The sequence below is a fragment of the Equus asinus genome, chromosome 3, assembly GCF_041296235.1.
Source record: "Equus asinus isolate D_3611 breed Donkey chromosome 3, EquAss-T2T_v2, whole genome shotgun sequence".
Taxonomy (NCBI): domain Eukaryota; kingdom Metazoa; phylum Chordata; class Mammalia; order Perissodactyla; family Equidae; genus Equus; species Equus asinus.
In genome coordinates, this window is record NC_091792.1 from 120,623,556 (window position 1) to 120,752,364 (window position 128,809).

The following is a 128,809-nucleotide window of genomic DNA, read 5'->3' on the forward strand; positions in this document are numbered from 1 at the left end:
AACATCGATTGACTTAGGACAATCAAAGCGTGCCCTTAGAGCTAGAGGCAGGGTCCACACTGCTTGAAGCACCTGCCTACTCCAGTAAGGAAGAGTGGGATCCCCAAAGGAAACTCTAGGTGCTGTCAGGATGAGGGAAGAGCAGAAATAGATGCTGACAAAGCAACCAAGGGATACCCACTAATATGATTTGATTGATAATCTCTCTGTTTGCTTATGCCAGTTGGTCAGGAAACATGCTCACAGATTTCATGTCTGCTTTGGTCTAAATCTATTTGGCCCCCTCAAACTCATATGTTGAAATCCTAACTCCCAACATGATGGTATTAAGAGGTAGGCCCTTTGGGAAGTGATTAGGTCATGAAAGCAAAGCCCTCATAGATGGAGTTAGTGCTCCTATAAAAGAGACCCTGGAGAGCTCCCTGGCCCCTTCTGCCATGTGGGGTAAAACCAGAAGTCTGCAACCCAGAAGAGGGCCCTCACCCGAGCATGCTAGCGCCCTGATCTCGGACTTCCAGCTTCCAGAACTGAAAGAAATAAATCTCTGTTGTTTGTAAGCTGGTCTGTGGTATTTTTGTTACAGCAGCCTGAACAGACTAATACAGTGTTCAAAGATTTAAGGCCAAGTCCTCAAACCATAATTGGTTACATGGTGCACCGCCCCATGCTTGGTCACTCTCCCGACCCTGGTGCCTCAACCCTGCCCTGTCCTTCCTGCATTTAATGGAACACATCTTGCTTCCCTCTGCTCTGGAGCCTTTGTACATAGTGTTCTATCTGCAAAAACATGCTCTCCTGCCCCCATTCGCACCTGCTTAACACCTACTCATCCTTCAGATCTTGTTGAAAGGCACCTCCTCAAGAGGTTAACCCAAAGTCTCTTTTTCCATCATATGTTGTCAAAGCACTGTGGACTCTGTGTGCGTGTGTGTGTATGCATGTGTGTGCATGCACGTGCTTGCTCGCGTGGTGTGTAATAAACACAGTTCTGGAGGCTAGAAGTCCAAAATCGCGGTGTCAGCAGGGCCATCCTCCCTCCGAAGGTTCTAGGGAAGAATGCCTCCTTGCCCTTTCCAGCTCCTGGTGGTTGCTAGCAATCCTCAGCTCTCAGTCATAAACTTTTTCTTGATAGCACTTTTCAAAGTTTGTAACTGTATGTTTGATGGATCGATGGGTGAATCAGCAGTGCCATCTTCGCTGGCTTTCCAGTGACACATTCTTTGAGGCATAGTTACAAGAACCATCACTGAAGCACGGGCCAACTGAAACATTCTTCTGTGCGCAACACAAATGACTCAATCCCCAGACAGAGTGTGGAGGCAAGATTGGAGTGGACATCAGGAAGCTGAACAATCTGTTCTCCACACAGCCTGACAGATTCTCAAAACATTTCAGTGGTTCCTCACTTTACTCAGAGTAAACACCGAAGTCCTTACAGTGGCCCCCAGGGCCCTGCCCTGCTCTGATCTCACCTTTACTACCCTCCCAGCACTTTCTCTGCTGTAGCCATCCTGGTCTTCTTGCTGCTCCACAAATACTCCACTGCAAGTTCCTGCCTCAGGGCCTTTTCACAGGCTCTCTCCTCTGCCTGTAAAGCTTTTCTTTCAGATATCCACAGGGTGACCCTTCACCTCCTTCAGGTCTTAATCAAATGACAACCTCTCAGTAAGGTGTTTCCTGACCACTGCAGCTTTGGGAACACCAGTGAAAGTCGCCACGGCTGAGGCAGTGGTTAGTGGAGAGGGCCACGGGAATGATGTCTCTGAGCCTACCCAAAGCATCAGTGTCCCACAGGTGGGGAGAACTGGTCTGGGTAACAGAGTCATGGAGCAGAAAAGAGCTACAGCAGTAAAGCCCAATGCTTCCAAGTAAAGCCTGGGCTTCTCTCCTTTTGCTAGATGGGGCAAAGAGCCCACCCAACCTAGATCCTTTGAAGACCCCAACAAGAGGGGGAAATTCCCCCAAAACATAACTGAAATTGACTTTCTTACCATGTTGGCTCGTGAGAACTAGGAACCCTAGTTATTCGATTTAGAACATATAGATAAGGCAACCATTCACACACACACCCACACACAACTCACACAGGTGTCGCAGAGCAATTCACATCTACCCACTGCATTTGGAAGAAGCTTTTCCCAACACATTTGTGAGTATAAAGATGGAAGAAGGAGCAAATCATCATGTTGTACACTTTAGATATACACAATTTTATTTGTCAACTATACCTCAATAAAGCTGGAAAAAAATAAAATCAAAATAAAAGTATTTTTTTAAAAAGGAGCACTCAGAACAGCAAACTTCTAATTACATAAAGTAAACGTACTATTTTTCATTTAGTGAAGCCACATCCACGGAGACGATGATGTTACTATAATCATACACATCTGTTGATTGACACTATGAAATAGCTCAGATCTCTCAAAAACTTTGCTTCCCTCTTTATGATGCCCCCAATCACAACTCAAATGAAATCTTCATGTGTCTGATAAAACCTCAACTATTTTGTAAGTTTCCTTTTTTAAGGATGCTGCTTTAGCCAAAGAAATGTGCAAAAATCCTGTATTCACAAATAGTTTGATATCAGCAACCACTTGTTCACATTGTAATTAGATGGTGAGCTAACATTTTTGACAACTTAATTGCAGCTTGACAACTATGAAGGCAGGACAACAGGCTGCCCTGCCGGATCCACAAAGCTGACTCATGTACGTCATGTGGGCTGCTTGATCTTCCGGGAATCACAAAAGACAAATCGGCAAAGAGAGGAATTCATAAAAAGAGAATAAAGCTTTGCAAAAAAGAACCTGTCTTTGGATCTGCAGAAGTGACTAAAATATTTTAATAGGGCTCTTTGAGTGCCGCTTTCTGCTTGCCTAGGAAATATTGACAAGTCTTCCTGAGTGGGAGAAATCAAAACTCATTAAACTCACTGTGTCTTACTTGATTGAATAAAAAGACGTAGAAAGACAGACTCACTATTATGAGAAAAGAGAAACAATAGAAAGTATGGAAATTGGAGTTCCAAACATCAATCTTCATTTGTGCGTTCCTGAGCAGTTCCTAACTAGGCCTCCGCTCCCCACTCCTCTTGTCACGAGCCCTCCTCTTCTGAGACTTCCCAAGGGCATCCAGACCTGCCACTCAATAGCTCCCAGTCCATACGTGCCTCAAAAGTTACATTGTTGTCTGTTGTCCTCTTGTTACACTTCCATTTTCTTCAGTTTTCCCCCAAGATATGCATGTTGAGTTTTGTTTTCAGACTGCATCCAAATGCCACCTGCCCCTCTTCTGGCTTTGGAAGAATTCTACAAGCACAGAGAAGTCAGTCAAATACCCATCTGAAGACGTAAGCCTTCGCCCTTTCTGCTTTTTAGATTAAGGAAATGTTATAATGAGAGGAAAATGGGTGAGGGGAGGTGATGACTCATGTCTGAATAAAACAGAAATATGTTTAAAAATCTGACACTATCGTAAGCCAAATAATACAGCAAGACTTCCACAAGGCAGGCTGCCAATCCTGATGCCTCCTGCCTGCACCCTGAGCATGTGGCTCTGCAGATTAACAGCTTTAGTTCCTTCAACCACACCTCTGATGACAAGATCCTGACATCCTTCACCATCCTGGCCATCTTCTTAGTCATTGCATAAATGCACATAATAATGATAATACAAAATTTTACCTTTTATTTTGAATCCTCCCACAGCTGCTGGGATTTGGAAAAACTTGCTTCATAATGCAATATTTGCAGAGCATTTCATAGCTTGCAAAGCACTCTACAGGTGTTATCTCATTTAGCCTTCACAACTCTCAACTTTACAGATAAAGAAAACTGCAGATCAGAGAGGTTAAATAATTGCCCAAGGGTACACAGCTCATGAGAAAAGGAGCCAGAGCTAAAACCCCCGTGGGCCCTTCTCTTCCAGTTCAGTGCTCTTTTTGTGCCACCAATCCCGCTTCAAAGAAGGGGAAAAGTTTTGAAGTTGACGATAAGATTGAAAGTGAAGCTCATTTTCAAATATAGCCTATGATATTGCACAGCTTCATGAGAGGTCTGAGGAAGATTCAACTTCAAAAGCAACACAAGGAAAAAAGATATTATCCCAATTCTTCATTTTAAGTTCAAGGCCTACGAGAGAACAAGATAGTCTATGAATTCCAAATCCACTTAGACGGAGGTAGATCACTCTTATTTTTTAAAAAGAATACTGTAATCAGAATTTCAGTTCTATAAATACGTTCTCTTTGGAAGGCCTCTGAACAGAAAGCTCTAGAGATTATAAAATAAAACTTAAAAATGATATCGCCTTACGTCCACTTCCTCAGAAGTTGACAAGTCCTCAGAAGTTAAAACAGACATTCACACATTATTGAGAGTAAACGATTTACCAGCAAACAACTAAAATAACATATAATCATTTTAGCGACACGTCTTACACCCTGTGACTATGTCCTTGCTGTGATTTACATTTTGTTTGCACAATTTCTTATTTTCTTACAGGTTTTCCAATTTTCAATAGACGGAAAGAAAAGCACTTGCCTTCTGCCCGCTGAACAGGTGTTTTGAGAAATGCTATTGGGCTGCTGGACTTCCTGAGTTCAAACTCTGGAAATTTGGGGGGAAACTTTCCCCCTGTGTCTGAATAACAGTTTAGTTCTTTGTACAAATAGTTATGTAATTATAATTAATATAATCAATAATGTAACTAATTATCTTATACTATAAATTATTATATATAATTTAATTTCTTCCTCTTTAATAGTGCTACCTCTTGATTTATTTTCTTTCCTTATGACTTGCTAGAACCTGCAGAAAATCATTAAGCAAAATGGCTACAGCGGGTAGCTTTTCCTGTTCCCGACTTTTCTTTTTTTTTTTAAAGATTGGAACCTGAGCTAACCACTGTTGCCAAGCTTCTTTTTTTTTTTTTTCCTGATTTATCTCCCCAAACCGCCCCCGTACACAGTTGTATATCTTAGTTGCAGGTCCTTCTAGCTGTGGGATGTGGGACGCCGCCTCAACGTGGCCTGACGAGTGGTGCCATGTCCGCGCCCAGGATCCGGACCCTGGGCCGCCGCAGCGGAGCGCGGGAACTTAATCACTCCGCCACGGAGCTGACCCCCAGGAGTAGTTTTCTGAAGTTCGCTTTCAGCTAGTTCTATGGAAATAGGATGGTATCCCTCAGTAGCCGTGCACAGTTCGTTTCAAGCATAGTTCAAAGCGTTCCAGCATGGTAACACCAGCCAATTATCACATACTAATCACATGGGAAAAAATTGTTTCCTACACTAAAAACTGCCATCTCCCAGGGCAGTTATCCCTCAATGATATAAGCTCTTGGTCATTAGGATCACAGAAGGAGAGGACAGACCCACCACCATCCTTGGGGAGAGGAGGAGGAGGGGAAAAAGCACGGAGACTGCACATCCAAGCTGTCATTCCAGGTGAAACTCCAGTCTGTCCTTCTCAGAATATTCAAAAAAACACTTCACATTTAGTCTATTTGTTTCTTCAATCATTATTCTTTCATTAATGAAATTTTTAGTTCCATTATTCCTTGCTATCTCACTAGCATTACTTTTTATTATTCCATTTTACAGTCTTTATTAGCTTATTAGTTATATTTCTTTTTGTTTGTTCTGTTTTGTTTTGGCTTGGTTTGGTTGTTCCTTTTGGGTTTGTAGTATTCATCTTTATTACCACAGTTTCCCTTCGAGTAATATTATACCTATACTATAAGTATGGTATTATACCACCTATAGTTTAGTACCTATTGTATAAGAACCTTACAACAGTATTAGTTCATTTTTCCCTCCCAGCCTCTGTACTATTGTTACATGTACATTACTTTTTTATACAGTTAATCTTCATTATTTGCAGATTCCATATTTGCAAATTCACTTACTTGCTAAAATTTATTTGTAACCCCCCCAAATCAATACTCATGGCACTTTTTCATTCATTTGTGGACATTTGTAGAGCAGTGAAAAATTTGAGTCATTCAAGGTGCACAGTCCCATTTAAGGAGGAACAAGGCAATACTCTGCCTTGTTTGTGTCATCTCTTTTGTTGTAAAAAAAGTATCCTATTTGTGGTTTATTATTGCCACTTTTTTGTATTTGTTTTTACTTGGTGATTTTGCTATTTACTATGGCCTCCTAAAAGACTTGTATGCTGAAAACTATAAAACATTGCTGAAAGAAATTAAAGATAAATAAATGGAAAGACATCCAATGTTCATGGATCGGAAGACTTAATATTGTTAAGACATCAGTTCTACCCAAAGCAATCTGCAGATTCAATGTAACCCCTATAAAAATTCCAATGACATTTTTTGCAGACATAGAAAATCCATCCTAGGGGCTGGCCCTGCAGCCGAGTGGTTAAGTTCACGCGCTCTGCGGCGCCGGCCCAGGGTTTCGCCAGTTCGGATCCTGGGTGCAGACATGGCACCACTCATCAGGCCACGTTGAGGTGGTGTCCCACATGCCACAACTAGAAGGACCTGCAACCAAGATATACAACTATGTACCAGGGAGGTTTGGAGAGAAAAAGCAGAAGAAAAAAAAATTGGCAACAGTTGTTAGCTCAGGTGCCAATCTTTTTTTTTTTTTTTTCCTGCTTTATCCTTCCAAATGCCCCCTGGTGCATAGTTGTATATCTTAGTTGCAGGTCCCTCTAGTTGTGGCAGGTGCCAATCTTTGAAAAAAAAAAAAAGAAAGAAAGAAAATCCATCCTAAAATTCACATGGAATCTCAAGGGAACCCAAATAGCCAAAACAATCTTGAAAAGGAAGAACAAAACTGGACGTCTCACATTTCCTGATTTCAAAACTTAACTACAAAGCTATGGTAATCAAAACAATGCTACTGGCATAAAGACAGACATAGAGACGAATGGAATAGAATAGACGACCCATAAATAAACATCAAATGATTTTCAACAAGGGTGTCAAGAGCATTCAATGGGGAAAGAACAATCTCTTGAACTGGATATCTCTTGAACTAGTTTTTCCAATTGGGAAAACTAGATATCCACATGCAAAAGAATGAAGTTATGCCCTTACCCTACACCATAAACAAACATTAACTCAAAATGGATTAAAGATCTAAATGTAAAACCTAAAAATAAAAAAATCCTAGAAGAAAACATAGGGGAAAATCTTCATGACGTTGGATTTGGGAATAATTTCTTGGATATGACATCAAAAGCACAAGCAACAAAAAAAGAAATAGACAAATGGGGCATCAAATTAAAAAATGTATTATTCACTAAAGGACAGAACCAACAAAGGGAAAGGCAAACCATAGAATGGGAGAACATATTTGCAAATCATATATCTGATAAGGGGTTAATATCCAGAATATATGAAGAAGTTCTACAACTAAACAACAAAAAATAAAATAACCCTATTAAAAATGAGCAAAGGACGTGAATAGACATTTCTCTAAAGAAGATATACCAATGGCCAACAAGCATATTAAAAGATGTTCAACATCACTAGTCATCAGAGAAATGCAAACCAAAGTCACAATGAGATATTACTTCACACCATTAAGATAGCTACTAAACAAATAAAATACAGAAAATAACAAGCATTGACAGGGATGTGGGAAAATTGGAACCCTTGGGCATTGCAGGTGGGAAAGTAAAATGGTGTAGCTGCTATGGAAAACAGTATGGGAATTTGCAAAATATTAGACATAGAATTACCAAATGATCCAGCAATTCTCCTTCTGGTTGTATGCCAAAAGAAGTGAAAGCAGGGACTCAAATTTCTGCACCCATGTTCATAGCAGCATTATTCACAGTAGCCAAAAGGTGGAAGCAACCCAAATATCCAGCAATGGATGAATGGATAAACAAAATGTAGTATATACATATATATGGAATATAATTCAGCTACAAAAAGGAAAGAAATTCCATCATAAGCTACAGCATAGATGAACTTGAAAACATTACGCTAAGTGAAATAAGTCAGTAACAAAAGGACACACACTCTATGATTCCACTTATATGTGGTACCTGGAGTAGTCAAATTCATAGACATGGAAAGTAGAATGGTGGTTGCCAGGGCTGAGGGAAGGGGAATTGGGAAATTATTGCTGAATGGGTATGGAATTTCAATTTGGAAAGATGAAAAAGCTCTGGAAAGGTATGATGGTGGTGATTGTTGCACAATAATGTGAAAGTACCTAATGCCACTGAAATGTACACTTAAAAATCATTAAAATAGTAACTTTTATGTCATGTATATTTTACCACAATTTAAAAAAATGGCTCCCAAGTGCTAAAATGCACTAGTGTATCCTAAAATGCTGATGTGCATTATGTGTGTGAGATGGGCTTTGTTCAGGCATGATGCTATAGACTGAATGCTTGTGTACCCCTAAAAATCATATGTTGAAATTCTAATCCCCAATGCTATGGTATTAAGAGGTAGGGTCTTCGGGAGGTTATTAGGTCATGAGGATGCAGCCCTCTCAAATGGGATTTGTGCCCTTATAAAAGACATTCCGGAGAGCTCTTTGCCCTCTTCCACCATGTTGAGGACACAGTAAGAACACAGTCATCTATGAACCAGCAAGTGGGCTCTCACCAGACACAGGATCTGCCAGTGCCTTGATCTTGGATTTTCCAGCCTCCAGAATGGTGAGAAATAAATTTCTGTTTAAAAGCCACCCAGTCTACAGTGTTTTGTTATAGCAGCCCAAAAGAACTAAGACACCTGAGTTATAGTGAGTGCTTTGGCTGTGAGGTAAACGTTAATGAGCTCTACGTGGACAACACATGCTACATAAACTGTCCTTAAACAGAAACATACAGAACACCAGCTTACGTATTGATTGGTTGATGAAATATGATCACAGACTCACAAGAACGTAACCTTGTGTTCCTCCTGTGAGCAGTGTTTCATGTTCACATACTCACTGTTTGTGACAATCTTATAGAACATAACTGCTGTGAATAACAAGAATCAGCTGTATGTTTGAAACTCCACAATATGTTAACTTGCTTTAAGCAGTCAATTATCTTTTAAAGAGTTTTTAGAAAACATATTTTATATATTTACCACTTCTAGCACTCCTCATTTCTTTGGGTAGATGCAGATTCTATCTGATATCATTTTCCTTCTGCCTGAAAGACTTCCTTTAACATTCCTTATAGTGGTGTGCTGATGATGAATTGTTTCAGCATTTATGTGTCTGAAGAAGTCTTTATTTAACATTTGTTTCTGAAAGATAGTTTTGCAGAGTTTGGAATTCAAGATTGACTTTTATTCTTTCAGTAGTTTAAAGACAGAAGTCACCGGCTTCTGGCTTGCATTCTCTCTGATGACAAATTTACTCTAGTCCTTATCTTTGTTCCTTTGTACATAATATGTCTTTTTCCCCAGCTGTTTTAGGATTTTCTTTCTATAATTATGATTATGAAGTGCCTTGGGGTAGTTTTCTTCATATTTCTTCTGTTTGGAGGTTGTTGAATTTCCTGAATCTGTAGATTTCTAATTTTCATCAAATCTGGAAAAATTTTGGCTATGATTTCTCTAAATATTTTTTCTGTCCCTTCTTCTGTCTTTTCTTCTGGAACTCCAATAACATGAATAGGCCACTTGACGCTGTGTCCAAGCTCACTAATGCTCTGTTCTTTCTTTTCAGTCTTTTATCTCCCTATATTTTGTTTTGGATAGTTGCTATGCTTATGTCTTTAAGGTCACTAACCTTTTATTCGCAGTGTCTGTCATTAATCACATCTGGTGTGTTTTTCATCTCATACTCTGTATTTCTCAATCCCATAATTTTGATTCAGTTCTTTTCTTATAATTTCCAGATCCCTCCTTATCATGTTCATGCTTTCCTCTACTTTCCAGAATGTACGAAGGGGATTTTTAAATATAACAATTGTTTTAATGTCTTTGCTAATTCTACCAAATGTGTCATTCCTGTGTCTGATTCTATTGATTGATTTTTCTTCTCATTGTCATATTTTGCTGCTTCTTTTCATGCCTGATATGCTTTGATTGCATGCCTCGAGATTTACCATTAATTGTCTAATTGTCATCTTAACGTATCCTAAACATAACATATCCTAAACTTTGCTACTATATCCTTCTTAATGGCAATTTGTTTTCTTCTAAGTGCTTGGAGTAAAGACCTTGACCCTTTTCTTTCTCTCATTCCTCAGATTCAGTTTGTCAGCAAATCCTGGCCATTCTACCAAGTCAAATCCAAGAATCGATGCCTTCTCACCACTCACATCACCTCCACCCTGGTCCAAGCCACCATCATCTCCTACCTAGATTAATTTAACAGCTTCTTAACTTCCCTGCTTCTGCCCTTGCCTGTTGAAAGTCTGCTTTCAACACAGGAACCAAATTCATCCTAATAAGTTATAGCATATCATCCCTCGGCTCAAAATCCTCCAAAGGCTCCCCACTTAACTCAAAATAAAAGCCCAAGTCTTTCCGAAGACCTACAGGACCCACCCATCACCACTCTGACCTCCCTTCTCTCATCTAGGGACTCATTCACTCTACTCTAGTCATTCTGCCTCTTCCTGATTTCTCAACTATTCCAGGCATGTTTCTGGGCCTTTGCACTTGTTGCTAACTCTGTTTGGAATTTTCTTGCCCCAGCAAACCACACAGTCAGTTCCCTACACTCCCTTCAGGTCTTTACTCACAAGTTACTTTTTCAGGGGCCAGCCCTGTGGCCGAGTGGTTAAGTTCATGCTCTCCACTTTGACGGCTGTGGGTTTGCCAGTTTGGATCCTGGGCATGGACCTATACTCATCAAGCCATGCTGTGGTGCCATCCCACATAGAATAACTAGAATGACCTACACCTAGGATATACAACTATATGCTGGGGCTTTGGGAAGAAAAAAAAAGGAAGATTGGCAATAGATATTAGCTCAGGGCCAGTCTTCCTCACACATAAAAAAGATAATGTGGTTAAAAAAGCTACTTTTTCAGTTAGAACTTCTCTATCTTATGTAAACATCTATATATTTTCATATATATTTTCTTATTTAATCGTCAACATCCTTATGAGGAAGATACTGCTAATTATCTTCATTGTACAAATGAGGAAAATGAAAGTTAGAGAAGTTAGTGAATTGCCTAAGGTTACACACACTGCTAGTAAATGGTAGAGCATGCAGACTGATTCCAGAACCTTCTCTACATCCTATCTATATTTATCCCATATACGTATATATGTTTATCATATATTTATCATATACATGTGTACACAGCTACAAAGACATATATTCTAACCCCCATGCCTGAGGGAACTCGTGGAGACATGGAAGCAGATGGTGCTCTGACCCAGCTGGTATTTATTGGGCATCTACTATGTGCTGGACATTGTGATGAATGCTGAAGATATAGAGACGAAAGTCACAGTTGCTGTCGTCAAGGACCTCACAGTTGGGAATCGGGAAGAAGACAGACACCTAGAAGCCCCAGGGGAAAGAATTAGGTGGCACCCATGGATAGAAATCATGAAGGAAGATCCTGATTCAGTACAAGGAAGTGTTCCTAATGGTCAAAGCTGTCTGAAAATGGAATGGGCCAAAGCACAGAGTTCCTCTCCCAGGAGTCGTCCCAGCAAGAATCAGGAGACAATCGTGCTCCCTAATATAGAAGAGATTGACTCAAGCATAGCATAGCTGGTAAGCCACCAGGCAGCCACTTTGAGCTGGAATTTTTGAAGAAACTTTTTAACTAAGTGACTATTTGCAGAGATGTGTGTAAGGCCGATGGAACTAACAAGAATTCTGATGGGCTTAGAGACTAGTAGAAGCGAGAAGACATTTCCACCCTTTTCCATGAAGGTCCAAGGGGACCGTGATTAAGAACTGTAGGTTTGGAGAAGAGGCTCTCAGAGTGAAAGGGAATTTCTGGACAGTAGCAGCAACCACCAGACCCGGGGCAATGCCTCCTCCCCGGAAATAACCGGTAGGCCTTCTTCTCTCTCCTCAGGTTGTTCTGGTATTTGTAGTACCACTCAGTCACCAAACCCAAACGGAAGCCAGAGGCAAGAGGCTGCAGGTGATACAGTTAATAGAGGAAATCACACAATCCTCAAAGATCAGTGTCTGCGGGCGCCAATCAGGACCCGGATCAAGGCGCAAATGGGTCTCGAGGGGCAAACGGAGAATAACCAACAAAGTTGGCTAAGGACCCTTCTTTACTAAGAAGCAAAAAAAATTCTCCCTACGGACTGTGAAAATGAACGATTAGGAGAGGAACCTCAACTACGGAGAAGGGGTGGAAAAAGTTGGAGCTGAACGGAAAACTGCCTCTGCCCTTCCCGCGTCTCCCTCCCTCCGCAGCATCCCCTCCCGCGCTCCGATGCGCACCACCTGCCGCGGCGTCTGGGCGAAGCACCAGGACTGGGGAGCCTCACTCCTGCGCGGGTGACCAGGAACAGCTGGGCGCCGGGGCTCGGCCCAGCTTTCTGGGGACGAGGAGGCTAGGCCGGGGCACGCGTCCCGCCCCGCCCGTGCGCTGGTGCCCGCGGGTCCGCCCGGCCCTGTTCGGCGCGCGGGGGGTCGCGGCAACCATTCAGAAAGTCCTGGCTGCCAGACAAGCGGGGCTTTCCACGTGGGCAGAGACGATGTTATTCAGGTGGCAAGGATCCAAGGCTGAGCCTTCTTCCCCTCCGGGTCCACCCACTGCCCCTCCCCACCCCCGACCCAGAAAAGGACACGCACACAAAAAACTTTTGCCACACTATTAACATATTCGCGTTCCCTCCCACTTTCCCAATGGGCTACCAGCTGCAGAACTCCTGAATAGAAAGCTTAATTGTGCTTTGTCATGCAGAGTACCTCGATTTTCTATAGAAGGTTACAAAGGGGCATTTGAAGTGTTTCTTTCTCGTCTAATAGAGAACTATTTGCATAGGGCACCTCTGCGCCTGCCAGACCCAGGTAGCTGCCCCGAAGCTCCTGGGGCCCCCGGGTAACAAAACTCAGTCCGATTTCCGAAAGTCATCCTCCTCTGCCTCGAGCCTCGCATCCCGACTTTTCTCTCCAGTCCCTCGGGTCACGGCCAGCCGGGCAGCTGATTTAGGGGACACTCAGCCTGAGGCCTACAGGCCGCGGTGGCCCGGCCCTCCGGCTGACCTCTTGGCGGCCTCGGGCCATCCTAGCCCTTCTCCCCACGGCTGGGGCCTGCTCCAGTCCGGTTCTTGTGAGCCCAAGTGGTGTTTTCCATCTACTACCTGCGCTTCCAGAGACCAGGCTGGTACCCACGCGGGGCCCTCCGCCCACTTGCCTCCCGCATCAGAACTGGAAGCTGATTATGATTTGGATAAGATGCTGTTCCGTTTCTGCTAGTTGATTGGCAGGGCTGCCTTCAGAATATCTTTTCTTGTTGCTTGTTTTGACAGTTCAAATACAGGTCTACGTGACATATAAAGCTAATAAAATTCTAATTTCATTGTTAATCTTATTTCATTGCAGTATAGGTTTTTACCCTCACACCTGCATGGCAGGGTGTAATTCCATTAATAAAAAAAAAAACAACATATTCATTGCATGTCTTTTCCCTGATGATATATTGTGAGCAGTGTGAGTTGAAAAAGAACCATTTATTCCCACCGTGAAAGAGCCTGCATGGGGCGGGAGCTTCACCTGCCCCTCAGTCAATTAGGAATGTATCGAAAAGTCTAGCAGAAAACGAGTTAAATTAACCGTTCGCTAATTTCCTTGTGTCCCTCCTACATAATCCCCCCTTTTCAGCTTGCCCCAGAAATTACCACATGTTGCAAGGTTCAAATAGTGCCTAATGAAACAGTGACTAAACGCTTCTCTCTCCAGTGCCACCGTGGGGGGAGCCCTTCTGCAGGCCTTCCAAGCTGGCATGATTTCCCTGTCCGGGTTCCCCTATCCTTAAAAAAAAAAGTTTCTTTGGCAGGAAAAAAAATCTAAGCTGTCAATAACTCTTGATCCAGCCAGTGAAATTATACTGCTACACAGTCACTTCCAGACACGGTGGAATTCTGAGATGCCGGTGCCCCAGGTGGGAGCCTCACAGGGCATCCTCCTCTCCTACCAGACACCTGGGGTCCTGGAGTTGGGAGGATTGAGGTAGGGCCAGGGGAGGTTGGAGGAGGATGGGGAGATTGCCCTGGAGAACAAAGGAGAGAGAGAAACCAAGGCAGAAAGAGACAGAGAGAGACCTAGAGGGAAGCAGAGATGAAGACAGACAACAAATACGCTGCCAACTCTCCACTCCCTTCTTCCAAGTTAAAACCACGTGTCTGGCTCAAGCAGCTCATCAGCCCTTGGACGAAGGCATTTTAAAGTCTTGAGATGCAGGACTCTAATAATTAATCGTGGTCATTAATTAATTAAGGAGGAAAGGGGGGAGGTGGCTTGTTGCTGCTTGACCCCAAGCAATTTAAATTACGCTTTGTGAAGGTGGACTCCAAAAGCCTGCCCTCCCCCTCCTTCCTATTCTTTCTCTTTCACGCTTTCAAAAATTTCCATTATAATCCTCAGCGGTCTGGGGCCAGCCGAGCTGCGCGTCCCTCTCCAGCCCTTCCCAACAAACTGAGGCCAAGCTGTCGTGAGCTCCTCGGAGCCGGCTGCTGCCCATGGGCAGGGAGCTGTTTCCCATCAGGAGCAGCTCCCACCTGCCTTTTTTCTCTGCACCTGCTCTGTGTGGTTTCTCCCTGAACTTCAAAAATCAAGCAGTTGCCTAAGAGTTAGTCCTGCTGCAGTGCTCACACAGCCATGTGTGAGCTGTGTAGAGAATGTAGCTAAATATTGCTACATTCTCTGTTCTCTCTGCCTCCTCTCTCCATTGCATGCTCCCTCTCTCTCTCTTTCTCTTTCCCTTACTCCCTCCCTCTCCCTCTCTCCATCTCCTTTTTCCTCCCTCTCACTAGAGACTTGAGTTCCTTATTTGAAATGGTGCAGCTAATACAAAGTCATCAAAGCACTATGGTTCTTGTCTTAAAGTGACAGCCCTCTTTATGGGGCTGTTTGAAATACGCCCCCTGCTTTTCAATGTCTCTCTATCCATCTTTGTCTGCTCTTCAGAAAAGCGGACAATATAAAGCCCAGCCTGGCGAGCTCCCCACGCTCAGGCCTGGGCAGTGCCAACCTCCGCCTTTAAGCAGATTGAAATTGTCACTGCTTCATTAATCTGAAACTAGTTACTTTCCTAAGCACACAGCACACACTTCCGATCTGTCAGGATTCACTCAGAGGAGCCCCTGGGGCCTTCCTGGGTTTGGGATTTGGAAGGCTCAACAAAGGTAGGACAAGGTTCAGGAAAACACAGAGCTCAGCTTGAAGAAATGCAATGCCCAGTGCAGAATGGAGGCATTGACGTCAACATAAGGGCACACAGAACACTATTATCAGAGACAATGGCACACCCAGAATTTTGGAGGGTGTACTTGAGAACAGGGAGTCCAGCTATGGGAACAGACAAGGGTATCTACCACCACATGGAGCAGCTTTCAGGACTGTGAGGTCTCATAGGCTGTGGATTTTCTCTCCCCAAACAGAACTTTGCTTCCAAATAGGAGTCAGGGTTGGTTGGTTGTTCATCTGAGCCCTGATTCAGCTCTGTTCCTAGGAGATCTCTTGAAGTTCCTGTTCCTGTTGGCCCCTCCCTGTGCTACCCACCCCACGGTCCAGGGCCTTGGGTGTAGGAGCCCGGCGCCCCTGTGCAATTTCTCATCTTCTTTGAGATAAGCTGTCTCTTTTCTTCACACCTCCACCATTAACAAAGACAATACAAAAGATTTCTCTACTTTTAATGTTTCTAGCTGGCTTAGAATAACAAGTTTTTGGATTCTATTCCATCTAATTTAGGGAAGAGAGGTGGGCATTTCTTTTTTTTTCAGAGAAGCTCAATTTTCAGTAATGTGAGCCTAAAGATTTATAAAATAGATTTATATTAAATTATGTTAATAGAAGCCTAGTAAATGCACTATTTAATTGCATGGAAAAAATGTTCCCTTTTAAGAGGTCTGTCACCTTAACAGGTACATTCAAAGATTCCCTGTGAATAATGAAAATAGGAACAATTGCTTTGATGCACTGAGCCGCATTCATCATCTAGGACAGCTTTAGGCTGTTTGGAGAGGATGGGAGGAGCTCCTTTTAAAGCAGTGATTGCTCCTTTAAACCCAGTTTCCTCTAGCAAATAGATTCTATTGGAAGTGTCATTCTCCTCCCCTCCTCACACCCTTCAGGCTGGGCCTGAGACCCTACCCAGAGCTCTCTCCCTCTTCCCTCAATGTTCAGCTTTTTCTCCTTCCCTTAACCCAGCTCTGAGCACCTCCCCACCTCCCTGAGAGAAATCTCCCAAGAAGTGCCCTGAAAAGCGAGTGGAATCTCCAGGCAAGGTAGAAGTGGGAAGAAAAAAAAAAATCTGGTGAAAAACACTCTTGTCTTTTCACATACATGACCACCATCAATGGAGTTCTCTTTCTCTCTCCTCCCTCTCTTTCTCCTTCTCTCACCCTGCCCACCCCCCTACACACACATACACATACAGACCCTGCTGCCCTCTGTGACTACTTTGAGTTATAACAATCACCTTTCTGGCAATTCTCTGACCACAGTCAGGGTGAGCCAAGCAAACTGACTTTCTAATCCTGATCAGATGTAATTGGGCAGAATTGGTGGGGAGTGGGGAGGAGGGTGAAGTGAGAGAGGAGGAAGCCAGAAATCAAAGACTTCACATCCCCAAGTTATTGTTTTTCATAAAACATCCTTGGATATCCTTGGGAGGATGGGGGGAGGGGGTTCCTAAGCTATGATGACCATTTCAGAATAAGGGGGGGGGGTCTACCATCATCAGTGTCTCTATCACCTGGGCCCATGGACACCCAGGGATGGGCTGCTGGATCCCTTTTGCTCTTGGCATGGTTTGCAATCAAGAAGGCTTGCTGAGTGTCGCTATCAGTGTTAGGCTGTTGGCTTTGGGCTTGTGTTGGTCACTGAGTAGTAGGGTGAAGGGGAAAGGTCTCTGCTCCTCCTCTTTGCTCACAATGTCTGGAATGAGTCAGGGCAGGATGGCAGGAGTTCATCCTTCCTGGCCTCCATCCCTTCTCCCCTGCCCCCACCTCTTTTCCTATTTAAAGCTACCACAGGACGTGTTCTCAAAGAGGTGGACTCAGCCACACAAACAGCTCCTGCTGCTCACTTCTTTTCTCTCAGTGGAGCAAGGTCCTCATTTCTAATTCTCATTTTCATTCTCTTTCTCTCTTTCCATTATGTGTTTATAGGCCCCTAAGAAGCCATGTTTTGGGGGAACAAAGTTCTGTTTTTCAAGCAGAGGCACACTGAAAAGCTAGCATCTAGTCTTCCCAAGAAGTAAAACTGTTAAAGGTGACCTCACACTGAGACAGGGACCAGCCTAAAGAGACAGGGCCATGTGCAAGTCCCCTGGCCTAACAAGATGAGGCCCCTAACCAATCCTCAAGCTAGGAGAATCAGATAGAGACCACCAAGATCCACCTTCCACAGCATGGGACTTTCCCTGGCTTAAGCATGCTCCCTAGGACCAGGAGTCCACTGGAGGTGACCCTAGCTCCATTAGCATAGTAAAAATCACACCCGGGGTGGAGAATTAGCAAGCTAATGATATACGCAATGCATATGGTGGTATGTCAACAGCGCAGGCACAAGGGAAAAAAACGCCACCTCTACATACATGACAAGGTCCTCCTCCCCAGCCTTTGCCTAATAAAAAGCCCTAATATCCCGCTCCCTAATGAGACAGTCACCTGCCGCTTTCCTTTCCGCGCCAGCTCCCTTGTGCCTCTTCTGTGCACAAGCTAATAAACTTTTAGTTTCCTACTCGGATTTGTTGTTTCTCTTGATTTCTCTCCTGGGGGACAACCAGAACCCAATGCACTGCTAACAACACATCTTCAACATTCATCTTTAATAAATCTGGGGACACTGCACTTGGAGTGTTTCATATCAAGATTGTTTCACAGAGTATTTGTGTGTCTGAGTTTGTGTGTCTAAGTGTTGGCTTCAGGTATTCTTGACCTGAGGTGAAGCTGGGGGCCATTGAAATCAGACAGGTTCCCAAAGTCTTATTGTGATATGCAAACTTCAAAAACATCAACTGATTTTGGGGGAGGAGGGAACGTAAAATCTACCCTAGTAGACAAGGAGACCTCATGGTCCACTCTGAAAGTGACAAGAAGGTCACTGGGCACCGAATGTCTTAGACAAGGAGGACCTCCCTGGGAAACCTGGAGAGCCCTTCCTCGGAGAATGCCCAACTTCTAGATGGGTATCTTTGCCTGAATCTTTTTGCCTCTGGTGGGAGATCCATTGTTCATTCTCTCTTCCCTAAGGAATGTCCCCAAAGACAGTACGGAGACAGACTGAGACCACGTACGCAGCCCAAAGGTAGGCGGGGAGGGCTGGCGCCGCGACTCCTTCGCAGGGCGGCGGAGCTGTGCGCGCCGCGAAGCATCAGCCTTGGGTGTGGCAAGTGGATGGCTCCGCGCTCCCGGCGCAGGGTCTGGCACTGGGGAGCCGAGTGCGGCGCAGAGGCTCCGGTCCCGACTGGGCATGGACCTGGGGAGAGCCGGCCCGAGCGCGGGGCAACAGAGTGGCCGGGCAGGGTGTGGATGCGAGAGGGACGGAGTCTGCCCACCGTCCAGATGAGGCCTCGCTTTGGGCATGAGCTCCAAGAGGGCTCCTTGTCCTTTTTGTTATTTCCTGAGAAGGAGTACTTCTCCTTAAACGCCTGTTCTTTGCGCTTGGAAAAATCCCTTCCTCCTGCCCCTGTGCTAGTGACCGGAGAGGCTGTTCACTGCAAAGGACGGAGATGGGATCTTCAGGAAAGGCAGCGGCCGCCGCCTCCTCCCTTCGCGGCGAGCCGGCGAGGGGCCAGAGACTCTGCGTGAGAGAGAGACCCAGGCGCTGAGCCCCCCAGGCCCAGGCAGCAGCAAGCTGGATGCCTGTGACCCCTGCGCAGGACCAGGCCCAGGTCGCTGCACAAAGCGGCGGCAGCTCCCTATTCAGCACAACACCGTGCGGTTTCTCCTCCCTCCTGCCTGCCCTGGCCGCTACCCGGTACCAGAATGGCAGTTGACTCAGGGCCTCGGGAGTCTGAAAGGGGAACTTTCCTTCTAAGCCTCCTGATGCTCCGTGTGTGTGTGTGTGTGTGTGTGTGTGTGTGTGTGTGTGAGAGAGAGAGAGAGAGAGAGAGAGAGAGAGAGAGTGTGTGTCTCTGGGAGGGGAAACCTCCCTCCTTTCTCCCTCTTCCCAAACTAGCTTTCTGCCCTCAGTTTTAGAGCCCCAACCCCACCTGTTGAGGTTCCAGTTCCTGTAGACCTAAAGTAAATCAGACCTAAAGAAGTCTGTGTATGTGTTTATAAACAGTTCATATCACTTGAACCCCTTAGGTGGCATCTTTACAGAAAATAGAAAGAACAGCAGTGGGAGTTAGTGGAACTCCGGTTGCAAGGAATGAGATCTCCTAGTTTCCATGTTTCTAGCTTCACTTCTCTCCTTTAGATGACAGGCCCTGGCTTCACTAAGGAGAGACCCAGGTGGCCCTACAGAGCCAGAGTAAGTCTTTTCCAGGGCCAGGCTTGCAGGAATTAACTCTGCAAGGTGATGAGAAGACAGGGACTAGAAGGGAGCCAATTTAGGTTAAAGTTAGTCCAAAAAAAAAAAAAAACAAAAAACAAAACCCAAGAGCCAGAAGGCACCTCTGAACTATTTTGGGAAAATGAGAATGTAAATCTTTGGACAGAATAATTCCCTGTCCCTGACCTTTTGCTTTCTCTGCATTGAGGAAACCAGCTAATTCCTTAGCAAGACAATCAGGAAACGTAATATTTGTAGTCACTTGCAGCATCATTTGTAAGTTTTCATGTATTTGCTTCCAACCTGTTTGATGGATTGTAGCTCTTCCTAAAACTATTCTGACTATTCAAATTCCTTCGCATAATTCAGCTTTTAGTACTGAGAGAGCTGAGGAAGAAGAACAAAGCGGGCGGGCTGCCACAGAATATAAATCTCAGATTAGGGATTTTCAACTTTCCCTACTAAATGATTTAAAAGGTTTGCCTGTCATTAGTTGTCAGTGTCACTCTAAATGGAGTGATTTGTCCTGTCAACTGTGAGGAGGTTAGCTATTTGGAGGATGGGAGTACTATCCGGGAGGCAGCATCATGACTGAAAGCATCTTCTTGGCAGAAGTTTCCTGTTACAGAGAAATCCCACAGAGCCACAAACTCCCTCAACCAGGAGACCCACATTCCCAAGTTTTAGTAACACTTTCCTCTGAATTCTCAGATACTTTTTTTTCCTTCCCATGCCTTTCTCTAGATATGGAGGAGAGAGAGACTGGGGAAGATGGTGAGAGCAAACACCACGAATTTAAAACCTTGATTTTGTTTCATTTATTTAAATAAATATAAATATAAATTTTATATAAAACTATTCACATACAAAGGGACTTCCAGGGGCTTGGATTTTAAACTCTCCCCAGGCAAATTTTCAGAAAGCAAGACCTACAGGGTTTAGTTTTCTAAATTATTCGCAATTCAATACTTTCATTTTTAAAAGAACAACAAAATAATCAAGAAACCCCGTGTTCTGATCACGTTTTGAAGGACAGTAGGGAAGGGGAAATGACATGCGCTTTCAAAAACCACTATACAGTGTTAAACTTAAACCAACCCTGTTTCTTCTCTGTTTATGACCAGACTGAGTTGAATCTGGATTATGTACATTTTTAAAAAACGATCTATAACTGTGAGTGGAGCCCTCAACAAATAGGTCAAGGAGAAGGCGTGAAGGGTCAGGCGCGGCATGTACAACCCAGGAACTCTCGGGTCCGTTCCTTTCCAGATGGGACCATGGAATAGCAGAGGATTTGGGCCCTTGGTGCCTGCCTTGGCATTGAGGGGGCTGCCGGAAGCGGGTGGTGAAAGAGGGGCAGCCCTCCCTCATAAGGGGGAAATCTCCTTGTCATCGTTGGCTGAGGCCGGCGACAAGGAGTCCTCATCCTCCGAGCGCGCATAGTGCGCCTGGCTGCCGACACACTTGCAGCCCGCGTGACTGTTCCTCTGCGTGCCCTTCCCTTCCTTCTTATGCTTCACCCGGCGGTTCTGAAACCAGATTTTCACCTGCTTCTCCGACAGGTTCAGGTACGTGGCGATTTCGATCCTCCGGAGTCGAGACAGGTACATGTTGGAAGAGAATTCCCGCTCCAGCTCCAGGAGCTGCGTGCTGGTGAACGCTGTCCTCATCCTCTTGCCGTTGGGTACCTGGCTGGCGTCCGAGCCCCCTGCAGACCGGCCAAGAGAGAGCAAAGAGGTAATTCTCCGGCGAGGCGCTCCCACTCACGTGCCATCCCGTGGGAAGGACGCCTCTCAAGGACCCACCCGCGACACTCAACCAAACACCTGTATCCATCCCTCATCCCTTCCCATTTCATGGCACATCGTTACTTAGTCGGGAAGGACAAGAGACGCCCAAAGCAAGTGAAGGCCTTTGATGTGCGGGCCGTAAAGTCAGAGGATTAAACGAGGGGTGGGGGCTGGCATTGCCCGGCCGTCTCCCTTCAAGCCTTAAGGAGAGATAGGCGGGCTTAGCCAAAAACATCGAAACGCTAATTAGCCAGCCCCGAGGCCAGAATGCCACATCTGAGTTCAAACACAGCCACCCCGAACCTCAGTCAGTTAACCTCCCGTTTCTCAGCCCTCAAGCGCGAAGTCCCAAAGGCCCCGATATTACGCAAGACTTGGGCACCAGGTACCAGGAATGAAGTGCACCAGGCTGTTTGAGAGGTTGGCAAGCTAACTTCCACCTTCGTGGAACTTCTGGGGACGACTCCACAGTTACACCAAAAGCCCCTCCTCTCTCCCCACCCCGCCCCCCCGGCCTCCCACTTCCTCCACCGAAGGCGGAAAGTTTGCTCCAGGGAGCTGGGAAGGCGCGGCGCGCAGGTGCCCAGAGACCCCGCCCTACCCATGGTGAGGCAGTGGAATCTCCGCGGGTCTGCCACGTTGTAGGTGGTGGTGGCGCAGACAGGTGCGTGGTGCTGCGGGTGCCCCAAGGCCGCCGCGGCCGCTGCCGCTGCCGCCGCAGCCGCTGCGGCAGCGGCCGAGCCAGGCTGCTGGGGCTGGTGGTGGTGATGGTGGTGCTGCGGCGGGTGGTGGTGATGGTGCGCGTGGCTCACGCGCGGGCAAAACTGCGCGTCCCCAGGACCCGAAGAGAACTGACTCTTGAGCAGGGGCAGGGCCCCGGCGCCCCCAGCCGCCCCGCCACCTCCGGCCCCTGCACTCCCGGCCCCTGCGCCCCCGCCGCCAGAGCCCGCCGGCCCACGAGAAGAGTGCAGGTGCGAAGTGACGCAGAGCGGGCAAACGCAGAACGCGCCGCTCTTGCGGGATGGGCACCCGGGCCCGGACACCGACATCACCAATGGGGACGGCATGCCCAGCGGGATGAAGAAATCTGGCCCAGGGTGCGGCTCAGGCAGCGAGGGCGCGGGCCTTGAGGAGTCCTTGATGATGAGCGAGTCGACATAGAAGGAGCGCGACATGTCGGGAGGGGTGGGTGGCTGGAGGGCCCGGCCGGCCGAGTCGCCCCCTCCCCTCTCCTGGTCTGAGCTCTGCCCCGGGCGCGGCGCGGACGCAGGCGGTCAAGCCCTTGGGGACGCGGAGGTGTTGGCGTCTGGGCTGCGAACAAAGGGGTCCCTGGAGAGGGCTGGTCCTCACGTCCCCCGCCTGGCGCCCCGGCTCTGGGATTTTATAGCCCCCACCCCGGCACGTGATGCTGCGGAGTACCGCTCGGCTCAGGCTCCACGGCAGCTCCCCACCCTCGGGATAGGCTGCCCGAGTCACAACAGAAGCGGCGAGGAGGGGCGGGCGCGCGGCGGGGAAGAACTCGGAGGAGGGGGATGGGGGAGACTTTGCAAAGTGTAGGTTTTGTTAATTTCGCGGGGAGGCCACCCTCCTCCCCCTCTTTCTCCACGCTTTCTCGAGAAATTGCAGAGCTCCATCCTTCATCCCATCGCTCTCCCTAGCCTAGGCCCCAGTCTAGCTCATCCGCGCCCCGCGGCCGCAAAGCGCACCAGGTGGGGACTTGGAGGCTTTTTAATAGGGATGCCCCATGCGCCCTGCTCCTCGGTGCCCGCGGTGGCTGAGGCACGGTAAAGTGTGAGGCCTGAGGTTTGGAGCAGAATTGTGCGGGCGGCGGACTGGCAGAGGCCCAGTCCCGAAGTGCAGCTTGGGCCGCGGAAGCGCACACATACACGCGCTGTTCCCCAGGGTTTGCACTTGGCCGAGGTCATTCAGGTGGTTAGTTTGTGACGGATCCCGGGCGTAACAGTGAGGCCTCCCAGCTAAGAAGCTGCCCAGCTTTTCATTCTGATGCTTGAGAAGCTCTAAAATGCCTTTACACTTGGAGCCTTCCTGGGGCCACTCAGAACAACGACCCTTCCTTGTGCCTCTAATGGGCAGCTCCTCCTTTTTTCAGAGAGAGACGTTGAAGAGTCCCTCTTTTCTTTCTCCAAGGGTTTCAGCGCTGCATTTCCAGGCCAATCCTACAAACTCCATCCCAAGGATTTTGGAGAGAAGACCCAAGCCCCAGCCCTCCTGGAGACTGGGCAGGGGTTGGGGGAGGCCTTGGCTCTGGGTCCTGCGATCTCCTGCCCCTCTGCATTTTACAGTTCTAGGGCAGCTGGCAGGCTATCCAGGAAGCACTCTCCACTCCCCACCCCTTTAAAAGCCCAAAAAGTTTGAAGGGAACTGAGGCACTCAAGGAATCCTGCCTCTGGATGAGAGAAGTGGCTTGCTTAGTAAAGGAAGTCTCTCTGGCTGGCAGAGGGTCCAGTGGAAGACTTGTATACCAGTGGGTGTGTGGGAAAGGGTGGCTGCCCAGAGGGGCTGTTGATATTTTGGGAAAGCAAACGGCAGATATGACAGCTTTCTCTTCTTTCCCCACGTAAAAATCTGGATAGAGTAGGGAGGGTGAGCAACAGCTACAAGTCGGATCCTTTTTTGGAAACAGCACACTTCAGGCCTGAGTTCACGATGGTGCTAAGAAACTTGGGGACAGGACTCCCTCCGCTTGCAAGAACCAAGTGCCCAAATCCTAGGGGAGCACCGCTTCTCAGCTGGAGGCTGGGTTGTCTTCCTCTCTCCTCTTTCTGTCTCCTGTTTCCCCTCTGCATCTCTGTGACCCTCTCTCCTGCCTGCTAGAGAAGTGTAATTGGGTTGTAGGGACGCCCCGCTCTGGGGAGCCCAGGATTTATGGATGGCAATTAAAGTTTTATGAATTGCAGCTGAGGCTGGTTATTGAGCTATTTGAATGTGATTAGAATTCAATTAGAAAGCGGTTAGTGGACGGTGGGTCTCTAGAGTGTAAACAGACAGCTATTCCAGAAATGTGCTAATCCAACACTTGTGACAACAATTAAGGAGTTTCAGGGCTTAACTCAGGGCAGCTCAGCTGTAACTACTTTTGTACCACAAGGTTTGCCGATGCAGACGCTCAGCCTCAACCCAGCCTGCCTGCCCAGCCCGCCCTCCCTCACTAGTGTCAGGAGAATCCAGGCAGTCCCCAGAATCATTCCAGCCCCAGAAAGAAGACTGGGAGCTCAACCACTGAGAGATGCTTCGTGGCAGGCTGCTTTTTACAGGCCTAAATTGTCCAAATAGGCGACATGATTTCTACATTCACTTTGCAAAGTATATATATTTTTTTCACTTAAAATTTTACATAATATATATTTATATGTATTTATTCACTTTGCAAATGTATATATAATATATATGTATGTATATGTATAAAATGCCTCTTTGAGAGTAATAGTTTTCTCTCTCCTTGTCCCCACTCTGGGTTAAGGAGGTTATCCAAAGTCTGTTTTGGGCTGACAGTTTGGGTCACAGTGCTCCTGCTGGTTCTGGGTGTGCCCCTAGGAAGAACTCTTATGCTAATGTGCTGGAAGTTGTGCTTATGTGAGGATCATTTTATTTTAGAGAATCCAAAAGATGAAGCTTGAGCATCTAAGTCATTTTATGTCTGACTATAGAAACATGCAATTGGAGTGCTAAGGAATTTTGAGAAAAGTGAGAGGCCCATGGGGTCGCTTAGGGCTGCAAGGGGACCAGCAGCCTGGGGCCAGACTGAGGCTGAAAGCAGACCGTGTCTGAGAAACTTACCTTTTGTAGTACTTGGTTAATTGCTCGAGCCCCCCAAGAGCAAGTATTTTGGGGTCATGCTCCATACTGGAGTATCTTCTCAGACTCTTCTCATTAGTTCTCTTTGGATTTCTCAGTGTCTCCCTCCCCTCTCTCTCTTTCTCTCTCTCTCCCTCCCTCTTTCTCCCTTCCTCCACTGCAGCCCCATCTTCAGAAGCCTGCCCCACTGTGCCTTGTCTCCCCTCCCCAAACGAAGCCTACCCTCCAAGTCCCTGGGCATTTTTGTGGCTGGCCTTGCCCAGCCGGACCCTTCCCCAAGACAGCAGCATCTCGAACCCGCTTGGAGCAGGAGTGGACCCCAAGCAGACCGTTGGCATGCTCCCATGGTGCCCCTGCTGCCACCCAATTTTATTTCTCAGTGATTCTGTCCGATAAAATTTCATCGTCCATTAAGTAATCCCTGAAATGAGAGCTCTTATGAGCCTATAATGAGCTCTAATTGCCACGACTCGGGGAGCCACGTGGAAGGATTTATTTGGTATTAAGCAGTTGGGTACAGAGTACAGGCTGTTACCTAAGCCATTGCTTTCATAATTCAAGGAGAAAATTAGTTCTTTTAAGGGGGTGGGAATCCTTTGATTTCCTCCCTCTTGCTTGGGATGACAGAGGATGGTTTTTCTTCCTTGAGTGCAAGACAGTGTCACAAATGCAAAGGTAACAAAATTGTCCCTCCTTCATCCCCCGCCCCTCCCTGGTCAGGACACCCCACGCTTACCCTCAATTGAGAAGAAACCAAAGCAGTTCAGAGACACTGCCTTCTTACCCCTAGACTCTCTAACTTGAGCCTGGAGAAGCAGTTTCCTTCCAGCTCAAACTTGAGATGTGAATTCTTGGTTGCAGCTTTCAGAAAGTCTGCCAGTACTTTGCCCCCATCCTGGGTCACACCTGACCTGAAACCCACGTTCCCTTCTTCCTTCTCTCTCTTCCGGTTTCCTTTCATGGGCAAAGTCAGGGAAGGTAAAGGGCGCAGACTCAGCATTGCTGATTCAACAGGCCCTAGAGTTCTGACCCACTGATGTGCTTAGCCCTTTTTTCTGGCTGTAGCTCCCACTTTGCCCTCCCTCGTGCACCCCCCCCAACCCCCATCCCTAGTCCTTTTTTCTTTCAGTTTCTGCGTTTGCCCACACGGTTCTCCAGTCCCAAACGGAGGCTGAGAACAGGGAGGGACAGCCCAGGAGTTGGCGGGGCCGCCTTGGATTTATTTGCTCCTCTTACATTGATTTCATATTAGTTTCCAAAGCGATGAATGATCTCAAAGCTGGGTTTTGTTAACTGAACACAAACAGGAGACAGGACTTACTTGCCCCCAGCTCCCTTTAATGAGGTCATTATCAAAGCGTGAACAAGTCTATGAATGTTTTATTGAAAGCGCATCGTTAACTTGTATCCATCCTTTTCTCCGAGTGGCATTGTGATATTGCTGTCTGTGGCACATCTTACCCGATATAGCCCGAGATTTCCCCATTCTCTGTAACCAGGCAACCCTTTCTGAATACCCAAAAATTGAAAAGAACCGCTTAGTCTTCAAGAAAGTCCTCGATAATAGTGGAAAAGAACAAAGATCCAGGAGACAACAAAATGCCACAGGGGTGACTTTTCATGAGCAATTATCTCTCATTAATCAGAAGAACAGCTGCAATATTAATTTTCTCTCTTTCTTCCTCTCTTTTCACAGTCCCCAACATTTGAATAATCATAAATTTTGATTTTATGAAGGAGTCACATTTTCAGGGGCTGGAGGAAAGCAGCTACCTAGGTGAAGGCAAGGAGAAAACGCTCTCATTTTATTTTTTTGTCGTTGTTTGGGTAAAACTGCCAACAAAGCAAAATGGAAAAATAAAAATAGAAGGGAAATGCTAGAGAAAATGGTCCCCCCGCCTTCTTCTTCTGGATGGCGGCTGAGAATCAGGAGTCTTTTTCCCGCGCCCCCTCATAACAACTTCCCCTCCCATTTTTCCTCCCCCTGCCCAGACCTCTTCCCCAGTTCTGCTCCGAGCAGGGCGGAGGGAAATGTCTCCGGCGTCTGGCGTGGGAGTTTCAGCCGGGTTTCTGCCCGTTTAACTTGCAAACGTGAAGCCAAGCGTTGTCGATCTGACCAAAGAGACACTCTTTGGGCGTAACTTGCATTGTGGCCATCAAAAGCCCGCCAGCCTTGGATGAACTGAGACGTGCATTCAGCAGAAATGGGGCGCTCGCTCTCCTTTCAGGCGCCGGAGAGGCGATTGTTCACAGGATGTGTAGCCAGGGTGGAAACCGAGGGTCCCCAGATAAGGCTGCAACCTGCAAACGGGCTTGGGGGACTTAAAAGAGTCTCATTAAAGCCGAGGCTGTAATTAGCAAATACACACTCATAGAGAACCCAAGCCCCTCTTGAAAAGCTGTGAGGCAGGATGAAAGAGGGGCAGTTGAGAGTCAGTACCCACATTCCTGCGCTGGCTGAGCGACGAGGGGCTCAGGCGCCCGGCTGCTCCTTCAGCTGTCCCAAGATTGTTACCTTTAATGCGCGGCCGGACGAGGCCGTTCCGCCGAGAGGGCAGGCTACGAGCCTTGTGCTCGCCCATCACCAAAAAATGATCTTGGTTCTCCCTAGTGTTTATTCAGAGCGGATGGGCCTTTGAGAAACCTGAATTCGCCTTTGTGCTCACCACAGGCGCAAGAGTTCAATTCGGCCTCGGAGAAGGGGGTGGGGGACGCTTCTGGGAAAGGAGTGAGGATTTGGGCTCCGAATTTCAGGAACTGCCGTCTCCGGGGCCTCCCAACAGAGTTTTTTGATGGCCCCGAATGGGCGCCGCACAGCCCCTCTGCTCCCCACTTCACCTTAACATTCGCACACCCCCAAATCCTTAAGCGTAACAAGGCATCCCTCCCTCACCCTTAAAGCTCTCCTCTGTCATCAGAATAAAATTTATTGAGCGCCTACTCGGTGCCCAGCGTGTGCTGGGCGCGGCGGGGAGCACGCCTGAAAAGGCCAAGACTGTATCCAATAGAATATTGTTTCATTTCGGTAACAATGGCCTGAGGTGGGAAACAATTATCCGGATAATTGAAGCAAATGCTCCACCTCCTCCCTCCCTTTCCAGTTCCCTTGGTGCTTGCCATTTTTTTTTTTTTTTTTCCTACCTTTTTCAGAGATGGCGTTTTTTGTTTGGTCAGGAGGGTGAAATTGGGAGTGTAAGGTGGGGGCTGAATTATTCACACGCATACCAATTCTCCACTTCCCTTGGCCTAAGTTTGCTGAAAGCATTGGGCAGAAATAGCTGCTTAGTAATGGGACTCAAGGCAGTTTTGTTTTTTTTAAGTTACCAAAAAGAGAGTGAAACTGTAATTTTTAGCCATCTGGCCTTTCTGTTGTTCAACCTCGGTCATCTACAAAAATCACCTGGAGAGTGTTTTAAAAATATCAGTGCCCTAGAGATTTTGACTTAATGGTGTGGGGCCAGAACGTCAGAATTTAAAAAACAAAAAGACCCTCCCAAACTCTCCACGTGGTTCTGATGCAGGTGAGAGTTGAGAAATAATGGATATCTCCTACCTCCTACTCCTGCTTATCCTGGAGCCTGAAGAGAATAACAACCTCTCTGAACATCGTTCAGTAATTGATAGTTTGAAAGTGTGTATTGAGTGCCTTCCACGTGCTAGGGAATTCTGTTGCACAAGACCTGTCCCCTGGGAGTTTCCAGCGAGTTAAATGAATCAACAAATCAACTCAAAGCTGATAAATTACAAAAGGTGGCAAGAATGCGAAAGAAAAGCCCACATGGCTCTGGGATTGAATAAAACTGAAGCCTGAAGTGACCCACAGGATGAGTAAACTGGTGTTGGCCTGGGAAGGAAAGGGGGACGGGGAATGTGTGCAGGCCACTGAAGGGCGTGCACAAGAGCGGGGCAGAGTTTCTCTCTTGGCTAATCGCAAGAAGGGAAAGGAGGCCAGGGAGATTGGTGGAAGAATCTCAGTTTCTGCATCTGTGAAACAGGAAAAATGCCCGCCACCTTCGGGTCCTTGTGAGGCAATAAGGGCTGCTTAGCACCAGTCTGGTGCCTCGTAAGAGCTCAGGGCATCTCTTGCTTTTATTATTTGGGACCTGCAGGTCCATGTGCCCTTGGAGGCTTAGGAATGAGGTATCAGAGCCCTGGGCATTGCAGCGAGGAACCCGGAAGCCGGAGCCCACTGCCCAATCATCTCTCTGTCCTGGTGCGTCTCTTCTGGGCAGAGTTTTGCTCTCCAAGACTCCTCTGCAGTGCCCCGATGGTGCCCAACCCGAGGCGTACCTGTCTCCCTTCAGCAGCCTCAACAACCTGGGCCTGCCAGGGGAACTGCTGCCACCTCCACCTCCCTACCCCTGTCAAAGACTTCTCATCCTGGCAGTCCCCTCTTGGGACTGTGCCCTAAATTTCACTGCTTCGGTGAACTGGAGAACCTTCCAGCTTTGCTGACCTGTTTTGCAGAGGAGGAAACAGGTGTATGTCAATCTTCATAGCCACCACTTCCTGGGCTCTCAATGGGTGCCGGCCCAGAATCAGGAGCCTTGCTTGCATGACCTCATTAATCCGCACAACTGCCCTACCAGATAAAACGCCATTAGTATGGCTGTTTCTTGGATAATAATCCTGAGTCTTATTGAAATTCAAAGACTTACCCAAGGCCACAGAGCTAGAGATGGCAGAGCCAGAATTCAGACCCGGTCAGTCTAATGTGGGGGCCTTGAGTTTTAGGCACTAGGCAATACTATCTCCTACTAATATCTAGCATTTATTGAGTACCTACTATGTGACTGGCTATGACTTAAGCCTTTAATGCATCATTTATTTCTCACAATGACCCTGTGAGGTAGATACTTTTATTATTTACTTGTTTGTTGTCCACTTCTTGGGTAGTGTGGTTTTCCTATATATTAAAGATTATAAAGGCCAGTCTAATATGGCCCATATGACAGAAAGGGCACAGATGGGAATTGGGATGAGGATAGAGAATGTGATTGTTTTTGCTCTCCTGCGCCCAGAACATAGTAAGTACTGAAAGACATTTGAGTGGTTGAAAGCAACATCTTGTTCTTTTACTTCAAAAGCCTTCATCATAATCAATACATACGTCTGCTGGTTTACTTCATTGCTGGTTGCGTACCCCCCCAGTCCCTAGTTGACTGCAACCTGCACCTGGGCACAAACTGGGTCTGTTTTGTTTATTCACCCATGTATGTCAAACGTCCAGCCCGGAGCTGGCATATATTGGGAGTGAGAAAAATATTTATTGAACGATGGATTCCTCACTTGACAGGGAAACTGAGGCACGGAGAGGCTATGCAACTTGTCCAAGGCCACACAGCTTGGAAGTGGCAGCGGGAGGATTCAACCCGAGATCTAACCCTAAGACTCTGTTCGCCTTCTCGCCCTAGCCCACAGCCTCATGCTCTGTGTCGCCTGGGCCACCGCGACCGGGCGCGGGAACCAGGGCCGGCCTGAAGTCCTCCTCCGGGCCCCCCCGCCGCGGGTGGAGCCGAGGGAGGCAGAAGCTGGAAGAGGCCGGAGAGGCCGCTCCCTAGACGGCGGCCGACAGGCTCCGAGGCTGTGCGCGGCGCTCCGGAGCTCCCGCCCCGCCGGCGCGGGAACCGCCACCTCCTCCTCCCCGGGATCTGTCTTGCTCTCCGGCCTCGGTCCCCCTCTGCCTGGCTAACCCGTTTCTCACTGGAAAGCGAAGCGACTCTAAGCTATCGCGTTGAATCCACAGCCTGAAAACACCTCCACCGGCAACGGTCCCCGAACCCCGAACCCCCCAGCGCCGGCGCTCGCGGCGTCCCCGCTGCGACAGGTGCGCATGCGCGAGCGTGAGAGCTAGGGGGGAGACTTGAACAGGATCCTGTGTGTGCGCAAGCTCGTGTGAAGTGTGTGAGTGGGGAGTGAACGTACGTGGGAGTGTGACACGGTGTGTGTGTGCGTGAGGGGGTGTGCATAGTCAATGTATATGTCTGCAAGCTTGTGAAGAGGTGAAGTGTATGAGTAGAAGCGTGTGCGTATATGTAAGTGTATAAGTGAAGAGTGTAGATATTTGAGAGCTTGAGTGGGGGTTGTGAGCCTAAGTGTGTGTGAATATAGGAATGTGTGAACATAGGAATGTGCGAATAAGAGAGACTGAGTGTGTGAGGATGGATGTGGAGGCAAGCGTGTGTCAAGAGTGAGTGAGCGTCCGAATGTATGTGCGAAGCCGTGTGCCTGTGTAAGAATGTGTATGCACGAGGGCCACACGTGTGAAGAGTATAGGTGGGGGTGTGGGCGTGTGAGTGTGAGTGTGGATTTGGGAGAGAGCGTGTGTGGGACATTTGCGTGTGAGAGGGGGCACGTGCGTGGGGCGCATCTCCTCGAGCCCCGCCCCTCGGGGGCTCACTCCTACCCCGCGGGCGGGCAGGGGGCAGAGCCAGCGCTGCTTTGCGCTGCCCCGCTGTTTTGAGTGCAGAGTCAGCTTGGGGCCTTGGAATCTGGGACGTCACTGAAGGAGGGGACGGGAGTGTCTCCTCACGTCCAAATCGGGATGCTCTAAGCGGGAGGGACGCTGGGAGCATCGCCTGCGGGCCCGTTTCACCTGCCCCTGGTTTCTTCGCTTACTCTGTGGATCCTCTTTCCGTCCAGTTACTCAGTGAGCATTTATGGAGTGCCTTCAGTATGCTAGGCTCTCCTTTAGGTGTGGGGGAAACCAGGAGAACAAGATGGGCTTCCCTAGGGCTTTCTGTTCATGTGTAACTGCTGGTGATACAAACATAAATCTTGGTATCTGCCCTCAAGCAGAGGGGCGGGGAGGGCTTATAAGACAGATAGTGATAGCAATAAGACAATGCATTGAAATAAGTGCATGTGCAGTCTGTCTCCATTCCAACTTCAACAGTTTCACTGCACTATTGAGTTTTGGCTAGGGGTTAGGATATCCTGGGTGTGAATCCCTCCTCCCTTGACAATGGAAATAATAATGGCCCATCTCAAAGTGTGGCTGTGAGCTTTAAATGAGTTAAGTTGCAACAACCCTTGGCACCATGTTTGGAACGTGGTTGACGCTCAATATATACAAGCTATGATGATGGTGATGATGACGTTTCCCAGGCCTGATGGAATGTTGTGGAGAAGGGGAGATGCTGCATTTGTGGGCTAGAAAGTTTAAGAGATTATCCATGGATTTAAATTAAATTGTGTATAATAGTATTACATTCCTGTCTAGCATCAGGCTATATCACATGTTTGGTTTTCATTTTTCTCTAATAACTGCTTCTCCTCCTGGACCAATGGTATCAATAGTGCTGTTGTCAAGGGTAAGTGAAGTCTTGGGGGAAGACAGCAAGCACCCACAGGAGCCGAATGTCCTTTAAGGCAGCCTTGAAGCATTTCTAGTCCGCCCAGGTACCATGAAAGTGAAAGGGAATATTTTCACAGTGACACAAAATGTGTGCTGTAATTTAACCTTGTGAGCCAAACTTCTGATGATATATGACATAGGAAATAAGTTTCCTGATTAGCCACGTACCTCCCTGGAACAAGGTACTGTATAAACAATTGCAGGGCGTATTTTGTTTTTTAAAGAAGGCTGTTTTATTAAGATTCTTTTTTTGATGTTTAACTAGGATCATAAAATAATTTTATTTTAAACCAAAAGAACATGTTCAAAAATTGAATTTCCTTGTTGAGATTTTTTTCAAGAAAAAATACATCAAAAAGACATCTTGAAAAGTGTGAGAATTGGTTGCAGAATCTAGGTTTGTGAACTTAGCAGCTGAAAAGGAATTTTGCCATTATTCAGCTGACCCATCTCATGTTACAACTAGAGCAACTAAGGTCCAGAGAGAAGTGGTGTAAGTGGTCTCTCCCTCTAGCAGTCACCAAGTAGGACCATCTCAATTTTGTTCCTCTAGCCACAGTTTTACCTTAGTGGGAAGATGCCTTGGCAACTGGGAGGAAAAAAGGGAGAGGAGTTCCAGTGCCCTTTCATATGGGCACCTCTCTGTTGCTGGCAACTCTTATCTTCTGGTGGCTCAGACTCAAACCCTTGGAATCTTCCTTGACTATTCTCTTTCTCTCCACACATTTAATTCATTTAAAAAAAATTCCTGATGGTTCTATCTTCAAACATATCCAGAAACTGACCACTGTCAGCACTCCCACTACTACCACACTGTCCCCATCACAGTCTAGCCTCCAGACTGGGCTCCTTCTTCCTAGACTTGCCTCTGTAGTCTGTTCTCAACCCAGCAGCCAGAAGGATCCTCTAAAAAGAGAAGTCAGATCAGATCAGAGCAAGAATCACAGACCTCACAATGGCCAAAAAGCCTCTCCATGGTCTGGCCGTGGCTGTCTCCCTGACTTCCTCTCCTATTGGCCTACTCTCTCGCTCTGCTTTCCTTGCTTGTCTGGCTCTCTCCTGCACTGGCTTCCCCTCTGCAGAGAACTCTTCCCTGCGCCGACAAGTCTCACTTCCTCACCTTCAGGTCTTCCCTCCAGTGGCACTTTCTTACTCTTTTTAAAATACCAAAGCCTCTCCTGTGCCCTCTGCACTCCCAACCCCCTTACCATGCTGTTTTGTTCTCCTATAGCACTTAGCACTTTCCAGCATACTATATAACATACTGAGTTTATGTGTTTATTGCCTGAACCTCCTGTGAAACTGAAAGCTCCTGGAGGATATTTTTGTCCGTTGGGGTCACTGAGAACAGTTCCTGGCGCTGTAGGTGCTCAATCAATATTTGATGTGGGATTGAAAGAAGGCCAGTGTTCTAGGCAGATGCCTAATCACCACTCTATCTTACCTCTACATAGAACTTTGGAGTTAACAAATAGTCTTAAATGTGTTATGTCACTGGATCTGCACAATTACATAAGCTAGAGAAGACTTTGTTTTGCTTCTTTTTTTTCTTTTTAAAGATTGGCACATGAGCTATCATCTGTTGCCAATCTTCTTTTGTTTTTCTTCTTCTTCTCTCCAGAGACCCCCCAGTACCTAGTTGTATGTTCTAGTTGTAAGTTCTTCTGCTTATGCTATGTAGGACGCTTCCTCAGCGTGGCTTGATGAGCTGTCCTGTGTCCCTGCCCAGAATATGAACCTGTGAAACCCTGGGCCATTGAAGCAGAGTGTGCGAACTTAACCACTCGGCCATGGGCCGGCCCCAAGACTTTTTATTTTGATTATTATTTCCACAATAAGGTATTCAGAGATTTAAGGACTTGCCCAAGTCCGATCCAGAACTAGGATCTAAATCAGAGTGTCTTTTTCAGTGGGAGACAAGTTCTCTATTCTAGACCTCTTGGCTAAATGAGGAAAACTAATAGGTTACTGGATTCACTGTAGATTCTTCTAAATCCTGGCCCTGGGATGAGGGCTGGGGCCCTCCCTCCTCTGTCTGCCTTTAGTATTATGTAGCTGCCCAGGCCCCAGCTAAATGAGCGGTGCTTGGGGGAGCTAGCACAATGGCCACATCCTCTTGTTTTTATAATTTGCATGGGGTTGGAAACAAGAGATATTGTCTTGTTGTTAGCCCGAGCTCATTTGGAGTCTGGCCTGAATCTCTGGATTTGGCTGGATGCCCTCCCTTGTCTGACTGCTCTGGGCAAACCGACATACTGCCTTCATCAGTGTATTACAGTTCCTTCCTCATGTTTGGGTTCTCTGTCAGTCCATCAGATTTAGCTGATGAGCTCATTGACTGCAAACTGATTGAGCAAGACAATGTCCCTCAGTCTCTGGGCACACACAGCACCATTGTCTTCCACAGATACTAGTCATAATTGACCTCCCCTTCCGAGAGCATTGGTATGTCAATAGTTATTAATCAGTAACTGTTAGAGCAAGAATTTGTCATATTGAACTACAAAAGTAGTCAAAAAAAGTCATATGTCAAGTAAAAAGCCAAAAAAAATCAGAAAATTGATGTAAATACAAAATTACCAATTCTGAACAAATTTTTAAAGACAATACTTTTTCCTCAAGGATGTTCACATGTAGTAAAATAAATGACAGTTAATTCTTTGTTATCCCTTGAATGGCATAAATTGTTACTTTTTTATGTGAATGGGGAAAATTTAAACATTTTGAGACAAGAAAAGGAAAAGAACAATTTGTTTATTGAAATATTAATTCAGTGTTTGGTTATTCACAGATTATCTCCATGCCATCTCCATTTAGAATTTAATACATGTCTCCGTCATACACTATTTTTCTGTTCCAGGTGCTCGAAAGCAACAGAGACGTTAATTATGAATGCAGAAGGCATGGTTCAGAAAGGAGTGATGGCAGCCAAAGTTAACTGCGTCATTGTTCTTCTGGAGGGGGCTTTTTACCTGTACTTTTTGAGATCAGGCAAGGTAATGGTGTTCTAAACAATGTACCTAATAGTAATCACAATACCACTTATATTGGCCATAGAATGACCCCTAACCACATGGGATTCTTAGTGTATTTAGATGTCAGTAAAAGACAAAGCTTATCAGAATAATGGCTGCTTTTAAATACAAGGCCTGAGTCGTATTGTTAGAGGAACTTCTGGAAATAGAGCTACAGTTGCTATTGAAATTCAGTTCAGTTTAATTCACCATTATTTACTGAGTGCCTACGTGTGCTAGGTATAGAATCTAACAACAGCTCTCAATGAATTCTAATAGGTGTGTGATAATGTAAGGCAACAATCTATGGAACCATGGAGGAGAGAGCTGTTCTTCCCACTGGCATCAGGGACTCTGATTGGGCCTTGAACTATTTACAGGATATGCTCAGATTAAAAACAATACAATAATAACAACAGTGAGAGAATAGACTTCTAGGCCAAGGGTTTGTTAGTGAGCACAGGCCTGGAAGATGGATATGCGTTATGTGGAGGTGGAATAGCTGCATTCAGGAGAGAGAAACATCAAGGGTTGCTTAGCAGCAGAAAGCAGAGTCTGAGTGGCAGGTGAAGGAGTATGAGATATCTCTATATTAGATGGACAGTCTCTGAAGGATGCTAAACAGAAAGTTGAAATGGTTATATTATAATCATTGTAAAGGATGGATTGGAAGAGAGAGAAAGCAGAAGCAAATTCCTTTTTTTTTTATTGAGTTAATGATAGGTTACAATTTTGTGAAATTTCAGTTGTACATTAATGTTTGTCATTCGTGTTGTAGGTGCACCACTTCACCCTTTGTGCCCACCCCCCCACCCCACCTTTCCCCTGGTAGCCACTAATCTGTTCTCTTTGTCCACATTTTTAAATCCCTCATATGAGTGGCAGAAGCAAATTCTTAAAGTCCAGTCTCGAGACGATGAGAATCATATTAATCAGTGGTGGTGGGAATGGAGAGCAGAGGATAAATTCAAGAGTCATACGGAAGGGAGCATGAACAGTCCTTGTTACTAAATAGATGGGATGTGGGTACAGAAAGAAGAATGAGTCCATGAGGAATTGGATTTCTAGCTCAGGCATCTGTGTTAACGACAATGGTGTTAACAAATACAGTGGTTACAGATGGAAGATAAACAGTTTTCATTGTTTCGGATGGGCTTGTAGATAGAGTGAGTGGAAGAGAAAGAAGATAGACAATTTGGTTTTAGACATTTTGAGTTGTAAGTACTGTCAGAACAACCAAAGGGAAATTTTTGATGTATAATAGCAGTTAGAAATATGGATCTGAACTTAAGAGAAATAGAGGTTGGAAATAAAAATGGTATCAGCCTATAGTATTTAAACTATATACAATAGTTGCAGCATTAAGATAAGATGATATTACTGAGCGTTGAGGTGATGGTTAGAACAGTGGTCAGCAAAAGCCTCAAGGTTGTAGTCTTGGTATAGTGCCTATCGGATAATTGGCACATAGTATTGAACATATTTGTTGAATGCTGAGTCTGTTCCAGAGTCTCACTCCCCTGCTCTCAGAAATTGTAAAAATCTCTTGGTCTGTTTGTGCAGGGGTAATCAAGCACTTACCACTTGGCAGTGGGACCAGAATGCAGTGGATTTGGAAACTAAATCAGTTGTAAGGTGGTTTGGTGTGAATATGGGATTAGAATTATACATAGCCTCTTATAGCCAACCAGGAGCCTTAGAAAGTTGGCCTAAGCACTCTTTCCTCATGCCCTCCCATCTAACAGAAATAGAGTAAGTAGGGCAATCCTGATGTAGAATTCAGACACCCTGCCTTGTTTTCTTTCCCAAAGGCTTCCTTTTTTGTGTAGACTTTAGACATTTTCTGATTGACTCAACTTTATCTCCACAGGGCCTGTTGACAACTTAACATGCCAAGAACCCATCAAGTAAGGCAGGTAGATGTTTATGGCCTGGTCCTGGTCCTGGTGTATTACCACAGCATTGCTCAGATTCCCAGTCTGAGTCAGAATCCTAAGTGACTGTTCCACGTCACAGGATGTTTGTTTGCGTTTGCTGAAGGACTTAAAGTGCTTGCAAAATGGTCTGTCATATCCATCTTCAGAAAGAAGATTGCTCATCTTTGAGATCCCATGTAGATGGAAAAAGGAGGTAGAGATGATAAATAAATGTACAAAGTCATATACAGTATCACCATTTACCGCCAGCTATAACTTTTTATTGGTCCTGTTAATTTTCCATGTCACCTCATTACCTAACTAACTGCTCTCATTCTATCACATTCTGGATCAACCTCTCTGCTTCAACCAGAAGGGCCTGTTTGTGACCCATGGTACACACAGCCCCATACTGGGGGCTTCCTACTGACACCTTTCCCCACTTAAAGTACTTCTATGCTTTTCTCAATCATCTATCCAACATTTAATCTTTAAAATCTTCCTCAAAACTACAGCTTTTTCATAGAACTTTTTCTTCCTAATGGTGAAATGCAAATCATCCAAAATTCCTCAGTGTTTACATATGTAGTAACTATAATATCTTAAAGAGCAATATCTTATAGACTAGCCCTCAGCATCGCCTAGAGAGGTGGTTGAGTTGAATGGACTGTTTGACTAAGTAAATCTGAAGTTTCTTAGATCATGAGAATAATAATGATAGTAACGATCATTCAGCGAGTATCTCCGTGCCAGGCGCTGTACTAAGCATTTTGCTGTCATTACATTTGATTGTCACAGTAAAGCGAGGAGCATATCACCCTCGTTTTACAGATGAGTTAACTGAGGTTCATAGAGGTTAAGTAATTTGCCCAAGGTCTCTTGATTAGTAAAGAGCAGAACCTGCATTCAAACCTATGTCTTTGAGACTCTGCAGTTGGTAATCTTGCCATTGCATCATGTTTTTAGTGTTTGTTTTTTGAAAGACAAAAATAGTTTCTGTGGGGGCCAGCCCGGTGGTGTAGTGGTTAAGTTCATGCGCTCCACTTCCACGGCCCAGGGTTGCTGGTTCAGATCTCCAGCACAGACCTAGCACCGGTTGTCAAGCCATGCTATGGCGGCATCCCACATAAAATAGAGGAAGATTGGCACAGATGTTAGCTCAGTGACAATCTTCCTCAAGCAAAAAGAGGAGGATTGGCAACAGATGTTGGCTCAGGGCCAATCTTCCTTACCACAACCCCCCCCCACCCAAAACAGTTTCTGGCATTTTCTTGATCTCTTTCTATTCCTCCTTGTACAGGGCCATGTACTGAATGCTGTAATTAAATAGGCTCTTTTAGGTTGCAGGAACACATGGATGCTCCATTTCCTTCAGCAGACTGTTTTTGGTAAGGATAGACGGGGAAGTAAGGAAAGTAGGATCTGCCTTAGCAACTAAAAAGCCAACCTCATGGAAAATGGGAAAAATCGCTCCTCCTCAGGTCCATTTCCTCAGAAGGGGCTTACTTAGAGTTTTGTGGATCCTCTCTCCCTCTGTGAACAAAGCTTGCTAAAGTTCAGATGAAAGACCTTTCATTAGAAACCAGTTTTTTCATTAATTCAACAAGTATTTATTGAGTGCTGACTATATGTCAAGCACTCTTCAAGGCACTCGGGAAAAATGGTGAACATAACAGATAAAATTTTCTCCTAATGGGGCTCATGTTCTAACAGTTCCTTTTACTACGTTTTAGCAATGATAAATCTCATGGAGCCTGTCTCTTCTTCATGCTTGTTCTCCAGATTTTAAGTCTTCTCCATTTTCAAGATTGTGCTTGAATTAAGAAGTGGGCCTAAGCCAGTATTTCCCAGATTTGTTTATAGTGGTCACCTGTTGGTTGCTTCTACAGCATTCATAGTGTTTGGATTCAGCCTTGGAATTCTGGGGAAGCTGACGCTATCTATGGCTCCAAAGAGGAACATGTGATCTAGCCTAAGCCAGTCAGTATATGTTATCCCTTCCACAGTGACTGGCTTGGTAAGCAGCATGTGTTGAGAAGGTCCAATAAGAGCAGATCTCAGAACTTTTGGGGGGGATTTCAAGAACTCTGATCCTCTCTCACGCTCTGGAGACTGTGAGGTGTAAATATGAGGGCTGGATCTACTGCAGTCATTTTGCAGAGAAGTGGGAAGACTTTAATGCTCAGAAATAAACAGAGTCCCGAAATGGAGTTGGAGGTCTGATCAAATTGCACTTTGACTGCCCCACCTCTATACTCTAACCATCAGTGAAGCCAATAAATGTCTTTATTTATTAAGACAGTTTGAATTTAATTTTGCTAATTGAAACAAAGCATAGCAATTGACACTAAAGAAAAGAAAAGAAAAGAAAAAACACTCTCCTTTGTTTTTTCTAAAAGCATTTCACAGGACTAGATTTTCTCAGAATAAATTCACATTGCAAAATGTTCATTTTGACAGACTATAGCCTTTAGCCAATGTTGCAGAGAGGATAAAATATGCATCCCTTTGACAAAGATCTTTCCTATATTTAAAAAAATATTTTTGTATCTACTGTTATATAGTCTAAGTCCAAGGAAATATTAAATGTTAATCTTCAAAGATGGTAGGTGGTTTACATTTTTAACACAGTTTTTCAGTGAGTGATTAAAACACCTTTGAGATATTACTTAAGGAAATGAAGGGGGGAAAAAAGAGGCCATTGTGATTATGGTCGAAAGAAAGAAAGAATATATCTCGGGAGAAAGAAAATACGGAAAAGGTAGAAGAAAACAAAAAGGAGGGATAAAAATCAATTTTCTAAAAAGGGAAGTTTTAACACTAACTTGGGAGAGAAAGTATACAGTAAAATTTCTAAGATTGTATAATTTAATGTCATGTAGGAAAACATAAAGACAATAGTTAATAAATCACAAAAAGATCTCTTAAGGTTGAGTGGACAGAAAAATGAAAGATAGGCTCATTACAGACAAACATAATTCGAATTATATTAGGTTGTTTCTATGCTATTTTAATGATGATCCAGAAACAAAAGGGGGATTAAAAAGGATTGTGGAACTATTCGCTAATGGTATGAGCCTAATCTGACTCAATTAAATCTGACCGAACTGCTCTGCTCAACAGGACCATCCAAATGTTGTCTTTGATCACCTTAGGAATGAGAACGGAAAGTAATATCTGACCCTTTGGCAACGACATTTATCAAAATGACATTTGACGTGTGTGTGATGGTAGGGTCCTGAGCTACCAAAAGTTTGTAAACTCAGTAACCTGAAAAAACCTGTATTAGTAGGCACTAATTATAGAATCAACATGTGGGAAACATTACATTCATGGGTTGATTGGCATCTCTCCTAGTTGATCTGAGATTATCGTTTAAAGAGCTTTTGATTTTTGGTTTGTTTGCCAAGTTACATCATTCCTAAAGCATCTCAAGTCAGACAGGACAGGATAGAACCACATGCTGATGCCACAGAGTGTAGATGAGTCCAAATGGACCCTGATTTAGTCAACAGTCATGCTCTAATCATGAATGATCAGCGCTGTGATACTAACAAGAATGATCAACTGCTCATGTGACATGTCCTTAAACAGGTCTTCATGGTTGGCAGTGGGGTGGCAGGAGGGCTGCTGTGGAAATGAAATTACAGGGACTTAACAGACTGAGTAGGATCTCTGGGCAAGGAGGGATGACTTCTAAAGTGAGTAGTAGCCACAACAGACTTGTTGGGACATTCAGAGGAAGCATCTCCTGTGGATAAACCTCTCATGGCTAATCATTATGCTAATCCATGGGAAATAATCTGTCCATTCCTTAGATGACACATGCATTGCTACCTCAATGAACCTCTCATAGATAATGTGAGCTGTTCATTTGAATCTTGGTAAACAATAACATCAAGCTGACTCTTCTTCCAGTTCACTCATTGAATTCTTAAGTTGTCTGGCAACTGTGTAGGTCTGAATGGATGCCTAGTCACTCATAAACCCTTTCCACTACCCGAGAGTATGGCTTTGCTCAGAGAGAAAGACTGAAAGAGAGGAATGGTTGCAGCATCTTCTTGTATTTCTACAGGGATTTGTAGGTGCTCAGAACATGGTCCAGCATGGTGAATTGTTTCTGTGAAAGAGGCAGCTAGAAAGGAATATTGTCCTCATGCTCTAGATAAGAGAATTGAAGGAAGATAATTAAGAATAGACTGATTATAATGCAGCATGAAAATGCATATGCATTATCTCCTCTTTATTCCAGTATTCTATCCACCCTGAGTGATATAACATCGTCATCACTAATAACAACTAACATTTATTGAGTACTTATTATTTTTTACATATATAATTCCTTTTTTTTCTACATATGTAATTTCATTTAATCCTCCCAACAACTCTATGCAATGAGTGCTATAATTAGCTCCACTGCACAGATGAGGATAACAGGTACTGAGTCAACCCAGTTTCCCACGTCTTAAATATCATCCTGGGATTGTTAAATGTTTGGGGAGATAAATGACAATTTTTGTAACCACTCAGCAATTCCTCATTATACTGCATAAAAATGGTTATCCTCATTTTCTCATTAAGTTTATATTTTTTCCTTCTGATTTATCTTCCCTTCCTTGTAGTGGGAACTTATGCACAGAAACAAAAGGAGTCTCAGATTTTAATTGTATTTCAGCTTTTTAGGAGCCATTTAGGCTTGAATAAGTCATTTAACTCAGTCTTCTCTGAAGTCTATATAATAGGAATGATATGTTTCTGTTTATTTTACTGGAGAGTTGTGAGGGTCAGATGAGATATTATGAATGAAATTGTTTTGTAAAGTGTTAACCACTAGGCCAACACAGAATTAAATGTTATTTCTGCTTACAGATGGTCTTTTTTCTTTGCCTCATTTTTTCCTTATTTTTCTGAATAGAGACATTGCATTCTTTTACACGTTCATATCCAAATATCTTCCAAATGTTGCAATTAACTACCACAGAAAAGATAATAGAAGGACTTCTGAAGAAGTTTACTTAGAACTATCTTGTTCCTCCATGTCTAAGTTATTCTCCTGGTAAGTAAGGTGTGTTTAATTTTCTGAATCTCCAGTTTACCTCATTGTGCATTACATCTTCAAAGGACACACTGATATCTTTAAATATATCAAGTACAGAGTTAGCAGATCGTCTCCCAAAGCCTGAAATTATTCACGCATCTCCTTAAGTGCTTCACATCACTAGGAGCAACAGAATACCTTGGATACTGCAGCCCTAAAGTTAACTTACTTGAGAGAATTTGATCTTTAAAATTTTAGTTCTATATAAAAGTAACTCAGGTTGTTTATTTTTTCTCCCCAAAGCCCCAGTACATAGTTATATAGTTGTATATCCTAGTTGTAAGCCGTTCTACTTCTTCTATGTGGAATGCTGCCACAGCATGGCTTGATGAGCAGTGTGTAGGTCCGTGCCCAGGATCCAAACCTGGGAACCCTGGCCCAAAAGCGGAGCATGTGAACTTAGCCACTGTGCCAGCAGGCCGGCCCCATGTAACACAGGTTTTAAGAAGAGGTTGAAACATACTAGTCAATGAAAGTAGAAAAGAAAGTTCAAAAGTATGAATGTAAAATGCAGACATTCAGAAAGAAAGTGATATGAGAAAATATTATAAGAAAAAGGTAGATAGGAGTGAAAACACACCAGAGCAAGGCCAGTGTGTATCTGGTGGGGTGGGGAGGGAGCAGTGAGAGAGGGCATAGGGCAAGTTTTCTTCGAAGTTCCCATGTGAAGCTGGGTACTGCCGAAACTTAATCGCATGAGGAGTCCACCACGATTATAACTATGAAATCCAACTCTTCCATGTACCATGTTCAAAGAAGTTTAGGAAAATCTTAACATGGGTGAGTAAGAAGGTCATTGGCTCCCAGTGAGAGTTCAAAGGGGTAGAGAGTAAATTTTCACCCTCATTTAGGAGGTGAAAATTTCACACCCATTTAGGAGCAAAAATTTGTTGTGCTCCTCAAGCCTTCAAGATGAAGCCCAATATTTCAGAAGTCATGTATTGAGTGTCTATATAAGTTAAGAATGGCACTAGGGCGATACTACAGAGGGATAAGTAAAATAACTTCACTAAAAAAGATACCAAAGAAACTTTTACACACAGACACACAAATCCCCCCAAAACTTTTTTTTTAAAGATTTTATTTTTTTCCTTTTCTCCACAAAACTCCCCGGTACATAGTTGTATATTCTTCATTGTGGGTCCTTCTAGTTGTGGCATGTGGGATGCTGCCTCAACGTGGTTTGATGAGCAGTGCCATGTCCGCGCCCAGGATTCGAACCAACAAAACACTGGACCGCCTGCAGCAGAGTGCACGAACTTAACCACTCAGCCATGGGGCCACACCGTCCTCCAAAACTTTAAAAATTAATAGTTTGATCAATCTACTCAATCAATTTTTCCTTGCCTTTCTACTGTTTCTTATGTTGTCCAGGTCAAGAGGGAAGTGCTGGTCCCTTTTTTATTTTTTCTTATGACTTGGTTATATTGCTACATAACCAATTACCCCACACCTTAGTGACTGAAAACAACAATAAACATTTGTTATTTCTGACAGCTTCTGTGGGTTAGGAAGTGGTGAGGGGCTTAGCTGGGTGGTCTGGCACAGGGTCTCTCCTAGCATTGCAGTCCATATGTTAGTTGGGGCTGTAGTCATCTGAAGGCTTGGCTAGGGCTAGAGCATCTGCTTTGAGGATAGCTCACTCATAAGAGTGGCAGGAGGCCTCAGTTCCTCTCCCTGTGAGCCTCCCTAAGGCGCTGTTTGAGTGTCCTCATGACATGGCAACTGGCTTCGCCCAGAGTGAGTGATTTAAGAGAATAAGGTGGATGCTGCCATGTCTTTTATAATTTAGCCTCAGAAGTCACATAGTCTCACTTTCACAAATCCTATTGGTCACACAGGTCAGCTCTATTCATTGTGGGAGGGGACTACAGAGGGATGTGAATACCAGCTGATGAGGCTCATTAGGGATCATCTTGGAGGCTATCTATCACACTGGTCAAATCACACTACGTCTGGTTCTGAGCCCCAGATAATAAAAAACAGAGCTATTGACCAAACAGAGTTGATAGCAGTCAGATGCAGCCTCTGTAGAGTTAGGAACTTGAACCTACTTCTTGGAGGAAAAATGATTGAAGTAAATGGGCATATTTAGCTCAAAGAAAAAAGATTTTAGATAGAGATATCTTCACCTATTTGAAGGACTGTCACCTAGAAGAAAGAGTAAGCTTGTTTTGTGTCTCCCCAGAGAATTAACAGATGAAGATATCTTGAATGACTCTTGGACTACAGGCAATATTCAAGGGCTTGGAATAAAAAAAATAGCCAAGACACAGTCCTAGACTCCAGTTTGAAAAAGAATAATCTTTAAGAACTGTGGCAGAACATAATAAAGTATTTTTGTATATGTTCAATAAGCTACAGATATTTAATATAGTTATTGGAGATGTTCGATAGAGAAAGAAGCACCACATGATTGAGACTGAAGCATGGTTTTGGAGACCAGTGTGGATGAGATGACTTCTGGACTCCATTCTGTTTTATGAGCCTATGATTTTAGGAGTAGTCTCCAGACATTTGTGAATTTAAAAGATGGCATGAGGAAGATCCAGTATAACTTGTATGTCATATTTACAGTGTTGGTTTAAATCAACTGAGCAGCCATAGATATTCTAGGGTAATCTAAGAGAATCCACATGGATTTTACAGATAAATTGTAAAAATAATTGAAGACAGACGTTGAACTAAATATATATGTACAGTGTGAGATGATCAAGGGAAAAATGAAAACAGAATTATTTCATACGTGTAGCCATCTATTTAATATTTATAAAGCAATGACTATATGCTAGGCACTCTTGTAGGTATTGGGAAGATAGAAGGAAGCAATCTGAATATTTCTCTGCTGGTATTTAAGACCATAGAGCAGGGGCTGGCCCTGTGGCTGAGTGGTTACGTTCACACACTCCGCTTCAGCAGCCCAGGGCTTTGCTGGTTCGGATCCTGGGCGCAGACATGGCACCAATCGTCAAGCCATGCTGAGGCAGCATCCCACATGCCACAACTAGAAGGACCCACAACTAAAAATACACAACTATGTATTGGGGAGAAAAAGGAAAAATAAAATCTTTAAAAAAAAAAAGACTGTAGAGCACAGTGGGAAGATCATGGGGCAAGGAAACATATTGTTTAGACTCAGCTCCTGGTTCTACCACTTTCTGGTTGTGTGGCCTTGGGCCAAGTTACGTAATTTCCTTTTGCCTCAGTTTGCATATATGTAAAATAGGGATGATGGGGCTGCCCCGTGGCCGAGTGGTTAAGTTTGCGCACTCTACTTCTGGGGCACGGGATCCACTGGTTCAGATTCAGGGCACAGACCTACGCACCACTCATCACGCCATGCTGTGGTGGCATCCCACATAGAAGAACTTACAACTAGGATATACAACTATGTACTGGGGTTTTGGGGAGGGAAAAAAAAAAAAGAAGGAAAATTGGCAACAGATCTTAGTTCAGGGCCAGTATTCCTCACCAAAAAGCATATTTTGAAAAACAAGAAAAAAACCTGCTTGATGCAATTTAAAATTCTTCCTCACACCTAGGATGATAGTACTCATGGCTGGAAGATGCTGCTCATGGTTGGAAGATGCTGCTCACGGCTGACACTGAATATTTTTTCTCCTGAAGCCATTTCCTCATACTACGTCTACCCCATCCAAATAAACTAGGTTCAGAACTTCATAAATCATACATTATTGTTAGTATTATTATCTCTAACACACTTGTTAAGTGTTAACAAAGACTGAGTAATAAGAAAAATAGCTAACATACTCTGTGTGTTTACTAGACACTGTGTTCTAGGTCCCATCCATTTGCCTTTTTCAGAAACCATATGCTAGATATGACCCCTCCCTCAACTAGTTTCTTAGGTTGACCATTCCTGTATCACAAGCTTGGTGTAAATTTAGACATGGCAGTCAAGCAGAGTACAGGCCTGGGGCTTTGATTTTTCATCAGAGACCTATATTTCTTCAAACCAGAATTCCAAGAGAAATATTTTCCACATTGCTTCCTTGGGCCCATGGGCAGAATTTTTCTGCTTTCTCTCTTGTAGCCCGTCCTAGTTGGATGCTGTGGTCCTGCCTTTAACCTACCCATGGCCAAGTCTCCTATCACAGCATGGATATTAAAACCCCTGCCTTTTTAGGGCTGAGTAGCATTCCATTGTATATATGCATCTTGCCACTTGTGACAACATGGATGGACTTGAGGGTATTATGCTAAGTGAAATAAGTCAGACCGAGAAGGATATTTACCATATGATTTCACTCATCTGTGGAAGACAAACAAACAAAACATAGATACAGAGAACAGATTGGTGGTTACCAGAGGAGAATACGGTGAGGGGAGGGTGAAAGGGGTAAAGGGGCACATGTGTACAGTGACAAACAGCAACTAGACTTGTGGTGGTGAACATAGTGCAGTCTATACAGAAGAGGAAATATAATGATGTACACCTGAAATTCACATAATGTTATAAACCAATGTGACCTCGATGAAACAAACAAACAAACAAAACCTCCTGCCTTTAACTGCTGGGACCTACTTCTGGTCCAGTAATTCCCTTTACTCTTCCTCTTCCCAGCCCAGGGGATCGTCTACGAGTCTATCACTCAAGCTTTAAGCTTTATCTTTACTTCTGGCACACTACAAAGTTTCTTCTCTCTTTTGAATTCTACATTTACTATTTTTTAATTTTTTTCAGTATTACTATTCTTTTATAGACTTTATCTTTTAGAGCAGTTTTAGACTTTAAGAAAAATGGAGAAGATTGTACAGGGAGTTTCCTATATTCCTGCACTCAGTTTTCTCTATTAACATCTTACAGTATGTTTGCTAAAATTAAGGAACAAATACTGATGCATTTACTGTTAACTAAAGTCCATAGTTTGTTCAGATTTCCTTAGTTTTTACCTAATTTCCTTTTTAAGTTCCAGAATCCAAACCAGGATACCACATTACATTTAGTTGTCATGTCTCCTTATGCTCCTCTGGACTGTGACAGTTTCTCTGGCTTTCCTTGTTTTTGATGACCTTGACGGTCTTCAGGAGATGGTTTGGGTATTTTGTAGGATGCCTCACTACTGGAATTTGTCAAATGTTTTTCTTGTGATTGGGGTTATGGGTTTTGGGGAGGAAGATCAGAAAGCCTAAGTGCTCTTTTCATCATATCATAACAGAGGTACCTACTATCAACAGGATTTGTGGCTGTTGATGTTGATCTTGATTACCTGGCTGCAGTAGTGTTTGTCAGGTGTCGCCACTGTAAAGTCAGTCTTCCCTGCTTTCTACACTGTACTGTTTGGAAGGAAGTGTCTACACGTAGTCCACACCTAAGGAGAGGCAAGTTATGCTCCCCTTTGCTACTGTTTTCTTAATGGTTATGTTTGATCTAGGATTTCTATGTGTGTGTAGAGTGAAGGGATTCTGTGTTGGCTCTGTCAAGTTGCTTGTTGAGTCCTTCCCCAGGATTTGCTATTCTCCTAAATACAGTGGTCACCATTTAGTTTCTATCTTACACCATCTCTGCAGAATCTCACATGGACGATTACTACCTCCTTCTTTAACTTTTCTCTCCTTTTACTTTCTCAGTTTGCCTCTCACCACTTTGGCTGCTCCCTCTCAATTTCCTTTGTCAGTCCCTCCTCCTCTCCCCATCTCTAATCACTGAAATTCCTTCATCTTAGATCCTCTTATCTTCTCACTCTCTCTCCAGGCCATCTCACCTCTTGGCTTTTGAGCCATCTTTGTCACTTCCATGGCTATCTTTACCATCTATGAACTGATAGATCCCAAATGTATTTATTTCCTGACAAGACTTCTCTTTTGAGCTTCTCCCTCTGTTTCTCCCTTTTCCCCCCTTGGTCTTGTCTATCCATCCATCCACCCACACATCTATTCATCTGTCTATCTAATATCTCTGTCTATCTATGTTCTACGAGGCATCTCCATTGGGTGTCTCACATTCCACAAACTGAATTCATTATCCTCTCCTACAAACCTGGGAGATCTTTAAGTGAGGCTGAACTCAGGGGACTCAAACACAGTTATCAGGACGAAGTCATGTTTGCTTCATCCCTTGGCCCTAGTTTCTTCAGTGTTGTCATCATTCTCGGGCAGTTTCTACGATTGCAAGAGCAACATGGCTCCTAGCAGATTCACAGAAAAAGAGATTTTTCCCACCTTCCCAATAGTTTTATTAAAAGCTCTGCTATTGAATCTCATTGATTCTGTCTGAATCACATGTCCATTCAAACCAATCACTGTGCCCCATGCTCTCTGATTTGCCAGTCCTAGGTCACATGCCCACTCTTGGAATTGGGGATGGGGTCAGCTTAACCCAATCACATGTACTGTTAGTGGGAGAGATACAACTTACCGCAAATCATCCAAGAAGAGGGGGATGTGTACTGTTTGAGAAGAAGTGGGGATGCATGCTGGGTAGGTTGGACTACTGGTCTCCCATTTGGAGATTTTAAAATGCACTTCTGATAATGTCACTGCCTGGCTTCACACCCTCAGTGTATCTCCTTTACTTTTAGGATGAACTTCAGACTCCTTACCAAGGCCTTCAAATTTCTCCCAACCTCTTCACCCCCATCTCAGTTTGTCTCTGCCTTCCTCACTATGGTCCAACCTCACTAGCTCTGGTTTGTACCTGATTTGGGTCATGCATTTTTCTGCCTCAGGGTCTTTAAACATTACTATAGACTAAATGTTTGTGCTCCTCCAAGATTCACATGTTGAAATCTTAACCCCCAACGTGAGGGTATTAGGAGATGGGGGCATTTGGTAGATGATTAGGTCATGAGGGCAGAAAAATAAATTTCTGTTGTTTATAAGCCATGTAGTCTATGGTATTCTGTTATAGCGACCCAAACTAACTAAGACAAATGTGCTGTTTCTGCTGCCTGGAACTTTCTCCTCTCTTCTATTTCCCCACCCTCATACTTTTTCTTAGCTCACCTTAAATGTCATTTCCCCAGAGAAGAATTTCTGATTTCTCAGAGTGAGTTAGGTCTGTTAACTAATCTCATGGACACCCCTCTTCTTCTCCACAGGACTGATCACAATTCTAATAGTTAACCATTTTTATAATTGTCTGTCAGCCCTCCCAATGGACTTTATGCTCCATGAAGTCAGGGACTGTGTTTTGTTTACTACCTTATTGCTAAACCCTAGTTCCTGACACAGAGTATGGCACATGGGAATAACTCAATGCATATTTGTTTAATGAATGAGTGAACAAATGAGGGTTTACATGCCACCTTTGTCAGCTCAGGCTGCCATAACAAAAGACCATAGACTGGGTAGCTTAAATAACAGAAATTTATTTCTCCCAGTTCTGGAGACTGGAAGTGCAAGATCAAAGCGCAGGTTGATTTGGCTCCTGGTGAGGCCCGACTTGCTGGCTTGTAATTGGCAGTCTTCTTTCTGCCTCACACCAAGGGGAGAGTTGGGGGGGAGAGACCAAGACCTAGCTTTCTGGTCTCTTGTTATAAAGGCACTAATCTCATCCTGCGGACCGTACCCTTATGACCTCATCCAAACCTCATTACCCCCCAAATCCTTATCTCCGAATACCATTGCATTGGGGGTTACGGCTTCCACAAATGAATTTTGGGGGACACAATTCAGTCCACAGCACATGCATTACCTCATTTGATCCTTGCTAACCTCATGACATAGGTTCCATTTCAGGATGAAGAAAAGGAAGCTTAGAAAGTTGAATCTGCCCAAGGCCACTCAGCTAGGTAGTGACAGAACTTGAAGTTTTCAAATCTAGGAATATTTGCCTTAAAAGCAACAGAAGATTTGTTGCCTCATGAGGCCCTGAGGCATTATCCTGTTTGGTTTTGAGCATTTTGGTCTGAAGGTAAACATGAAAGTGTATGAAGCAGGAATGTAAAGGGGAACTCAGATGGAGAGAAGTTGATACAGCAGAGAGCCAGAGAGCACCTGAACACTAAGAGAAAAGATACTGAGAAGGGGAGTTTGTCCTCAGGAAGAGACTGGGGAAGGAGTCTGACGGGAAACTGGACCCTGAGGGGTTGGGGTGAAGTTTGGGATTATGATGTCAACCATCATCAGGGAAATGTTTGACTCATCTTCCTTCAGCCTCTTGGCCTCGTTCCCAGATCCCACACCCTTTTGCTGGCTCTGACAGGTTTTTCAGAGCAGGAAAAAGAAGAGCAAAATAGGAAGAGCAAAAATAAGGCAGCCCCTGCCTTACACTGAGGCAGTGGGAGTTACAAAGATCTCTCTGTTGAACTGATCTTAGAGTAAGAACAGTTCCCCCACACAGAACCAACATTAAGATAAGGGTGAGGTTCTCACAGTCCTAGGAAGTCTAATTAACTCATGATGTTCTGGAAATAGCACTAGAAACAATATATCTTAATTCAGATAACATTTATTGGGCTCCTTCTCAGAAGCAGGAACTGTGGAAAGTGCTAGAGATTTAAGGAGCTGTGCATGACTTCCTCTGCCCTTGGGAATTTGTCAGCTACATGATGATTTAGGTATTGGGGGCACTAGCCCCTTATCTTGGCCACTGTTTCTACAGAAAGGTGAATTCTCAGTCACAGCACACAGGGTGTGGGCCATGCCCAGAACACACTGACCTTCCTTCCTCTTGTTTCCTTTTCTCACCCTCCTGTTTTAAGCCACTCCTTTAACTGAGTGAAGCCACTGGCTGCCTGGTTCTTGCCAAGAAGGAAATTCAGGAGCTTGGCCTACCCAGTGCACTGGAGTTGACGCCCTGAGTTTGACTCTTAAATAGCCATTTGGCCATGAGAAAGTCACATAGCATCTCTGAAACTTAGGAATAAATTACATCTTCCTTGGTTACCTCACAGGGTTCTTGGGGAATATCAAATGATATATTATATATGTGCTTCATAAAAAGTAAAGCATTACATAATGCAAAAAATTGTGCTGAACCTCATAGAACTGATTAGCTGGATGGGGCCTTAGAGATCCCCTATTGTCATCCTGTATTTACTGCGTGCCATGCTCACTTCTAAGCACTTCACATATATTCATCCATTTAATCTGCAGAGCAGCCCAGTGCGGTATTGTTTCATTTTACACATGAGGAACAGAGAGGTTAAGTGACTTGTCCAAGATCACAGAGTAAGGGGCAGAGCTGAGGTTCAAATGCAGGCAGTCAGGCTCCAGAGGCCATTGTTAACCACCAAACTGAGCTCCTTTCTGTGTGCTTTGTTAGCACTCTCTGTATACTCCTCTGGGAGGACTTGACAGAATTACAATTGCTTGCCTTAGTGATAAACAAGCTGCTGGAAGGCAGGGACTGTGTCTCATTCATACATACACACACACACACACAAACACACACACACCCACCCTTGCACAGTGCCTTCCACATAGTTAGAACTGAGTAAACATTTGGTGAATGAATAAATGAATAAATGTCCTCTGGGGAGCTACATAGCAAGTCTGACACATTACTGTGTTTTTCCTTCATCTTTTCTTGGCTAACTATGCTCATTTACTTCAACCATTTCCAAAAGGAGATTGTTTGGCATTTCTCATTGTCCTCATCGCCCTCCTTTGCACTTTCTCAACTTCAACAATGACCCACCTAAAGTGAACTGCCAGGATGGAAACACTGTACTTGGTGAACAGTCTGACCAGCGCTGGGTCCACTATGACTATCCTTTTCCCCACAGTATATGCTCAATGTCCAGGGCTCTCTCAGGAGCCCACTCCTGTCCTGGAATTATTTGGATGCCTGGACAGGTTCTTGACTATGAAACCAAGTACCCAAGGTGACCCGTAGGACTTTACCAGAGGTCCAGGAAGGCAAGCAGAATCCATTAAACTCTTTCCCAGCTCCCCTTCCCTTTCGTGAGAAGAGCTGAAAGGAAGAGAAAGGTATTCCCTAAGATTTTAATGGAAGAAAACAGGTTATGGTTGATGAAGGAACTGGGGCAGGAAACTGCATCGTCGTATCTGGAGTCCAGAGAATTTGTCAATTTTGTTTCATAGAGTAACTACAATGACTTTTCTTGTAAGGAAAAACAAGTCAGCGTCATTGGCCTCACATATTGGACTATATTTAAGGGGATGATGGGTCAAGATGTTTGAATTTGGACATGTTTTGAAAAGTCCTGTACTATGGTGGACAAAAATATTTGCGGTGTGCCTGTTGGGCTCCTCTAACTGGGGAAGTACGGACTCTGGTTCTCATCACAAACTAAAAAAACTGACGAAAAGCGAGATTCGATTATTAGATAAACTGGCAATCACACGCACAATAAATTCTCTATTCCACCCGGGTTTTTATTTTTAGCTGTTTGTTTTGGTTAGAGATTACTTTGGGGAACTAAGCGCCCCACCAGACACTCCGAGCTCTGTTATGTGAATCGGGGTCAACGCCTCCGGCCCGCCGAGCCACCCCTTCAGCGTGCGGGCGACCCATTTGCTGGAGGGCGGGGCCCGGCCGGCGGGAGCGCGCGCCCAAGGCGTCGTCGGTGGGGGAGAAGCGGAGGAGGGAAGGAAGGCGGCCTGGGAGCGCGCGAGGCCTCACGTGCGCGCTCCCGCCCGCCAGCCCGCGCGCCCACGCGCCCACGCGCCCGCCCGCACTCCCGGGAAGTCTCGCGATGCCGTAGCCGGCTGCTCCCGCTGCGGGTAGCCCTGGCTGTTGCTGTGGTTGCCTGAGTTGCTGCTGCGGCGGCGACGGCGGCGGCGGAGCTGGTGGAGGTGTCGGCCGTTGGGCGGATGTTGACATTGTGTTGTTGTTATTGCTGACGGTAATGGCGGCGGCTGCGGCGACGGCCGGGACCCCATCTCCTCTGTAGCCTGAGCCGAGACAGCCAAGAGCGAACTCCGCGGCCTCTGAGCCCGCGGCAGCGACTCCCCGCAGCCTCCGCCGCCTCGCCAGCCCGGATCCCGGCCGCGGCCCCTGGAGTCAGGCCCCTTCGGGCAGAGGGCCTCGGAGGCTCAGGATGGCGGATTTCGACGAGATCTATGAGGAGGAGGAGGACGAGGAGCGGGCCCTGGAGGAGCAGCTGCTCAAGTACTCCCCGGACCCGGTGGTGGTCCGCGGCTCCGGTCACGTCACCGTGTAAGGCCCGGAGGAGGGCGAGGGCGAGGACGGGAGGTGCAGGGCTGACGGGGGGGCCCTTCCTCCTCGGGAGCCCTCTTTCCGCGGCGTCTGTCCTGTGCCTGTGCCGGGGGCCTTCGGGAGGAGGAGGCGACCAGGAAGTGAGAACTTGCCGTATTTTCGTTTGTTTAGGTCTCCGAAGTGGAGACAGACGCTGCCTTACTCCCCGACACCCACCTCTCAGCAGGCCCTACAGGCCCGGGACGGTGACGGGTCCCAGAAGACAGGGCTTTTCTGTAGGGTCTGCCCTTCGGGCCACCCATTCGGCTTCGGGGTGGAAGTACACGTATTTATGAGGTGCCTCCCCCTCGTTGTCTCATCCCGTTGCCCTGTGGTTCTCTCTCCTCGTCTGTGCCTCTGAGCCTAGTGACATATGGCTCAAAGGCCAGATCTTGGCCGTGTGAGACCCCAGTGACAATCGGTAACGAGTGGTTCACGGTCGTGGTGTCCATTTCGCACATACCCATAGGTCGTCCTGGTTTCTCGCAGAGTCAGTTTCTGCGGAGCTCGTGCAAGTTCTGTCATTGTATGTGATAAAAATGTATAGAGGACCGTGTATGTAAGATATGCAGCACTATAGATGTTTTACAACTAATTTTTTTTTTTTTTTTTTTTAACAAATCTAGGTGATGGACACACTCTGCTCAGGTTACTGAGGGTTGGGTTCTTTGTGATCTAAGTCCCTCCCTTGGGCATGAACTCTAGGGTGGCTGCTTCATTTGGTAAGGGTTTCTGTAAGTCCAGTTAGCAACGTTTTAGAAGTCTGATATTATTCAAACAATAGCGAATGAGAGCTTTCTGAAAGGTTATGACTAATAAAGGAATGTGAAAACTTGAACCAAATAATGAGCTGTCCGGAAGCAGGAAGTTTTGCAATGGTTCTCCGAGAAGTCGAGTTTGGTACAACTTGAAGTATTTGTACTCTTTTTCATTTTAGATCGCTTATTCAAATCATAGATCAAACTTCCCTGCTTGTCAGATATCTTCACCCTTCACCTTGGGTGAAATAAAAGGGCCAGCAAGTCTGAGACGGTCTGGAACAGTTTTCATAATATTTTTGGTATAGGGTGAGTGGGATGTGCAGGGAATAAGTTTTAGTCCAACAGTGAGACATCTCGTATAAGATCCCATATAAGATTGTCAGCAAAATCCTTGCGTTTCTCAGTACATGATATGACCAGACATACTGTTGTTTGGGTATCCTGATGTAATTCTTTGATTTCTTTAGCACCTGTTAGTTTATATTCAGGTGGCTTAAGAGGGTAAAAACACTGCATAATCACTGTCACAGAGCCATGAGAAGACAATGGAATTTATCACCACAATAACTTACTTAGTGTTGTAACTGTCATTGCCAGCAAAATTAAGAAATGTCACTAAATATCATAGATATTAAATCTTTAACATACATCACAGAACTTTTTTAGACTCATAGCCTGCCATTTAATTTTTAGTTTGGCTCTCAGGACCTTTTCACATTGTTTTAAACCTGAGGATTATATGGGTGCTTAAAGAAGGGATTTTCAAACTTTTTTATGCTATCCGCCCACCTTTCCCCCTACATTCCTCATATCAAAGAAAGCTGGCAAAATTTTGTTATTTAGAAAGGGGCAGCTGTAGTTGTAATGTTTCCTCTATTGAAGGAAAAGAAAAGCTAAGCACTCTTGGGTAAATGGAAAATATAATAGGTGAAGTGCTCAGAGCCAAGTAGGTGATCAGTAAATTTGATTGTAGTTGGCTACTCAGAGAGGTTAACAGGGTGTGAGAGAATTATTAGTGGTTTTGATATTAGCTCCCCATTAGAATCACCTGGGGAGCTTTAAAAAAACCCAGCCCAGTCTTTGCCCTAGGCCAGGACAATTGAAGGCCAAGTATCTGAGTGAGGGTCCCAGGAATGGATGGTTTTTAAAAAAGTCCCACAAGTGATTCTAATATGTAGCCAAGAGTGAAAACCACTATTCCAGAGGATAAGGAGGAACTATATGGTACCAGTAAACGGGATGCCTTTCTACATTGAGAGTTAGTATTTCTGTGATCTCCCTCAAACACTTCCTGCTCTTCCATATTACCTTGGTTCTGGACTCTGGCTTCAAATCTGTCCTCTGCCACTTTTTGGGTAAATTATCTGTGTCTCTTCAGTTAAGATCAGGATAGTATAGTTCCTAACTTTTAAGATTATTAAGGATTAAATGAGACAGTACATGCAAAGAATTCATCACATTGTGTAGTACTGCGCTCAATAAATATCAGCCTTTATTAATTATCCTTCACACCTATAGTGTTCCACTTTGAGAAACAGACATGTAAAGCAGAGTACTAAGAAATCTGAACTGCCATTTTCAGACCTAACAGTGATTCACTTTAGTCTGTTTTTTCCCATTTCTTAGCAGTTTATATGAGGTTAAATTACTATGTGAACTATTTTGATGAGAGTTAATAGGGATCTTGCTGCATTGAAAACCTAAGCCTGTTTTGTGATGACATAGATAAGCATAGTAATACAAAACTTTTTTTAATATGACTCTGTCGTGCATAATTCACAGGCGTACTATGCCAATGAGTAGCCCAGTTAGCACCTATAAAGGTTTTGAAACTGGTGCTTATGGGTTACTGTAACTGTGGAGCATATTCAGTTTTTCTTGCCTTTAAATATAAGGAGGAAGAGCTATTAAAACAGTTATAGTAAGACTGGTTAAACTTATCACTGCTGCTGCCCCCCTCCCCCCACCGTTTTTTAACTGAGGAGCTGGTCAGAGCGGTCTTCCCTTACCAGTTTGAAAGTAAATGGTAATGTAAACTGAATCGTCTGTAATCCGTGTTTTCACAGATTTCACTTTTGAGTAGACCTTTATAGTTGAATATTTCAACTCTTTTTTTCTCCCTACTTTATATATGGCATTACAATATTACTCTTATTTTAGAAATCACTGTATACTCAATATGGCGTGATTTGGCATGTCATTATAGTGATGTGAGAAAGTAAGTTACCTTCCATTTTTTGCTACACAGGCAGGTCTTGGTTGGTTTGGGGGCATAATCAGATTTTTGGGACGTAAGGATGCACAATGTATAATTTGCCTAAACAAAGTCTGCTTTAATGTCATGTTTAATACAAATATTTTTGTATTGACCCCAAGTCAGACTTATACCTTGTGCTTTCAACACGATCAGTATTCTTTCTTGACATTCTTCTGGATGAGTATAATAATTTCCTTCATATTAGATTTGCATGTAGAAAATATGGAACAGAGTGGTAGCTCCAACAGGGAGAAATCTTGTGCAGAAGCATATTTTGAGGAAAAGTGGTATTTGAAAGAAGGGAGGAAAGTGATAAGTTCCTATCGTTACATAATATTTATGTACGTGTGATTGAAAAGGCTTGAGCTCACACTTCAGTTAAAAGTAGATTTTCTGTTTGTGTGTGTATGATTTCTCATCATGTAATGAAGATGAGGAAGAAACTAATTTATTAGGTAGTATTGGCCACATTGGTTAATATGTTTAAATTATGGAGTTCTTTACCCCTCAGAATAAATTTGTGCAAAATATAATGATCATTTGTTGACTTTGATTTTTCATAATGATAGAGCTAAATGATGTGTTAATCTAAAAATTAGAATTTAAAACTAGTTTTAGGTATTTTCCAACTATTATCATAACTGACATTATTTGCTCCTATTTTACTTTATGCCCTCCCATATCAGAATCAAACTTGGGGCTTTCCTAGGGCAGGTGTACTCTTTCTCTTCTAAATTAAGCTCTGTCATAGAGCCAAGTTATTTTGTTGAGGTTTGTTTTTCATTTTATTCTCTTCTAATTTCACTAAATTATTGTCTTTGTGTACTCTCTTCTGAGCTGTAATCTTCCGACCGTCTCTACAAATAATTCCTTACCCTTCAGCACCAGTTTTAATCACTGGCTGTGGGACATTGCTCTCTTTGCTCATCTTTGTCTCAGGTATGCTGTAGAAAATCAAAAGATTTACAAATGTGGCTTTAACAAATTTGGAAACTGCTTGGAGTACAATAGGATCTTTCTATAGAAGACATCACAAGAACACCTTAGTATTTATTGACTTTTCAAATGATAGAGTAAATGAAAAATTGTCCGTCTTGAAATGTTATCAGTATTTCAAAACTGCTACTAGATACTGTTACCACCACCAAGAGACCCGAACATGATTTGCCCAAATAACAGAATCACTTCAATTAAACAATTTTTTAAAACTTCATAATTCTCTCTTCCTTTCCCCCAACCAGCATAATTTATAAGGCATATTCCATTTTGAAAGATTAAACTTTTGAGATTTTTGAAGACCTTATTGATGTTTTTCTGCAAGGCTGTAAAGTTCTTTGAGGACAGGGATTGTGCTTATTGGTCTTTGTTTCTCCATTACTTAATATAGTGTCTGGAATATTATAGGGCTGAAATGTTCTCTAAATAAGGGAGCTAATTGCATACATCCATGGGTCTTGTCAGAATTTCCAAAGGAATAACAGTTTTCTTCATTTTCTGTACCTCCTCATGGAGGTAAACAATATTTTACAATAGAACTCATAAAATCACATTCAAAAGATAACTGGCTCCTCTTTTTTTTTTTTTTTTCTGGTAGAAGATTGGCCCTGAACTAACATCTGTTGCTAGTCTTCCTCTTTTTGCTTGAGAAAGATTGTCCCTGAGCCAGTATCTATGCCAGTCTTCCACTACTTTGTATGTGGGACGCTGCCACAGTGTGGCTTGACAAGCTGTGTGTAGGTCTGTGTCCAGGATCCAAACACACAAACCCCAGGCTGCTGAAGTGGAGTGCGTGAACTTAACCACTACACCACTGGGCTGGCCCCCCCCTCTTTTTTGTTTTTGAACAAAATTTGGTGATTATGAGGAAGTTGTCAAATTAAGGCAGACATTCTTTTTCCCAGAGATTTTTCTTACTGTTTATAATTTGAAAGGAGACTAGTTTGGTTTAGAATATAGCGTTGAACATATCTTTGATAATATGAAGGAAAAAAATGCTAAACATTTTAATTGGGACAACTACTAAAACTTCTCAGTGGGTAAACTTTCTTAAAGAAATGAGAAATATGGTAGTAAACTGAAGTGTCAAAATTTTGCCATATTTGTATTTGAGATTCACATGGTGTTTCAGTCCAAATAATTCAGTGTTGGATTGCTGCCTACCAACAGATGTGAAATTGACTAGTACTCAAAATTTTATTTGACTAGCTAAGTGGAATACAGGGATGAAATGGTGAAAAGTAAGTTATATGAAATTATTTATGATGATAAATAATCAAATACTATTATTCTAAGTAACATTACTCTAAATAATAATATTATTCTAAGGAATAATATTTTTGAGAACCGTTCTTGAACTCCAACCTGAGTTTATATTCCTAACAGATTGAATGCCTGAGATATGAGACTAACTAACTGTATACTCAGAAGGGAATCTTTTAAGTCTCTGTTGTATCTATGTCTGGCTTAGCTTTCTAATCTACTATAAAGCTACTTAAGATTTCATTCTCAAAATTAAGCTTCAAATATAACATATAGCAACAGAGACTCTTAGTATTTTACTCTGAGTACCTCATTATCTTTTGTGTAAAACTTTTTTGTGAGTTTTCATAATTTGTTTTGGAATCCATTTATAAAATCAGATCTCATATCAGTGTTTCCATGTTTATGCAGTCTAGCTTTACTCCCAGTACAAGATTTCTGAAGTTTGCCTGATTATCAGAATCACTAAGGGCATTTTTAAAAATACACATTTTAGGTTCTTACCCCAGATATTCCCAATCAGAATCTTTAGGGGAAGAGTATAGGAATTTTTCTTTTTAATAAGAGCTTAGGTAGATTCTCATGTCAGACACATTTGGAAAGTAGTAGACGGTGCTGTGGCAAGAGTGTGGTCTTTGACGTCAAGCAGATTGGTTTCAACTCTCAGGTACTTCCTAACTCTAACCATTAACTTTTCTGAACTCTAGTTTTCTCATCTGCAGAAGGGATGATATCTGTCTCAGAGATTAAGTGTGAGAGTCAGGAATAATTTATCTCATGACCTGGAACCACAGTAGCCATTCAGCAAATTATCACTTATCACGTATTTTGATGTTTATCCCTTTGTGCACATTTTTTGGTTAATTATACCATTTTCTTGGAAAGCAACCTAAAAGATGACATATGCTTTCTTGCTTTAAAATAAGATCCTGAGATTGAATTATGTGATTGAGTAGAGGAAACATTTAATCAAGAGCAGTTATTACCAGGTTGGTATACAGTGATATGCTTAGAGGCCATTGAGGTGTTTTGGGGTTTGAGGGTCTTCTCTAAATGGCACTTCTTTTGAATTTCACGTGTGGCTTGTTGCTTCCTGTTTACCTTCTTTGTTTCTTTCTAATTGGTCAGCTGTAGGTTAGAAATGAGGCAACCAACCTTGTTAGAACCCTGTATAAAGTAAGAGAAGTTGCTTCTGAGTGCTGGATTCAGATGCTTAAATTTTATTTTATTTTTTAAAGATTGGCACATGGGCTAACCGCTGTTGCCAGTCTTCCTCTTTTTTTTTTTTTTTTAAGGATTGGCACCTGGGCTAACAACTGTTGCCAATCTTTTTTTTTTTTTTTTTCTGCTTTATCTCCCCAAACCCCCCTTGTACACAGTTGTATATCTTAGTTGCTGGTCCTTCTAGTTGTGGGATGTGGGACGCCGCCCCAACATGGCCTGATGAGCGGTGCCATGTCCGCACCTAGGATCCGAACCCTGGGCTGCCGCAGTGGAGCGTGCAAACTTAACCACTCAGCCACGGAGCCGGCCCCTCAGATGCTTAAATTTTAATAGTTGGATTTTAAGATAATTTGTTTCCTCAGAGCATTTTTTGCTTAATCCTTCATTATCAGTTGTCTTCTTGAGGTTTCCTGGTAAGTAATTTAAAAAGTATTTATTAAATTTTGTACTAGGTATTATGTGAGGCTCTGGGTATACAGTTATGAGTGAAACACACATAGTTCCTCTGCCCTCATGGAGTTTACAGCTAATAGACAAATTATATCTGAAAAAATTGCTATGAAATAGAACCAATAGAGTGCAGTGATTGAAAATAATGTGATTAGGGAAAACCTCTCCGAGAAGGTAACATTTAGGAAGGATGAAAGAGTCCTGTGAAAAGCACCTCAGGTCTGGAGGATAGCAAAATAAGCTTGACCTGCCTGAGGAACTGAGAGGATACTTCTGTATTGTGGTTAGAGTATAGTGAACAAAGGGCTTAGTGCCTGGAAATGAGGTTAGTGAGCTCAGAAGGGTCCAGAAAGATTGTAGAGGGCTTAAAGTGAAATGGGAGAATGGTAGGTAGGCTATTGGAACATGTATAGATGAGACATGATAGTGGCCTAGGTCGAGGGTGATAATCTTTAGATAGAGGAGGTATTAGAATTCTGTCCATAAGCTGTCAAATTTCACAGCTTTTCCATGAGGTATGGGAAAACACAGCAATGGCTGCTTTTGCTGTCTCTTTCCCTAGTTGTGGGTTTTTTGTTTGTTTGTTTTGTTTTTGTTTTTTGTTTTGGCTTTCTAGAGGGTGAGGTCAAACAACTGTGGCTGCCCTTACTGTTGACTGGAGACTATCTTGATGACATGCCTGCATTTCCTGTTCTGCTTCCACAGGGCAGCTAGTATGCCAAGAGAACAGACATGTGGCAGAAGTGGAGAGGGGCTTTCCCACAACATCATAGAGTTTGAAGTGAGGACTTCAAAGTGGTAGCCTTTAGCTACAAGATGTGTGGTGTTTGACAATGATTTGTTCATTAGATTCGAGGAAAAGATTGTGCTTTTTACATCTTTACACTTAAAACTAAATTGGTTTCACAAGGGCTGAAATTTTCTCACAAAGACCTGGAAAAATGATTTTTTCTTCTTTTTTTTTTTAAGATTGGATCTGAGCTAACATCTCTTGCCCGTCTTTTCTTTTATTCTTCCTAAAACCCCCCCAGTACGTAGTTGTATATTCTAGTTGTAGGTCCTTCTGGTTGTGCTATGTGGGACACAGCATGGCCTGATGAGTGGTGCTTGGTCCACGCTCAGGATCCAAAATGACGAAACTCTGGGCCGCTGAAGTGGAACACGTGAACTTAACTATTCAGTCACAGGGCTGGCCTGATTTTTTCTTCTTAAAGGCTCTTTTCCATCCTACCATCTAGTAAATGAAGTTTCTTAGGGTAGAGTTGGTTGGACTTTTGGGTACGCATGCACACGCACCCATATATATGCTTCCTGCGAGAGCTCCTTGTTTTGTTCTCTTTGGTCTTGCCTCGTAGTTACAGTGGAGTTCTTGGTTAGTCCAGTGAAGGATTTCCTACGTCCCCAGCCTTCTTTCTGAACTATTCTAAACTATTCAATTGTAAACATTACTTGAAATTGCTATTTTTGGTAGTCTATACCATAAACCAATTCCACCATATATTATTTCTTAAAATAATTTATCATCATTGTGTTTCTCATAAGATTTATGTAAGTATGAAGAATATTCTAAAATATGTATAAATTAGGTATACAAAATCTTTTTTCCTTAATTTGAAGTAGTTGAGGTGGATTAGTTGAATTCCTGTATCATCAGAAGTTAAAAACATGAAGTTTAATCAGTATGCGTTTACATAACTTTCACTATTTAACAACATATGTAATCATCTGTTAATACTTGAAAATATAATCTTAATTGAAAATTAATAAAATTCTAATGTTAGAATATTATAGAAGTGTGTATAGTGATGAGGTTTATGATGAAGTGAATGTAATACATGATTTAAATAATGAAGTCTTTGATTTCATTAGTTTATGAACACAGTCACAGAGCTAGATGAACCAAAACGTTCAGAATTTGATCACACAGTTAAAATTTTTAGACTTGTTCTAGGACTCATATATGTGTCTCCAACTCCAGGGGTTCTGTATCTTCTGAGCAAACGTCGTACACTTTCAGTTCTAGCCCTTCTTCCTCGAACCACGTTGATACTCAGATGTATGTTGAGGCAGCCAGATGAATTTAAAGTGTGATTTTTTTATGCGTTAAAGTCTGTAATTCTTCTGTAGTTGTGACTTCACCTCCCCAAGTAAAAAAGCCAATTGCATTGAGCTCAGAGTTCAGCATTAGGAGATAAATGCTGTCTTCATTTGCCATCTGCATAACCCATGTGTTCAGTTTGAATCTGAAATTTCTAGTTTATATGTTCATAGGTCTTGTCACATCTATAGGAAGGTAAAATTCTGTGAGTCTATAGATTTGTACAGGTTGGATGTCTCAGAATCCAAAATATCCAAGACTAAATTTATAATCTTTCCCCCAAATCAGTTTTAACTGCAGCCTTCTCTTTCTCAGTTGATAGCGGATCTGGCGTCCTGTTTGGTTAGACTAAAAAAACGTAACATATCCTTGATGTCCCTCTTTCTCTTTTACCGTATCCAATCTCTCAAGAAATCAATCTATTGGTTGTGTCTTCAAAATATATTAAAAATCTGATTGCTTTTTACCATCTTCACTGCTGGCATGAATTGTCATTGTCTGTCTTCTGCCTTGTAGTTAGACTTTTCTTCTCCCTACTTCCACCTTTGCTCTCAACCTTTACAGTCTCCTTGGTACTCTGCCACAGTGATCTTTTTAAAACATAAATCAGATGATGTCTCTTTTTTTGCATCAACCCTTCCCAAAGCTCCCATCTTTAGAGTAGTAAGTCCTTTTTAATGGCCTACTAGACCCTATCTCATCTGGCCTGTCATTACTTCTTTGACTTCTTTTCTACTATTCTTTCAGTTGTTTACCCCACTCTAGTCACACTAGACTCCTTTCCATTCTCTGAATTATTCCGGGCACTCTCCTGGCTTAGGGCTTTTGCACTGGCTGCTTCCACTTTCTAGCATATTCCCCCCAGATAGCCAAATGGCTAGCTCCTTCACCTCCTTCAAATCTTTCACATTTATCTTCTTCTTTTTTGTTTTTTTTGAGGAAGATTAGCCCTGACCTAACTGCTGCCAATCCTCCTCTTTTTGCTGAGGAAGACTGGCCCTGAGCTAACATCTTTGCCCATCTTCCTCTACTTTATATGTGGGACACTTACCACAGCATGGCTTGCCAAGCAGTTCCATGTCTGCACCTGGGATCTGAAGCAGCGAACCCTGGGCCGCCGAAGAAGAATATGCACACTTAACCGCTGCGCCACTGGGCCGGCCCCCACAGTTATCTTCTTAATGAGTCCTGCTCTCCTATTTAAAATTAAATCTCAACCTCCTCCCCCTTACTGTGTGCTACATTTTTCTTTTTTCATACTTTCTTCTATCAGAATGTGAGATGAGCCAGACTTGATAAAGAGTATAAACTTTTGACAGCTTTCTCTTGCAAAGAGAAAAAAACGCAAACTTTTTTGACAAGAATAAAGTTTTAAAACTTTCTTCCTGTTTTGTAGCAGCTGTCCCATCTATAAAATGTGAACTCAGAAAACCTTGCTAATTTTCTTTTCTTTTCTTTCTTTTTTTTTTCCGGTGAGGAAGATTGTCCCTGAGCTAACATCTGTTGCCAATCTTCCTCTTTTTGCTTGAGGAAGATTGTCCCTGAGCTAACATCTGTGCCAGTCTTCCTCTGTTTTGTATGTGGGATGCTACCACAGCATGGCTTGATGAGTGGTGTGTAGGTCTGTGTCCAGGATCTGAACCTGCGAATCCTGGGCCACTGAAATGGAGCATGCAAACTTAACCACTCTGCCACCAGGCCATCCCAGCTTCTTTTTTTTTCTTAAAAATTTTGGGACAGCATTTGACCTTTGGGCCATATATAACCCTGAGAGGCCAGTTGTCTTACTTGGGCAAATAAAACTAGAAGGGAGATTTGCTTTCCTAAGGTAAGATATCTATTTTATATCTGAAACGGGGTTAGAATTCAGGTATTCTGTCTCTCCACTGTGTTACTCTTCCCTCTTCACCACAATAACTTCTTTGTGCTTTTCAACCTTTGTTTCACCTGTGTGGATTCCTGGCCTGATGCTGGCCCATATTAGCTATGAAGTCTTTAATATTGCCTGACTTTCCTGAACCCAGCACCTCTCTGTGTACCCTGTTGCTTCCACGCCACCCCTTGACCTTGAAGAAGGTTGGCAAAAAGTCGGAAAATCTTTGACAGTTAACATTAGCCAATTTGATCATTGGCTATTCTACTTGCTAAGCTGTTTGAAGAGTACGTTATGAAGTCAATGAGATCTGGACGTTCTCTAATTTATCAGGTTATCCATAGTGGATATTAAATGATGATATTGCCCACTTTATTAGAAGGATAATAGCCATAATAAAAACACAGCAGACATTTATGTTGTTTTATGATAATAAAAGCATTTACAACATTTAGGGTTTATGCCATGCACTGTTTTGAACAGTGTATATGAACGCGTGTGATGAGTTAGGCACTGTTATTATCCCTAGTGTATAAATAGGGAAACTGAGGCCCAGAAAAGGTAACTAACTTGCTCAAAGTGACACAGCTAGTAAATGGCAGTGTCAGGATTTCAATCTGGGCACTCTGGCTCCAGAGTGTGTTTGCTTAATTGCTTTTTATTTTATTGAACCAAAGCAACACACTTATGTGTTCTCTATATTATTCATCAACACAAACATTTATAACAAAATCCTATTTATTTTGGCGTTTTAGGTATAAATGTGAAAAGCTCAAAAATAGATTTTTTTCTAAATCCATGAGAATATTCACTTTTTAAATATATGTTAATTTTAAAATTTGTTTGATGGAAAAAGAAGTTTTTTTCCTCCAATTCTCAAGTATTTTCTCAGTTTAGAAGCTTCTAGTTCAAGGAGGTAAACATTTTCTCTGCTTACAGAGAAAGTTATTAGAGGCATTGTTCTGTAGTAGAAATTGCTCTGGGCTTGGGTTCTGGAGAGTAAGGCTCTAGCCTAGATCCTACATTTTAATTAGCCATGACACCGGAGTTACTTGCCTCTTATGCGTTAGTTTCTTCATCTGTAAAATGAAATATTTGGACTGAATGATAATTGTGGTCCTTTCTAGCTCTTAGATTCTGAGATTCTACTGTTGTATTAAGAATTTTTTCTCTTTAATTTCTCAATTCTTTACAATTTACTTAATATATGTTTAAACATACTTTAAAGATCTTTAAAAATATACTCTAAAATATAGTTTAAAACTACTAGAATTATCTTGAAATCTAGACATGTCAATTGCACATTCATTTCCCTCAGTCTGACTTAAAAATAAAAACAAAACCCCTTTAATCATCTATTTTTTCTTCAGGTTTAATCCTTTTTCTGATGATAAATATACAGATTATTTAAAAATTGGGAAGTAGTACTTCCTAGTGAAGCGAAAAATAAACCGTCTATAATCACCAAAAGGCATAGCTCATTTAATATTTTGGTGTTTGCTCCATACAGTTTACCATACAGGTACCATTACCATATGTACCATTCAACATTTGGTATTTTGTTCCTAGTCCTTATTAAAAGAATTTTTCCAGAAATCTTTTGTTTAGTTTAAAACAGTAATACAATAGTCCCCCTTTTCTGTGGGGGATACATTCCAAGACTGCAGTGGATGCCTGAAACTGCAGATAGTATGCAACCCTATATATGCTATGTTTTTTCCTATGCATACATACCTATGACCAAGTTTAATTTATAAATTAGGTGCAGTAGGAGATTAACAGTAACTAATAATAAAATTGAACAATTATAATAATATACCCTAATAAAAGTTACTGTAGATCTTAGTAACCTCAGCATACAATTTTTTTTTCCTTCCTTCAACTTAATATTGAGAACTTTTACCTTTTCACTCGAAGGAAGCACTTTATGGCTTCTCTTTGGCATATCTGAATTGCAGCATCGTTACTCTTGTGCTTTGGGGCCATTATTAAGTAAAATAAGGGTTACTTGAACACAAGCGCTGCGATACTATGACAGTCGATCTAATAACCCAGTCGGCTACTAAGTGGCCAACAAGCAGGTAGCTTATGCAGCGTGGATATGCTGGACAAGGATGATTCATGTCCTGGGTGGGACAGAATGGGATGGCATGAAATTTCATCACGCTACTCAGAAGGGCATAAAATTTAAAACTTAAGAATTGTTTATTTCTAGAATTTCCCGTTTAGTATTTTCGGACCACAGTTGACCGCAGGTAACTGAAACCATGGAAAGCAAAACCGTAGATAAGGGGGAACTACTATATATGTTATTATAGAAATTTTGGTAAATGTGAAAATATAAAAAGTGAAGTATCACCCATAATCTTATAGCCTACGGTTACACTATTAATATTTTGATGGATTAACTGTTTCTGTTTTTCTCTATGTGTATGTAAATATTTTTATTAGAAAATTGAGAGGCCAGCTGGTGGTGCGGTGGTTAGGTTCGCGTATTCTGCTTCGGTGGTCTGGGGTTCGCCAGTCGGGATCCCAGGTGTGGACCTTCACACCACTTATCAATCCATGCTGTGGCAGGCGTCCCACATATAAAGTAGAGGAAAATGGCACAGATGTTAGCTCAGGGCCAGTCTTCCTCAAAAAAAAAAAAAAAAAAAATTGAGACCATACTTATAAAGTATTTTGTATTCTACATTTTTCATTTGACCTTTTGGGAACTTTTGTTAATATCATTATGGAGTCTTAAAAAGTATGGAATATTAGGCTCTATTGGATTTCAAAGAACAGAACTGCCTAGGGGGCCTTAAGCAGTGCTAGTTTACAGTAAGAACGCATGAAGACTAAGGAAGAGAGGAAGCTTTGCCATTTGTACAGCCAGGCTTCAAAGAGACTGGAATATTATTGTTTTGATATAGTGTAGCTCAGATGATGAAGTTGTCATTTTTCTCAGCAGCATGTGTCCTTTGCTCCCTGGTCTAGTGTCTGTCGCAATGACTTACCTACTTTCAGTTCTAGTTTCTGCTATTGAAGCATGATCTGGTAGACCGCTTTTTCCCTGTCTCATAGTTTCTGCTTACTGTTGGCTTCAGCTTATTCTTGGCTTCTACTTATTCATGGCTTTATTGTATCTTGGTTTCAGTTTAAGCTTCATGTTACCAGCTATTGTCTCTTATTCAGATACTTGAAGAAAGAGGATCAGATTGAGTTAGTTAATATTGTCCAAGTTGGGTAGGACTCTTGGGCTCTGCTATCCCATATGCTGCTAGCCAGCCTAGGGATTAGCTTTTCTTAAAGCAGATGACTATTTGTGGTCTAATTTGCCAGAGTGTAAGGAGCTCCTCCTAGTCAGGCACTCAGAGTAACAGGCTTCTCTCTAGTACACATGAATTTGAGCTGTGTAGTATCTTTTCAAATTGATGTATTATAATTAATATAATTGCAGGGCATTTCTATCGTTTTAAAACTTTCACTGTTAAAACTAACACTGCGGGGCTGGCCCTGTGGCCGAGTGGTTAAGTTTGCATACTCTGCTACGGCGGCCTAGGGTTTTGCTGGTTCGGATCCTGGGTGCGGACATGGCACCACTCATCAGGGGCCACGTTGAGGCGGCGTCCCACGTGCCACAACGAGAGGGACCCACAACTAAAATATATACAACTATGTACTGGGGGGATTTGGGGAGAAAAAGCAGAAAGGAAAAAAAAAGATTGGCAACAGTTGTTAGCTCAGGTGCCAATCTTAAAAACAAAAAAAGAAGAGGATTGGCCGCGGATATTAAAAAAAAAAAAAAAAAAAAAACCCAAAAAACTAGCACTGCAACTCTGAAGCAAGGAAAATAAATGGAGAAAAAAACAAATTGAAGCAGTCAGATTCTTGCAGTTCTGTGTTTGAAAGGCAACATTCACCATGAGTTCAAAACATATTTTAATTCAAAATAACAATGCATTAGTGAATTCTGAGAGATACTGATATGAGGAGATACAAGGAACATAGAATAATTTAAAATGTTAGTAAAAAGGACTGGGGATTAAATGGACTAGTACTGGAGAAAAGGTTGAAATGCATTCAGGAAAACTATTGACTGGTGAACCCAAAACTCCCTGTTTACTTATATAATATATATATAAAATACCTAGTTAATACCAAATAAAAGATTCAAATAGAAGAAAATTTATGATGGTGATAATCTATATTGTAAAATACTTTTATTTACTTAGCAATTACTATACATCTACTGAAAAATAGATCCTATTTTAAGAAACAACAAATGAAACAGAATGTCTTTAATACTTCTTCACCAAAATAACATTGCAGGATACTTGATTATTCGTTACCATATCTGTGCACTGAAATTCTTTTCTTCTGATACAGTTCTAGAAGTGGAATTACTGTGTCAAAAGGTGTGAATATTTTTTCGACTCTTTTTACATACTATCGAATTGTACTCTTGAAAGTTCTATCATTCTGTGAGTTTTTTTTCTTCACAGTTGAGATCATGGTATATGTACGGTTTGTGTTTTCTTTTTTACTTAACAGTATATTATATGTACTTTCTGTGGTACTCGTTTGCAGACTTCGTTTTTAATAATTATCTAATAGTCTGTTTACTAAGATACTGTAATTTACTTAGCATTCCCATAATGCTATTTTGTTTATTTTTCTCTGTTGTGAGTAAAGTTTTAGGGAACTTATTTATATGTATATTTTTACCCACATTCCAGATTATTTTTTAGGCTAGATTCCTAAAAGAGAAATTACTGTGACGAAGGTATAAATATTTTTAATGCCAAATTGGTTTCTGGAATGGTTATAACAATGTATGGTTCCACTGACAGTGCATGATATTTTCCATCTTAAGACCTTCTTGCCAAGATAAAATATTTTTTTAGTTTTATTTTATTTATTAGTCTTTGTAAATAACTGAATTAAGATGCCACCCACCTTGAATCATATCTTTTAAAATTATTAAATGCTACTTCCAGCTTTTTGGATTAATAGAATGTTATGTTATTAGGTTAGAAGAAAGTCCAGCTTCCTACCCATTGCTCTTCTTTCAAGCATGTCAAATTATCATTTTATAAGTTGAAATTTGTCCTTTCCAATACTGTTCAGGGCTAATTATACTTTGACTTAGAATAAAGTAAATTATTTTTACCATATTTAAAAACTGAAGTTGAAGGAACATAATGGATAAAAGGAGTAATTTGTAATGTTGTCAAGTTAAACTGAAGCATATATCTCATTTTCATTGCTAACAAACCTCACCTCCTGCCAAACTTAAAAAATAAAACCCAAAACCAGAACTAAGGTAGTATCAAAACTAAGTAATTTATGTCACATCAAAATCATTGAAAGTGATATTTTTCAGTTATGTTAACAAGCATGAAATGCTACTTCTCTTATCCATTTAATAAAATGAGATGGTCTTGTTAAAACTTTATCTGATAGTCTTTTGTTGGCCTAGAATTAAAAAAAAAAAAAAGACTTTGGCAGAAATAAAAGACATAGCAAAGGAGGTATTTGCTGTAACCGATGCCACAGAAGACCTTCCTCACTCTGACACTCAGGCTCTTTGCTAGGAGTAAGCATGCTTTATGAAGAAGGACTTGCTGAAAACAGTTGTTTTCAACTGCTCTGTTGAGAGCAGTCTCATCAGTAGAGAAATGTGGATTGAAACCTGAATTGTAGTAGTTTGAATAATGAATGGGAGGTAGATAGTGAATGTAGAGTACTCTTTCAACACATTGGATGAGGAAGGAAAAGAGATGGATGCCATCATACATTAAGGGAGAAGGACGTACGGGTTCAGATTCTCAGCCTGGGTTGACTTATGAAGATTTGTAGACAATGTGTAAGGAGCCAGAAGAGCAGGAGAAATACAGTGGATTGCAGAGGAAACTGGGGGAGGTGCAACCAGGAGCAAATGGTTAGCTTTGGGAAGCTTGCCTCTGTTGAGAAAGATGGTAAAGATACTGAAGACATAGGTAAATCTAAAAATGAAAGGGAGAGAAGGCAGGGCAGTTTATGTTCAAGGTCTTTTTTCTCTGGCTGAAGCTAAGGACTATGGTTATCTGCAAAAAATGTGGGTTGTGAGGATAAGGTTCAGCAGAGAGAGGAGCAACAACTATGAAGTGTGGAGTAGGGAGCTGATTAGGAATGAATAAAAATTACCATAATATTAACCCAACTGAAGTTAGAAATAATATATTTATAATAGTTATGTGATGTTTCTATTGTAACTGCAGGCAGTGGGAAGTAAACATTTCAGTTGGATTGAAGAGAGATACTCTAAAGATGCAGAAGATAAAGGATGTTTGTTGGAGTATGGTGACAATTGATTGACTGTGTAGTTCTGGCAGATAAGGAAGGAAGTGGAGTCATAGGGAGCTGATATGGAGTAGAAAAGCAAGGAGGAGCGGTAAGTAGTAGGTTACAACCAGAGACAAAAAAACAAATTTGGTAAGGATGGGAGAAATGAAATGATTCATGATAATATTAAGAGAAGAATTCTGCAGTTCAAAATTTCAGTGGCGGTACAATTCCAAATGGTGACAATATCCAGACTTTCACAGTGAGTGAGTTGGTGAATTAAATAGAGGTGAATTTCCTCAGAATAGATGAGGTCAGGTAACCAGTTAGGTTCTGGTGCTGAATATTGAACTAATTGGGATTAAGACAAGAGTCATGGTGAAGAGAAAAACTGTGACATGAATGTCTGTGTCCTTACAGAGTATGAAGGTGTGCAGAAAAGAGTTAACATAGCAGGCTTGCTGTTTCTATCCTTAGAAAGCCTTGCTTGCAGTGTTGGCTCTTGGCTGGTGTCTGGGAACTTGGACTTTGGGAGGTTTCCCAGTATTTTCAGAATTGATAAGAATGGCTCACTGTGCCTAAACTGTTTCTACAAACAATGTTGTTTATACTGAATACTTGCTTTCTCCCTGGGAGTCTGGAATTTTGGTGCATGCTAAGTAGAGGGTGCCTACATGAGCAGTCCTCGATAAAAGCCTTGGGCACTGAGTCTCGAATGAGCTTTCCTGCTAGACTACATCATATACATGTTGTCAAAACTAGTTGCTGGAGGAATTAAGCATGTCCTTTGTGTCTTCACTGAGAAGAGTTCTTGCAAGCTTGCTCCTGGTTTCTTATCTTTCCCCATGTGCCTTTTCCCTTTGCTGATTTTGTTTTGTATCCTTTTGCCTTAATAAGTCTAGCTATGGGTACAACTATATGCTGAGTTCTGTGGGTCCTCCTAGTGAATTACTGAACCTGAGGATGGTCTTATGGACTCTCAACAGAGGAGGAGTGACCTGGAAGCTGAAAATGGTGGTTGGGTCTTGGAACAGTGTGATATAACCAGAAATCATGGACATCAGAGGACTATAGAACAATGGTGTGGGAGTTTGCAATGAAGAGTTAGTGGAATGTAGATATTTCTTCTGTTTTGGAAATTGATGATTTATTCAGCAAATATTTATTGAATATTTATCAGACATTGGGCTGGACATTTGGGGTATAAAGATAATTAAGATACCATACCTACCCATAAACAACTCATTATTTATCAGGGTAGGCAGTTAGGCTTGTTAACATAATTATAATAAGATATGATGAGGACTGTACCAGAGAGAATGTAGTAAGATATTATGGGTACATGGAAGATGAACTCTGGAAGATGGACTGCAGGAAATGAGCTATAATTGAGGCTTTCTGTGGAAAAGGTGTCATGTCAACAGGATTTTTGGTTAAAATGAAGAAAAAAAATTAAAGACAAGACTTAAGGAGGTATCCAGGTAGCAGATCAACAGATTAGGGGTTCCAAAGTTAAATATTAAAAGGAGTTTGGAGGGGGAAGGATCTCTCAGGAGAGGGAGATTGTGAATCGGAGGATGAGAGGAAGACTGGAGTAGCTTACACTTTGAGTTACAGCTACGGGTTGTAGGAACAAGGTGACAGTGAAATGAAAAAGTATGGGGGCTATGATAAAGCAAGACTATTTCAATATTCCATTTAGCTTTAGGTGTAAAGTTGTAGTCCCTCTGCAAAGCTTTACCAGGTGTATTACATGAACTTTCAAAATTATCTCAAGTTATGTAAAAGTAAAAATTGGCCTTGTACATGCTTTCTTTCTTCAAAAAATTTTTTTTAAGCTGTATAAGCCTTCTATTGTAGAACCTTGTGATGATGATGTCTTATTTACAAGATGCTTAATAGTTGTAATTTGAGTGAATTCTCTTTTCTCCAAGTACTAGTAGACTTGTAAACTTATAGGTAAGAGTAAAATAGGTTGAGTTTATTGTATTTTATCTTCTTGTTATCTTGGCCATTCTTTGAAAATAGTTTAAATCTTTTATTAATTCTAAAGCCATGAGTATGTTAATCATGATTCAAGAAAAGGTCCTTTCAGTGGTAGGAATAGATATAGGTATAGCACATGTCTACATTTTCTTTCATTAATGGACTGACAATTAATAGGTATTGAATGGTAAATGAGACACTTGTTGGTAGCACTTTGCCAATTCCCATTTTCTTTTTTATTTCTTCTCTTCCCCTTTTCTTCTACTTCTCCTTCCCCATTTTTCCCTACATTTTTCCTTCTCCTGCTTTTATTGCCTATGTGTACCAAAGACACCTATAAAAATTCATAGCCACTGCTTATCTCCACCAATAACATTCAAAGCTAGAAAAAAAGCCATCTATGAAAATAATATGCTTTGAAGTTAGTTTTTAAGATGTAGGTGGTAGCTCAAATTAAATGAACCATTTTTTCTTTTGTTTATATAGTGCTGGTTAGTTAGCATTCAGCCTCTTATTTTTTAAAAATTAAGCAAGATTGTCACTTCAAGGCAAACAAGTGATAGCATTTGTTATTAATAATAAAATTCCAGTATTCATATGAAAATCAGAATTTGGAAAACTTATATCTGCCACTGTGAGCTTGATAGCTTTCCAATACTTAAAGACTTTTTTGATGAGATCAGTGATGAATGTGATGATTCTGTTAACTCACAATGAAGCCTGCTAACATTTGAGAGAGCTGCATAACTCAGTCTGCCAATATTTTCCAAAGGATAAATGCATGAAGTTATGAAATCAGGTATGGGTTAAAAAAAAAAAAAGTGTTCAAAATCCAAGATATACCAATGGATTTAAGTTTAACAGAGTTGTAAAAGTTCATTGATACAGTTTCACTTTCCTACTTTGTAAAAAAGTCTTGAGAAACTACCACTTGTTCAAGTTTTGGTATAGTATCAAAGAAGAGTATACACAATTTTCCAACTACATATCTGGCAAGGTCCAGTTTTCCTCATAAATATCAACCAAAAGAGCCTGTCACAACAGATTGAATGCAAAAAGAGAGGTGAGAATCCAGCTGTCTTCCATTGTCAGACATGAAAGAGATGTGAAAGAGTGAAACAATACTTTCCTCACTCAAGTTTTTTGTTTTGAAAAATAATTTCTCGTAAAAATATTATTTTTGTTAGCATATAATGGGCTCGTTTATGAATAAAGTTTTAAAATGTTTTAGATGTCTCAGTTCTAATGCATAATCCAAAATATTTTTAAATATCATCCACATGAACTTAACTCATTGAGGCCCTCAAGGATTTAAGAGAGCAAAAAGGTGCTGACACCAAATGTTTGAATACCCATGTAGCAAAGTACTGTATTCCAAATGGAAATGAAGAAAGGGTGCCTGATTTTCAAGGTTCATTCTGTCTATGCTCCTGAAGTACTTGATTTGAATATTAAAGGTCTTGTTTAGAGATTTTCGAAGGGAAAGCAAATTGCAGTTGGGATTGGCTTTTGTGGACTAGGAGACTCCAAGGCCTTCAACAGCAGCATCTTCTTGACACTCCTTCCAGGTATTCTTGTTCAGTGGGTGGGAAACACAAGCAAGGGGGGATGGAAAAATCATCAGCACCAAGTTAATGGCTGGTGGGAAAGCTAAGCACTCTATATCTAGTGTGAATCATGTCACTGGGTGATTTTTCTTGGGACATTCTTTTAGGGGTGATATAAAGGAAGAGAAGGGATTACTATCTGTTCCTAAGATACAACTTAACAAAAAGTAAGACTGAAGAGGAACTGAATGCCTAAACAATGTTCTTGGAACTACCAGTTCTTACCCAGAAGAATAACTAACTACTAGCCTGACTTAAAAGAAACCCTGACCTGCGAGAACAGCAGGGCAATTAGCTGGTGGTACTCCCTCGGCAAAGCATCAACACTTAGCTGCTCAGTCAATAAGGGAGTATCCAGACTCTGGGAAGAAAGGAAATTAGGGTTTAAACTCATACTGGACTGCTCCCTCCAACTTAGTTTATTACCTGGCAAGCTATAGGTATTCAATAAAATAATCTGTTTTAAATGTCTAATGGCTAGGGATGGAAGGAGAAGACATTTCTCTTCAGGAGACTGGGGGGTATCTGGTTGTTGCTGCTCTAAAAAATCTCAAAGACCAGTTGGAAGGAGATGATTAATTGCAATAATAAACGTGGTTGAAATGGAAACTGTTGATTGAAGGAAAAAATCTTCAGACCAAGGGAGATAACACAAGAGATGGAAATTTATAGTTTAAAAGGTTGAATGCTTGGTAAACAGTTGTTGGACAGCATGCACCTTCCCTAAAAGAAATAGGTGAGAAGGAAGTACGTTATCTAGAGACCTCACTGAGAGCTGTCAGCAAGCGCTTCACACCTCTTCCTCATGCAAGGACCTTTAAGGTTGGAGGTCAGTTATCTGTAGGGGCTTTTTCAAGTAGAGCTGCATTACTCTGAGGCCCGCACATAGACAGAAAATAGGTTTAGCTCAGAGTTTTCCAATCTTAAAAAGAGAATGGCCTTAATGCCAGAATTATATTAAACAGTATTGGTTGCTAGTTTATATTTAGTGTGAAAAGATCTTGGACTTGGACCTAGGTAATAGTAGTGTAATCTTTTTCATGAGTAGTATCCATTGTTTATAAAGACAGATAAATGTTATTTCAATGCTGCTATTACATAATATATGAAAGTACTTAAGATGGTGATAAAATGGTCTCAGATGCCACTATCCACATGTGGGTCAGTCTAGATCATGATGTAAACCGCAACCTGACCTACAGAAGTGTTTTGACTTGTACAGTATTTTAAAGGTGGGAAGTTTTGCATACAAATCTGGTTTTCCAGCTCCTCTTAGAAAATTGTAAGTGGGTCTGCATTCTAGTGTGACAGTAATCAACTGGATCTGACCCATGGCACTACACATACACACAGTATCCCTCCACTTAGCCAGTCTCCATCACTACTCATTGCCTTCACACAGCCCACCTGATTTGATTTCGCTGTTTAGCTCCACTGATGGAGCTGACCTGGCCAGCTGTTTCATACAGAATATCTCAAGGGATCCCTCTTACCACTGCCAGCTACCTCAAGTGCAGTGTTGTGTATTTAAGGGTTGCTAAGAGAGTAAATCTTAAGGGTTCTCATTATAGGAAAAACAATTTTTAACTAGTGGGGTGATGGATGTTAACTAAACTTACTGTGGTAATCTATTTCACAATATATACATGTATCAAACCATGTTGTGCACCTTAAGCTGATAAAGTGTTATATGTCAATTATATCTTAATAAAACTAGAAGAAAAATTTTGGCTCCAGGATCAAATAAAAATCGTCGTGTTTAAGTATCTCAGTTTTTGTTTCTAGGGTACAATCTGCCATTACCAATGTGTCTATGGGCATTTTATTCTTTCCTAATAACTTATGCAGAGAAATAATCAAGTACCCAATCAATCCTCATGATCTTTGCAGATATTTAAAAGCTTAAAGATACTAAAATGCACTACCTTGGTTCCATTTCTTTGGGGGTCTGTATACCACATTTCTTGGGTACTTGAAAGTGTAAGTAGCCAGGGCAGCTATCGCATTGTTCCAGGTGTTGTTAGCGTTATCTGGCTGTAATAGCAGTGTAAATATGCTGATCTCAGAAAATGCTAACTAATCAGTTTGCATTCTTAGACATGTTACTGCTTTGAGCCTTAACAAAGGCTCTTGACCTAAAGAGTAATCAACAGCAGAGATTTTAGCTTTCTGTTACTTAGTCGGAAGAATCTTAGTAATTTTGACAAAATTGGACAATGTGCCCAAAATTGGACGTTAATCTTTGGCTCATGAAGATACCCCCGAAGAAGTCATTTCTTTCTGTATTCTCAGCCTCTTCTACAAAAGTTTTGATTCAACTACTAAAGTTCGTTGTTACATTTCATAAATTGCTGGTTGTTTTTGTGTGTCAGACTTCCGTTGTTACTTTGTATATGACGTTGTACTCGATTTACTAGACCTTTGATTAAGTTAAATGGTCTATTTTTTGCAACAATGACGTGTAGTAACATATTTTTCTTTTTTTAAAAATAGATTTGGACTGAGCAACAAATTTGAATCTGAATTTCCTTCTTCGTTAACTGGAAAAGTGAGTGTCTCTCAGTTATTTAGGTACTATATATGCCTCAAAACTAAAATCTTACTAACAAATTAGAGAAAAATGTATTCTAATGAAACATGTTTATTGACATTAATATTGCAGTGTTGTTATTTCTTAAAATTTTTCTTTAGGTAGCTCCTGAAGAATTTAAAGCCAGCATCAACAGAGTTAACAGTTGTCTTAAGAAGAACCTTCCTGTTAATGTCCGTTGGCTACTTTGTGGCTGCCTTTGTTGCTGCTGCACTTTAGGTTGCAGTATGTGGCCAGTTATTTGCCTCAGTAAAAGAGTAAGTTGAATTATATATTTTAATTTAAATTTAGGAGTAGACAAGCAAGTCTTGCATTTATTTAGTTTTTATTTTTTGTGTTGATTGGGTTGCACCATCTTGAATAGTATACAAAAATAATCTGATCCAGTAGAGGAGTGAGTAAGTAAATTATGGTATGTCCACATGCTGTTATATTAAATAGTCATCTAAAAATTATATTTATAATTTTTATGACATAGGAAGTTACTTAAGAGTAGAGTGGAATACAACATTCTCCATATATACATCGGTGGTGATATAGTGTAGTGATTGAAAATGCTGGGTTTGGGTCTCCTATTTATCTCTTACCCTAGGCACGTTTTCTAACATCTGTCCACTCTAGTTGACATATCTGTAAAGTGACAATATTCACCTACTTACTTGAAGAAGATTATTGTAAGGATAAAATAACATAGTGTTTGTAAAGCTCTTAGCTAATAACTCAAGTAAGTGTCTAATAGATATTTAATAATAGCATTATTACTAATATGTAAGATAGTACCCATAGAAAAAATAAAATGGTTATAGTGCTTAATCCTAGTTGTTAAGATTATGAGGACTTTTTTTTTATTTTACAAGTTTCCTATGATGAATACATTGTGATTCTGTAATCAGAAAAAATGGTCTGAAGAGTCATAATTTTGACTGCTTATAATAAAAAATTTCCAAGTTGTGGGTAGAGATGTAGCAAATTAGTGTAGATTGAATGCATTACATTTTTGTTAAAGTTTTTTAAAATTATGTAATTATGTGTATAAAAATGAAATACTCTGTTTTTTTTTAAGATTGGCACCTGAGCTAACTGTTGCCAATCTTTCTTTCTTTCTTTTTTTTTTTAGCTTTTTCTCCCCAAATCCCCCCAGTACATAGTTGTATATTTTAGTTGTGGGTCCTTCTAGTTGTGTGGTATGTGGGATGCCACCTCACCATGGCCTGATGAGCAGTGCTATGTCTGCACCCAGGATCTGAACCAGCGAAACCCTGGGCTGCTGAAGTGGAATGTGCGAACTTAACCACTCGGCCATGGTGCTGGCCCCTGAAATACTGTTAAGTTGAAACTGAATGAATGGTTTTGTGTGGCTGCATTTCATTTTGTCATCAAATAATGAAAGAAAATATGGAAAAGCAAATTCTGTTCCTATTATAAAATATGAGGTATATTCCTACTCAAAGAATTTTTTAACTAGTACATTTTATTGATAGGAAGGAGATAAGTAGTAGCATTACTTTGATAATATTTACTGTACTATTTGTAATACTTACTTTTCTCCAAGAATGTATTTTTTTCCCCATAGTTCTTACCAGATCGTCTTCAGACCATAGTATTTCTTTTTTTCTTTTAAATCTCTGGTTGTCCCTGGATCCACAGTTGAATTTGTAGCTCTTATAGTTTAGATCCCCTGACACCCTCCTCCTGTGTGGGCATTTCCATTGTTTAAATGACTGCTGTATCTCACTTGGTTGGCAGTTTGCTGTTATTTAACCCGAGGAATCATAAGAGTTTATGGCTCTAGAAACGTTTGTGATCTGATTTTTTGTTTGTTTGTTTTTTGAAGTTTTGGAATCCTCTGCTTTTTTACATATAAGTGAGTAAGCAAGATATTGCAATGTGTACAAAATGTAGGATTTAGAAAACAAAAGTAAATTTCCTGCCCTTCTCCACACATCTTTAAGATCATTTTTCAGATGCTTTCATTAAATTCCTTTTTATTTGAGACATAAGATAGATTTTTTTTTTTAGGCTATTCTCATCTGTAGTTTCAGAAAGTACATTTCGTTTAACATTGTGGTATTCGGTCTAAGGTCTGTCTTTGGATATGTATTTTTATGTTCATATGGACTCTACCATCTAGTGAGCATAAACAGATATGATTACTGTTTTGAAAAAAGCTGCGCTTTTCCCTGTCTTGGGTATAAACTATTATCTAACCATGGAGAGGTGACATTTCATGCATTTGTGAAGGGTATTAGAGGCCCTGAAAAAGGGGTGCTTTGTAAGATGGGGGCAGGATAATTCAGAGGAGGGATTTTTAACCTTTTATTTGTCACGGACCCCTTTGGTAGTCTAGGGAGACCTATGAACCCCTTCTTAGTGTAATGTTTTATTTGTATTTTAAAAGATTTAATGTATTTTAAATGTATACAATAAAATACATAAGATTATAAAGGAAACCAATTATATAAAATATAGTTGTCAACTTACTAAAACACCTCAAATATATGATTTGTAAATGTTTCTTTATTAATGCATACAAAATAAGATACCAGAGGATCTGTGGTAATATGATGTGATAGGAAAAATCTGTGATTTCTATGAGTGATAAAGATACAGGTCCTGTTTAATCTACCACCGTTAGTTGCATACATTCATAGCCTAAGGAAATATACTAATTTCAGTTAGAAGTTAGTGAAAATAAAGGTGAATTTTTGTTCCATGCACCTTCATAGATTCCTGGATTTCTATCTTGGTATTCTGTGTTAAGAACCCTTGATTTAGAGGTACTAGTCTAAATAAAAGCTAAAACCCTACCTGATTGCCAGTCTCTGAACTCTCTTGGTCCTCATTTGTGATGTGAAATTCTCAGTTAGAATTGTCTCAAACTCTAAGACAAATCAGGACCGAGGGCATACTCTATATGCTCAGTGTTTTCACTTTCCTGACATTATTCAATAGTTTAGTTTGGATAACTCTATTTCTGCCTTGCCTTTGAAACCCATCCCCAACTGAGTGCCCCTTTTTATGACCTGGTCTTATTCTGGAGACCTTGTTTTTAGTATGTGCTATGATTATTATTATTTATTAGACCTTCCAAATTGCCTTTTCCTTTTTAAAGAAAAATGCCATAGCCTGTTTTTGAAAAGTATTTAATATCCAATAAAAGTCACTCTTTTTGGCGTACAGTTCTGATTTTTGACAAATGTATAGAGTTCCATAACCACCACCATAATCAAGATACATTACAGTTCTCTCACTCCAAAAAACTTCCTTGTGCTGTCTCTTTGTAGTCATATCCTCTTCAACTCTTTTTTTTCCCTTTTTTTTTGAGGAAGATAAGCCCTAAGCTAACATCTGCCAATCCTCCTCTTTTTTTGCTGAGGAAGACCGGTCCTGAGCTAACATCCATGCCCATCTTCCTCTACTTTATGTGGGACACCTGTATGGCTTGACAAGCGGTGTGTAGGTCTGTACCCAGGATCTGAACTGGCGAACCCCCGGCCGCCGAAGCAGAACATGCGAACTTAACTGCTGCACCACTGGGCTGGCCCCCCTCTTCAACTCTTAAGCCCTGGCAACCACTGATCTGTTGTCTATCCATACAGTTTTGCCTTTTCTGCAATGTTATATAAACAGAATTTCACAGTATTTGTAGCCTGTTTGGTTTTGCTTCTTTCATTTAACTAGTGCATTTGAGATTCATCTATTTTGTTTCATGTGACAATAGTTTATTCCTTTTTATTGCTGAGTAGTATTCCATTGTATGGATGCATCACAATTTGTTTATCCATTCACCAGTTGAAGGACATGGAGTTGTTTCCACTTTTTGGTGATTTTGAATAAAGCTACTGTAAACATCCCTATGCATATTTTTGTTTTAACATAATTTTCTGTTTTTAGGAGTGGGATTGCTGGGTCCTATGGTAAATGTATGCTTAATTTTATAAGAAACTTTCAAATTGTTTTCCAAAGTGGCTATACCATTTCACATTTCAATTAGCAAGATATGAGAGTTCCAGTTGCTCAACATCCTTGCCAGGACTTGATATTATTAGTATTAGAAATTTTAGTTATTCTGTAAATATGGTGGCATCTAACTGTGGTTTTAATTTGCATTACCCTTATGACTAATGGTATTGAGTGGCTTATAATGTGCTTATTTGCCATTTGTACATCTTCTTTGTTTAAAGTGTTTATTCAGATATTTTGCTCATTTTTCAATAGTTATTTCTTGTTATTGAGTTTTGAGAGTTCTTTATATGTCCTGAATATAAGTCCCTTGTCAGATATGTAACTTGCAAGTATATTTTTCCAGTCTCTAGCTTTTGTCCTTTCATTCTTTTAATGTCTTTGGCAGAGCAAAAGTGTTTGATTTTAATGAGTCCCAATTTATCAATTTTTACAAAATGGATTGTGTGTTTGATATCATGTCTAAGAATTCTTTGCCTACGCCAAGGTCACAAAATGTTTCTCCTATCATCTCTTCTGCGTTTTACTTTTAGATCTATGACCCATTTTGAGTCAGTTTTTGTGTAGGTCTGAGATATAGGTCAAAGTTCATTTTTTTTGCATATGACTCCAGGTTCTCCAGCACCATTTGTTGAAAAGACTGTCCTTTCTCCATTAAATTGCCTTTGTACATTGTCAAAAATCAATTGACCATATTCATGTGGCTCTATTTCTCGACTCTTCTGTTCTCTTGATCTCTTTGTGTCTGTCTCGATTTTAATACCACATGGCCTTGTTTACTAGAGCTTTATAGTAAGTCTTAAAGTCAAGTAGAGCAAATCTTCCAAACTTGTTCTTTTTTGAAATTGTTTTGGCTATTCTAATTTTTTTGCCTTTCCGTATAAATTTTAGAATCAGCTTGTCAATATCTAAAAAAAAAAATGCTGGAATTTTGATTGGGATTGAATCTATAGATCAATTTGGGGAAAATTGACATCTTAACAAGTCTTCCAAACCATGAACATGGCATACCTTTACATTTATTTAGGTCTTCTTTGATCGTTTTCATCAGTGTTGTAGTTTTTTTGCATAGCATACAGATTATGCATGTATTTTGTTGGCTTTATATGTATGTATTTCTTTGTATTTGGTGATATTGTTAATGGTATTGTTTTTAAAATTTTGATTTCCAATGTTCATTGCTCGTACGTAAGAAACGCAATTGATATTTGTATATTGACATCATGTCCTGTGACCTTGCCAAACTCTCTTATAAAATTCCAGGAATGTTTTTATAGATTCCATGGGATTTTCTATGTGGATAACTATGTTGTCTGAGAATAGTGACAATTTTATTTCTTGGTTTCTAATCTGCATGGATTTTATTTGTTTTTCTCCTTTTTCACTGGGTAGGACCAGTAAAATGTTGAATAGAAGTGATGAGAGTGGACTCCTTGCTTTAGTCCTGGTTTTCTCTTCTGTTTTCCTGTTTTCAATTTCATTCATTTTTCCTCTTATTTTTATTATTTCTTCTCCTTGCTTTGGATTTAATTTACTATTTTTTTAGTTTCTTAAGGTAGGAGTAAGAGGTCATTGATTTGAGAGCTTTCTTTCTTCCTGATATAAGCGTAGAAAGCAAAACTTGTCCCTCTAAAGCACTGCTTTGACTACATCATACAAATTTTTATATGCCATGTTTTTATTTTCATTGAGTTAAAAATATTTTCTAATTTTCCATGAGACTTCATATTTGACTTATGTGTTATCACGAAGTGCATTGTTTAATCTTCAAATATTTGGGAGTTTTCCAGACAGCTTTCTGTTGCTGATTTCTAGTTTGTTATTAGAGAACATATTTCATGTGGTTTCAGTTTTTTTCATGTGTTAGTTTTATTTTATGGCATCAAATATAGTGTATCTTGTTAATGATGTATTTACAATTTTTATTTATATTTTAGCAGCTTTATTGAGATGTAATTGACAAACAATAAACTGTACATGTTTAAAGTGTATTATTTGATGAGTTTTGTCACATGTAACTTGTATATACATGTAAACATCAAGATAGTGCACATATTCATCACCCCCAAAAGTTTCCTTGTTTTCCTTGTAATCTCCCCACCCCTTCCAAACAACTACTCATCTGCTTTCTGACGCTGTAGGTTAGTTTCCATTTTCTAGAGTTTATATAAATAGAACCTTATAGTCTGTATCCTTCTTTGTCCTCTTTTACTCATAATTATTTTTTGAGATTCATCCATGTTGTTGGGTCAATAGTTCATTCTCTTTTAATGCTGCATAATGTTCTGTTGTATGGATATACCACATTTGTTTATCCATTCACCTATTGATGGACATTTGTGTTTTTTCCAGTTTTGTCTCTATAAATAAAACTGCTGTGAATATTCTTGTTCAAGTCTTTTTATGGACATATACTTTCTTTTTTCTTGAGTAAAAATTCGTAAGAATGGAGTGGCTTTAGCATGTGGTACATATATGTTTAACTTTTTAAGGAACTGAGAAACCATTTGCCAAAATAATGCTATTATTTTACATTCCCACCAGCAGGAAATGATAGAGTCTCTTCTGCTACATCCTCATTGATATTTAGTATGGTTAATCTTTTTAATTTTAGTCATTCTGATAGGTGCGTAGAGTTATCATTATGGTTTTAATTTCATTTCCCTGGTGACTAATGATGTTGAGCATCCTTTTATACTTATTTGCCATTTATGTATCTTTGATGAAGTATCATCTCTTCCAACTGTTTGCCCCTTTTTTGTTTTCTTATTGTTGAGTTTTGAGAATTCTTTATGTATTCTGGATACAAGTATATGCTTTGCAAAGATTTCTCCCAATAGGTAGTTTGTATTTTCATTCCATCACAGTGCTTTCAAGAGCAGAAGTTTTTAGTTTTAATAAATCCCAATTTATCCATTTGGTTTTTTATGGATTGTGCTATTAGTGTTATATCTAGTAACTCTGTCTAAGCCTAGGTATGACGATTTTTTTCCTATGTCTCTTCTAGAAGTTTTATAGGTTTGGGTTTTACATTTAACGCTATGATTCATTTTGAGTTAAATTTTTTATATGGTGCAGTGTGTATGAATTGAAGTTATTTTTCTTTTTGCATATAGATATCCAATTGTTCCAATAGTATTTGTTATAAAGACTATTCTTTCTTCACTGAATTGCTTTTGTACCTTTGTTGGAAATCAGTTGTAGGAATACATGTGCATCTGTTTCTTGGCTCTGTTCCATTCTGTTGATCTGTTTGTCTTGATGCCAATACCACACTGTTTTGAGTGTTGTAGCTTTATAGTTGTGTCTTAAAATTCAGTAGTGTTAGTTCTCCAACTTTGTACTTCTTTTGCAGAGTTGTTTTGCTTTTCTGGGTTGTTTGTATTCCATATGAATTTTAGAATCAGCTTATCAATTTCTACAAAAGAAATCCTGTTGGGATTTTAGTTTGGATTGCGTTGAATCTATGGATCAATTTGGGGAAATTAGCATCTTAAAAATGTTTAATCTTCTAACCCAAGAAACAGTATCTCCATTTACTTAAGTCTTTAAAATTTTTTCTGAGCAGTGTTTTGTAGTTTTTAGTGTACCTGTCTAGTATATCTTTTGTTAGATTTATCCATAAGTATTTATCTTTTATGCTATTTTAAATAGTAAATATGTTTCAATTTTCAATTATTTATTTTTCCTTGATAGAGTATAGCTTTGCTAAACTCACCTGTTTCTTCCATTAGCTTTTTGGTAGAGTTATTGAAATTTTTCATGGACAGTCGTCTACAATGAAGACCGTATTACTTTTTTCTTTTTAATCTGGATGCTTTCTGTTGCTTTTTTGTGCCTCACTACACTGACTTTCTGAATCTCCAGAAAAAACATTGATTAGAAGTAGTGAGAACAGATATTCTTGTCTTGCTTCTGATCTTAGGGGAAATGCATTCAAACTTTCATCATTCCATATCATGTTAATTGTAGGGTTTTTGTAGATGTGCTTTATCAGCTTGAAGTTTTATTCTAGTTTTCAGAGAAGTTTTATCAGGAATAGATGTTGGAGTTTGTTAAATGCCTTTCCTGCTTTTTTAGAGATGGTTGTATGGTTTTTCTTTTTAGTTTAGAAATATATTGAATTACAAAGATTGAATTTTTGGATGTTAAACCAACTTGCATTCCTAGGATGGGCACTATTTGCTCATGTCTGTTTTTCTTTTTATACTTTTGTTGGATTTGATAGACTAAAAGTTTCTTTAGAAGTTTTACATCTGTGTTCATGAGGTATATTTTTCTGGAGTCTTCTTTGCTCATAATGTCTGATTTTGGCATTAGGGTGATGATAGTCTCATAAAATGAGCTGGGAAGTATTTTTTCTTTTTTAGTTTTCTGAAAGAGTTTGTGCAGAATATGCATTCTTTCTTTCTTAAATTTTGGAAGACTCACCAGTGAAGCCATCTGGGCTTGAAGTTTTCTTTGTTGGAAGTTTTTTAACTACAAATTTGATTTCTTTAATAGATATGGGACTTTTCAGGTTATCTATTTTATCTTGATTGAGCTTCATAGTTTCTGTTTTTCAGGGAATTTGTCCATTTTATCTAAGTTGTTGAATAATAGGCATGCAGTTCATAGTATTCACTGATTATTCTTTTACTATCTCTAAAATGTATAGTGATGTCACCTCTTTCATTCCAAAATTACTGATTTATCCCTTGACTCTTTTTTTTTCCTGGCCAGTCTGGCTAGAGGTTTATCAATTTTATTAATCTTCTCAGAGACCAACTTTTGGTTTCGTTGATTATTTCCATTGATTTCATGTTTTGTGTTTCATTGGTTTCAGTTTGACTTTTATTATTTCCTTTCTTCTTGTTACTTTGGCTTTAATTTGCTCTTCTTTTTCTAGTTTCTTAAGGTGGAAACAAAGGGCATTGATTTGAGACCTTTCTGGTATTTAGTGTTATAAATTCCCTTCTTGAGTATTGCTTTAGATATATTGCCCAAATTTTGATATGCTGTGTTTTAATTTTCATTCAATTCATTTTACTTTTATATTTCTCTTTTAATTTCTTCTATGACCAATGCATTATTTAGAAGTGTTTTATTTTTTTTTTTTAAATATTTTATTTTTTTCCTTTTTCTCCCCAAAGCCCCCCGGTACATAGTTGTATATTCTTCACTGTGGGTCCTTCTAGGTGTGGCATGTGGGACGCTGCCTCAGCGTGGCTTGACAAGTGGTGCCATGTCCGCGCCCAGGATTCGAACCAACGAAACACTGGGCCGCCTGCAGCGGAGCGCGCAAACTTAACCACTCGGCCACGGGGCCAGCCCCTAGAAGTGTTTTATTTAGCTTCCAAATCCTTGGGGAATTTTGTAGAGATCTTTCTGTTATTGATTTTTTTTTTAATTTCATTGTAGTTATATAAATACTTTATATGTTTTAAATCCTTTTAAGTTTATTAAGACTTGTTTTATTACCCAGAATATGAACTATCCTGATAAATTGTTTTTGTGCACTTGAAAAGAATGTATATTCATCTGTTATTGGGTGGAGTGTTTTTAAATGTCAGTTAGGTCAAGTTGGTTGATAGTGTTGTTCAAATCTTCTATAATCTTACCGATTTTCTGTTGGCTAGTTATCTCAATTTTCAGGAGAGGAGTATTAAAATCTCTGTAATTATGTAATTGTGGGGTTGTCTGTTCTTACAGTTTTTGTTTCATGTATTTTGTCACTTTTTAAGTAGGTGTATAAGCTTTCAGGTTTTGTGTCTACTCTGTGGAGTGATGTCTTGTGGAGTGATGTCTTTATCATTATGAAATTGACCTTTATCTCCAATAATTTTTCTCTGAAATCTGTTTTGTCTAATATTAATATAGTCATTCCAACTTTTTTTTGATCAACGTTAGCATGGCATATCTGTTTCTATCTATTTACTTTGACCTTGTTTGTGCCTTTATTTAAAGTTCATTTCTTATAGGCAGTGTTGGGTCTTGCTTTTTTATTCAGTCTCACAATCTCTGCCTTTTAATTAGAGATTTTGGACCATTTACATTTATTGTGATTATTGATATGGCTAAATTTAAGTCTTTCATTTTTCTATTTGTTTTTTTTCCCCCCATCAACTCTTTATTTCCATTTTTATTTTCTGCCTTATTTTTTTAAACAATAATTTGTTGAGGTAAAATTCACATAATAGAAATTAGCTATTATAAAGTGAACAATTCATTGGCATTTAGTACATTCACAGTGTTGTACAGCTATCACCTCTATCTAATTCCAACATTTCTATCACTCCAAAGTAAAACCCCTAACCCATTAAGTGGTTTCTCTCCATTACCCTCTCCCTCCAGCCCCTGGCAACAACCAGTTTGTGTTTTGTCTCTACGGGTTTATCTATTCTGGATATTTCATGTAAATGGAATTGTACAATGTGTGACCTTTTGTGTTTGCCTTCTTTGACTTAGCATAATATTTTCGAGGTTCATCCATGTTCTAGCATGTGTCAATACTTCATTCTTTTTTATGGCTGAATAGTGTTCCATGGTATGTATATATCACAATTTGTTTATCCATTTATCTATTGATGGACATTTAGGCTATTCCCCCCCAAAAGGTGACTAGTGCTGCTATGAATATGTGTGTACATATATTTGTTTGATACTTATTTTCAGTTCTTTTTGGTATATACCTAGGAGTATGGGATCATAAGATAATTCTGTGTTCAGCTTCTTGAGGAACCAGAGCAGCGTTTAGTCTAGGGCTAGTTATTTCCCACTAGTGAGCCAAGAGCCTTCTAGATACTCTACTCAATGGCCTGTGAATTCTGATGTTTTCTAGTCTGGCTGATGGAAAGAGGCACTGTCCTGGATCTTTGTGAGCTTTGGCCACTGTTACCTCTAATTCTTTCTAGTAGTTCTTTGCTCCACCTCTGGTAGTTTCCTTACCTGCATGTGTTGCTCGATGCTCACCTTACTGCTCAGTAGGGACTATCTGCAGACCTTTAGAGTTCATTCTCTGTGCAACATTCTCCTCTCTAGTACTCTGTTCTGTGGTTTCTAGCTGCCTTTGTCTGCCCAGACTCTCAGCTCTGTCTCCTTAACTCAGGGAGTCCCCAGGCTTTGTCTGGACTCTCCCTCCATTCACTGGCCTGGAAGCTCTCTTACATCAGTAAGCTTGGGAAATCGTAGGGTCTGTGTCATTTGTTTCTGGTCTCTGAGGAATCACTGTCTTTCATTGTCTCTTGTCGATTGTCTTGAAAACAGTTTCATATGTTTATGTCTCTTTTTTCTTGTTTCAGGCCAGAGGGTAAATCTGGTGCCTATTGCTGCATCTCTGCTAAAAGTGAAAGTCTGAATATCTTCTTTTTATAGAAGCATTTTTTGACATAAGTACCATGCTTGGTTCTGGGAATAGAAAGATGTATGTTAATGATCTACTCAAAGAGCATATAGTCTATTTGGAGAATTGGCTAGGTGATGTAGAGAAAGTTTAAGTTTGTGAGTACTTGTCATATTTTTCATGAAGTAGCTCTAATAATAAAAGACAATAAATCTGTGTCCTTAAGGTCTAGAAACATGAATTGGCCTTGTGCAGTCACATAATATATTTGAAACCTTGTTTTATATCTCAAGCACTGATTTGAATTTTTCATTCTATTATATAACATATATTTGTTTCAGTAGAAAGTGTTTTAAAATGGCTTATTGAGTAAACTTGATACTCTTGGAAGATAAGCATTTGTGTCTTATGAAATTGCTGGTTTTCACTGCCATTTGTTGTGCTGCTAGTGTGCCATTCTCTGGAATTTACTTATTCGTGAATTCAATTAATATTTCCTGAAGCCACACCGTGGGCTTGGTACTGTTTTAGATGCTGTTTAGGTGCCGTTTAGGGGTAATGTGGTTCCTCTTATAGACTTAAAAAACAAAAAGCAATGAGGTAACTACAAATAGTGATAAGTGCTTAGAAGATAATAAAACAGGAAACCTCAGCCTTTTAGTAGGTTCTTTGTAAGAGGCTGAGGAGGTTATAAGCAAATAAAATACTTTAGCTTTATTAAATTAATTTTATGGCATTTGCTTTGCAAAAGCTTATTTTTGTTTATACTTTTGTTTATAATTTGCTTCTTGATTGTGCCTTACCTGTAGTATTATAGTTTAGAAAATTGATGTCCAAGTAAGTGAATTCTCTGTGACTTGTACGTGCTTTCAGTCTGGCTGAGTTTTTGAGGAAACAAGTTTCAAAATTTTACTGTATGTTGTGTTGTAATGTTTTTGTTTGTTTGTTTTGGTTCGTTTTCCATCCTAAAGTAACTATTACTTTCAGTCTTCTGAGATTTTGCGCATATATATCATTTCAACTTTTGTCACTTTATAGACTTTTTAAATATATGCTCTCGGCCATTATCCTTTCTGACTGAAGAAGCCTAAGTTTTAGACTGTTTATATACCAACTTCTTAATCTTGTTAGTCGTCTTACCTTCTTCTTTTAGTGCTTTAATCTCTGTCTTACAAATGATGACCAGAATTGTGTGGCTTTCTAAAAGTGCTCTGTATATGGGTTTGTTGTAAGTAGTATATATTTCCATCCCTTTTATACTCTTATTTGTATTTAGTCCTGTATCAAAGAAGTATTCACTTAGGAATAGGTTAGTAGGCTGCAACATGTGGTAGCTGGGACCTGCACTTTGGTGCTAGAAAGACCTGGTTTGGAAAGTGACACTTACTCTGAGTGATCATTTCACTCTCTCTAAACCTCAGTTTTTTCCTCTCTAAAGTGGAGTTAATCTCGTCCTTGCAGTGTTGTTTTAAGAATTACAGCAAGGGAAAACTGGAAAGCCACATGTAAAAGAATGAAAATTGACCATTCTTTCTCACCATTCACCAAAATAAACTCAAAATGGATCGAAGACCTAAAGGTGAGACCTGAAATCATAAGGCTTCTAGAAGAAAATGTAGGCAGTACACTCTTTGACATCTGTATTAAAAGGATCTTTTCGGACACCATGTCTTCTCAGAGAAGGGAAACAATAGAAAGAATAAACAAATGGGACTTCATCAGACTAAAGAGCTTCTTCAAGGCAAATGAAAACAGGATTGAAACAAAAAACAACCCACTAACTGGGAAAAAATATTTGCAAGTCATACATCTGACAAAGGCTTAATATCCATAATATATAAAGAACTCACACAACTCAACAACAAAAAATCAAACAACCCGATCAAAAAATGGGCAGGAGACATGAACAGACATTTCTCCAAAGAAGATATACAGATGGCCAATAGGCACATGAAAAGATGCTCATCATCGCTGATCATCAGGGAAATGCAAATCAAAACTACACTAAGATGTCACCTTACACCCATTAGAATGACAAAAATAACTAAAACAATTAGTAACAAATGTTGGAGAGGTTGTGGAGAAAAAGGAACCCTCATACACTGCTGGTGGGAATGCAAACTGGTGCAGCCACTATGGAAAACAGTATGGACATTCCTCAAAAAATTAAAAATAGAACTACCATACAACTCAGCTGTCCCACTACTGGGTATCTATCCAAAGAGCTTGAAGTCAGCAATTCCAAAAGTCCTGTGCACCCCAATGTTTATTGCAGCATTATTTACAATAGCCAAGACGTGAAAGCAACCTAAGTGCCCATCAACAGATGATTGGCTAAAGAAGATGTGGTATATATATACAATGGAATACTACTCAGCCGTAAAACAGAACAAAATCATCCCATTTGCAACAACATGCATGGATGGACCTTGAGGGAATTAAGTGAAATAAGCCAGACAAAGAAGGACAATCTCTGTATGACTCCACTCATATGAGGAATTTAACAATGTAGACAAAGAGAACAGATTAGTGGCTACCGGGGGAAAGGGGGGTTGGGGGTGGGCACAAAGGGTGAAGGGGTGCACCTACAACACGACTGACAAACAATAATGTACAAGTGAAATTTCACAGGATTGTAACCTATCATTAACTCAATAAAAATTTTAGAAAACTTCATCTCACATACAATCTTAAGAGCTATGGTATCTAAAAAAAAAAAAAAGAATTACAGCAAGCGCATGTAGAGTACTTAATATAGCATTTTGTCTATAGTGGGTGCTTAGTTAATGACAGTTGCTATTATTATCATTTTATTATTCTTCTTCCCAGTATCTGTCTTGCTAACTACTGCATGCCCAGTGCCTCGCTTTCTACTTTGTATTCAATAAATATTATTGATGAAGGTACTCTTTGGCTTTTGAAATCCTTGAGTAGTAAAATCATAACATTTCAGAAGATATGGTCCTTACTATTCAAAACAAGATTCCTAAGTAAATAAAAAGATCTTGTCTTTTAGAGTAAATAACATATGTTTTTTTCTGCAGAGGGAATGTGATAAAGTATAAAAGATCATTGTTTTGAAGCTGGGTGACCTTTAGAGAGGTGTATAAAACCTCCCTGAGCCTGGAGTTTTTCTTCCCTCCTGCCCCTTTCTTTTTCTTTTAATCTGAGAAAAGAAGAGGCTAACTGATGTCTCAGGTACTTTCCAGCTCAGAAAATCTATAATCCTTTGAACATTGAGCTGTGTAGGTCTACAAAACATCCCTATTTCCACGCTTTAAGTAAAGAAGTTCTCAGTGTTGATTTTTATTTCAAATCCAAAGAATTAACATTTTAGTGAAATATTTTCATATAGATGTTTTAGGGTTTTTTTTTTTTCCCTCTGGTTTTTTTAAGATAATTACTATTTAGTTTTTGAAACTTTGATGAAAAAGACCTGTATCCTGTCTAACTGTATTTCTTTTTACTTTAAGTTGTATGCTTAGATTTACTTCTGGATATATTTTCTTTCAAGCTCAAGTTTAGTAATCCGATAATTGTGAGTTACTTTGGTTGGGCTGCACTAAGGGGTGAAAATCCAAATGAGAGAGGTCAGGAGAAGACGTTTTTGAGTGAGAATGCAGCCTTGTTAAGACTTAAAGAAACTCAAATGGAAAGTGAACCTGGGGGAATAATAATCAAAATGCTACGAATATTTGTATATGGGAGGAATTTGAAACATACTTACTCAGTTATATGACAGTATTAAAAGTTACCCAGAACTTTCAGAACTCTGATTACTCTGCGTTTGGGATTTGAGCATTTGTAGTCAGTAACTGAATCATAAAATGAGAATGACATTGAACATTTGGATGAAGAATTAAATAAAGAAAAATGCCTCATTGCCAGCCCTGTGGCCCAGTGGTTAAGTTCTCTTGCTCTGCTTTGGCGGCCCAGGGTTTTGTTGGTTCGGTTCCTGGGCGCAGACCTTGCACCACTCATCAAGCCATGCTGAGGCAGCGTCCCACATAGCACAGCCAGAAGGACCTATGATTAAAATGTATAGCTATGTACTGACGGGAGGTTTTGGGAAGAAGAAGAAAAGAAAAAGAGAAAAAAACGCCTCTAACATATTGCAGATAATGAAATAAATAAGAAAACCTTAAAAGCATCTTAATGAAATTTTGGTGAAGGCAGAATCTTGAAAACTTTCTAGTGAACAAGGGATGATGAAAGAAATGTATTCTTATGGCAGCAATTATTATTGACTGAAGATGTAGAAAGTGAATGCTAACTTTTTTTTAAAGAATGCTATTCAATTTGCTTTATTTCTGTAAATATAAAAAATTGTTTATAAGGGCTTTCATGTGGTCAATAATGTTCTTAGTCTTCAGAATCCTTTTTTTTCTTGAATTTCACGTGCTCTTATTACAGAGGTTTTTCAGGAACCTCTGATCTTTGCTGTGGGGGAAATTTTATGCTGTTTTAATGTACAGTGATAGTAGTTAGCAATATAAAATATGATTTACAGAAATTTATGTCATATAAACCGGGAGAAGCAAACTTGAATTATACATTTGTGTATTTAAATTAGAAGCATCTTAACTTTATATTTAAGAAAACCTTTCACATCATTTTGGATGTTTGACTTTTACACGTACTTTAATGTAATTTAAGATACTGACATTTGGTTTACAAGACAAGTCACTCCATATTGCTAAATTCCTGATATTTACATAGGTTAAAATATTTTGCTATAAAATGTAAAATCTATAGTGATATGCAGTGGAATAATTGACTCCAAGGAGCACATGAAGAGAAGAATAATTATTATTGTACACCTGCTATTAGCAAGGCATATTATATGCATTCTCTTTTTGGATTTTTTTTGTCTTTTTGTTAATTGAGGTATGATTGACATACAAAAAAGCTGTATGTATTAAATGTTATACACCTTGATGAATTGAAAGATAAGTATACACCCATGAAACGGTCATCATATGTAGTGCCATAAACATAACCCATCACCTCCACTAATTTCCTCCTTCCCTCCCTGTTTGTTTTGTGTGTGTGTGTTTGGTAAGAATATTTAACATAAGATTTATCCCATACGTTCTCTCTTTTTTCCCCAGCTTTATTGAGATGTAATTGACATATAACATGGTATAAGTTTAAGGTGTACAATATGGTGATTTGGTATATGTGTATGTTGTGAAATCTACACATTCTCTTTTAAATTAATCTTAACAACAGTCCTGTGTGGTAAGTATCATAACATCTAATAATTATTAAGTGCTTACTGTATGCCAAGGAGTCTGTTAGTCAGTTTACTTGTACTGTGTCATTTAATCTTCCTTAAATTCTAAGAGTTAGACATTCATCTTATTCCTATTTTAAGGATGAGGAAAATGAGGCTCAGAAGTTAAGTAATCTCTTTGAGGTCCCACAATCTACAAAGCTAAGCTGTGACTGGAATCCCAGGCTTATAGTTCCAAATCTCATGCTTTTTTTTTTTTCACTCTTTGATAAGGATACAAAATCAAGCTCTTTTTTAATTGTCTACCATAATTTGATTCTATACCTAGAAGCAGAGGGATTTTAGAGGTTTAGAAGATACTTAAAAGATCATTATTTTACCAGTTAGGAAATTCAGGCCCATAGGATGTTGTAGTTTACCTAAGTTTATCCAGTTGATTTAACCATGTCCAAGCATTTTATATCAGCTTTTGCAATACTTTTAGTTTTTCAGCAGATTTATCTTTCCAATTATTTTTTTCTAAGATTTAAATAAATTATGTTTCTTGAAGATACAAACTCACAGTAAAGAAAGGATGCCGTAGGGGCTGGCCCCGTGGCCGAGTGGTTACGTTCGCGCGCTCCGCTGCAGGCGGCCCAGTGTTTCGTCGGTTCGAATCCTGGGCGCGGACATGGCACTGCTCGTCAGACCACGCTGAGGCAGCGTCCCACATGCCACAACCAGAAGAACCCACAACGAAGAATACACAACTATGTACCGGGGGGCTTTGGGGAGAAAAAGGAAAAAATAAAATCTTTAAAAAAAAAAAAAAAAAAAAAAAAAAAGAAAGGATGCCGTAGAGCGAGTAAAGTTGATGCAGGAGAAAAGTACATTTTAATCAGATTTCATACAAATTCCAGTTGGATAACTAAGTGTTGATATATTGCTTTTGCTTCTGTTTTACTTTCATAAAAACAAGTAAGTATCAACATACCTGTTTTTGAAAAATTATTTACCAGGTTCTCACTCCCTAGCAAATAAGTGCACATGATTTATGGTAAAGTATTTTGTTCTAATATTATGTCTTTCCTTGAAACTTGTGTATTTACTGTTAGATTGAGAACGCCGTCCGAGGGGTCAGTGCAGGATAGGAGGGGCAGGGACTCTCACCTAAGGTAGAGTTGGGTTTTCTATGTCACTCCAAGGTGTTCAGTATGTGGTTTCTTGCTCCTGCCTCAGTATTTCCCATATTATAAAATGCAGCATAAAGAAATAGGTTTAACCTCTTTGAAATCTTATTTCAATTGCTTTGGAAAAGGAATCTCATGTAAAAGATTTCTCATAACCAGAGGAATATATTTATTGCTATTTCATTTTAAAGAATACTTTAGTCTTGAAATTTAGAAAACAGATTCTTATATAAACTAAATAAATTATGGCCATTTGTATGAATGACACTGACAGTTTGTTTTTAATTGGAATAAAAACATGTTACTAACTTCTCATCATAAAAGAAGATACTGACATAAATTGAACTGTGAGCTTTAAAAGTACAGCGGTGGCACTGGGACTTTAAAGATGGGTTAGACTCTGAAAATGCGTTTCGCCAGGGGCTGGTTGGCATTCAGTTCTCTCTGAATATTTAGAACATAGTATTGGTGTGGTGGTTTGTGGTAAGATTTACCTTTCTTCAGTGTTCAGTCTTCTGTTAATCTGTCCAATGAGTTCTTAATTTCAATTGTTTTGTTTTTCACTTCTAGAATGTCAATTTGATGATAGATCCCAGTTCTCTTTTGAAGCTCTTCATCTTCTCACCCATTTTGTCCATCTATTTTATTGAACATATTAATCATAGTTCAAGTCCTGTCCACGGACACTAACACCTAGATTATCAGTGGGTCTGTTTCTGTGGGTTTTTTCCTTTTGATTATTGATCACATTGTCCTGCCTCTTACATTTTATTTTATGCTAGATAATTATACAGAAAATGAAATAGGAGCTTCAGGTGAAACCTCCCACAATCAAGGCTTCCTTCTTTCCTCTATCAGGCAGTCGGGGTGGGGGAATGATCACTTTGGTCTAATCAGAGATTGAGCTGGGTTGCACATTTAGTAGGATTCAGTCCACCTCTGGTTTTCCCTGTTTCCCAAGTATGGCCATTCTAGACTTTTGATTGGTCTGACAGGTCTTTGTCTCCTCCACCCTAAAAGTTGTACCCTTAGGATATTTTGAGTTTGGCTTTTTACCCTTCCATCTCATGCTGGTTCAAGTGTCTTGAGGGGTGGAGACCAATCTTGTTTGTTGCAGATCCTCCTCCCTCTAGCAGAATTTTGTCTCCTAAACCCTGGGAGACTAGGTAATTTTTCTCTGCCTTTTTGGCTTCCCCCACCCTTCCCTGCTGCCCAGAACTCAGTAATGCCTCTAGGGAAAACTGGCATTGCATTTTAGGGCACATCTAATTTCTAAAACATTGAGCCACGCTGCACAACCTGCCGAAGTTCTATTGATTTTTCCTTCCCTCAGTAGAGTCCCACTGGTTGTACCAGACCTGATCCTCAGCTTACCCTTAAAATCAACAAAGAAAGGAAATGGCCAGTAATCATCAAATGATTTAGGAAGGGCTCTTTCCTTCTCTGGATTTTATGTCATCTAGTCCTTGTTGCTTTTGGAATTTTCTGATGTTTTACAAATAATGTAAGTTTTTTCTTCTTCAATTTATCTATTTTTATTTGTGTTAGGAGTGTTAGCTTGACACTAGCTACTGCATCCTACCCAGAAGTGTAAGTCTCCAGTTACCTTTGCTTTATGTAAAGAATTAGGCCATTTTTTTGCATGTTTGGAGGGAAAGAGTGATGTGATTGTTTCTATCTTGTTCTTCAGCATTTTGTTTGAAATTTCTTCACATTTGAAATTGTGTTACCAATACTTTTTATGAGGACATTGCATTCATTTTATGTTTGTGCCTTGAATTGAAGGATTTATAAATTGATGTCACATAATTCAGATGTAAGTTAAAAATAATTATACTTGCTGATCCAAAATGGAAAAGCATTGGGTTTAAAGTTTTCGGGTCTGAGTTTGAATCCTATCATTACTGTTACTGGTTGTGTGACCTTGGGCAAACCATTTAACTTCTGTAAGCCTATTTACCTAATCTATAAAGGAGAAATACAGTCATAGGCCGAATAATGATGTTTTGATGAACAACGGACTGCATATATGATTGTGGTCCCATAATATTAGTACCATATGGCCTAGAACTGTGGTAGGCTATACTGTCTAGGTTTGTGTAAGTGCATGCTATGATGTTCACACAACAATGAAATTGCTTAACGAAACGTATTTCTGTTGTTAAGTGATACATGACTATATACCTCAAGTCATGTTTTGTTGCACAAGACAAGATATAAACAAAAATAAAATAACACTTTTGATAAATCTCATTGAGACCGAAGAAAAGAGTGGAAGGGGTATCTCCCAGACCTTAGAAGCACAGATTATTAGAGCTGGAAAAACATTGGTTTTAGAGTAAGTTGGTTGTTAAGGCTGACAGCCTACTTAGTGGCTTAGATACCTTGCATGTCATGGACATGTTGTTTAACAAGTTACAAATTCATAGCTCTATAATATAATGGAAAGAGCATGATATCGAAGGCCATACAATCCTGGTTTCAAATCTTAGCTCCACCATTTCCTAGTGTCGCTTTGTTTCTTAACCACTCTAAGCCGTAATTTTAATATATAAAATGCAAGTAATACAAGCTGTCTTATAGGTTTGTTGTGAAGATTAAATAAAGTAACAAAGGGAAGACACCTAGCATGGCGTCCAACCCAAAGTGAGGATTGACTGATACTATTCCTTACCCCTTTTTGTTTCTCCAGTTGTCCATTATAATCCATGAGCAGGTGATTTTGTTTTCCCCCTCTATGTTGGTCCTAACCAGTGATTCCTCCTCTGTAATTATGTAGCTTTTTAAAATCGCCGATAGTAATATTTTTGGTTATATTAGCTTAGTGAAATTCATTTGTCTTATGAACAATGTTTCTAATTTTCTGCTGTCAAATGAAACTTAAATTAGTTTTTTGAGACATCAGTATTTTCTGATATGTTATCAGAGGTTAGTGGATAACCCCCTTAAAATTGTCTGCAACGTTTGGTGTATTTGTGCATATGTGCCTTTTTCATCATTCACAAAATAGTCAGAGTAACCTAAAAAAGTGAAGAACTACCAGCCTAGGTCAGAAACTCTTGATGAAATTGTGTTTAAGCATACCTTATTTAAGATTAGTACCTGTAAGTCACTGCTCAGTAGTAAGTTAAGAATTATTTTTGATACACAAAATGTTTCCAGTTGTATAGCTTATCTTCTAAAAATATTACTTTTAAAAAACAGTATTAAAAGAGTTGTTCTAGTGATACTTTGGTGGATGTTTTAGTTTATCTAAATTATTTAAAAGTTAACGTTCACATAAAGTTTTTAAAAGGAGCCTTTAAGTACAGGAAGGGAATTTGTTTAAAAATTCTTCTAGGAAATCTCATTATATTCTAGTTTGTCTTTTTGGTGAATCCAGATTTTTTTATGTATCATAATACTGAGATATGCTGTTTAATTTTCTGCATATCACCGCAATATAAGATTTATATTAATTCAGAACAAACAGGTGAATCAAGTAATTTTCTCTTGTTAAAATAAGTATATTTAAAATTCTATATGCTTTCCTTATAATGACTTATAACTAAGAACATTTTTGTTTCGCTTATTTTAGCAATCTGAATTTGCACAGATGTCAAAAGATAAGTATAGACTATATTTTAAAAATACTTAAGTTAAAAAAAGATTATCAATGCATTCAAAGCATTATTCTAATTAAAGCTTAATTCATTGTAAACTTACGAGTTTAACATTAAAACTTGTTTTAAATAAGAAATTGAACATTTATTTATTTTTATTTATTTATTTATTTTTTTGAGGAAGATTAGCTAATCCTCCTCTTTTTGCTGAGGAAGAGTGGCCCTGAGCTATCATCCGTGCCCATCTTCCTCTGCATTATATGTGGGATGCCTTCCACAGCGTGGCTTGCCAAGCTGTGCCATGTCCACACCCGGGATCCAAACCTCGAACCCGGGGCCACTGAAGCAGAACGTGTGAACTTAACCGCTGCGCCACCAGGCTGGCCCCAGAATTGAACATTTAAAATTGCACTTTCATGGGGCTGGCCCCATGGCCGAGTGGTTAAGTTCGAGTGGTTGAATTCGAGCGCTCTGCTTTGGCAGCCCAGGGTTTCGCCATTTCGGATCCTGGCTGCGGACTTGGCACCGCTCATCAGGCCATGCTGAGGCAGCGTCCCACATGCCACAACTAGAAGGACCTACAACTAAAATATACAACTGTGTACTGGAGGGATTTGGGGAGAAAAAGCAGAAAAGGAAAAATAAAATTGCACTTTCACATTCTGTGATGTTATGAATAAATCCCATTCAAATAAATTTTAGTTTGTTTAAATAGCTGAACTTAAGTTATTAGTGAGATATTCTATTTATACATTTTGTTAATGTATCTTAGCATCTTTATGTTCTAAAGACTGCTATTTCTTTGGGGAAAATTCAGAGAAATTTTGTTATAGCTTCTACATTTAACATTTTTTATTTGGCCTTAAGTACTTTAAAATCCATGAGATTTCCATTGATTTTATTAGCAACTTCTAGAAAACCACTTCTTTGAAAAACTAATTTTTCATACAATTGATTGTGAATAAATGAATCATTAGTAATGAATATACTGTTAAGTAATAGTGGTAACTAAGTAATACATTCAGGATTTTCTGGATGAGTCTTCACTGCCCTGAAAGACATATCTAGTGGTGCGTAATTGTTTATAGAGAATAATGATTTATTTCTTAGAAAATTATATTTATAAAAATTACAAAAATGCTTCTTCATAATGTCAGATTTGAATTTTCAAGAAACTCTAATTTTCAATTGTGATAACTTACTATTTCTGTGTGTTTCATATGTATTTGAGTGTTGTAAGCTTACTTTAGATGCTTCTTTGGAAATTGATAGGGGTATGTCATACGTAATATTAATCGATTAATAATTATTTAATTAGCCATTTTGTGAATTATCTAGGCCATTTTACTTCTCTTGCAGTTTTCATGTTTTGACTTATTTCCACAATTCTACCAAAAATTTAAAAGGAATCAAAGGCAATAGAAATAGAAGCCAAAATTTCTGTCCTTCTGTTACTACTACTTGTTACTCAAGTTTAATAAATAAGTCTACTTAGTAATTGAAGTGATGTTTTTGAATCTGTCTTACTTTTGCTTTAACATTGCTAAATGGTTATATTAGAACTACTTCACCAGTGAGAAAAGTATAATTAGTAAGGTGTTGAAATGAAGAAATGTGTGGGGAAAAAAGTTAAAGTGAGCTCTGTGATGAGGGAGATGAGTGGGAGCCCAGATGCTTGGAGCTATCCTCTTCCAGGTCAGGTTAGTGGCATGATGTCATTCTCATAAAAAACTTTTTTTTCCTGCATGGTGTGAGTTGCTGGTCTTGGTCCTTTTAATTAAAGATAAGAATCCATGATAAAATTAGATTTCTGGTTGATCATCTTATGCAGAAGGACTGAGGATTCATTGGTAAAGAACCACTAACCTGTCCTCTCCCCCCAGGATGTGAGCACTGAAGAGGATTAAGGACCACTGTAGGGAAGCTTGCTCTGCAGCCTGCACTGCCCTTTCCTCTGCTCTTTCAGTTAAATAGAAGGTTTTTAGTTCCCATGACTATCAATCTGGTACTTTTCACAAGCACCAAATTCTTTTAAAAAATTAAGGTGACTTCGTTTTAGAAATCTACTGGCCTAGAATACTGACAGATGAGTTTTTCTTTTTGGTATTTGGTATTGACGACTCTATACATACTATTTTTTTCTGATGCATATTAGTTTGCTTTAATTTATGTTGAATTTGGTGGTTGATAGTAACTTTTAAAAACTAAGGACAGATTTTTATACGGTTAGGTTTGCTTGTCCAGTAGTAATTAGAGAGTTTGGCAGTGTTGAATCTTACATTAGAAATAGCTATCTGACAACCTTGTGGACGTGAGCTTTTAACTATTTCTAGATGACTCCAATTTATAAGGTACTTTCTTTTCATGTTTAAAGGCTTTTAAATAGCTTTTATAAATGCTGAAGTGTCATATATTGTTTTAGTATCTGCCAAACGGGTATTGTATTTAATCTTGAAAATATATTTTGATTTTGTTAACTAAAAATAATTGCAGAATATTAAACATTCTCAGTAGTTAAAGCTTTTTTTTCCATTTAATTTGAGCTTTTGTTGTTACTAACAAATAATTTGTGGTACAGTTTCTTTTCTTTCCTTTTCTTTCTTTCTTTCCTTTTTAACGACTGCTAGAATCTATATACTTGTCACCTTAGTGTGCTAGAAATGTTCCACTCAGATCAAGGGTTCCTTTCTGGTTTTGTATGTTCTCACCTGCTCCTCACTGTAAATCATTGAGATGTCAAGTGCAATGATTAATTAAGCTGCACGTGCAAGTGCTTTTTTTTCACCTGTCAAGCAGGAGAGAAGTCTTATAGCAAGATTAGATGGTGCTGTTTCATAGCTTCTACTCCAGACTGTCAAGTGTGTAAAAATATTTTATATTTAGGTGCTTATTCAGAATATGGCATACCAGGGTTTGTTTAGTTTAGAATTCTTAAATATTGTAAGATACAATAATTATACCAAACCCTATCATTAAACTCCTAATTAGAGGCAAAGAGTAAATTCAGAATCCCTACATAAATATTTTGGAATTTAAGGTTTATACTGTATAATTATCTTTTACTCAAATACTGGTAGTTGTCTTATTTAAAGTAAATATTTTTAATTTTCTAAATTGATCATTTGTGTATATACCATATACAACATGAGATCCATTCATAATGAGACCCATTCTCGTTAAAATATAGCATGGGTTTAAATTTGTGATGAAATGATGATGGTGGTAACTACGCTTTTTTTCTTTGAGTAATGAATATTTGCAGAATGTAATGTTAAGCTTTAATTTTTATACATTAATATAAGACAACAGACTTGGAAAGCTTGTTCCTCCCACCCTAGTTCTTTCACCCCCTCCCCTTTTAAACCATCAGTAAAAGTAAAACCTCAAATTGTATAGTAATCTTAATCTATTATTAAAAGGTCCCAGAAAGGAAGATTACAAGGTAGATTCAGGTTTTGAATCGGTTTTGCCATTGGTTTAGCAGCGGGTGGGCAGGCAGATGCCTGCTCAGAGTAGAACCTATTGCCATTTTTCACCATTGATAGAGTAGCCTTTCAGAGTCAATGAGCTCTGTCAATGTGAGCTTGTCAAGGCTACAACTTCATAGACCTGAGAGGCGGTTTGAGAGGTCAGCCCTTTTCAGGTTCGCTGTGATGCAAATGAACTTTAATGCTTAAACAACTATTGGAATTTTTATGTCTGCTCCTTGTTCTTTTTTCTTCACAAAGTCATTGACGAGACATTCAGTGCTTTTTAAATTGGAAGTTGCATTGTGCTAAAGACCTAGTACAGATTTACGGAGGGCTGAAAGCAGTTAGATCATGTTCTTTTCATGGTGCGATTAGAATCAAATCGATTTCCCTACAGCCTTCAGCATTCAGATGGCAATTTTAACAAAGCTTGGGGGCTAGACAAGGGACAAAACGACTGAACTGAATGTTAATTACACTCTGCAGCCTTATTTTCTTTTGATTTGGGGCTGACTGGCAACTAAATTAACAAAAAGTGTGACCATAACTGCTGCCCTATTTTCATTTAAAAGGAGAGCTGCCTCTAAAAGGCTATCTTTACAAAGAAACAAGTGAGGTCTGCTGATCGTTGTTAACAAGGGCACTTTTTTTTTACTTTAAAATTCTTGCCAAAAATACTGTTCAAAAAAAATAATGTAATAAATTAGTCATTGGTGTATTATTACCCAGAGAGTTAGTTGATTTTCTGATTTTTGTGACATAAGCTTAGAAAATGTAAGGCAGTGGTGGTAAGTGATTGGTAGTTATGAATTATAATTGGCACCTACATGACTGTGGTGTGTCTTTAGTATGTTCAACATGCTAAAGGTAATATGGTAACTAGATTACAATAAATACTTTAAATAAATATTAAACACTTTATTATGTAACAGTAAACTATTCAAAACCAGCTTGATCATAACAATTTTTCACCTAGCTCATCCTTCCTTGACATGCAAATTTTCATATTTGGTTATTAGTACTTGTTTAAAGTTGTGCCACATTAATAGCGCTAGATGCTTTTTTCCTTCCCTTGCAAGGAAGCTGCAGCTGCACCAAGTTGCAGTTGATTCTTGTGGCAACGCTGTCCTTTTTGCACCTGCAGCTCTGTTAGTCTCATCCTAACACCTGGCATCATGAATTATCCTCTCCTATTCATACTCCCAAGCAAGAAACCTTTCATGCCGCATAGCATATATTGCAAAAATCAAGTAATCTTAAATATAAATTTCTCAGTTGATTCCTTTAACAGTAGTATTGAGTTAAGAATTGGTTTTACTGTAATTTTTGTTGGTTTAAATACAGTTTTGCCTCTGTTTGAAAATCTTTATTTGTGGAATAATAGATAAACCAGCTTTTAAATTTGGATATTATTTTTAAGTATGATGTGAAAATTAGTTTGATTTAATAGCTAATTGATTTTTTAACTTTGTTTCTTTTTTGAATTTACCCTAAAGGCCATTTGCATTTTGTTAATTAATACCTAAATACCCACTGTTTAAAAATATATATTAAAGAACTTTTAGTACTGTTTAAGTATTACAAAAATGTTTTTGAAAGAAATGGGGATTTAAATGTATGTATTTGGTAGATAACATTAGCTTTTTAGACTTGGATAGTTTTAAATCAGAGGCTAGTAAGTTTGAAACAGTTAAAAAGAAGATAAATGCTAAGAAACAAAGCCATATCTTTGTTAAAATAGAGTACTATTTCTGTTCAGTTTACTATTTAGTGCTAGACTAGACCACCCTATACTCAGTCACTGTCTTATATCTTTCTCCTTTTCACACAAAAAGCAGCTGCAAAACAAAGTTTTTCTAAAACCAGTCAAGAGTAAACTTTTTTCTCATTTGTCTTCCAGACACGAAGATCGATTGAGAAGTTATTAGAATGGGAAAACAATAGATTATACCACAAGGTGAGTACCACAGGGAGCAGCTTCGTACTGTTGGGGTCTGAATTGCACAGTATGGAAACAGATGCTTTTGTTGAACTAAAAATATGAAAGGTGGACAAATGGGGTAGTCTGTGTGCTGCAATAAAATAGAGCTCATTTTTCTTCCTTTACTCTCCTACTTGTCTAGCTGTGCTTGCACTGGAGACTGAGCAAAAGGAAATGTGAAACGAATAACATGATGGAATATGTAAGTTAAAGGGCTGTTTTGTGAGTTTCTCTATTAAATGATCATTTATTTTGCTTCTGATCTTATTCTTTCCATGATTATTAATCAGCAAAGGTGTCAGGAGCTTAATCTCCTGAGCGCAAGGATTTTCTACGGTTCACAGATGCATGGTTTCATGTGCAAGACTGATTTATAAAGTTATGAATGACTTGAAAACAAGGCTTCACTGTGTTCTGAAAAATAATAAATTAATTGCCAAGATAAAATAGCCTGAACATGTGTTGATGGAGTGTGAAATTTTAGATGCTGTATAAAGAATAACCACAACTTTGGTTACGCAGCAAGTCAGATATGGCTTTTTTATATAATGCTAATCAAGTTTCCAAGTATGGAAGAAAACCTTTCAGCCAAGCCGTTGGAGCTTAAGAAACCTTTAGACTTTATAGATTTTAACTGCCCTTACCTCCGTGGCCTTTAAAGAATCTTTCAAAATGTTATTAGAATATTGTTTTGCAAAAATTCTATCAAAAGTAAGCAGGAGATGAGATGTTGCTCATCCTGAGTTTATTCTTTAAGAGATCTAATTGGCCCATGTATGCAATGACTTTTAGAACTTATTCAGTATGGGATTTAATTTACTGACTCCTTGATCTACTTGAACAATTTTTCTCCTGTTCAGAAGTTCAGAGTAGTATAGAAAATTATGAATTTTTATTTATTCTACTTTGAGCTTGAATGTTTTATTTTAGATATGTAAAGGTTATTATATTAAGAGAAAAAGATCTAAGGAAGTTGAGTTAATCGTTGAAAATTAAAGTCATAGCATTTGTGAAGTACCTGGCACATCATTTCTGATAAATTTTGTCTATTCTTTGAAACAATATAGCCATCATAGATAGTATATATGTGTGTGTGTGTGTGTGTGTATTAAAGATTGATTAAAACAGTGCTTAAATAGTTGGAAATTATCATAAAATGATTTTTCTCTGCAGCATTTTCCCTTTCTTTCATTATCATACAGTCAAATCCCATTTCTAGTCTTGAACATAAAAGACATCTTTAAAATGTCTCTTTTTTCATAGAATAGCTCTATTCAGTGAACCAAATAATGTAGATTTTATCATTATCCATTATATCAAACATGTTAATTATGATGATGAGAAAGACACTTGATACTTATTATAACAAAAAAGTCTTGTTTTGAGATTGACCTATGAAAATGCTAGTCTTGTATTTTCATCACAGATGATAAAAGAGTTTATGTGTTTTGGGGGATGGATGGATATGTAGGAGATTTAAAGAATTTTGTGGAAAGATAGTTGCTGTATTTATAACTCAAACACTAAGCTTAAAACCAATGGTTTTATTTATTTACTTTGCACATTTCTAAATTTGCTTGGAAAGGAAAACATAAAAGTTATTCCCAGTGCTATTATTTACAGATAGAACTATATAAATGTCATTCATTCATAAAATATACTCATTATATTCATGTTTATTTTTATGACATTCTTTTATTAACTAAAGATGATTTAATTTACTAACCTTCCAAAACATTCTGAGCTATGTGCTTTGTTTGTAAAATAGTTTCCTTTAACTTATCATGAATTTTTAAACACTTCTACTAAAGCCATTATATTATTTTTCACATCATCATAGAAGATATCCAGAAGAGTAGTAAAAAAATATTATATTTATATAAAATATATATTGCTAAAAAATATATTTTTTCTAAATTTTCTATGAGTATGTATGTTTGTGAGAGTTGAACGGGGGAATAACATAATTTCAAAAACTCCCTAGAAAATGATTTTTAGAAGTTAGGATAGTAAAGAAAAGAGTGCTTCCTTATCTAATGAATTGGGACCTTTTTACCATGTATTTCTCTTTGACCTCGACTTTTTTTTTTTCCCCTGAAGATTAGCCCTGAGCTAACTGCTACCAATCCCCCTCCTTTTTTTTTTGCTGAGAAAGACTGGCCCTGAGCTAACATCCATTCCCATCTTCCTCTACTTTATATGTGGGATGCCTACCACAGCATGGCGTGCCAAGTGGTGCCATGTCCACACCCAGGATCTGAACTGGCAAACCCTGGGCTGCTAAAGCGGAATGTGCACATGTAACCGTTGCGCCACCGGGCCGGCCCGTAACCTCAACTTTTTTTAACTTACAGAAATTTCATTTGTTGGTTAAAGGAAAATAAGTCTCCTTGATTATATTTTGAATGTTGGAGACAGTCTAGAAGAAATACCAGCTTGATACCAACTTTGCTTTTATCAGATATGGTAGAGCAGTATGACTTAGAAGAAGTGAGACAAGTGGTGAGGTTCTGTGTGTGGCTTCTGAAGGAAAAGAATTTGTGTGAAATATTCTTTAAAACTAGTAATAATTCAAATATATTCAGAGATAGCCTTTATTTTGCAGTATGTAGTATACATTGTAAATTGTAATGCCTATACTGAAATTGTCAAGATGCTTGATTGGGGACATATGTGACATATGAAAGTATTTATTGAATGTTGACTCATAGTAGTTTAAACTTTAATCATCAACTTTTAGAGCTGCAAAGAATCTTCTCATCTAGTCCAATCCCTTCTGCAGATGAGGAAACTGAGAAACGGGATCTACCTCAACTAAAGAAGCTAGACAGGAGCTAGTGAACGTTTTATAGGCAAATAACAGGTCAGGAGAGTGGCAAAGGTGACACCTAAGGCGTAGTGATAGCTAATCTAGGAGAGTAATATTTTTGAGCCAAATATAGAAGTCTCTTCTTTATTGAGGCAGATCAAAAGCCAGGAGAATGAAGAGTGAAAATGAAGGTTTCTGGTCCAGAATGTAGAAGAGTGTCCAAACCTGGAGGACATATCAAGATATAGTTTCTGAAAAAGAATGAGGAGTTCACCAAACTTGGGAACTGTGGAAATCAAATAAGTATTTGTTTAGCGTCTATTCCATACAGAGTTGGAATAAGGGAAAGAATTGATTGTAATTTAAGACAGTTTAAGTTTGGAATAAAAATGAGCTGTGGTCAACTTGCATCTTTCTGTGTTACTATGTTTTTTTTCTGTTGGTTTTCCTAGTAAAATGTCCTTTGGAACAAATTTTAGCCTTTAATTTTGCTAACCTAAGAGGGGGCTTTTAAAAAAAAATTAAGAAACAGGGCGAACCCAGTGGCCTAGTGGTTAAGTTCAGCACACTCCACTTCAAGGCCCAGGTTTGGTCCCTGGGTGCGGACCTACACTGCTCTGTTAGTGGCCATGCTGTGCTGGCAGCCTGCATACTAAAAAATAAAGTAAGATTGGCATGGATATTAGCTCAAGGTGAATCTTCCTCAGCAATAAAAAGGAAAAGAAAAAGAAATAAAGGGACCAGTACCCTTTACCTAGAGATCACATATCCTGGTACAGTAAAATGAAAGCAAGTCTAGAACCTAAAGACTCATGGAATTGAGTTAGATAAAAGTGAGAAAGCCTGAAGAAGTAAATAGTGGGTCAGCTGCAGCCACATGGTGCAGTGGAAAGGGCAAAGCTTTGGAGTTAAGACAGTCCTTTGTTCAAATACTGACTCCACAATCCGTGGTGATACACTTCTCAGATCATCAGTCTCCTCACCTGTAAAATGAGAATGATAATACTTGCCACGTAGAAAAGTTGTTGAGATTAAATAGATCTATATAGTATGAAACACTTGATATTATATATAGTTAGTTCTCAGTAAGTGCTGGCTCCATTTTCTCATTCATTCATCCGTGCATTCTCCTGTGTGTCAGTGGCAATATCAAAATTGTTTTAAGTGATGGAATATAACTGAAATTTTTTGAAGGTAAAAATCTATTTAAATCTTTTTAAAACTTTTTTTTTTCTCCTTCTACAGGTCATCCTCATAGAATTTTTACCAAAGACACCGATTTTTCGACCAGATTAGCGTTTACTTTATTTATAGAGACTTTCCAAGTATGTTGTCTTTCCAATGGTGCCTTGCTTGGTGCTCTCCTGGTGGTGACATAACATTGGTTCTACAGAATCGTGTGGTGTTTTTTTCTGTTTTTTTTTTTTTTTTAATAACCGCATGTTCTAAGTGTGCATTTTTGTCAAACTTTGCAACAGTTATTTCATACAGATGTTTAATACTTAAGTTATTGTGCTCTTTTCTGTTATGTATTCTGATTTTCAAGGATTACTTTTTTTGTATTATCAAAAAAATACATTTGAACTTAGCATAAAAAGTGGCCAGCCTTTTTTATTATATCACCAAGGTGTACACATTCCTTTATTTATTAATTCCTAATATAGAAAAACACCTTTCTAACGCTCTAGTTATCTATTCTAGCAAGCACACTCTTTGTATTATTTTTCTTCCTTTTAAAATTTAACATAGTTATTATTTTCAAACAGTAAGTTTTCTTTAATAGCTTTTTGGAACCTAACATTCTTTCTCATATAGTTCCCAATGCTCTGTTTACAGCAGAAATATCTGTAACATTATGAAGACCTATCAAAAAGTTTTGAAAGTATTTCTGTCTTCAAAGGTAGTAAGGCAGGATTAAATTATTTTTATTAGAATAGACAAATTGCTGAATGGTATGCATGCATCTAATGGTTACTAGAGCTCAGGATCACAAAATATAGTAGCATTGCAATCTGTGTGTATTTTTGATCAAGATGATAATAATGGCCTTATTTGGGTTATTTTTTATTGTTTATCAAATCTTATACAAAAATATGGAAATACTCCTTTTAAAAATTTGTAAGGAAAATATTTCTCCCAATGTAACACAATTGTGGAACAGATATATGTTTCTGAAAAGTTTTTGAAAGAAAGCAAGTCTTAGAATTAAAAATAAGCAGGTGTTTAATACCCCCATTGATAGTTAGAACAGATTATTACTAAGAATTGGAGGACATATTTAGTACTATTTTTATCTACTAGTTTGCTTTCAGTACAATTACATGTACTTTTTTGATTGAGAGTTTGACATATAAGTTCAAATCAGATCAGCTTGTTTCTTTTAAATATATACAAACATACATTTCTTTTTTCTCCTTTTGGTTGTATATCTCCATGCATTTTAAAACTTTTCTAAATTTCTGAATGGCCTATGTGTAGTAAATTTTTGTTTTTATAAGCCTGAAATTATACAAGTTTTAATGTGTGTCTAGAACTTGTTCCATACAACTGTGGTATCGAGCAATAATGTGAATAACTTTTGAAATTATATAAACTATGCTTAATAATTTGTATTAAGAATTGGTACCACTATATAATACCTTTTTTCCTTGTATTAAATCTTTTAAATACCAGTTTCATTAATTTATATACCTGTATTTTTTTAAAGTATTTCTTTGTACTTCTCCAAAGTACTGTAATTCTGTATAAATTTGAATAGCTGAATGCCAGTATCTTATATCCTATATTGGACATTAGGAACTATCTTAAAAACTAGGATTTTTTTTTTTTTGGTGAGAATTATTTGTTTTCACTGCCCCCCAAAACATTTACCAACTTGAATTCATAAAGCACTTTTCCTATGAAGAGCTCAAAGTACAAAGAATTCAAATACTTCTCACTTTATTTACCTTGTGTCTACAGTGTGTCCGACCCTCTTAGAGTAGTACAATTAAAGGGTAATGTTATTCAAAAACTCTAGAATTCCTCTGTAGTTTCAGTGTGAAAGATTATTGTTTGGAGAATGCGATTTAGCCTCAGGATTCAGAAAGAGCAGAAAAATGTGATGACTGTGTAGACTATGCAACACAGTGTTCCGTATCTGAAATTTTGTAAGTTTATAGAGCACCATATTGATCAGCTTGGTAGGAAGAACTGTAGCTATTTACACATAATTTTTTCTCTTGTCATTAGTCTTCCGTAAATTATAATTTTAAAATTATTTTAGTCCCATAAGAATATTTTAACAGTAAGATAGTTTTTGTAGTTGTGTTAAGTATAGAATTTTTAAAAGCTTTTCTAATTTTGAGAGATGTGTCAGTTGCTTTGAGATTCCCTAGAAATGTGCACTCTTATATTTCTAATATATATATAGAAAAGAACTGTGACTGCTTAATATGTGGCATTACCATAAGCCAGTTATGCCTAGAGTGATTAGATTCCCGCGCTTGGGTTTTCATTAGTAGCCCCCAGTATAAGCCCTCTGGCTTATCCTTTCTTGAATCATGAATCTAAGTGCCCATGTTACTGGGAATTGGAAATGTTGGAGATGCATACGTGATGTGAACATCAGTCCAAAGGAAATGTTTCTTCGGTTCCTGTTATATGGTTTGAAGTTTGTGAGACATGAGCCATGGGTTCTTTTAAAACTGTTCAAGAAAAGGTATGATCGGCAGAAAATCTAAAGTATAGATTTTACATAGGCTAAGTGAATAATTTATGATCTTTGTTTATACATCACTGGCATTTTACAGTCAGTCCACTATTCCTGTGTAGAAACATTCTTTTATCAAATAATATAGTTTGCAAACCCTGTTATATTTTAATACATGACTTTTGTGTATCTGACTTAAAATGTATACTCCAAAACCTAATGACTGTAGTAGAACTGAAGTCACACATTTAACTTCTAAGGTAGATATTGCCTCTGTCTCACAAGTGGGTTACCTTACCTATATAAAATGGTCATCAGATGCTTTGTTAAGCCACTTTAATGACTAGGTCTCATTCATTTAAAATACAAACATGTAATTTTGGCCTAAAATCAGGAAGTGTTCAAACCTTGAATAGTAGTAAACAACGATTTCTTTTTCTTACAATAAAAACTAGTTTTGTAATTGAATAATTTTAAACCAGGAAGAACCACAACTTTCTCCATGGTTGTGTTTTCAGTGTTATTTGTAGAGAGCTTCTGATTGCTTCTTTGTATTAGTAGACACAGACCAATCCTATAAAACTGACATCATCTATATTAATCTTTGGTTATAGAAGAATGGTATTAAATAGTAACATGTATAGTTGGACCCACAGTTGCATGAGTTCAAACTACACTAGTTTTATATAACATTATGTACATAGACTTTCAACTTTTATGGTATTCTGCTTCACAGTTATAACCTTTAGCTGCATGCCTGATTTTTCACTGTAAATATTGGCTGTGGCTCAACTGTTGGTCAGTAGTACCAAATCAAAAGTACAGTGTGTTTAAACTGTCTTTGACTGAATTCCAACATCTAGTCCTGGACCCTCTTTCTTTCTCCTATCCTACTGAAGCGCTGTGGGTCCTTTTGCTGCCCTCTTGATGTCCAGAGTCTTCATCCAGGCATGGACATATTTCAGAATTGCCTTTCTTTCTTCCTTCTCCAAAGCTCCCAGTAACAATGTTATTCCTTTGCATTCTTGGCTAGGTGTTTAGAAGGGCAATTAAAGTGAGTCAGTCACATTAAGTAATGAATAGCTGACTCGCTCAGTTCTGCTAAGGTGGTATTTGCATTTTTACAAGGGAGTTTCTTAAATTTCCTATTGGTGAGTGGTACAATTGATGTTTTCCTTTCCAACAGACCCTATCAGTCCAGACTTTCCAGGGAGGGAGTAATAGGATGGTTGCATCTGAGGCTTCTCAAACCACCGTTTCTGAAGAAACTTGATTTATATCTAGTATTAGGGCAGAAAGAATAGGCTCAAGGCCAATCCTAAACCAAACTATTGATTATCTCATAATAGTTTGTATTTAAATACTCTTTTAAAAATGAAATAAAGTAACTCTTAATTTTCCACAGATATAATAGTTAACTTTATGTTATTTTTAGGAGTTATTTTATATGAGTTGAGATTTGAAGGGGATTGCCTTTAAATCTTGGGTTATCTTGTTCTGTACATTTACAAAGATTTTTAGATAGTAATTTAAGAAAAGCCTAAATATCGTTCTGTGTGTTTGTTTCTGTAGTCAGGAGCAATGTTCTCCACCCCCCCGCCCACCCACCCCATGACAAATTGAAACAACAGAGATTGTAGCCTTAACAGACAATACTGAAAACAGGAATTTAGAATGCTAATCCTGATTTTGAATTCATTTCTGATATTCTGCAAGATCATCAAGTTACTTGGCCTCTTTGCTTTTATTTTCATCTCCACAAAAGGAAGATACTATGACTACCTCATATTTTTTAATCATTTATTTTGCCATTATTTATTAAGTCCTGTATAAAAGTAAGTAGCTAGATGTTTAATAGTAGTGACTGAGTAGCTTTTTTGACTTATTTACAATGTCAGAAGAAACTTGTGTTATCGAATTTTGTGTTTAATATTAACGAGTTAGAGTGAGTACTCCTTATATGTACTTATAATAATGCTTTGCATGTTTAAAAGTCAGGTAAACATTCAATATAATACTTGAGAACAGTTTCTAATAAGATCTTTTAAAATATAGTTACATTGTGTATACTTAAGCAAAATCATGCCTTTTTTTTTTTTAACATTTCCTCTACTTCATAAACATGGTGCTCTGAATTTGAGAGTTGATTGCTTTTTTTCTCTTTATGAAAAATAGTATATTACTTTCCTAGCTCTTTGTCTCAGAAATGGTTTAATGAACTAACCACACCAGACAGTCTTAATTTTGACAGATAAGCTATCTATTGCTTTTTTTTTTTTAAGATAATGTCAGCCACCCTTCAAGAGATGTTAACAGGTCAGTGTTTTGGCTACTCTCCTTTATTGGACCACAATGTACTCTCAAACTGCAGGTTTTTCTCTCCTATTGCCTGTCCTACTAGTTCTTAATTTAGTTCCAATTCTTTCTTGACAAATACTATATACATTAAAAATGTTCTAGAAGGAGAAGAGTATCCTATTCCCTCAAGAAACCTTTTGTACTAAATAAAAGACCTCCTCCTTCTCTTCTAGTAACAACTTATTTACTTAGGTAATTACAGCAATCTCATTGCATTGCCATGAAGTCTTCATAAACAGAAGTCTGTTTTAACTGAAGTTATTAAAGCCCTTCTTAAGTCTCTATTTCTTTTTACGTTTGTTGGAGCTAATGACACTTTGTTCTCTCAGAAGAGTTACCCTTTATGAAACTGGCAGTGGAAGCAAGGCAGACATGATTGGAAAGCAGTGTGCTGAAATCTGTTGGCTGAGAGAAATATCTGCGTTGTTATCCTACACTTTAGTTTACAAGGGGGAAGGTTATGCAATGGCCAGGAACTGCACACAGCTTTATGCATCCTTTTACACATTCTTTATGTATTGCAATGGAAATTATTTTAAAAAAAAAAGAAAAAATATTGTTCTAGATAGTCGTCTTCTGCTGTCATGTCCTTTGAATAAAGTATTCTATTTATCTTTTATAATTTGTGTGACAAACAATTAAAAATACTAAGTGATTATAGGAATTTGTTCCTATGTCCTTAATGAGCATGGAATAGTTTTCAAATGAAATAAGTCATCAGAAACTTTTGATGGGTGAGCAATTATACAGACCCAAGATCAGGGTCCCTGTTATGCTTTCAGGTAATTTTAGCTATATTCAGGTAGTCTAGTGACATTTTAAAAATGAAAATAACTTTGGTAAAATATACAGTTGAATTTTAAAGATACAATATTTTTCTTTCATTATTAAGAAATTAAAGCCACTGTCAATCATGACCTGTTTTTGTTAAAATGAGGGTTTTTTGGTTAGATACAAATTTGTTGGCCTTCATAACTGTGAACAAATATGTAGATGGGTTATATTTAAGGTGGCTTGGTTTTTGGTCCCATGTTGGTTGTAGTATATTTAGTTTTGTAAAATTAAATCTTCGTTGACAAGGTTTTTCTAGTAAGCAAATGGAGACCTAATTTGAACTAGGGGATTTTTCTGACTTTTTCTTTGCTTGCTTGCGCTAGTTGGATTTTTTGTTGTCTTTAAGTGGGTCTGTTGTAACATGTGACTTCAATACATGATTCCCTGCTCAAAATTAAAATACGGGCTAGTTCACAGCATTTGGTCTTTAAAGACCATAGTATATTACGTAAAATTTTAAACCAATTTAGGTGAAGTTGCAAAAGGAAGTCTGGAACTTAGTGATCAAATCACTTTAAAGAAAATTGACCAAACTAATAATATCTGTTGAAATGACTGTATGAATGAATATGTACACACGTATTTTCTTCTGTAGACATGGCCTGTACAAATATCTGGGAATAAAATAATTGACATTATGAATATAAGTTTAGGGACTATGCACAGTAAACTTATAATTTTACATTATGTATTCGTGAACTTGCATTATAGTTGGAAAAAAGAATAGGAAAAAAATACAACTTATGCATTACTTTTTTCTCCAAAGATCGTATTTAAGCTGTCTCTAAATTTTAAAAGCCAATACAGCTTTTAAATAGGATTCTTCATTATCCTGTTTAGGTTTAGCATTGGTTTTTAAGCTTTCAGAAAGAGGCAGAAATAATTCTAATCACTACTTCTGTAAATACACATATTTAGCAGTATTTAAAGTTTTTCTCTTGCATTGTATCAAGTGACTATTTGTCATGCAAACTTTTATTTTTCATTTTAATTGATTGACCCAAATTCTAGTGCAAACATTTAAAAAATAGTTTCCTATACATGGAAAAAAATATATGCATGTGCATATACGCACACACATGCATGATTCACTAAGGCATCTTTTTGCAGTAGGCAGTAAAGATGCTTTTACCACCTTCACCTGGATTGTTACAGCTAAAATACAGACTGACAATTGATTCTATTTGAAACTTTTAAAAACCAAGAGGGAAATTTTGTGTTTGTGGTTCATTTCTGTTTTCTTGAATCATCTCAATATCATAGTTAGAAAAGAATTGATTCCTTATTTTCTGAATTTCTAGTCTTTCATTTGCTTTTTTTTATCCTGACAAGAAAAATGTGAGAGTTCTCAGAAGTGCATTAAGTTTCCTTTTTCACAAATGGAGACCTAAGCAAAAATGCTACTACTGCTTGCGGTTACTATCTTAGAATCCACACAGAAAGCCTAAAAGATAGCCTAACCTTTTGTACCTACAGTCTTAGATATTGTTAGATAGCCATTCAGTTTTCTTTGCATTGTGTGTGAGATGAATATTTCTTGAGACTTTTTTGTTTGCTTTACTAAAGAAATCAACGAAGGAAAAAAAAAAAACCCTCAAAAAACAAAACAAACAAAAAACACCCTGTAACTCATGTGAAGCATGCAGGGTGTTGTAATTTCAGTTTGCAAAGCGGTGTGATACAATGTTGCTGAGCCAAAAGCACACGATAGATTTAATGTAGCCAATTGTGTACTTTTGAAAAAAAGAGTAACTGTTCCCTGTGAGTTAATTTTGGATTTTTTCAAAATCTCTCTTTTAGGCTTTGTGCTGGATTCTTCCAGACAAATGCGTATTCCATGTGGGCCACTGTTCTGCTAAATGCTCTCAGTTCTCCTTTTGCAATCAAGATTATGTTGCTAAGGAGATTTTGCTTTTATTGGTGCCATTGATTTGTGTTAATACGTTTTGAATACCTCTCCGTATTCTTCTGCAGACAAGGCCAAAAGAAAAACTTCCCCGAGTTTCCCAATTTACATTACAAATGGAGCGGTGGTGTAATGAAGCCGATATAAAGTGGGCAGTTGAAAGGGAACTAAAGAAGGGCACTCAAGTGAGAAATGAAGAAATGTGCTGAGTGTAGTCCGTGGGCTGCCTTCGGTCCAGCTGCAGGAACTGGCTCCAGCCAGAGGTAGAGTGAGTGAGCACCTCCCTCTGTAAAGACCACCCACTTTTTGGAGCCCAGGCTGGCACATCGTAGATTACCTCACTGACTAATATAGGGCCATTAAAAAAGTGAGAAACTGTTTTACTGAGGTGGAAAAGACATGGTTCCTTCTCACTCCTAGATCTCTTTTTGAGTCTTTCCTCAAGCGTGACAGGCTAGACTTTTATACCTTATGACCTTAAGTTGTCCTTCAAAGGAAGCCCAATGAGTGAACCAGTTCTTTGGTTGTGAGGACTGGCATATTCAAATATTGTTGGTATGTCTTTCTAGGTGAGAAGGATGTTAACTAGATTAAATTGAAAGTTTTAGTTATATGCTTCTTACTTTGTATCATATTCTAAACTCCAAAGAGACTTTTCTACTATAAAACTCAAATATTCTGTCTGTGAGTGGCAGGAGAGTCCAGCTAGACATGTCTTGAGCCAGTGAAGTGATTTGCTTTGGCTGCAGTCGCTGAAAGTGCCAAGGCTTACCTTTGTGGCACAGTCACACCCCTTGAGTGGTTTACATTGTTCACACAGCCTGGTATATTGTTTTTTAATCAGAACACAAATACTGCACTGATGTAACTTGAGGAAGCTTAGACATTTTAAGTTAGAAGTGTCAAAAATAATACAGAAACTATGAGGAAAAATAGCTACACAAGTCTGAGGAAATTAAAAATTGATCACAAGGGAATCATCTCAAGTGTTAAAAGAACAAGCCTGCATTAGTTGGAGATGAAAAGTGACTGTTTCTGTCAAAACAATTTATTAATTACCTCAGCAAAATAAAAGTCTAAATTATCAGTCCTTTAATGTTGAATGATCTTGGCAAGAAGCTTAAATTGCAGAGGCTTTCTGCCACCAGTGGAAAATAGGAAATTTATAAAAAAAAATCTGAAAAGGAAATCTTTAATTCCTATACTTATAGTGCATTTTCAGTAGATTTTCCCCCCAAAAGATGCCTATCAACTACTGTGCTTCATGGATAAAATCCCAGTTTCCAGACTAACAATTTTTGTCTTATATCCCCAAATCTTGGTTTACGTGTACTTCTGAGCAGTTTTTTTCCTGTAATATTTTTTTTTTTGAGGAAGGTTAGCCCTGAGCTAACATCCATGCCCATCTTCCTCTACTTGGTACGTGGAACGCCTACCACAGCATGATGTGCCAAGCAGTGCCATGTCCGCACCCGGCATCTGAACTGGCGAACCCTAGGCCACAGAGAAGCGGAACATGCGAACTTAACTGCTGTGCCACCGGGCCAGCCCCATCCCATAATATTTTTAAAGCTTTTAAAATTAGGTACAGATCAGAGACTAAAGTTGAAAAATATAGGGATGAATTTATATTTTCAACTGGTATTTCTGGCTATATTTGTCAATGGTTTCTATATTAATGATACCATTCTCCCATGGTATAATCCTAAAGTTAAGAATTGTAAGAATGAGGAAAATAGCCAAGAATTAATTATAGGTGAAAGGTTGTGAGAAACAAATATTTTTATACTACATATTGAGAGCTTTATTTTTCTTCAAATTAGAGTGAATCTATTGAAACTGACTTTTAAATTAGTTGAAGGTTTAAAATTCTTATGCTTGGAAAGCCTGACCTGAAGAGGTAGGCAAACCTGTTGTGTTCATATGCATAGAACATAAGCAGTATGGTTTCACTCTGGGCATCACACATGTAACAGGAACTCTCATGGAATTATTTTTCAGTGATAGGTAAAATTTACCAGAAGTATTCTAAGATTTGTGAACTCTGAAAAGCCAACTCTTTGTAGTCTTCTTTTGTATCCTACTACTACCTGCTGGAAGGTAATTTTGTCAAAGAATGCAAGTGTGAGAAATCAACCACTCTGCCCTGTCTGACTGCCGTTTCATCTGTATACTGCTTAGAGCAAAGTTGAGTTAGGTCGTTTATAAGTGCATGGCATGTTTTTAAATACTACCAAGACCATCGACATTCAGCTGCACCAGGAACGAGAGCTTTGAAGAAAGGACGTGTGTGGGAAAGCACAGTCTTCTTTCCCAGTTCTGTCAGCACTGAGTCTTGCTGGTAGCCCACATCCATTTTAAAAAGGTGCAGTCTCAGAGCTGGAAGAAACCCCAGAAGTGTCCAGTGGAGATGTGCATTAGAATCAGCTGGAGAGTTTTTTGTTTTTTCAAATACACTTGGCTGTACCCTTCCCCATTAGAATTGGGAAGGGAGGGGAGGAGAGTAGGTATATTTTGAAGAATTTTCTCAATTATGGTAAGACATCTTCCTTTTCCATTCTAACCTTATAATGACCTAAGGAGTTTGTCACTTGTCTCATAGATTGTTAGTGACAGTCCCAGGACTAAAACCCCAGGCACTGACCACTAGTTCACAAATGTGAGGTCTTTCCTGCAATAAATACTAAAAATAGAATCTTCCTTTTCGAAAATCTGGGGATTAAAAGAAATCCTAGAAGTGATCATTTGAAAAATCCGGAAAACATTAACAAAACTACTTCTCTGTAACTGGAAAGAGTATCTAGAGCACCTAAAGGCAAATTGTTGAACCAAAAAATCTAAAATCGCTTATCTCCATAAGCGATGACATTTTATCTCTGTGTACTGCCCAACCTGAGAACTGTGACTTAGACATTTAATTATTTACTGCTAGTCCATGTGAAAACATTTAGAATGGCTGGCAGCCTACCAGACTGTGAGTTAAACATTCGACAGCCTGACTAGACTGCTGGGTAGCCAACTTCACATCAGATTAAACACATTCTCTTCATGATAAATAGCTTGGAACCCAAAAACTCGATTTTGTTGCAGAAAAATACGAGGGGTGTGTTGTTTTCTAAATTAAAATTATTTTATGTTTTACTGCCACCATTCCGATTGTGATTGTCAAATGTATTTTCTTTGGTGGTGGCGAGATGGAAGAGAAATGGACAATGAGGGACTTTTGGTACTAATAAAATAAAAAAAGGACTCCAACAAGGTCGAACACAATGCAGCCTAGAGATGAACATTCATGAATTTTGTACTGAAAAAATTTACATTTCATTAACATTTTAAATTACAAAGGCAGGTCTACAAATACTGATTTGTGTGTGTGTGTTCTCATTGCATTTTCCAAGCAAATGATAATGTAATGCTAACTGTATCCTGTTTCCTCACCATTAATTTACCTTTTTATTTTAAAGTGTAAGGTAACTGTAATATGTTGTAGCATTAATTTCTGTGAACCCTACGTTATATTATTTATAGATCTATGCACATAAACTCCATGTAGTGTTCTCTTATGTAATAAATGCTTTGGGATAATGAAAGGCACTCTAAGGATCATTGCTCAGCTATGTAGTAAACCACAGGCTTGCCATTCTAGTTCTTCCTCCACATGGGTAGAAATCAACCATCTTGATAGTGAGTGACAGTATAAAAATGTAATATTTGATAATTAATATTCACTAAAAATTAAGATAGAATTATTCAACTCCAGTTTGCCATTCCTTCAAACATGTTATACTTTGGGAAGTTCTGTGAAGTTACAAGAAATTTGAAAGTTGTAGAGGAAATAGTGGCTGACTAATGAATTTAAATGTTGGAACTAAGAACTCTGTGCTCAAGGGAGCTGCCTGTCCAGCAGGCTGCCAGTTAGGGGTAATTGACAGGCAGGTGCCTGAGAAATGATAGGAAGGGCCCTATGTTTAATTATTGGCATCTGTAATAATGACATTATGGCTTTAGGCCATGATTGAAGAAGGTATTTTCTGGGAGTAAAACTGTGTATCATGAATATAAAGTGTGTTAACTATTCAATTGCAGAAAAGTTGCAACATCTAAAATTGTTTTTTATTGACTGAAAGGCTTCTGATCAGAATCTCTCATTTAAGAACTTATTCTTTTCCAGTTTGAAAATTTAGCAGCTTAAAAAAAATTAGCTTCAGATATATTTTTGATAAAAGAAAACTGTAGAATATACTTTAAAAATCACAGGAATTTTTAATACTTTTCTGAATGTGCTTTTTCTTTTATTGAATGCCTGGAGCACTCTCAGAAACTTACATAGTTTGGAGTTCTCTTCTTGAAGAAGCAGCCGTCAGTGAAGAATATAGCCTTTTGATGTTGCAAGATTACTGAACTCTGACAGTTGCCTCTCACACTGTCGTCTTCAAACAGTTTGGAGTCCCTATAACTATGCTGCAAATGCACTGTGATTCTTGAATGCCAGATTTTCAAACGTGGATGGGTAAACACGAATGGTTTCTTGGTTATCTCCTTTGTTTTCCCATTGAACTACTCTGATTTACTTATCAAAATTGCATTCTTGGAATGAATTTGTATCAAGATCACAAATGAAATTTATTAAATCATTCAAAATCAACTGGAGAATGTTTTTACTTAAATAGGAGGATGAAATGATGTACAGGAGCTGGCGATACTGAAACCTGCGACTTAAATAGTATGTTGAAATTTGTTCGAAGTATGCTTTGGGGTGATGTTTAAAATCACTTGGGGTAATTTAAGCTGAAAACAGAAGGAATAAAAGAAAATCGATTTTTGTTTATAAGGAATTCAAAGTGTTGGCCAGAGACAGAAAGTCCTTAGTAGTCTTGCCTTGGAATAACATTTGTTTAGATTTCAGAATTTAAGTTTTATTTTTATGTTTGTTTTGACAAAACAGATATTTTGCTTTCTTCAACAAGAGAGAGTTTAAGGCTTTGAAGTTTTTTGAGACTGCTAGATGTAAATGTTAAAGTTTTTAATACAAATCTATAGAAATAAAGAGAATGTCAAATATAATTCAAACAAGATAGAATTTACTGTTACAGCAAATCTATTTACTCAATGCCTTTCAAAGACATCTCTTAAAAACAAGAGAAAACAAATTTTAAAAATTTATTATTGTCATTTTAATACCACTTTTAGCATGTGTTTTCTTTGATCCCAATTTTATCCTTAACATTTTTTAAATAAATGGTTAGTTAATCCTTTTTTCCTGAAACAAAAAAGAATTCAGTTTTTTTTTAAAAGAGAGTGGTTGCTAGTTTCCATTCTCTTCAGTTTGATTCCACAAAGTCATTATTATATCATGAGGTGTTTTTGTTTTTGTTATTAGTATTTATTTTCCTATTAGTTGTCAAAGAGATTTATTATAGTGTGTACCCAAATTATGTAAATAGTAGCCTGGAATAGCAGAAGAAGACTTCCTCAAAAAAAAATCATGGTTTACTTCTGAGAAATGATGCTGCTGTAACCTAAAGACCTGTTGAACTTCTATTCTTGGGTGAGAAAAAAAATCCAGCTCGTAATTTTCTTTCAATCCGCAAAAGATCTTAGGCAAACAGTCTGCAAACCAATTGTCCACCATCATGGCTAATGCACAGTTTACTGAATGATTAATGTAGATTTGAGTGCCAGGTAACAGAGCTAGAAATATGTTACTAATGAGACTGGACACATTTGAATTGTTCTCCTTAATAGAGTTATACTTTAAATTGGTTTGATGAAGGAAGGGTTCAAAGAATGTGCTAAGCTTCGCCCATGCCCAGGAACTGTGCCAAGTACAAAGGCTATCAAGGGAAGTAACAACTCTCTGCTTGTGAAGAGTTGAGGCTAGAGGAATAAGGCTGTAATATGGTATGATAGGTGCCAGTCATCAAGGGAATTACAGGGGGCGGTGGGGCTACAAAGGAGCGATAAGTTTTGTTTTGGATGGGAAGGTCAATGAAGTCCTCAAAAGAGTTAAGGTGATTTCAAAAGATCTGTTAAAACTTAATGGATGTGTGCAAAGGCAGAGAGAGAAATATGTTGCGTTCAAAAACTGAGGGGTTCTGCATGACTGGAAAACAGGAAGATTGGTACATAGTAATTATCTGTTAAATTAAAGAATGATGGGGAAGCATCAAGAGATAAGGCCAGAAAAGGGAGAAAGGACATGTGAATCAGGCTGAAATTTTAACTCTAACCTGAAGCTATGGAAGAGTTTTTAGAAGGTGAGTGGACCTGATCAGATCTGTAATTGATAAAGCTCACTCTGACCCTGAAATAAGCCAAAATAAATAAGCCCCAATGTTAATCTGTTTTAACCTATAAAGCTAACAAGTCAAAATTCCTTAGAGAACTTAACTATTTTAGCAATAAGACCAAATAATAAGTAAGATGAAAGGAATGGAGGTGTTGAAAATGGTTTTACCCTTTGTTTAACTGAAAGACTAGCCTTCTGACAATTCTGCATAATTATGTGGGACATTATCAAGGAATCTCTGGAGTCAAACCTGGAATCTAATTCTGGCTTTGCCGCTTTGTAGCTGTGTGACCCTGGAAATGTTACTTAACAGCCCTGTGCCTCTGTTTCCTCATTTGTGAAATAGATTTAGACCTGTTTCAAGAAATAACTGTGAGGATTAAACCATATAATGTATATATTCCACTGGCAATGCCACCCAACCAAGACCCACCAGAAACACATAAGGAGTTGAACAAAATTGGGTTTATTGCTTGTTGAAACTAGAGTGCACACAATGGGGAATCAGTGGGGGTGTTTCACTCAGAGTGCTGAAAAGGCCTTATTGTAGTATTTGGGCTCATGTTAGGTGATTTGGAAGATTCCAAGGAAGCAAGAGTTTGCTCTGGACTTAGATTCTCTCAGAAAGTGAGGTAATTCTATTATTGGGTATCTTAATGGATCTTGTTTAGAAGGTGGGAAGATGAAGCGAAGTTAAAGCTGTAATTGGTAAAGAAGTAGTAGTCACTAGTAGAAGGTAGGAGAGGGGCAAGTTTGGTATTTTGTGCTTTGCACTGTGACTTTGTTTTCATCTGTACTTAGGCAAAATTATGAAGAGTTCTTATCTGTTTGTCTCATTTCAGCAGGGTCATAGAGTGACCTTGCCTGATATTAGTGCCCTGCGAGATTAAGTTTGTGTCCAACAGGAGAACACTGAGGCCAGCTGATAGTAACAAGCCAGCTCCCAGATGCCAGGGGCTGCTTTTCTCTTTTTTCATCACTTAGCACAATGCCTGGCATAAAGTTAAAGCTTCAAAAATATTTCTTAAGGAATTGTAATTTTGAGCCCAATTCAAATGCTTTCTGACCCTAGCATGATGAACAGTTTGGTTTACTTTTGAGATTAATATAATAGTGTTGTTCCAACCTTATGGGCCAGCCCCTTCTTACTCCTTTTCTATGTGAATAGAGTTTTCTTATGTTTTAGACTTTGAGTTAGTATTTTTCATGCTCAAAAAGAATAAATCAGAATGTTAAATTTCTCCCAACAGATTTTTTGAACACTTTTACAAAAGTTGAACTGAAAGACAGTTTAAAATCTAATTCCAACATCTTCGTTTTATGTAACACTGTCGACCGTTACAGTGCTTATCATGACTGACCTTAAATATTTGTTGAGTGTAGTTTATAGAATATGTGTTCCCTGGTACACCATGAAAGCAGGTCCCTGTTAGCCTTGTGATTTTATCCCCAGCACTTAGTGCAATGCCTGGCACAGACGAAGTGTTGAAGAAATGGTTGTTGAATAACTGAGGAAGGAAGAGAAAAGAAATAGTGCTTGGAAAGCAGAACTGAAACTTAGATATATTGAGTAGTTACTCAATGCCAAGTACTATTTGAAGCACTATACAAAAGTTATAATGAAATCCTGGACATAACGCTAGTAGCTCTATTCTGCAGAGGAGGTGTTAACTTAAGCTGAAGTTAAATAACTTGCCCTGCTAGGAAGTGATAAAACTCGATTCCAGGTCTGTGTTATTCATCAAATGTCATCTTGTATTGCACTAGGAATTCAACTTATCCAAGCCTGTCCTTAGCAATGGCTGCTTTGTACTTACATCAGCTCCTCTATCTGCTCTCCCTCTGTCATCGTCACCTAGGAGTCTCTACTTGTTTTAGACACAGCCATCCCCTACTCTGTGCTTGCACCTATCAGCTGAATGGGGCAGGAGAAAAGCCTGGAACCAGTGCTGATGAATTTTCTTTTCAGTTCATTACCACAAGTGTCAAATAGTTACTGCCCAAAGATCTTACTATGCTTCCCAAATATGTTTGTTCTCTTACTCACCAAAGTTATTTTGTCATACCTTCACTGCCCTCTTCAAATGTCCAGCGCCAACCTTCTCTTACTACTAGATCTTTCCATCAGCAAACATTCTCTTTTGCCTCCTATCTTTAAACTAAATAAAACTCTCCCTGGACCTCACATCCCGTCTCCCACTTCTCTCACACCTCACAGAAAGCTTCTCAAAAGCGTCTTCACCTTCCAGCTTACCTCTGCTCACCCTAACTAGATTTTGGTTACCCCCTCCCACCCACTCCTGAAAATGTTCTTGTCAAGTTTACCAAACACCTCCACTTTGCCAAATCAGTAGTGACTTCTCTGTGTGTGAAGCATTTTCTCAGTTGACCATTCCATCCTCTTCGTACACTGTCTTTTCTTGGCTTCTCTGAGAGCATGCTCTCCCAGGTTCTTGCTCCTCGCTCCTTGCTCCACCCATTGGCTCCAGCTCCTCCTCTTAACCCTCGAATGTTGGGGTGCTCCAGGGCTCAGGTCTAGGACTTGACTTCTACTCTTCTCTTTTTATATCCAATCTCATCTAATCCTGTGGTTTAGATACTATCTATATGCAAATTCATTATATTGCCAGCTCTGACCTTTCCACTAAGCTATAAAATTGGATTTCCAGATGCCAGCTTAACACTTCTGTACTTGCATAACAGGCATTTCACACTTAAAGTGGCCAAAGCAGGACTCCTGGTTTTTCCTCTGTGAAAACTGTTTTTTCTTCATTCTTCCTCATCTCAGTGTATGGCAGCTCCTTTCACTCAGATATTCAAGACAAGAACGCAGGAGTTGTCATTTCTCCTCATTTCCCATGCTTCCCATACTCTACCTCAGAAATACATCCTCAGGACATTAATTTCTCTCCATATCATTGCTTTCACTTTTGTCTAAGCTTCCATTAGCTTCTGTCCATTCTTACCTGAATTAGTGCAGTAGCCTCTTAACTGTTCTTCCAACTTCCTGCATAATTTGGCCCTTGCCTACCTTTTGACATCATTTCCTACCTCCCAGCACCCAGTCTCACCCACTCCCATCTGGCTGCATGGTCTTTTTTGGTTACTAAAAAAGGCAAAGTTTAGTCCTCCTTTAGAGCCTTTTATCCACTGTCCCTTCTGCCTAGAACGACTCACTCCTCTTGTCATCCAGGTCTCAGCACAAATGTCCCTTCATCAGTGAAACCTTTCCCAACCAGTCAGTCTGAATTAGCCCTTCTACCCAGTCAGCTGCCTACCTATTTTCTTTTCTTTCTTTCTTTCTTTTTCTTTTTTTTTTGGTGAGGAAGATTGCCCCTGAGCTAACTTCTGTGCTAATCTTCCTCTATTTTATGTGGGGTGCTGCCACAGCATGACTTGGTGAGTGGTGCATATGTCTGTGCCCGGATCCAAACCCGTGAACCCCTGGCCACCAAAGCAGAGCACATGAACTTAACCACTATACCACCAGGCTGGCCCCTCTCTTTATTTTCTTTGTTATATTTTTTACTGTCTACATTTATCTTATTCATATTTTTGTCATTTGATATGTCTTCTACTAGAACATCAATCCCATGAGATTGGGGACCTTGTTTGGCCATTTCAGTTCCCAGCACCAAAGACGTTGACTGACAGATAAGTGCTCAATAAACATTGTTGAATAAATAAATTTTGTAGCCATATTTGTTTTATTATAAAACTGGTGTTACTACACCAATTTGACCCTGGGAAAATGTGCCTTGTTTTTCCTATGCTCTGTGTGTCCGTGGCTTCATTACCTCATTCCTTACTTTGAGAAGCTGTGTCACTCCTTTCATCTACACCAGCCACTGTTGAAAAATAACAGTCTCCACACCCCTTCAGAATGAAAAGAAGGACAGTAGTGTCTTTGAATAAACATCAGTGAGGAAGCTTATCAGTAAGTTATTAGTATAGGCCAAAACGAAAAATAGAGACACTGTCATAAAAATCTCCCACACATTTGAGTATCTGGCTTGACTCTACTTGAATAAACCTGGTTACTTCCCTGACGGGACTGGTAAAAGGTAAAACCACAGTATTATGTGATGTGAAGAGAGGCAAAGGCTTGAGTCTACTTTGAAAATATGTAAATCTCTGACAGGTCATGATTTTAGACCACACACAGACTGTCCCATAAAGAAAAGCACAGGAAAGAGAAGCAGCATAAACGTTTCTAGCCTTTTGTGTTTGTCCAAAGTAGAGTTTCGAAGATAGTCCCAAGAATGCAATACTCGCTTTTCCAACCAGAGAATAATCCTTCTGTCTCGAAATTGTATAAGCTTGTTTTTGTTTTTAATTTTTCAAGTGAATGAAATAGTGAAACTTAGTCTCAGTTAATCCAAATGTATTTCCTGGTGTAAGAACGTGTGTGTACTGAGTGAACTCTGCTCAGCATTTACAGGTGGAAAGCAGAGGGTGATGAACTCACCTTGTTTCTCCTACTCAAAATTTGTTTTCAACTATGGAAACTTCTGTATCCTAAGATAGTTAATTTTAGGAAACGGGTAGCTCGTGGGCTAAAGCAAAGTTTAGCAGTTCATGAATTAAGGGCTGTCTCAATCGAATCCGTTACCGCATTCTCTGCTGTTAATTTTTACTACGTCTCTGCTTCCTTATCTGAGGGAGGCAATAGTCTTCTAGTCATTATTGTTAGGGTACAAAACTGATGGTAACGAGACAGATTGCAAAAACTTTAAAAGTGGTCATTTGTGCATGGTCTACCCACTTGATTGTTATCTGTAAACACATGCTGTTGAAAAGACTTGGAATTTTACTATCTGTTCAAAACAACAGGACAGTTTTTGCCAAATAGGTTGTAAAGGGATCATCAAGAAAAAAAGAAAACATTAACAATTAGTCATGAGATTTTAACTACAACAAAATTTTTTCCCCTTAAATAACTATGTGAGATAAAATAAATCTGTTTTCCTTCTTTTCTCTATTGCCCATCATTAATGAATTAGAATACCAAAAGTAAGCTTAAAATTATCTGGACAGTCATTATTACTTATCACTTTAGTTCCGGAATAGTGGAGTTACCAGTTATGCTACAGACCAAATCCTACTTGCTAAATAATAACTAGATAGTCACAGATGGACGGGACCTGTTTAGCCTGTGTCCTGGGCTTTAGCCATCTCTTCCAACATCATTGCACACTATTATTATGGGAAGCTAATTTGACAAGCTCTGGTCCTTACTTTGCACTCATTCCAGCAAACCAGCCCCTCTGACACTTAATAGTGCCATTGTCCATCAGTGTACCGTAGTGATTGCCTTCAGGGCTCTCTGCTGTGTGCCATGTCCACTGGGCACTGGGAGAGCCACCAAAGAATAGAGGCCATTTACGGTTCTGCTGAGGGTAAATCAAACTCAGGGAAGGCTCAGGGAGGAGGGCTTAGTACAGCACAGAAAGGCTTTAAGCATCTCCCTTGCAATTGTAATGAAAAAAAATGCCCACAGTGTCAAGGCTTTCTCACAAAAAAGTGAGGCACCCTGAAAGATAATACACAGCTCTGAAGAGTGAATCTGAGGCTAAAGGGAACCCCCTACCCTCACCCTCCCTTCGCTGGTGACAAGGTTGTGGGGCATGGCTGGCTGTGAGGGGCAGGAGAGGAGATTGAGGCAGGGGAGATATTGACTGACTTTACTTCCTTGCACTGCAATTTTTTTAAAAAAAACAGGTAGAATGGAACAAATGGGCCAGATCTAATCTTTTTTTGCAATGAAGCAGGTATACGTTATCTTAAAAAAAAATCAACCTGGAGTTCTTGCAAACAAGGAAACACTAGGCGGAAATGGAGCAGGGGAGAACATAATAGAGAAGAGGTGACACATTTTCCTTTAGGGTAACAACAAGGGCCACTAAGATGGGACCCTTTTTCCTGGAAATACCAACCATACAGGGCAAGGAAGTATGACTCAGGGTCCATAACTAAAATGCAAGACATAGATGAGTTAGGAAAGTCCATGAAGTGGTAGGGCACACTCATGTAGATTCCAGACATTTACATCTTGCAGGCTCTGCGACCTTCTCTGAAAGTCCCTTCACTGTGTGTGCAGAGAGAGCAAAAGAGAAGGAGAGGGAACGAGAGGGGAGGGGCTTCCTTAAATATCCGGTGGTGGTATTGTCCTCAGCTCACCAAGAGAACTCTGCACAAGGCGGCTCCTATTAGAAATGAGAACAAGTACCTATTGTTGAGGCTTAAGCGGCACTAAGTGTTTCTTCTAGAGATAATTAATTTAATTAAAATGGTCCCTGAAGCCAAACTGAGCTTCATATTGAGCACTATACACATTCCTTCCAAATTCCAGCACAAGGCTATTCAGAACTAGCAAGCTATCAGCCATTAACTGAGCAGATACCCGATCTGGCCCCAGCTGGCAGGCCTTTTACTTCCCCGGGTTGGATGCCCTAGGGGCTGGGACCGGAGGCTCTTTCTAGGCTGAGGGGAGCACTATTCTGATAAAGTTCGAGAAAAGATCATCTTTCATTTGTGGATTTAGTTCCAAAAATGATGGGGGCATTTTTTCCTTCCTGGTGGTTTAAGGGGGAGATTTGGCTTACTGACTGCATCCAGATCAACCGTCCTTGGTGTAGCCTCAGTACATTGGTGCTCAATAAATATACCCTGAAGGAATGAGTGGATACATGAGTGAAAACCAAGCCCTTGGCTGGCTTTTTGGTCTGTTGTCTTCTGGAGTAAGGAAGTAAATTGAGTAACATTTGACCTTAGATCAAAACTACCAAACTGTTGTGTGCCCAAGGGGACATAGTAAGATGCTGGGGCACTGGATGGTGGTTTATTTATGGTGTATGTAATTCAACGTGTTTATTCCAAACCCTGAGGCAGCCACAAGGTAGGGAGGCCACATGATATGGCCATTTAGCAAGCAGACTGTAGAGTCAGAAAGACTGAATTCCTAGCTGTCAACTTTCTTGTGATATGACCATGGGCACCTCTCCCAGCCTTGTTTCTTCATACAGAAAATAAGGATAATATAAAACCTAAGTC

At 39.6% G+C, this 128,809-nt stretch overlaps 2 protein-coding genes and 1 long non-coding RNA gene across 4 annotated transcripts; 2 read left to right on the forward strand and 1 right to left on the reverse strand.

Moving 5' to 3' along the window:
• Positions 1-20,818: 20,818 nt before the first annotated feature.
• On the reverse strand, positions 20,819-22,681 carry GSX2 (GS homeobox 2). The gene is made up of 2 exons (XM_014853520.3): positions 21,986-22,681; positions 20,819-21,302 (listed from the first exon to the last, which is right to left on the reverse strand). Exons 1-2 carry the CDS (start codon positions 22,557-22,559, stop codon positions 20,962-20,964), a joined length of 915 nt encoding a protein of 304 aa, XP_014709006.1. The 5' UTR covers positions 22,560-22,681; the 3' UTR covers positions 20,819-20,961.
• On the forward strand, positions 21,913-37,740 carry LOC106839057 (uncharacterized). 2 transcript variants are annotated; one of them, XR_011502231.1, is made up of 3 exons: positions 21,913-22,048; positions 35,418-35,553; positions 37,442-37,740. It is a non-coding gene; the product is annotated as an uncharacterized lncRNA (long non-coding RNA). The 2 variants fall into 2 exon arrangements; XR_001400015.3 differs by lacking the exon at positions 21,913-22,048 and adding an exon at positions 30,744-31,027.
• A 15,144-nt stretch (positions 37,741-52,884) lies between these two features.
• CHIC2 (cysteine rich hydrophobic domain 2) lies at positions 52,885-110,097 on the forward strand. Its single transcript, XM_014853509.3, has 6 exons — positions 52,885-53,674; positions 77,031-77,085; positions 77,229-77,384; positions 103,789-103,845; positions 104,012-104,071; positions 107,924-110,097. Exons 1-6 carry the CDS (start codon positions 53,556-53,558, stop codon positions 107,972-107,974), a joined length of 498 nt encoding a protein of 165 aa, XP_014708995.1. The 5' UTR covers positions 52,885-53,555; the 3' UTR covers positions 107,975-110,097.
• Positions 110,098-128,809: the final 18,712 nt, after the last annotated feature.

What these genes read in the sequence shown, in the direction of transcription:
- GSX2 (XM_014853520.3), bottom strand. Translation starts at nt 22,559, where the DNA reads ATGTCGCGCTCCTTCTATGTCGACTCGCTCATCATCAAGGACTCCTCA. An exon ending in ATTCCACTGCCTCACCATGG is followed by an intron (nt 21,303 to 21,985) that starts GTAGGGCGGGGT and finishes GCCGGTCTGCAG; the next exon opens with GGGGCTCGGACGCCAGCCAG.
- CHIC2 (XM_014853509.3), top strand. Translation starts at nt 53,556, where the DNA reads ATGGCGGATTTCGACGAGATCTATGAGGAGGAGGAGGACGAGGAGCGG. An exon ending in GGCTCCGGTCACGTCACCGT is followed by an intron (nt 53,675 to 77,030) that starts GTAAGGCCCGGA and finishes TTTTAAAAATAG; the next exon opens with ATTTGGACTGAGCAACAAAT. An exon ending in CTTCTTCGTTAACTGGAAAA is followed by an intron (nt 77,086 to 77,228) that starts GTGAGTGTCTCT and finishes ATTTTTCTTTAG; the next exon opens with GTAGCTCCTGAAGAATTTAA.